Here is a 126092-nt window from a genome sequence, read left to right as displayed (position 1 = left end):
TATGTAATTTCAAATAAAGATTTTGGATGTGGTCCCTAATTATGAATATTTTTTAACTGAAATTTTGTTGGTTTTTAATTTTTTATCGAAGTTTTTGAAATTAATGCGATAATTTATTTCTGTGACATGACATCCCACATCACACCGGGGAGTGATCCTTATATGTATATTTTCATCCCTACCTAGCGCGAGGTCTTTTGGGAGCTCACTAGCTTTGGGTTCCATCGGAAGTCCGAAGTTAAGCGAGTAACGCGCGAGAGCACTCCCATGATGGGTGACCTATCGAGAAGTTCTCGTGTAAGTTCCCAGAAACAAAACCATGAGGGTGTGGTCGGGGCCCAAAGCGGATAATATCGTGCTACGGTGGTGAAACGAGTTTGGGAAGTGATCTGCCCCAGGTCGAGATGTGACAATTTGGTATCAGAGCCTAACCCTGGCCGCGTGTGTGCCGACGAGGATGTCGGGCCCCTAAGGAGGGTGGATTGTGACATCCCACATCACCCAGGGAATTGATCATTATATGTATATTCTCATCCCTACCTAGCGCAATGCCTTTTGGGAGTCACTGGCTTCGGGTTTCATCTGAACTCCGAAATTAAGCGAGTAACGCGCGAGAGCACTCCCATGATGGGTGACCTATCGGGAAGTTCTCGTGTAAGTTCCCAGAAACAAAACCGTGAGGGTGTGGTCGGGGCCCATAGCGAACAATATCGTGCTACGGTGGTGGAGCGAGCCTGGGAAGTGATCTGCCCCAGGCCGAGATGTGACAATTTCTATGTATGTTACTATATTTTTTTAATTAAAAATTAAAAATTATAGTTGTTTATATTAATGAGATTTTAAATAAAAAACCATAATTTGTGGGATTAAAAATATTAAAATATACATATACTATTGTGTGTGTGTGTGTGTGTGTGTGTGTGTGTGTAAACACGGGTACATTCATCAAAATTAATAAAAAATTATTGTACCAAAACATGGGTACATTCTTCAAAAAAAAAAAAAAAAAAAAAGATATTAGGCTTAATAATATTAGTAAATTTCTTCGATTAAACTTGATAGGGTACATTCTCAAATCAAAGAAAAAAGAATGTACCCATATAAGTTTAAAAATAGATTAGAAAAATATTGAATATATTTTATATATAAAAAATGGTACATTTTACATATAACAAATTGGTATATTTAAGAATGAGTACATTTTAAGATTAAAAATTAAAAAAAAAAAATTAAATGAATGGGTACATATAAGATTTAAAAATTGAAAATATATTTTTGAAGAAAAGCTAATGGGTACAAACTTATTCTAATTTTATTTATTTATTTTGGAAATGTTTTGAATTGAAAATTAGTTAGGAGTTTAATAAAGGTGTGAGTATTAAAATTCTAAATCAATTATTAATTTTTATTTTAAAAAATTATGTAACTGACATGTGAATTCATTATTACATTAATGATAGGGACTTTGATCAAAATCTAAAAACTAATAAAATTTCAGTCAATAAACATTAGTAATTAGAGATCGGATACTAATTTTTCCAATTTCAAATTTATTCTTCTACACAAAAATTGATGAATATTTGACATTATGTATACTCAAAACTTGCCGCCTGCATGTACCAATGAGAATACAACCCAAATATATAATAGTCAAATAAAGGTATGTATAGTAATTGGGAATATTTTTGCTCACCCTTAAAGTGGGTTGATGGGTTGATGATGATCGCCATCAATTCATTGTTGTTAGAATAATTTAAATTTTGAGATTTTATGTTTTAGATCAATTAAATTAAATTAATTTAGCAATAACCAATGAGGTGGTGAACATCACTTTTTTTTAACAAACGATATTATTTACACTAAGGGTGGAAGTGGGTTTAGCCTCACAATGGGCTAGCAATGATATGGTTCAAATTCGTCTTTGGCGAGAATCGAACCTAAGACCTCTCACTTACAAGTGAAGAGGAATACCACTAGATCGTAGTACTAACTGGTGCATCACCTTATTTAAGAGTGAACCAAAATGATCTCATTGTAATTTACCATTTAATATGAATTCGTAACCCTAGCTAGTGGCACACTTCTATGGAGGGAGCTTCAATTAAGGGACACTTTTGTAGGGTATTGTATTTCAATAAAGAAATAGTTGCAAAAATTGTGGGAGCCTCATTGGAACCTTAAAGAAAATTCATTGTGAAAACTCTGAACGAAGGAGAAAGAATGCTACACCCTCCTTACACATCCAGAACTGGTCTATCGGCAACAATACACAATCTAATAGCCACGCTTGGTCAACTCCAAATCAGAAAATTAAAATTCAAGGTCTGTGATCGTTTATAAGGTATCCCTCAAATAACTTAAATGTGTTGTTCAACAAGTTTACGAACAGAAACACACCGTACTACATGGTTGTAAAATGCGATCAAAGATCAAAGTTGTGAAGATGACACTACATATACATATATATATAGGGACAAAATAATTGATGATCCTATCGATCTTGTTTCCTCCCAAAGAAAGTATAACCTAAATTATCACTCTAATAATGTTTGATTTAACTTGAACTCATGTGTGACATTCCAAGGCTTTTGTTAAAAAATAAAAAGAGAACATATATCTGTAATGATACACACACACACACATATCTGCGTGTATATAATTTGTCTCAATGTTAACTTAGGACATACTAAAATAAAGTGAATAAATTTTGAAATTCTATACGAAATATTCAGGCATAAGGAAAAGAATATACGGCGATTTCCCCTTTTATACATACTTCTAGAAACAAAATCGTCGTTGGCTGTATAAATATGGCACATATGTATAAAATTACAATTGAAGTACGAAATTGATAGATGTGGTTTTCCTAATAGATGTGGTTTTCCTAGCATCATCCTTGAAATAAATAGTGCACAAAACATCGATAAAAGATTCAAATTGCATGTGAGTTGTAAAATGGACTCCAATTTGATACCACAATATGTTCGGGCAATGCTATGGGGCCAAATTATTTTTATTTATGCAAAAGCCACCGACTACAGCCTACCAACTTTGAAGCTTAATTTGAGATTTTATCTCAGAAAAAAGTTAAGATGACCATGTCGTTCCACCCCAACCAGTATGAGGGCTCGGAAAGAGTTTTCTCACCAAGCTGCGTCTAGTACACGGACGATCAGACCGGAAAAATATCTCACTTTCTTAAATGCCTATGTCATTATTGCCATAAGACACATCTAAAGGCCATTTTCTAGGAATTACAGTAACTGTTTGCACCAAATGACCGATCTACTTGTGCCCCAACTCAGCAATATGATCGAGGTTGCTCTTTCTCCACTTTCTATAAATAGAGCCAGAGGCCTTCAAGCTAAGGATTTTCATCAAATTCAATCTATATGATCAATCAACTCAACTGCTTTTCAGCCCAACCTGAATTGATCTTCAGCAAAAACTCTCTTAACTCTTCAGCTACAGTCTCAATGTCTTCTTTTGAAGCAAACACTCTTACAATCTAAAACTTTTACATCTTAACCACCCCATGGTATGATTTGGTTGATGTGCCATTACAACCCTCTTAGATGCGTATGTTTTGTACTGCTCCAATCTGATACCAGTGATCTCGGTGGACTTCTCTAGCCTTATCTTGACCTTCATGGCCTGAATCTTACTATATTTTTTACTACTTTCTTTACATTTCTGGTCAATTTACATTTCAATTCATGTAGTTAGGCCCACCTGCCTAGATTTTACTTTTGTAAACATTTTGTCATCTTAACTCCACCATGAAATGATTACATTTTGTTTCTCACTTTAGTTTTTGTTTCGCTTTCATTTACTTTTTAGAAAAGTGCACACAAAGTTACATTAAATTTTAAGTGCTCGTTCCCTCGAGGCAAGAAAAAATACTTAACTGAATCACCTTCGCATTTAGTGCACAATCATTTGATTAAAAAGTTAGATTTACGTGCAACTTTCACACACATTCGAGTTCAAACACTGTCTGTCGGTAGCCTCAAACAATGGCTCGTCTATTCTCTCTTTCTCTCGAGCCATTCCATAGCGTTGAGACCAAAAAACACTCGAGCCAAATACGTGTGCAGGCTTCGTCTGAATTTCGGCATCAACAATTTATGGTCGATTATCATTTACAAAGAAAATTTAACAGGTTAGACATGCCGTCGATTTATTCTTGTCGATTATATATCAGTCAAATTACACATAACATATACGATATCTGACAATTACATTTTACCGCATAAAATATTATGTTGAAAGCTGAAACGTAATCATCATATCTTTATATAGCATATATACGGTATCTCTATCGTGTGAGTTCTTGTTGTATGCAAGCCAAGATATATATTAATTTATTTATTTTCCTTACCAAAATGACATAGTAATTAACTTGGAGGTATCGCCCTAGATTTTTTTTTATAAATAAAAAAAAACATTGCTTTCCTTATTGCATGACGACATAACATCAATTTATCATACAAACATTATAATCTAAATATATTTTTTTAATCATAATTCACAGATAATTTTTGAAAAGTTCAATCGATATATGGAGACCTTTAAGTTATCCACATGCATAAAAATGATAATTTATTATGAGGATGTTATTTGTTATTATAATCGTTGATTTGTTAACACATATAGATGGCTAAACACTAAAATGTTGCCATGTCACATTATCCAAGGAGTATCGACCTTTACATGTAAAAATCCAAATAGTGTCCTTAATTTAATAGAGGTCACTAAATAGCATCACCCTTCTCACAAATATTATGACATGAAAAACTGTAAGCTATTTGTTAGCTGAATGAGCTCTTCTAGCTCAGTTGTTTAAAGCACTTGTTTAGAGCATTTTTACTAGTTAGTGGAGGCAATGGCAATTTTGGAGGGCAAGGCAATAAAATTGTCCTTACTATTCACTGTAAACAGTAATTGTCTTTGTGCAAGTTCACTCCTTTGGAAAGAGGACGGAAAAGGACGATTACCATACACAATTATATTTTTTGATGTTTTTTCTTCGTCTTATGCCACCATAGGACCTGGCTTCTCTGCCCTCCCAGTTCTCATACACTCCCATCTCTGCCTATTTGTACGGTCACGGTTAAGCTACGTCGACATTTTATATCACTATTACTTTTTGTCTTATTATCTCTATAAAAAAATCAACATAAAATGTTGACGTGGCTTAACCATGACCGCACAAAAATAGGAGATGATAGAAGTGTATGGGAACTGGAAGGGAAGAGAAGCCGGGTTCGCCATCATATAGTTATCATTGAAGATTTTTGTTTAATTTGCAAGTGTGTTGAATTTTGTAAGAATTTTAATTTGTGAATTTCAAAAGTTTTTTTAACGTTTTTAATAATTAAAAAAAAAATATGGTAATTTTTTAGATTTTATTTTTATTTTTGAGAGTTGAATTAATCCTAGCCGTCGAAACTTTCAAATTTTTTTATTGTTTACAGTTGGAAATCCACTGGTTCTGATCGACAGACCGTTTAGAAATCCAACGGCTATTTTTGCGCCTGATTTAAGTAAGTTGGCTCTATGTCCTTCGCTTGGGGTGGGCCCACCAGGGCGCAAGCCCCTGCAATAATCAGCAGGGCAGTTGGCAGGGCACCTCCCTTTGCCAAAATTACCCTCTTATATTTTCACCGCTGGAGCAAGTTTTGTGGGCAAGAAGGCAGTTTCACCTAATTGCAAGGACAATTGGAAACTGCTGCAGATGCTCTTAATAAGAGGGATGGAAAATGATTCTTGTTGGATTTTTTTGTCTGAGGATTTTATGTGATCGGTCATTATACAACGTACTGTCATAAATCATTTCAAATTTTAAAATTTAAATTTAAATATAAATAATATCTAACAAAAATTGATCGTACAATATACAATAGAGGATCATGACCACAAAATCCTTAAAATCCCCAAAAAAAAAAATTGAGAAATTCATTTTCCAAGAGGGAGATCTTTAGTTAAACTATCAACTCACAGCATGGTTTTCTCTTTAAAAAAAAAAAAAAAAAAAGACAAAAAATTAGCTATGTCAGCTAGTGAACTGGAATTCCACCAATTAAGATTCCAAATTGGAGATGCTTCGCACAGGACATTTTAGCACTGTTTCTAATTAGTTAATTTACCCTATTTGCAATCTTTCCCTGCAGGCCCTCCTATATAAAGACCAGTACACCTCACACTCTTAACACCCAGCTGCTTAGTTCTTAGCTAGTATTCATGGCTTCCATAACATTTTCAGGCACTACTGGAAACTTCTCTTTGCAGCCAACAGCTGCCTTTTCTGAGAACTCCAATCATATAAAAGATGGGTTTAATCCCTTAAAGAAGAACTTGAGTAATACTAGAAAAAAACACAATGGTCGGAGCTTGGTGTCCACAAATGTAGCAAGTCCACCATTGCCGGCAATAGCTCATCCACCCCCAAAAAGAGAGAGCGGCAATGGTTACGACGGGAGTCACGTGGCATGGACGAGTGTGCGGCAGGAGAGATGGGAAGGAGAGCTGCTTGTCCAAGGAGAAATACCATTGTGGCTGGTATGTGATCGTTCACTAATTCATTTCATGTATATAATTATTGGTTTATTCTATCAAAGAATTATTGCTAAAGATTTCATGTACATGTATATAAGCTTGAATGTAAATTTATGTGGACGAGTGATATTTCCTTGTCAATCCTGTTCAAGTTTATTAAAATTCAACGTAATAAATTGTTTGAGATTCATAATAACATCATATCTTTTATTGCCCAGACAATAGAATTTATTTGGATTAAGTACCAAAAATTCCCCAACTTTCTAGTGTCATTCCAAATTGGTCTCAATTTTTTTAAACATTCCAAACAAGTATTTAACATATTGAAACTGTCACGTCTATTAAGCCCTAGTTAAATTTCTATTAAATTAACTAGGGCTTACTTTTGCTAAAAAAAAAATAAAAAAAATGGGGTTTCCTTTGTCTCCAAAATCAATAAAAGGTAATGGAAGCCAACCACCAACTCCACCCTACAACTCAAGCCACCAACATCGAAAAGAAGGTCAAGGAAGATGCTCAAATGGTATAAACTACCATGATGCACCCACCACCATCTTCACCGCCTACAAAGAACTGGAAGCTTTACGAGCCAAGAATCGGTGAATGAGGAAATCACAAAAGCAGAAACAAGCTCCATGACCTTCTTCTCAATGTTGGATGCTTGAGTTATAGGGTGTAGTTGGTGGTTGTGTGTTGGGTTTGGAGTTGATGGCTTGATGGGGGTGGTGGTGATTGTTAGTTGTCGAAGCCATGCTTCCATGACCTTCTATTGATTTTGGAGACAAAGTAAACCCTAATTATTTAACAGAAATTTAACTGGGCTTAACGGATGTGATGTTTTAATAGGTTGGGTACTTGTTTGAAATATTTTAAAAAAATTGAGACCAATTTGAAATATCGCTAAAAAATTAGGAGATTTTAGGTACTTAATAAAGAATAACGGATAGGGTTAGGCCAAAAATAAACAATAACAGAGCCAAATAACTAGGTACGATGTTGTCAAGGGCAAATCCACATAGGGACCTGGGAGGTCCCAGGACCTGTCGGCGATTCTAAATCGCTGCTATAAATTTTCCGGGGACCCCTCGTACTCGAGCATGAGGTCTGTGCAGGTTGCAGGTTGCAGTGGCTGTCTTCTTCTCGGGGAAGATGACCGCACAAAGAAGAAAGAAAATAGGGACCCTTCCTGCCTCTCTCCTCCTTGCTTCTGCCATGGTCTTATCCGTTGGTGCCACCCACTTCTCCTCCAACCTTTCTCTGACGTCTGGTGGGGGCAGTACATAAACCCAAATTTTCCTAAATTATTTCAACCATCTTAGTAATTTTTCTTATGGGTGAAATTTCCTTCATAAGGTTAGTAAGATGGATATGATCTATCATGGGTTGGTGAAATTTGGGGGTGGAGCTCCCATGGGGAGGGAGAATGGGGAGGGATGTTGTTGGTGGAGGTATGGTAGCTTTGTTCTTAGTGAGAGAGAAGGTGGATGTTATTTTTGTCTATAAATTTTTTGACCTTTATAATTGGGACCCCCCGAATTTAAAATCCTGAATCCGTCACCGGATGTTGTGAGCCAAAGTAAGGTATGTTTACAACTTTTTTATTCAGTAAATTGCCGGAAATAGGAATAGAAGAAAGCTCAACCCTTTTCTTATTCCCATTACTTTGTTCGTGCTTTTTCTTTCTAATCTTTATTGCTTCGTAAGTGAGAGGCCTACCACGCACACAGAAAGAAGATTTGTCCTTGATGTGTGTGTCTTCTTGCTAAATGCTAGTGCTAAATCTGATTAATGAATTAATCAACTTGCTGTCGATCGCCACGTACAAACGTGGTGCTGGCCAAAGTATACATATATTCCTCACTTTAATTACTTTTAAAATGCTACAACAACTCCTCGACAAGAATGTCATTGACGTTTGCCTTGTCATTTCTTTTTATTTTTTTACCAATTATTTTTATGCTTCAGAACGTATCAGTATCTCATTCCAAATGTATTTCTAATATTTCGATCTACAGGTATTTATAGACAAAATGATTCAAATTTATTGAGCACCATATTATTACAAAAGGTGAACATTTATCGAATATACAGCTGGCTCATAATTAACTTAATGTCACATGCAGAAAGGGACGTACCTAAGAAATGGTCCAGGGCTGTGGCACGTCGGGGACTACAACTTCCGCCACCTATTTGACGGCTATGCCATGCTCGTCAAACTTCACTTCCACAACGGTCGCCTCACTGCTGGCCACCGCCAGATCGAATCCGAGGCCTACAAAGCCGCCATGAAGAACAAAAAATTATGTTTCCGTGAATTCTCTGAGGTCCCTAAGCCTAACAATTTCCTATCTTATATTGGTGAGCTAGCCAACCTATTCTCCGGTGCATCACTGACTGACAACGCCAACACCGGAGTGGTTAAGCTCGCCGATGGTCGGGTTGTGTGCCTCACAGAGACCCAGAAAGGGTCAATAGTGATTGATCCTGCTACCTTGGAAACTGTAGGGAAATTTAAGTACAGTGACACATTGGGTGGCTTGATACACTCGGCACATCCTATCGTGACCGATACGGAGTTTTTGACTTTGTTGCCGGATTTAATCAACCCAGGATATTTGGCAGTCAGGATGGAGCCGGGGACTAATGAGAGGAAGGTGATCGGGCGGGTTGATTGTAGCCGTGGGCCGGCTCCGGGTTGGGTGCACTCTTTCCCTGTGACCGAGCACTACATCATTGTGCCCGAGATGCCACTGAGGTATTGTGCTGGGAATTTGCTCAAGGCCGAACCCACTCCCTTGTACAAGTTTGAGTGGCACCCTGACTCCAAGGCGTTTATGCATGTTATGTGTAAAGCTAGTGGCAACATTGTAAGTTCCTTCCAATCTGATGTTTTGGGTACTAACTATTTTGCTTTTTGTTCTTCTTTTGATTTATTAATTGTATACAATTTCTTTGTTTTGAAGGTGGCGAGTGTGGAAGTTCCATTATACATTACGTTCCATTTCATTAATGCTTATGAGGAGACAGATGACGATGGTAGGGTGACTACAATCATTGCAGATTGTTGCGAACACAACGCTGACACAACGATTCTGGACAAGCTTAAGATACAAAATCTTCGGTCGTATATTGGCAAAGATGTACTACCAGATGCTCAGTACGTACATGACATGAATATCTATCTAATATGAAAGCAAGAAAAAAGTTATCTTGCTGAATTTTTATCATGTTTATTATTTTGAAATTATTATTGGCAATCGAAAAATGTAGTTGTGCACTCTAAACTCTCTATATTTAGAAAGAAAAATACTATTTATGAGAAGTGTACAATTAAATTTTTGGAGTGCCAATAATAATTCTCTATCATTTTCTAGAATAAAAAGCACAAAATTAACTCAATATGTGACCTAAATTCACCGACAAAAAAAAAAAATTATGTATTCAATTTAACATGGAGCTAGCGATTAATTTGTTGGGTTGTAAATTATATAAATTTTATAAAATAAGTAACATGAAAGTTGATAATTAGATTATTATTTAGTAAACTAATTTGTTGTTGTTCTTTTGATGGAAAACACAGGGTTGGTAGATTCAGAATACCACTGGATGGGAGTCCATATGGAAATTTGGAGGCAGCACTAGACCCAAATGAGCATGGTAGAGGGATGGACATGTGCAGCATAAACCCTGCTTTTCTGGGCCAAAAATACAGATACGCTTATGCTTGCGGAGCTCAGCGCCCATGCAACTTTCCTAACACCCTCACCAAGGTATAGTTAATTATTAAAGTTACAAAATTACATGCCTTGCTTCCATTTTCCACTTTGTATTATATCATACCGATTTCGAGCTAATTTCTTATTCAAATTCTTTGAATATATATTTGCAGATTGATTTGGTAGAGAAGAAAGCTAAGAATTGGTACGATGAAGGGGCAGTGCCATCCGAACCGTTCTTTGTGGCCCGTCCTGGGGCAACTGAAGAAGATGATGGTGAGATTACTTTACTAAAAACTAAAAGTTAAACTAATTAAAATTTTGAAAACTCACAAAATTAATTTTTTTTTTTAGTTTCATTTTTGTCAAAAGTAAAAACCAATATGATTATTAAACGATTCCTTAATATTATAAAATTACCTTCAATCAGAAAAACAAAAAAGAGTTCGTTTGGAACAATTTTTATGACATTTATATGTACATGATGTAGGTGTTGTAATATCGATGATTAGTGCGAAAAATGGAGATGGATATGCGTTGTTATTAGATGGATCAACGTTCGAAGAGATTGCTAGGGCAAAGTTCCCCTATGGTCTTCCATATGGACTGCACGGATGCTGGGTTCCCTCCAAATAATCAAAGAAATGATGAACTAGCCAGTGGCAGTTCTAGTTTCGTTATTTACAGCTAGCCAAAAAATTTACCCACTTCGAATGCGTTGATGTGTAGGTCATGTTTAGCTAGGAACACAAAAATATGCTATTCATTAAGTTATATGATATGAATAACATTTAAGCAGACAGATATAGGCTAAAGTTAAGTATAGTATAGCAGTGTGACATATCTTTGTTCGTATTTCTTAGCTTTTAAGTGAGCGTTGCGTGTAATGTACTATATTTGTAGGGTTGTCGAAAAATAGTTCACCATCTTAAGAGCCGTTTGATATTCATTTTATTTTCAGTTTTTGTTTAAATTTTTTAAAAATTGAAACTTATTTGCCCACGGAGCCAGCTTGGTATCAGAAAATAGAAATGCATTTAACTACTGCCTATTTGATAATTAAAACTCATTCAAAAGTTAACCAAACAATTTCGGCATGCAGATAAGAATATGGGTAACTAATTACATGCAGAGAGCACGTTCGTAAGAAATGGTCAGAATTTTCTATCCGTTGATCTGTTTTTATTCATTTTTTAACAGAGTTGAAGTTTCGAATTTTTTGACTTCTTTTAACATTAATTTCATTTTGTATGAAACTCTATAGTTCATGACAATTTGCATTGTGCTTATGTAATTAAACCATAAACTATCCGATCATCCTTTACTTTTCTTGCAAACAAAATGAGCAGAGACTTTTGGCATGTTTACTAATCTGGATCGAGAATTGGAACTACTTTGATTGCTGATTTTCCCGCCGTTTACTAACCCACGACTGTTGCAATTTCTCCAATTTACGACTTTTAACTTGGTAGAAATTGGAATCCAATCATCTGCTGAAAAACTGAAATTCTTTAGACCAAATTATAGCCAAATTAAATTGTTAAGGGCTAATAAACTCTAGAGAGACTAAACTACGAAAAAGTTTCTGAAACCATGAAGCAGCAGAGCACAATAGTTGTTATCTGCATCCATTTTTCAACGCCAAAGCGATTCTGCTAGAAGTGCTTCCATTGGAAGTATGTTGTCACTTTCATAAAAAATACAAGTGTACCTGACAGGTGCTTCTCCAAAAAACACTTCTACCATGACGAAGAAGCTCTCTTAACCTTTTACACCAAACAGTCAATAAGCAAAGTTTCCAAACCCATGGAGCACAAGAGCAGAAGAGATGCTAGCTGCATCCATTTCTCAACGCCAAACTAAACCAACCAATTCGCCAATCCTTTCTTGCATCCACGTTCTCAGTCCTTTATCCAGCACAATGCACTTCAATGACGAGCATCGAAGAACTAAGTTTTCGATGTCACACACACTGACATTGAAGCAAGAACAGAAAACAATTGTCTCTAAGCACGCATGACTAGAAAATGCAAGAATGCCCTCACCGCTTACCAATTCACAGCCGGTTAAATCCAGCATCTCCAACTTCCGGCAATTCTCAGCAAGAGCAACAACTGTTTGATTTGTCACATTGATCAACCAAGACAGGTTCAATCTTTTAAGAGATCGAATTGCAGCAATTGAAACAACTCCGGAGTCGGTGATTTTCGGACCACATTCCGCCAAATTCAGCTCCACCAAGCCACACATAGTCTGCAAAATGGAGACCCCAAAATCAGTGATTCTATCACACTCTGCAAGATTCAGCCTTTTCATGGTTTTTGAGCAAGACCCATTTGCCAAAAACTTTAACCCGCGATCCGTAATCAACGAACATCCTTGCAAACCCAAAACCATAATCGAATTTGAAGACCCAATTGCATCTAGGGTTGGGTCCGAAACCAAGCTGCAAAACCCTAAATCCAAATACGTCAAATTACGCGATAAATCCACAAGCGAAACGATCCCAAAATTCCCAACATTCTTCCTCCTTCTGATCGAAACCTTACGCAATTTCGGACACCCATGTGCCAGAGCGCACAGACCGTCGTTCCCAAAATCATCAAACAACAATGCTTCGTCAAATTCGTCAGAAATCTTACGTGAGGTTTTCGAATTGAGGTCGATGACTTCGATTTTGGGACAGAATCGCGCTATGAGTTCGAGGTCGGAGTCGGCAATGGACTTTGATGCTTCGAATTGGAGTAAATTTGGGAATCTGGGAAGGACTCGAAGGAGATGTTCGGGTTCGAGAAGACGAATTGAGGATCGGTTCAGGCCCTCCACTCTCAGCCATTGCTTGCAGACCTCGGAGAACAATTGTCTTTCTTTTGGGTCGGTGACCCAATTGAGGATTAGGGTTAGTTCGTCATCGCCTAGCTGAGACATGTCTCTGTTAAGCCTGCGTGCACGAGGGTGCCTTTGATTTAACCTAATTTCAGTTCCAACCTCGGGTGACAAAATCATAAAAGCAAGTTGCATCCGTTTTTCAGAATGATGACACGGACATGTAGGAGAGATTTTCGAGAGAATGTGATATCCACACCTCATTTTACTTCTCATATATATTTTTTAAATTTTTTGGCTGTCAGATCGGATGAATTGAAGAAGATCAACAGACAAAAATTATCAAGGCGTATGTGAGAAGTAAGATGGAGTGTGTGGATAGCACATCCCATTTTTGAGCGTGTCTGGAACACAGGATGTACATCACGTGTCATTATACAAGTAATACATTATAAATAAAACTTCTCGCCACTTATATAATAACACGTAGTGTACCGTCCTGATTACAGGCTTGATGAAAATTTATTTTAATGAGAATTTTAAGGCATTTTAATTCTTTTAATAAATTTAGAGGTACTCTGTTAAGATTTTAAATGATTTTCTGAAATTTGGAATGTCTTTAATCAGGATTTTACGAGTATCTCCAATGGAGATGTCAAATGTTAATTTGATGGCTGATGTAGGTAATCTCAAATTTTTTTCTTTTTCCAACCGATATATATTTTTGTTATAAGTGATATTTATAGGACCAAATTTAAAAAGAAATCAATTAAAATAAATTTTCAAGATCTATAATTGACATATTAATAGGACTCACATAATAAAATAATTAAAATTATTTAACATCATTTTTTCTTATATGTTAAATTTGACATTTAAAAACTCATATGTCGGTTAGACCTTACTCTTATCTTCAAATTTGATTACATGACATTTTACTTAAAATTTAACATCTCATTTGGAGATGATCTAAAATAATTTATTAAAATCCTTAGAAATTCGACTGTATTTAATGAGAACCTTAAAAAAACTTATGACATACCAAGTATATTATTAAGAATTGCTTTTTAAAAATTTTAAATAATTGAAGAATTCGAGAGAATTTAAGAAATTTCGTAAATAATGGCATGCCACTCTACGCAACCATGCATACCTAAGCGTAAACTTACAAAACTCAAACATGACCCGACGATCACATGCTACGAACATGCACACAAAAACATCAATAATTGAGTCGGATAATAACATGGTGGACTCGTTCCCAAAAAAAAAAAAAAAAAAATTTAGCAAGTCCATAATTTAGTTTAATTTGTTGTGGAGTCGTTTTCTCAATCAGTAGTATTCTTTTATTTTTTAAGTAATAGATGAAATAAAAATTCAAATTTGCAATCCGATTATCTTGTTCCTCTTTCGCTTGTGTAAACACAATTTTTTATAAATTATATCAATAATGGTTGGACTCGTTAGCCAATAAAATTAAGTATTTGTAAATTCCTTACCTAAATCTATTTAGACGGGGGAGTCTTAACTCTTAAGACGACGGTTTTCGAACTTGAAACTGGAACTGTTCACGTAAGAAGGAATCAAACATAAGAAGCTTCAGGTGATCATGACTAATTAAGGCAATAATTTTTTAATTAATTATTTGTAATCACTGATTAAATGGTATGTAAGCATTCTCAAAACCATGCTGTCGTGTACTAATCTTGTTCTATAAAATTATATTAGATTATATAAATTATTCGACCGTCATTGTAAATCTTTTCGTTGACTCTACAAACAAATGATGAAGGATTATTATTATTTAATAAATAATAATAATACATGCAATCGCATTCCAGCATAGGATAAATAATAATTTGCGAAAAATGAGTAATTGAAATAGTTAAATATATTGAAAAATCAACTGCCGACACCGGTATGTATTTAGTATTTGTCTATTTTCTGTATTATGCTCTTAAACCTTTTGATAACTCACTCTCTCAGCCTTAATCAATCCAACTTTCTTAATATTTACGATAAATTATATGATTCTTGTCTTTGTAGTTCAGACAAAGTTTTGGTACATGTAGTGTAAATTGTCGCAATTTAACTTCTAAAGTTTATTAACTGTTGCAATTCAAAGCTAACCGCATCACTTTTTAATGAAATTAACAAGTGAGAAGTTTTATCACATCCAATACGCTAATTTTGTTTCATAAAATAATATAATTAAGTTTATTATTCTTGAATTTGTAACAACTTATAAACTACGTTGTAGAGACCATACTATAGTACAGTGTGACTTGATATTTGTATTAGTGCAGTATTTCGGTCAATTGTATAGGAGTACACGACAATTAAAAACTTATTTGAAAGTGATTTTTGAATGATTGACTGAAGTTTTGGTAAAAGCGTTTTTGATTAAAGGCTTGCACCAAACATGTGCTTCTTAATTCAAGTAATTTTTTAAGATTCATTTACATTTTATTTTCAAAAATACTTTCATAAAAACGATTTAAACCATTCTAATAACAATTTTAAACACATATTATTTTTAGCCGACGAGCGTCGTAGAGCGACAGAACCTAGCAAAATCCTTGTATAATAAAATATATACAAGTGAAAAAACAAAAGGGAAGTTGTGGACCCGGTGACCACCGATCTTTTGCCTGCGTGTTCCAGCTTTCATTTGTACCTTTTTCCAGTTCCAGAAGCATGAGAGGTTGTTGCTTTCCCACGCTCCTTCTTCCTCTCTTATCTTTTGTGAATTATATATTCAATATTTAATTAATCACAATTCTAAATTGTGAATGTTTTTGGTTTTCGATGAAAAATAATAATAATAATTAAGGGAACAAAAACATGAGAAAACATCCCATGAACTTTTCTTTTGGGCCAACACCTCCGTCTCTTTTTGTCTGTATTTTACTCGTTTCACAACAAGCATGGCCGCAGTGAAATAGTAAATGGGAGAAGAAGATAGAATTTATGTTTAGCACCGTTTAAGTCTCGAGTTTCAATATATCATGAATTTGATAAGTAAAGTTTCACTCAAACAACAATATAGGTAATTTTCATATGTAGCGATTTCTTTCCTCATATTTTGAGAATTTGTTGAGACATCAATTTAATACATGATTTTTTACCACAATAGCAACAGTTGAAAAATACTTCATAAAAATAAACACAATATAATAATTATTTTTTTGTCAAACAATATATTTATTTTATTTATTTATTTTTTGGCTAAAAAACTTATTTTTGAATCACCCAAAAAGTCACACAAAAAAAATTTAAATAAATAAATAAACTGTCTGTTGGGGGACGTGTATGAGAAAGAGAGAGGAGAGAGAGAGTAAAATGCACAAGTAAAAAGTCCAATACTTTGGACTTGTTCATCTCTCCCTCTCTTCCCCTGTATCTTCCTCAATGGCTCACCTCTTCAGAGACCTCTCTTCACTGGCCCAATCCAAGAGAGGCATCACCGCCCCCACAACCACCACAGCCACCGCCTCACCCGCCAAACCACTCAGCATACCCACCAGATCCATTTCCGCAATGGGCACCGATCTCCCATCCCCGCTCGGCCAGCTCTCGGCCCAACTCAGCGACTCGGACCTCCGACTCACCGCCTACGAGATCTTCGTCGCCGCCTGCCGTACATCCACCGGAAAGGCCTTGACTTTCACACCCTCCTCCGCTGACTCGCCGACCCAACACGCCAACTCCCCCAACGGCTCCCCCGCACTGCAGAGATCGCTCACTTCCACAGCTGCCAGCAAGATGAAGAAGGCATTGGGTCTCAAATCGCCGGGCTCCGGCTCCAAGAAGAGTCCCGGGTCAGCAGGGTCCGGGGCCGGGTCGGGTCCCGGAAAGCCCAGGCGGGCAATGACGGTGGGTGAGCTGATGAGGATCCAAATGGGTATTTCTGAGGCCACTGACTCCAGAGTCCGGAGAGCTCTGCTCAGGATTTCTGCTTCTCAGGTCAGCTCAATTTCTTCACCTTTTTTTTCTTTCTCATTTGTGATTTTTTTTTTATCTGACTTTGATAGGTATAATTTTGCTTTGAATTATTTTTAGTGGGTAATTTTTGGTTTTTGATAATTCTGATGATGTGATGAGATTGTTTAGCTCAAATTTGAGAGTGGTTTGGTCAATTTGGATTGCAAAAATTGTTTCTTTACTAAATGTAGTTTGATCTGATGAAACTGACAGTGTTAAATGAATCAAAATCTCGTTTCGAGCTCTGTAAGCTACACCGAATGTTTAGTTTATAGTCAGCATTTTCGAGCTTTTGTTTAAGGGTCGTTTGTATTGGAGTTGTTTGATCGAGTGTTCTGTTTGTTGTACTAATTGATCGAGTGTTCTGTTTGTTGTACTCATTGCAGGTCGGAAGGCGAATTGAGTCAGTGGTGGTGCCACTGGAGCTGTTACAGCAGCTCAAGTCCTCTGATTTCACTGACCAGCAAGAATACGATGCATGGCAGAAAAGAACCCTCAAAATTCTTGAGGCCGGTCTCCTATTGCATCCCCACGTGCCACTTGACAAGTCGAATAATGCTGCACAGAGATTGCGTCAAATTATTAATGGGGCATTGGACAGGCCCTTTGAAACTGGCAGAAATAACGAGACTCTGCAGGTTCTTCGTAATGCTGTTACGGCTCTTGCTTCTAGGTCATCTGATGGTCTCTATGATACATCACATTGGGCAGATGGGTTTCCATTGAATCTCCGGCTTTATGAGAGACTTCTAGAAGCCTGCTTTGATCTTCACGACGAAACATCTATAATAGAGGAAGTTGACGAGCTAATGGAGCATATTAAGAAGACCTGGTCAATCCTTGGAATGAACCAGATACTCCATAACCTTTGCTTTACTTGGGTTTTATTTCATCGTTTTGTTGCAACTGGTCAAGTAGAACTGGACCTCTTGTATGCTGCTGATAGTCAGCTAGCTGAGGTTGCTAAAGACGCAAAGGCAACAAAGGATTCCGAGTACTGCAAGATCTTGAGTTCGACATTGACTTCAATGTTGGGATGGGCAGAGAAGAGACTCCTTGCGTATCATGACACTTTTGATAGCAGTAACATTGATGCTATGCAGGCCATTGTTTCTCTGGGGGTAGTAGCAGCTAAGATTTTAGTTGAAGATATATCAAATGAGTACCGCAGGAGGAGGAAAAATGAAGTTGATGTTGCCCGTAGCAGGATTGACACCTACATCAGATCATCCTTGCGCACTGCTTTTGCTCAGGCAAGTCCTCAGTATCTGCCGCTGATTCCCCCCTTTCCTTCCTTCAATAAGAGGGAAAATGCAAAGAATATCATAGCCGTTTTGGTTTTATTGGATCCTTTGATGTTGTATGAAGCCAGTAACATCTATGCAGCATGGATACTAAAGTCAGATTTGGTATCCAACAACTTGCATGGTGTTGATGCTTTGTCAATGTATCCCAAAATAAAAGCCTAATTATACGGAGTATGCATTACTTGCTTAAGGCATATCATGCATACGACATAACAGTAGACTGTTATTGTGAAAGGGCCTGAAAGGAACAAAAACAATATTTAGAAAATATACATGATAATTGATGTCCGTATATTTTTCTACCTGACATGCAATTATTTGTTTACTTATTTTGCAGAGAATGGAAAAGGCCGATTCAAGCAGGAGAGCATCAAGACACCAGCCAAATCCCCTTCCTGTTCTGGCCATCCTTGCAAAGGACGTTGGTGAGCTGGCAGTTAAGGAGAAAGAGGTGTTCAGTCCAATATTGAAGAGATGGCATCCTTTTGCTGCTGGGGTGGCTGTGGCAACCCTTCACGCTTGCTATGCGAATGAGATTAAACAATTCATATCGGGTATAGCGGAGTTGAACCCAGATGCTGTACAGGTTTTGAGAGCTGCTGATAAGCTGGAGAAAGATCTTGTGCTGATAGCAGTTTTAGACTCCGTAGATAGTGATGATGGTGGCAAGGCAATAATTCGTGAGATGCCTCCTTACGAGGCTGAAACTGCAATTGCGAATCTGGTAAAAGTGTGGATTAAGACAAGAGTGGACAGATTGAAAGAATGGATTGATAGGAATCTACAGCAAGAGGTGTGCACTAACTATATTCATTTGTTAGTCTGAATCAAATGTTTATACAATTTTTTGGTCTTATATCTGGAACACTCCTTTGCATTTTCTTTTATTGTTAGGCTTTTTCATTCGTTATTTTTGCTCATTACTTGTGACTGGTGAAGCTTTCCGAAAGATAACCTTTTAACCTTTTACATTGAAATGTTTCAGGTATGGAACCCACAAGTAAACGAAGATGGATATGCCCCATCTGCTGTTGAAGTTTTGCGAATCCTTGATGAAACTCTGGAAGCATTCTTTCAGCTGCCAATACCAATGCATCCTGCATTGCTTCCTGACTTGATGACTGGCCTTGATAGATGTCTTCAGTATTACGTAACCAAGGCAAAATCTGGATGTGGTAAATAATCTCAAAAGTTATTTGTATGTGGACTAAGGTATGATCTTTTTGTGATAACCAATATTGTTCATTCTGTTGTGCAGGATCTCGCAATACGTTTGTTCCCACTATGCCGGCATTGACCAGATGTACCATGGGATCAAAGTTCCAAGGCTTTGGCAAAAAGAAAGAAAAATCACCAGTTCCTCAAAAGAGGAACTCTCAGGTTGCAACACTCAATGGGGATAACTCCTTTGGGATACCTCAGATGTGTGCTCGTATAAATACATTGCAAAGAATCCGGAGTGAGTTGGAGGTTTTGGAGAAACGGATTATTACTCATCTCAGAAATTCAGAATCTGCTAATGTAGAAGACTTTTCGAATGGACTGGGGAAAAAGTTTGAACTCACGCCAGCAGCTTGTGTGGAAGCAATCCAACAGCTTTGTGAGGCAGTGGCTTATAAAATGATCTTCCATGACCTAAGTCATGTTCTGTGGGATGGTTTGTATGTTGGGGAACCATCCTCTTGTAGAATAGACGCTTTTCTTGACGGGCTGGAGAAGAACTTACTCATAATATCCAATACTGTGCATGAAAGAGTTCGTACACGGATTATAACTGACATAATGAGAGCGTCATTTGATGGATTCTTGCTGGTTTTGCTTTCTGGAGGCCCCTCTCGTGCATTCTCCCAGCAGGATTCCCAAATAATAGAGGACGATTTCAAAGCCCTCAAGGATCTATTCTGGGCCAATGGGGATGGCTTGCCTTCTGAATTGATAGACAAGTTTTCAACAACAGTGAGAAGTGTGCTTCCCCTTTTCAGAACAGACACTGATAGCCTCGTCGAACGGTTTAGACGAGTGACCTTGGAGTCATATGGCTCGTCCGCCAGGTCCAGACTCCCGTTGCCCCCAACGTCTGGGCAGTGGAACCCAACTGAACCAAACACGCTCCTTCGGGTGTTGTGCTACAGGAATGATGAATCAGCTACCAAGTTTTTGAAGAAGACTTACAATCTGCCCAAGAAACTGTAAAGTTAAAGCGAGGATGGTAACCGTGGGATGGCCTTTTGGCGGGCATTGTCTTGCAGAAAATTCTAGGAAGCGCAGACAATGATTGTAAGTGTATTAAGTGATGATCACCGTGCTGAGATGCTCGCATTTGCCCTTGGCAGTGTTCTTGTATAGTAAGTTCATGAGAGTTTGGTATAAATCCAGCAGTTTGCAAAGACACGAAGATCGGAGACCAGAAGAGTTGAGAAGGACGCAGACTTCTAGAGGTCGATTATTCTTTTTTTTTTTTTTCCATTCATTTTCATCGTTTGGAGGCTTATATAATGCGATTGATGTTATTCTTTATAAATGCTCTACCGCACAGCATTTTTCTTACCCCCGAATGTTCGATGTTATATATTTGTCAGTTGTTTGTTGGTTTGCTTGTTGGTACAGAGAACAGCGTCGTTTTGTTGGTCGTATAATTTATCAGAATGTAATATAAGTGAGTTTGTTGACAATTTAGAGATCCCTGAAGGTTGATTAGAAACTTGATTCCATTTCAGGTGGATACAAGAGCAAAGGGAAGTGATTTTCGTACTACGGACTCCATTTTTAAATTTCAGAGACAAAAACAGAAGACGGGAGTGTGAAAATCACTGCCCCGAGATAATTCTTTCTGCAATCCCAACTTTTACTCTCAAATTATATCGCAAATTTACAAAGACGCCTGTTTCGGGGAATGTCTGCAAGAAACTACCAGACCTCGAGTTTTGCTGAAACTTTGTCTTAGCGAAGATGTGAGGGTAAATACCAAAAGTACACAACATCTATTACAGCAGTTTAACATGTTGACTTCTACATCTCAGAGCCGCCGGAGAAACAGACATTTTCTTTACTCCTCTAAGGTGGCACGGCCGAGATTTGCAGCAAGAGCTAACCGTACAGAAATGAGGGCTTGCGGTGGTAAGTCTGCCTCGATAAAGTCAGGACGGAGCTTAGCCATGGACAACTCTTGCAGTTTATTCAACAAGAGGCTTGTCTGAGACACATCTAGCAGAGGCCGGTCCGGCCAGTTAAGCAGCTTTAACTGCACAAAAGTAAATGAAAATGCAGTGAGAAATCATGTTTTTACGAAAGTGTATCAACGCGACCAAGCATTTAATTAATCTAAAAAATCATTTTCGTTACATACAAACTGATGCAAAAGTAAATAAAATGTCGCCCTCCACCCGCTAACTCATACTATGTGAAGTTTATGTCCAAATCCAGATTAGCAACAATATCGTGTAAGTCTTACCGAGTCATGCAGAAGAGGCAGCCAAAAGCGCTGAGGCGTAGATGGGTTTTTCATAAGCTGCAATTCATAAGCAAAAAAAAGAAAGTTACAAGACACTTCAAGCCTTGAAAACTATAGATCCTACGCAACGAATGCACCAGCCACATAAAAGTTACACACTAACCGATATCAAAGATTCTACAGCTTGCCGAGCAGCATCAGTGGTTTTTCCATCATAAACTTGCTTAAGGGACTTTTTGAAATCCCTATACCTAGAGCACACCAAAAGTTGTACGTGTGAAAAATCTAGGAGAACAATGACGAGGATAATTATGAAAATTCAGACAAATTTCATACTTGTGCAAAAATTCAAGACCCCCTGTAGCCTTGGATTCAGAACCCAACAATTCAATCAAGCCTTCCCATTGCTGTATGTAAACGATAAACCATGAGTCGCTTCTAAAATGAAACTGATTTTTGTTCTAATATCAATATTTCACGTTGTGTGCAAACAAATAATATTTCACCTTGAAACTTTCATCAGATATCGACTTTCCAACAGAATCAAACAATTGCTGAGCAATCCTGCTAAGACGAACTTCATCTCGGGCTTGTTGAAGCCAAAAAACTCCAGCACCTTTCCTACCATGCTTCCAATGGTACACCCCAGCAATCTAAAAACTGAGAACCTTTTAAACACAAAGTACCAGTCTATACACTAGATCATGCATGTGGTTACTATTTCCTATATCCGATTTCTCGTACAAAGTACATAATCTGACGATAATTTTTCATGAACAGAAAAGGCAATCCTTACAAATTTAAACATACCTTCATAATGTTTGAACTAACAGTGTCGAGTTCATAAAGACGGCATATCTCTATATTCTGCACAAGAAGTTCAAACCAATGTTATTTTGTCTATCAGCCACAAGTATACACAAAGAAAAGATCCAAAATCCAGGAAAAAGAACCACGTGTAATGGTTAGTAACAATAAACTTTGGCTCTAAAACTTTGCCTATCACCTTAAGTAGCGTTTCATTATGTTGAATTGGCAGCTTATACAATAGAATCTCTAACAAAGCCATTCCCTGCTTCGTGCAAGATGTCAAGTAAATTGGAGCAATCTACAAACATGAGAACATCAAACCGTCAACATATTTAGTGCGTGCACTGTGAGTTTTACCAACTCAATGTCATAAGAAACAAAGAGAAACTGTAACAGAAAATTGATATGCACTTCAACTGATAGTGATCAAGAAATCATCAATCGCAATGTGCAAGACTAGAAATTTTATATGCCTACAAGTTTGATTCCACTGAGAGGACTGAATACAATCACAACAGTGAGCCTAATGGTACCCCTAGAATCAAACATTGTAGAAACAGTTTGAATGACCAACATGGTTTGAAATATCATGTGCTTGTAGAGCATTAGAAAAAGTTCATACACATTGCGTTGAGCAAAACATAAGAGTGGATCTCTCAAAAAAGTAACAAACATTTTATATATTAATTATTATCATGGATTCCTAATCAAATACTGTAATAGCAAAAAAACTTTGCCTTCGGCGCACAATTGTATATGCTAATTTGTCTAGGAAAATTGGAAAAGCACAGGATCATGAATCAAGTACTGCAATACTCATAACAAAAACAATCTAGAATTATCTCATCTGCACTCACTTGCCAAGTCAATGGATGTGACGACAGGACTTGAGCATAGACAAGTCGATGTGATTCTGCTATACTAATTCCCCCCAAGCTATCGCGTTCTTCCTGCAGAAGAAGTTCTGCTTCATCGCTCCCAGTGGTCAACAACTCAATGGCATGGGCAACCATCCTATTTCAAATAATGAAGAGTTACATCTATATGAATTTCAATAACAAAGTAGTAGCACATTCAATCTTTTTTAATCTCACAAGCCATTTAAACTTTTAAAATTGGTGGGTTGGGGGGAATTGGGGAATGATTGAACATTATACAGCCTCTCTAGACCAAATGCTGAAATACACGCAGTTACAAGAGAACATAGAAGCTCACCAAGGCCCAAATGCTCTTGAGCATTCTGCTAGGACAACCTGTACCATTTCCAAACACCCAAAGGTTTCAGTAGAAGAAAAACATGGACAAAATAAATAGATTAGTACACTATTAGTGTCTAGTCCAAACTACTTACCTCAGTATTTTCCCCTAGGATTCCAAGAAGAATTGCTATCAACCCATGGGAACTAGACATTGGTTTTAACTGCATGCACTTCTGGGCTAGGTCATGCATGCTTTCAAGACCCTGATTTTCAGAAAAGGAATTAGTTTTCAACTATAGTCCAGCTGCTAGACGTAAGAATGTATTAAAAAGAGATGATAGGTACATACCTCACAATCTATCCAGAGTCTTAAATTACATCATATTAGGAAATTTTAATTATGATCCTGTAATTAGAACTATTAAAACAAGGATATTGTAATTGGGCATTTACCACTGTGAATGGTCTGACATATAGAAAGTGAGAAACAAACAGCTCTATCCAATGGCAAGTTACGTTGCAGAGATTGTCAGTGTTTCCGAGCATAATTTGTATCATATTTTTCAACCCCTCCCGGGTTTGACGGTGATCACAATGACGCCAGAATGCACTGCAGTCGAGTTTAGTAATTTGTGCTCTCCATTTCTCCCATGCCTAGCCAACAAGGAAATTTAAAGTTACAAATTACAGTAGGGTGAAAAAAAAAAAGCAAGAAAATAAAAAAACACTAATTTGTTACAGGCTCAAACACACCTTGATAAAATCTGGCTTTGCTTTGAAGCATTCACCTAACTTTCCATCTTCTACTTCAGGACGCATGCGTGGCATCTTTGAAATAAGGACGGAAACTGTCTCTACAAGTCCATTCTCTGTCTATTTAGTTACACACAGGACAGGCATCAGTTGTTTCAGCGCTAAATCCATAAAGTACACAATAGAAATTTACATGGAGCATTAGAACACAAATATGGTGATCTGTAGCCAGACATGGACAAGATTCACGGAACAATTAGCACAGAACTTGAACATATGGAAAGTTAAAAGGAGGTAGCAGGAACATCATAATATATTATAAACCACCTATTCCGTGTTCAATATATTTACCTCACGGTTTCCAAGCTGATGAAGTTGATAAGATCCATGTAACCGCAACATTTTCACCTGCACAAAAACAAACAGCATCTATCAGTCTTTCATAACTTGGAAATGGAACTACTTAACAATTCAGAAGACAGAAAACTCGAGCAATAAAACAAAAGGTAATATAGAAAGAAAAGGGAGAGGGTCCTTAAGACTACAAACCACAATCTCAATCCAGCCAACTGCCAGTGCCGAAGATAATACTTCCCAATATTTAGGATTGTCCTCAATAACCTGCAGAAACAAATCTAATCAAATTCTCCAATATCTTTATGAACCAGTGTGTGACGAACTGACCATCAGAGACATAACCCACAGAGGTGGAACTTCATCAACAATATTTTTACACCAACTACATTAAAATCAAAAGAAAGCAAATTTAACGATTACTAGGCTTTATTATATGAAAAAGAAATCACATTCACAAGCTAGTGTAACAAGAGAAAGAATCCATAAAGTAACTATCAGCGGCATATGGTCCTATGGATGAAGTGAACAAGCAGGGTAACATAAATAGATTCCAAAAACATAGCTAGAAATTAAAAAAAGCCATAGTTGAGTTCTGTTGTGTTCCCATTATAGACCTCAGTAAGACTCCAAGAAGTGTTTCAGAGCCAGCTAAGGAACTATGAACGCAAATGAAATTCCAAAAGAAAGATGAAAAGATTTGATTGAAACTGGAACAGGACAGGTCAAACCTGTAACTCAACAAGTTCATTTTGAAAATCCACAAGCTTCGAATGGACCGTTGGCTGTGTGCTGGAAAGTAGACTATCGAGATCCTGCCATGAAACACATGCATAGCATCAAGTTGTGACTTGTGACCATCAAAAAGCAACAGCTGAAATTATGGTGTAAGCACTAATAAACAAATAAAGGGAAGAGAACAAGATCATTACTGCCAGCCAATCAACAAGCCGTTCAGGTAGCCATGGTTGAGATTGTTTGTCTGCATAAAATATCTCCATCAACTCCCACGCAGCTTTTAAAGCGGTAGGCTCCTCAACTTTCTACATTAATTTTTTTGAAATTAGACCTAACAATTATATTTGTAGTTGTAATTCGGAAAAGGAAGATCGTATGAAAAACCACATGAAATTACTCGAATTTACCCTCAAAACCATTTTCGGGTCTTCGATCACTGCAATAGGAAGCGACTTAGAGCTACCAAGAAGTGAATTTATGTCCTTGCTGTACTCCATCACATACTCCCACCTAATATATTTTTCTCAACGGAGTCACATTTCATAATTTAGGGAGAATTGAAGAATCCAAAGAAACTAAACTGGATATTCTGCAGATTTTTGTATACTTTTTTCTCAGCAACCAAACAGACTAATCAAAATTTCTATTACCAATCAATGTTGTACAGCGACGGACCCATTGACACCTTCGATAAGCTCGCAACCGAGCTCCTCCGGCTCTGTAGTAGGGCGAACGGCGGCACAGAACCGTAAGCGATCCTCCGCCACTTCGCATCGCCATTTTCGCCGTCTCCATTACTAAGCCTCACCTCCACCACTTTCCCGCCAACTTCATCCTTTTCGGAGTCTTCGCCGGAAGGCGGACGGAGAACTGACACGCGCAGAGTGTTGCCCCGGGACCACGAGATGGAGAGGCGAGCGATCGGAGGGTTGAGGCCGTGGTGAAGTGAGTACACGACGGGTTGCCGGATCTCCGGCGAGTGTGGGACCATAGCGGTGTCATTGGAGCCTAATGTGCCAGCCATGTCGCCGGAGTCATAGGCGACGCCGGGCATTTTGTGCCAGAGATGGGACTGGGGAGTGAGTGGGATTTAGGGTTTTGGGAGAGGTTTTGTGAGGGGGAGAAAAGAGAGGGAGAGTCAAAACGCGCGTAGCGGTGAAAGTTGATGACGGAATGAGCAATTTGGGAACGGACCTAAAGCAACTCAGCCTACTCTTCAAATGATTCAGAGTATTAAAATTTGATTCAACGATTACAAACAGATGGTTTTTTAAAAGTTATAATAATTGTAGCTGTTAGATCAAATTTCAATAGACCGGATCATTTGATGAGTAGGTTCAATTCCTTTGGATCCGCACGAGATCTAGTTCACAATTTGGGTATGTTTGGCAACGGATAAATGCTATCCTGGCGTCATTGTTCTCTTTTTCTAGCTTATAGTTACGGCTTTAATCCATCCAATTGTGATTAATTATTATATGGTTATAAATGTCATAATCAAGTTCGACTCTCGCTTAATAATCATACTAATTTGGTACGAATTCGCATTTAGCGAAAATCAAACCTAATTGTAATAGAGTGGAATCATTAGTTCCAGCCAATTCAATTTTCATTTAGTTTGAATTTTTTTAGACTGTTGATGCTCAGGGGACCACATTTTATAAACCGCAATATATTTATTCACAAATTACATGATCCCCAATATATTTATTGTATACTGAATCTGCTGACAAATGCATGATCCCCAATATCTTTATTCAAATTTAAAAATAATTTGGATTGTTCCCCACAATTACATATAATCTCTTTATTTTCTAATCAAACTCTCACTTTACATCACATATCAAGCACTTGGGAAAACCAACTGGGCAAAGTTTCTGAACAAACTACAAAGGGATTTGTATTACAAATTCAAACATGTTTGTATTGCCTTTGTATTTCACATATTGGAATTACACACTTGGATTTATCGAAGAAGAACCGTGACATTCCTTTATCATCTCTTGAATCTTTCTCTTCATTAGCTTGTCTTTAACACCAGCAAGCATGTTCCGGTAGAACTTTTCCAGCCTGACGAGATTGGCCCGATCTGCTGACTCTAACATGTTCTCCCATTCCTTTGCAATGTCATAAGCACCCGAGTTCTGCAACGAGACTGGAATATCCTGCTCTTTAAAAGGTTTTCCGAATATTGAACCATGAAGTATGCCAGTATACTTTTCCATGACTGAAAGTTTTGACTGCAGAAGCTTCATCTCTTCCATTGCCAAAGACAACCTTTTCTCTTCTTTGGCGTCTCCTGTCAAATTTCTTTCACCAGTGTTATCTCCGTCATCAAGAGGCTTTTTCTTATCGACAGTATTTAATTCTTCTTGCTTGAAATCCTCTGTAAGCGGAGGCCACAAGACAACAGCAGGAGAATAACAGTCAATTGTCTTACCATTTCCAAGAACCCCACTCCTTCCTCTCCCCCATGACCAAAGCTTAAATCCATCATTTGCAACAACAACCGTATGGGCAGCCCCACAGACAACTTGGATTGGATCCTGAAATTTTGCACCATTCAATTCATTAATCTGTAGGGGAGAAACGGCATCCCCCGAATCATTCCCACTAAAACTAGCATCTGGGCATAGGCCAAGACCCTTCTCCATGCCCCACGACCACACATCTCCCACAGACGAAACAACACTAGTGTGAAATAAGCCACAGTCAACAGACACCAGATATACGTACTGCGGCAATTCTTTCACAGGTTCAGGAGACAATCCACTTTGGGTGGTTCCATGCCCGAGCTGCCCATTTTCTCCGAGGCCAAAAGTCCAGCACATGCTTTCCAATGTGTCACTTGGCCTTTTTTTGTGGGTGAGCAAAGCCGTGTGAAAAGCCCCACATGCTACCTCATAAACTGCGAAGGGGGAGTCGTGATCAAAAGGTTCTACTATTTGGGGACGACTCCTGCTCTCTTTATCCCCCAGGCCTAACTGGCCATGGCTGTTACCGCCCCAAGAGAAGCAAACAAGATCTTCACCTTTATATGTTTCTTCGGCAGAAACCAGGGCCACAACGTGCTCATTTCCACATGCCACCTTCACAACAACGTGGCCATGGAAATCCCAAACAGGAGTTGGGGTGAAACCGCTCACCAGAGAGAACCCACCTTCATTGCTGCTGCTTTCGTGTGGGAAATTTCCCCACACCCAAAGGGTACCTAGATTATCAATTCCTAGGGACATCATTCCTCCAGCTTTAACAGAACAAACCTGATGCAAAAAAAGCATGTAAGGTTCCTATCTTCATCAGGTATTTATTTCGGCGAATACAATTTTCTCCAATACCTTAAGTGGCACTTCACTCTCTGTTGCAGATCCCACATCAAGAAACTGCTCCAGCAAGCAGGGCACCAAAGAATTTTCTCCGTTTACACCAAGTTGGCCATCCATTTAACAGTCAAGAACTTAAACAATATAAACGAGGAGCAAACACAAAGGCAAATACTAGGGATTCAACTAAGTTATTTCGTTGCATTGAATTAATAATTAATATGTAACCCTAATTAATATGTAACCCTATAATGAAGGATACAGACGTTGTAACCCCAGCACCAAACCGATCCATCATCTGCCACCACAAAACTAAAGTTAGAACACAGCAGAATCATGTCCAGCGTTCGATTATTTCATTGTTGTATTACTTCAATATTCGAACTAGATTCCGGCTAAACCTATTCCCAGATGCATGTTCTTGCCCCTGATACCTAACTTATTGACTAAACGCTAACCTGTATAGTTGGTTTATTTATATTATTATCATGAAGTTTGCCAAGCAACAAAACCCTATCACTGTAACAAACAACAACAAAAGCAAAAGCATTTTAAATTCCAATAGCACCCAGTTAAAACTTCAAATTTGCCTTCTATGTATGCAAATGGAGGAAAGTAATGAGCTTTTAATAAGAAAATATTTAAACTACTCTAATCTACGAGAAGCGGGATTCAAACTTTGGTGCAAGAGGACGGGCACACCGCCCTATACAACTGGGCTAACCCACTACCGAGGAAAGATGTTAACTTTAACCATCAGACTTAATCACACATAAAACAAACTATCTGAAAACACCAAAATCTGAAAGCTGACCGGCAAGAGCAAGACTGTGGTAGGCACCGGCGGCAACTCCCACAAATTTGAGCCCCGTCCCTTTTGCGCTGCGAGGATCATTGAACTTGATTCGGACAGGGAAGAGCTCGTCGGATTCCGAACCGGTCCCGAGCCGCCCAAACATGCCTCTTCCCCACGAATACACAAACCCATCGGCGGTGAGAGCCAGAGTGTGTGCTTCGCCGGCGGCCACCGCCACCACCTTGCGAGACAAGTTGCGGCCGTGCGGAGGACTGGCGCTTTCCTCTTCCATTTTTGGAGCTGGAGAGACCCAGAAGATAAGGTGTTTGAGAAAATGCCGATGAAAAAAGCAGAGGTCTTTTTCTTCAGCTGGAATTTCTCTGTGCAATGACCCTGCTGACCAGATGTCTGACAAAATGCCAATGAGAGTTACCCCTTATATGCTAAAATTTTGAGAGATATGTACTACCTATGTGACAGTTGACCACATTTTAACCGTAATATTTTCTTATTTGGAAACTGATTTTCCCACGCTTTTTACGCACTCGTGTTTATTTATTTATCTCATTTCTTTTTTATTTATCCAATCTAAATATTATTAATGGATAAAATTAAATGTAAAAATTGACTATGTTTTGTTGATGGTCGACAAATCTTCCTTTTGCACATTCGGTATAATATGAGACGGTATTCTATTTTGACTGCGCAATGATCATAGCGAACTTCTCTTTTGTTATTGTCATTATTATTTATTATTATGACTAAGGGCTTAAAAGAAGGTGACGAAAACACCTGAAATTTCCATCCAATCACGAGCAACCAATTAAAAAACAACGTAAATCAAATGTGAAACAAAAATAAAACTTGGGTCTTGTTCAAAGTGACTTTAGTCGACATTGATAATGCTGATCTATTTCTTGATTTGTAGTGTGAAGTTGTGATTGGCAGATGCTTAACTGGAATTAAGAAGCTTATCCACTTAATTCTGTTTCTTGTCAAACAATTGATCATTATATTTGACTAAACCTGCCACAGCTGAATGTATAGTTAATTTCTTGCTTAATCAACAATTCAAGACATGTCAATCCATTCCACAATACAATGAGAGATTATGCCATGCCATCGAATATACATTTCTTTTTCTATAAGGCGTAATGAGTCTGTATACTAAGTGACACGACATATTTTCTTTCACATTAGAATGTGCATGAATTGGTCAGCATCCATCTCTTTCATTAAGCAATACCATAGTTTCATCAATTTTATGCAAAAAGCACTTATTTTGTCATTTCCTTTCAAAAGACTTGTAATTTTTGTTATTTTAACACTTATCTTTTTGTGATAAAATCCGATACTTATTATGCCAGATATGTAGACAATAATATACAAATTGAAGACAATATTTGTTTGATTAATTAATAGTAAACCCTTGGGCCATCTCTTTGAGATTTTTGTTAATTTTCAAGTTTCCACTGACCAATTTGTCAATCTATTTACAATTATAAATCATCCCTTCTAACAATTTAGTTTAAATTACATTAGAGAGACTATTTGGATCGATCAACGATTACCATATAGACCCTCATCAACATTATCAATGTCATCTTGATGATGATTAGTAGCATAATAAGCAGCCAAATTCAAGTACTTATCCTGTTGCATAATCCTATTAATATCCTTCCACCTTGCCCTACAAATCACACAATTCGCCGACCTTCTCCCGCTGCTCCGCTTCCACTTCATCAAACACTCTTCGTGAATAGGGTTTCTGCACGTCCCGCAAGCCACCACTCTCTCATCCCTTCCCACCATCTCCTCCAAACAAATAGGGCAGCTCCTCCCCTCTTCAATCTCCAGGTCATGGCGTGGCCTTGTTGTTGTCGACGAAGATCCCTGAAAAAACAGCTGATGAAACCTCTCTCGAAGGCTGAAAGCAGCCAGTGATTCCGGCAGCGTAGGCAGCCCTAAGAGGCGGCTGACCTGGCACGGCCGCAGCGTCTTCCTCCTCAGACATGCGTCATCGAGGGGGAGACCCAACACTCGAAGGAACACGAAGAGGATGTGCTTGCATGGGGTTGTACGGTCGGGGCACGTGCATGAAGGGGTGGCGGATAAGGAGACAGTGTACACATTCCCCGTGGCACCTAACACAAAGAAGTTGGATTCGCGGTGTTGAAGGAGTCGGAGGTTGTGGTGTAGGGCTCGGAGAATGCGGTCGGCGAAGGGTTGCGTGGGTATGATACGTGTTCGTGGCCGCTGGGCCGGGCGGTGGTTTTCTGGGGAGGAGTTGGAGGCGACGGACTCCATTAGGGCAGTTACGGCATGCAGTTAGGGTGGCAGTCGGAAATGTGATTGTATTGTTGGGAGAACAAAAAATGTGAGAAATAGGAAAGAACTGTTTGTTATGTGGGAATGGTGGGATTCTTTGTGTGAGATGGAGGAGTACGTGAGGGATAGCGGGAGGGTAGGGAATTGGATTGTGATGGTAGACTCTCGAGCCACGTTATAGGGCAACCATTTGTTTTCTGCACTTGCAAATTGGTCTCCAAGACTATTTATTTTCTGTAATGCATTAGCTAGTACCAAAAAAAGTGAGCCTATATAACTCTAAATTCTTACCAACCCTTTGTATATCCTTTCTCTATGGACGATTCTTGCGTTCCCCGCATGGAAACGCACATATTTCACCACTTCTGTCCATTTTTTTTTGTTTGAACAAGCCTCGGGTGTCCCCTAGGGTACACACAACATATTATAATAATAATAGATTATTAACATTATATGTTACAAACGCATATGAGTTAGGTCACTCAGTTAAAACTGTGTGACAATGTATGTGTGGTGACCAAGGCTCACATGTTGGTTATTGTGCCTACCCCCATAAGGTTTTGTGAGTTTGAACAATTGAGGCCCTAAAGAAACAAAAAAGATCTGTTTTTTTTTTTTTTTGTCAAATAATAGATTTTGTTATATTAGATATTAGATTAGTCATCGACAGAGTTTAAACTTACACTATCATACAAGGGTTCAACACCTTTCAACCACTAAGACTTTAATTACATCTAATACTCTTGAAACTCAAATTCGTTCTCATTAACCTTTTAAGTTCGAATGAGGATCCTCTCCGAATCCTCTTTGTGAGGATCCTAGGGATTTTCAAATCGTGTTCATTCATCGTACATCGTGCGGCTAGTTTTCGTCAGGTATTTTTCATATTTAATTTTAAATAAAAGTATTTTAAAATGATTTATGATCACATGATATACGATAAATGGACACAATTTGAGGATCCCTAAGATCCTTACAAAGAGGATTCTGAGAGGATCCTCATTCTTTAAATTCAATTTATTTCTCTAGAGTCTCTACCGTCTACTCTTACTATTCTGTTAACAAAAATGACATTTGTCGATTTGCCTCCTGAACTTGTATGGAGCTACCAATTTCTCCCTGAACTTTAATTTTAGTTGATTACCCTCTTGAACTTTTATAATTAGACAATTTCCCCATTGAACTTTAATTTTAGCCGATTATCCTCCTAAACTTTTATAAGTAACCAATTTCCCCCTGACATTAAATTATAAAAAAATTCATCCAATTTTCCAGCCATCTTGATCACGGAAGCAACTATATGAGGGCAAAAAGAATGAAAAAAATGGATGGATGAAAAATTGAATGAAAGTTTTTAAAATCTAACGCTAAGGGGGAATTGACTGTTCAGGGGTAATTGATTAAAATTAAAGCTCAAGATAGAAATTGGCTAATTAAAAAAGTTCAAGAAGGTAATCGGATAAAATTAAAGTTCAAATGAGAAATTGATAGCTGTATACAAGTTCACAGAGCAAATCAACAAATATCTCTAAAAAAACTGCTTTGTTGGCACGAAAGGGACCCACTTTTGCTGAATTCGTCAAGATCAAAAGAAAACGGTAAAAGGAGTTAACCCTATGACATCCCTCGCCTTACCTTTACCTTACCCTCATCCTCCGGCTTACAAGCCCACCAAAAATCTCTCTGCTTCTCTCAGAGCACTGAGCAGTTTACTCTTCGTCTTCGTTGCTCTCAACTCAACAAAACCCATGTTTCGAAACGCTTCTCAGCATCCAAACAAGGTACTACTTGTTACTTCTCCTTCTCTCGTTTTCGGTTCCAAATTTTCTGATTTTCCGGGAAAATGGAAAACACACGGATTTCCCAGCTGCCAAATAGAAAATATTGCATCTTTTTTCATATGGGTCAATCAGAAAGTTTGAAAGAGACCATGTTGTTGTATTATAAATTTATAAGCTTGGTTGAGTGAGAATTTGTTCTAGTTATTATGACCCAAGTAACAAAATTAGGAGAATTTCAATTATATAGTTCGTCTTCTTATCCTAATTTGCTAACTTCCGGAATTGGTATCGATTTTACTGTCATGGGTGTTACTGAATGCAGCCACAGAAGCAAGAAAGAGAATGGTTGGCAGTGAGCTTTAAGCCAGAGAACTTCATTCCAGGAGTTGTCATTGGCTTCATTCTTGGATTGTTGCTGGATTTATCACAGCCCGGTAAGGGTCGATCGAAGAAGAACAATGCTTCGGTAGGCCAGCTCCAACAGCGGAGTTTGGTCACAAGTAATGTCAGTGGTGGTGAAGAACTTAAAATGGTTTGTCTTTGGAGCCTCATGTTCTTAATCCTATTGAGTTGTTATGCTATTGGCTTCTTCGCTTTTGAATAATCGTTGCGTGGAATAGTGTTATTGTTGGTTTATTGCGTAATTGCATTCTTAATATTTGTTAACATGTCCGACTATGCATAGGCCTAATTATAGAGGGTAAAGTTCATTTGTATGATCGTATCTGGTTTTTTTATCATTGAGAAAACTTGAAGAATGAATTTGTTTAATTATATTGGAATCTCGTTGGCCAGGGCGATATAGACAACAGACAAATAAGTATGCTCTTTAAATCTCATCATGTCATTGTGTGTCGATGAGTAAGGTTATTTAGTGGCATCGATAATGAGATGCAACAATAACAAAGTGGAACTCATGAATTTGGGAGCAACTTTCCCTAATGATATTTTGTAAAAAAAATTTAAGACTGATACCTCTATCGAGACCGTTTGAGTTTTACGTGGCGTGGCTCCAGTGGTAGAGAGCATTTGGCCCTTCAACTAAGGCCAGAGTCTGAACCTCTGCCTCCTCCTTTGGCCTCTTTTGTACACACAAAGAAAAATGTCCGATTTTTTTGTTTTTAAAATATGAAAAGTTAAAAATAATAAAGAAAGCTACTATCCCATGTTTTGGGGAACTGTTGAATGTCGCATTTGTTTTTTTTCAGGTTTTCTTTCTACCAATGTCAATGAATAGCCATACCGGTATCTCATAGAGGTTGTTAACTTCATAGTACTATTATCAGATTAGTAATGAATAAAGATCTGATTTTAGTTCCTTTGCTTAATAGGTTTCTTATTTTGGTTGTTGATGTATTCTCTGATTTCAAGTGCTGAACTGCTCATGACAGGTACTGGTAGTTAGACGAGACCTAAAGATGACAACGGGTAAAATTGCATCTCAGTGTGCTCGTAAGTACCTTAGATTCTCTACTCTACATATGTTTAATTCATTGCATCTAATATTGATTTCTGTGAGAGATTCCCTCTCCCAACCTCAACACCTTATTCTTCGAAACCTTTTGCTGAACCATTTAATGAATATTTCTTTCACAAACTTGCAGATGCTGCCACTGGCGCGTATGCAGAACTGATGCAAAGGTGATTATGAGTGGTTTCTGCTGATTCAGTGGATCCTCTCACGAGTCATATACTTATTTACAAGTTTCATTATATCAACGCTAAAACAGTATATATTCACTGCAGCCACAGATCCCTTTTGAGACAGTGGGAGCAACACGGGCAACCCAAAATAGTGGTTGCATGCAAGAATCAACAAGAAATGTAAGTCGGTGATGTTGTTCTGAACTTCTGACTCCTAAATAACATAAATAAATACGATTCTATTGGGATGAATTGTGGGGCTAAGATTTTACTCTTTATTGTTATAATTTTGAATTTTCTAAATCAGGAATAAGCTGAAGGAAGCAGCTGAGAACATTGGCATTCCAACTTTTGTCGTTGCTGATGCAGGGCGAACACAGGTAAGATATTGTAATCATGCAAGTACAAAATTACTCTGAAGTCTGCAACTAGTACGAGAACTGCTTATTTGTGAGGAGTGTTGGATTTTCGACATATGTGGTTAGCTGCCAATGAATATGAATTTACTTGCGGAAGTTCAAGTACTATTAAGTTGCTAGGTCGTTTCAGATTTAATCTTGAACAGAAAAGATACGATTATAGCTTTTCTTTTGGCACGGGAATAAGAGTGTAGTTGAGATCTTGACTTTCACTTTATTTTTCCCAGGTTGTGAGTGGATCGAAGACAGTTCTTGCCATTGGACCTGGTATGCATCTCACACTTGGAAATATGTTTCAGATTTTAGAGTACAGAAAAATCTGACATTACCACATGGCTGTCTAGTGATTATTTAGGCTTTCTACATTACCCATAACTAAATGTATAACCGAAGAACAGCGAGTCTTCTCATTACTCAGTTTTTGCGCAGGACCAAAAGAATCAGTAGATTCAGTGACAGGGAAACAGGCTCTTCTATGATAGTGCCGTAGAAAGCAAAGGCTTCCTCCATCTTCATGTCTCTCTCGTATTCGTGGGTAGCTTTTTCTTCTTCTTTATTGCTTCTCTAATTGGGGCCCTTAAATGTAAATCAAGGTGACGGTGGTTGACATCACGTTGCAAGCAGTGGCCAGACGTGATTCAATTCTCCCTAGTGTTTATCCAAAGGAAGGTCGTTAGTTTTCTAGTCGGATTCCATTAAGTTCCCGGTAGACCTAACCCCTCTCCATCCCCGACGGAGGTAAGATAGGAAGGAAAGGTGGACGTGTAACTTGTATTCTGATTGGCATGTATTGCTAACAAATTGTAAAATTTTTAGGTCTATTAATATCATTCATTCTCTTGACTGCCGAAATGTGGCATGAATTGTGTACACGGAAACTCGTCGATTTGGGTAATGAATCTACTGTTCGTAATTGCTTGTGAAGAATTCAGCTTGAAGTTTTCAATGGTGTACAACAATCTAATATTTGCAGCTTCCAATTTCACCATTCAAAAGCGTCATGTGATGAAAGTAATTACAACGATCTTCTTTTTGTTTGGGGAAAGAAGGTGAGCCCAGTACACTTTATTGTTAAAAGGAAACATTAATCCAATATTTTCCCTTCCATAACACCCCAAGAAAACTAATGAAAAATGTTTGAAAATTTTGAGTTTTAACGATAAGGACAAAATAAAGGGTAAAGTGAATAGTATCATGATTGACTTTTTAGGGTAAAAATGTGGTTTTTCGATAAAGTGAACAGTACTTGAAGTTTTTCGTTGAAGTTTGTTTGATACAAGCGATACGAGAAGAGAAAACTAACGCAAGAATATACATTTCCAGGGACTAGAAGTGAATGTTTTCAATCTATTAAGCTACTGTTTTTGTAATACCAACAATACAAATCTCTTGTTAATTATTATGTGACCGATTGGCTTTAACTACGACAAATTTTTTTCTTCCCGTACTTTTGACAAAACAGAATTCTAAACCTAACCTTCGGAAACAAAAATAAAAACTTGGGTTCAGAAAAATTTAGTACATTGTCTTACCCAACTGACGTAACTCACAATTTTATTATTATTTTAGTTAATCGCTTATGGCCTATGGGAAAAGAAAATATAATTTCTCACCCAACACTGGCTAAGTGAAATAATAATATTCTCCATGACCTTTTGGTAATTTTTCCAAAAATGCAAAAACCCCACTAGAGTCCCTGTCTCTCCAAGTTCCAACTTCCAACTGCTGTGAGTGTTAACCCCAAAACCCTAACTCCGCTATTTCTCCGCCCAGCGCTCCAATGGCCTCTCGCTGCAGATCTTTCTCGAAGCCGGCTTTCTCTCTTCTCAAATCTGCCGTCAACAAACCGGCGTTCAAGGCCACTCCCATGTCTTCTCTCCCCTCAACCCGCCCTTCAATCAATCTCTCAAGGTACGCAAAGCCCTTCAAACCTGTAAAATTCTCAGTCTTTTGGGAAATTTTCAATTGGTTATTGTCGAATTTTTGGATTTCAGGTCGTTTTCTCAATTGGGTTTTTCCTCAAATCAGCAAAGCTCTTGACTCTTTTTTTCGATATTTTTGAATTTCAGGCCGATTCCGCAGTTGGGTTGTCTACAATCTCTGCTTCCATTTCACACGGCGGTGTCTTCAGCTCGGCTGACGTCGTGCCTTGGCATTGACTCTAGGAGCTCGAGGTCGTTGTCTCAGGGTATGCTCGGTGCAAACCCAGGAGTTTGATTTCTCCAATGTATTGTATTTATTATCTCTGTAAGCAACTTTTTTACTCTATAGTTAGCTAAAATTTGAATCCTGAATTTGTATTGATCTTCATTTCTGTGTTTATAATGCTCAATTTGTTTACTCGTCGTTGCAAAATCTGTGAAACGAATAGGTAGAAAATTGGTATTCATGTAGATCAGTCTGAACCTTTATGTCTTTATTAGCTTCTTACTCAGATTGTGCAAACTTGAGTTCTTTTTTTATTGTGATTTATCTAGCCATATTTTTGGTCTGATAATTAAGTTTACAGAAGCATGTTTGGACCACCTAGTTTGAAAATTGTGTGTAAATAACATCCAAAACTGGTAGAGTATTCGTACTGCTCAAGAAAAACCAGCTCTCACTGACTTTTGGAGGCGCTGTTTGACATACAACATGTCACAATTCTGAATTTGTCTATTGTTATGTGCTACCTGTGATAATACTTTAGCTTTAGGTAAGATTCAAATTTTAGCAATGGCACCTAGATTGGGGATGGTAGGTGTTGCATGCTGCCAATGGTGTTGAAACTTGATTGCTTTTTTGTTTTCCTTTATTAGATAAAGCCAGTGACTTTTAAACTTCTATGGATGGGAAGAAAGATTTCATCAAAAGTTTCATGCATGGAAGCCTGGAGCCAAATTGCACACCCCATACCAAATAATAGGATAAACTTTCAAGAAGAATTTTGTCCATCTGATGTATTTTGAGAAACTAATGCCATAATCTTTATAGTTTAAAAAAAAAAAGGGGTATGTGAAGTCATGGTTGGAGTTTGAGCTTCAATTTGTTTTCCAGTCATTTAAGTCCTTACAAACGTAGACACGGTCGTCACTTTAACCATTTTGTTCAGTGCTAACATCTAAGCTGTTTTATATTGTCTATTTAGGTTTGATGAATGCTTGAACATTATCAGTCTAAATGAGTCATATTCGTTTCGTGGATTGTATATGATAGTGATAGTAAAAATTACGATTCCATGCTGGAATACCTGGTGATATGTAAGGGTTTATTTAATCATGCACTATAAATAACTTCTAGATGTCTACTGTCGCTGGCTTTTTCTCTAATCACAATCCTGAAAACCTAATTCTGTTCTGGGTATAAGCCATCAGATGAAGATTGTGTTTTTCCAATTCTGACGTCAATAGTCAGGATGTGGGAGGCGCCATCCTCTTTGTTAAGGCTGAAGATAGATGTGAAAACAATAATATTGTTTTCTGAGTGAATTACCCTTCATTCTTTGGGTCTCCAACACTTGATTCTTAACCTTTACACAGTTTTTCTATATATGCAGACAGTGGTAAACAGAAGCATGGGTGTTTGTTTTTATTATTATTACTGACTGCCCTTCCTAATAAGATATTTCACTTATCAAAATAGGTTGATTTACCAACTTCTAATCGTAGTTTGCAACTACTGAACGTTTCGCACTTCATGTAGTAATACTGTTTAAATGTCTGATTTACTTTGTTCTGCAGAATATTGTTGTTTGATAGGGAGGCAGTTTACTCGTTTAAGTCGTTTTTAGTAAGACGTCCTATTGTCAGTTGATTCTAACACGTTGTACTTATTTTTCTACTTCTTTAATACATTCAGAACTAGGTCTCAGCGTGCCTCGATAAGAGATTGAAGAAGTTGGAAGATAGAGGCCAATGGATCAGTCTCATCACCTCTGCTACCGGCAAGTCCTTTTCATCATCCATTGGAGTTAAATTCTGAACAGTTTTGTATCCTGAAGATGTAGCACAGTAGCTGCGAGAAATGAATTCTCTGACTCGTTGCTATAATTTTTTAAATTCTCCCGCAAATATTTTGTTTACCTTCCCCATGGCTACCACAGAAATTTCCATTATGCACCGATGCATACTCGCTCATGCATGTCATACATTGCAGCATAGTAGAATTTTCGGGATTTTTCGTATACTCTATAATGGCACAGCAGCAATGTAGAGGAGAAAATAATAGTGATGATTTTGTTAAATTTCAAAGGGTGATATTCTGACGTGTGTTATAAGTTACAGTTTTCCAACTTTATCTTTTTTACCCGGAAGTTAAGTGAAGGTGCCGTTGCCAAGGTGGGCAATTGGGTTTCTGCCATGTAGCATAAAATTTGATAAAAGGTTTAGGAATAGGAAACGTGAAGCGCAGGTGAGGGTGCGGGGCGGTCGATGTGATAAATTGATAACGTCCAAATTGTTTCCCATTGGTTTGAAAAAAGAGCTGGCCCTGAATCCCAATTTCAATGTCTCCCAACTCCTCCATCACACAATACACTTACATGTGCCCTCTCTCTCTTTCTCTCTCTCTCTACAAAGTCCTCTGCATCTACACACTGCTTTCAGACCCAAGCTATGTGCATGTACGCAACTCATTGTCAATGTGTCACTTTCCAAACATGATTGAACTCTAACCAAGATCTAATCAGTTGTTTCGTATTCAAGCAATTCGCAGTGGTTAACAACACTTTATTTTTCGCCTTAGATCATGTGTTCAATTTTTGCTGTCTTGTTATTTGGTTGCACGGGCGATTTTGATTCTTATAGTTGGGTGAATTTTCACTTTAGTCTGTGTAGTTTCAATAGTTGCAAGTCATTGTGTTTGAATTGCGATGATGGATAGGGTTTGTTCTTCTACTCATTACGTCTTGAATTCAAATGCTTCTTATTTCCTTAGTCTATCTTAAAATAGTGATATCGTGCAACCCAGAATAATACTAAAAATCCATTACTCACTGAACGAGCCATGACTGCCAGACGTTACAAATCTTATCTTATGAACATCAAAACCCCACTCCATAGCTAAATAAACAGTTGTCTTTAGCAGCTCCTTCTGCTGGTGTCTATAAATAACCTGTCCTGTGTATTTGTACAGTTACTACTTGTTGAATGGAAGTTTAATTAATTAATAAAATATATCAAAGTTGGTTGGGAAGCTTATAAAAATGGTGGCCAAGACCTTGTCAGAATAAGGAGGTGGTGGGAAAGGGGACAAAACCCTTTGTAATGAACATGTACATAGGAATTGGATCCTCTCCCCGAGGGAATGCCTCGGGATTCTACTGATCGAACAACATAGGCTATTGGATTTTGATCCAACGGCTACAATTATTATAACTTTAGAAGGACCTCCTATTTGTAGCCGTTGGATCAAAATCCAACGGTCCATGTCGGTCAGCAGGATCCCGAGGCATTGCCTCGGAGAGGATCCAATTCCATGTACATATGCCCCATGCATGGAAGCCATTTACTACTTTTGGTTTCAAAGATTTCAATTAGTGACTAATGACCATGTTAAGTAGTATTAAGCTTTAAACTAATCCTCCCAACTAAATGAGCAGTCTTCTCACCTTTGCTTGATTTGGTCATTTTATTGAGTGGAGTTGCTTTTTCTTCCATGAAGTGTGGTTGAAGGGATTCTCATTTCCTTACTAGGTCAAATGTTATAGAATTAATTCACTTTTGAATTTTGATCTCGATTTCGTATTATCCTAATTCTTAATCCTAACTAGAATGTAACGTAATTTTCCAATTGTTCCGAATCTTATGAGTGGAATTAATCAAATCCAAATTTTCTCATTCTGTTTCAAAACATCGGCTCATGTTTGAGTATGATGAATCACTTTGTGCTGACCAATTGCTAATAAACCTTTCAACCTCATATAAGAATGGAAAATTAGAGCATTTTCTTCTCCAGTGGATGAAGAGTCACGATATTCTACATTAAATTACATTGAAAAAAAAAAGGAGTGTTCAAATTCAAAACTTATTAAACTAAAAAGGAAAACTGTAACCAAAGCAACAATCAACCACCTGCAATTTACTTGTCATTTCCATTTCCCCCTTGTCATTTAATCCCAAAGTAATATGTTCAGTTTTATTATAAGATTAATATTATTTTTATTGTTTGTTACAAATTAATATTAATGCAGAAACTGGTGTGTTTGCGTTTGTCAGTGATGGCATCATAAACCAGTGAGACTGGGGTGCATGAGGGCATGAAAAAGAGGCACGTGACCACCGCAAACTTTGCGACACCCTCACGCTAATGTACAAATATTCAACAGAATTAACTATTTAATAATTAAAGAAGCAATTTTTTATTTAAATTAATTATTATTCCCACCAGTACTACTAAGGTTAAAGGTTCCCTGCTTAATTTCTTATTATTTTTCCTGTTTACTTTGTTGGCCAACGATAAGAAGCAAATCAAATTTCAGAGACAGAAAATCGTACAAATTAGAAGGCCAGCTTAAGAAAATATCACTAATTTATAGGACAATGTACAAATTAAACTTAATTAACAGATCTCTGGATCAGCACCGCCTCGGATCCTCCATGCACATATATGCAATATCATAGCATTTGTCGACTTCAATTAACAATTTATTTTTCATTTACTAGAAAATAACTTTTTTGTACGATCGAGGTGTGAAGAATCAAATTTAAACTTGAGGCTTCAAATACAAAGGTTAACGTTCTAATCAACTGGGCTACAAAACCTTTGCACACTAAATTAGTTTACACTGCTAACAATGCATAATTTCATCATAGGCATACGCTTAAAGAATCAGTTTACTACAAAACACTTCATTTTTACAATGTAATAACAATCAAGTGAGATAACGGTTAACTTTATAATTTTCTATTCGTGAATGATAACAGAATTTTAAGCCGTTTTTCTCATGTAAAGGAGTTTTGAAGTATTTGTGAGGAACCCTAAATACCAAACCTCGCTTTGAAATGGTATTTGGTTTGACCCAAGTTCAACACGAATAATTTATTTATAAATAAATGGTTGGGGACAAATTTTAGGACTGTATTACACATAGCAAGTTCTAGGTTTAAATCCTGGTGCTGATGAATCATACGATGATGGTTAGGAAAAAATTAAAACGCCTCTGTGAGTCTCTCCAACTCTCGAAAGAGTGAATTGCCGGAACGAAACTATCCGCTAATCCTCTTTTAAATAAATAAATAAATTAGGAAACCAAAAAAATTGAAGACAAACTAGGGACTAACTTGTATTACTGTGGCCTTGGTCCAAGTACTTGTAGACTTAACGCTGAATTATTGTGGAAGTGAAACCACGTGCAATAAAATGATAGAAAAAGTGTGGATTTTGCGAAATACATGCATCCTCAATCATTTTCCTTTTCATCGGGAATTTCGTATTTGATTTTCCCCATGTCTTCAAAAGTGAGAAAATAACAAAATCTGCCAACCGAATTTCTTGCAGCAGAAAACGATGTGAAAATAATCTGCCTCTTCTTTCTAACATTCTCTGAAATGGTTAAAATCCCCCCACTGGCTTCAATCAGTTTTTCACTGAAATTCATGCAAAAATATATAATATTAGACTAGTAGTAATCTTCCTTTCTATTCTTCAAATAAAAATCTGTAAATTAAAAATAACATTGTAATTTACTGTTGTGCAATAAGTTTGTAGCTCAAGCAGTTAAGATGAATTACTCTTTATTTGAGTTTTCGTATTATTTTTATCAGTATCATTTGTGTGAAACAGGAAAAAAAGAAGAAGAAGGAAAACTTAGCCACGAACCTCGGTTAATATGCTTTCAAGGCTTGTAGCTCAGGCAGTTAACATGATATACTCTGCAATCGAATTTCTGTATTTGACGCCTTTATTGTCATTCGTGTCAAACTGAATAAAGACGAGGTTCTACCGTAAAACTAATAAGTAATATGAGGAACAACCCAATTACTTATAAGCATATGCAAAGTCCCTCATTTTGCCGATGTTGGATTCACTCTCAACACAACCCCTCACGTGTGGCAAATTTTCAAACCTAACACGTGGACTCACAAATCAGGTGACATGGAGCATTTGTGGTTGTTGAGCTTCACACATGGTACAACTTGCTCTGATACCATGAAGAAAGTTGATGTTGCACCATAATTCCAATTGGCAATATAAGGAGTAGCCCAACTTCTTAAAAGTACATATAAGGCCTCTCATTTCTCCAAAACGAGATTCACTCCTAACACAAACCGATAAAGAAAACAAAACAAAATAAGATTAGTTTTAGCTGTGTGAATGATGGGTACTTAATTACTAAACAGGACGAGATAGATTAAACAGGGTGGAGTCCAGCAATTGTTGTGATGAAAATTATGATTAGGTTTGGAGACCTTTCACTTGGTGATGGTGGGTTGTCAACAAGATAACATGATTATCTCTTACCAGACCAACATAGTGGGTGCACATTTGGACAACTATAACATGTATACATCAAAATTCCATTTCAATCATCTGGAGTCTGTCCCCATGAACAATTTTTGCCAATAATTACCTTAATTACATATAAATATCATGCATACAAACCCTAGATATGGGGAAAAAGTAGTGTTAATTCATGTAGAAAACGAATCATTAACTTGGAAATTAGGGTTATTTCTTAATAACAATGATGACGAAGATGATGATTCATGATGAAGATGATACTACTCCAACTCTTTTAAACGCACTGGACGCAATTTCAAATCCTAAACAACGTGGTAAGGGCAAACGAATTATGATGGTTTCCCAATGAAAAGATATGAATTATGTTCAATGGAAATTATTTTCACAATAGAGATGAGTGCATGATGAATTCTTGTAAGTCAAAATAGATATTTGTTTTTCTTTTTTAAGGACGTTAGTGGAGTTCAGTCGACTTCGAACTATTTTGTGGTAATTTTTTTCTTTGTTTGTTTTAAGAAAGGAACTTTTTCGCTATGAACAAAACCAGTGTGCATTTTGCTCAATTGAATTTTAGAAAAAGAAAATAACATTACGAAGACGAAATTGTCTAATTAACAAAAAGAAAAAAAGAAGAAGATCAGCTGGGCCCCACTAAATTAACCTCGAAAAGTTGCCTAGTTTTAGCTAACTCTCGCTTCTCCACTAGATCAGCTGCCGGAAATCGGGCCCCACGTGCTGATGAATCAAGTAATCTTCGCCGTTGCTTACGTCAAAGACCATATTCTGATGGTGGTGGTGGTGCGGAGGCGGCACCTGGTGAATATACGTCTGCTGCGCCCTTCCCATCTCCTTCTGCCGCCGCAGCTCCAGTACCTTACGGTGTGAGTTGGAGTGCTTCGTCAGAACGAACGTCGGGCTCGCCGCGGGTCGGTACTCTGGCACGAGCCGACCCGACTTGTACCGAACCCCGCACGCATTACACAGTGTCTTCGGACCCATCGGCCCCGTCCGCCACTGCGGCGTTTTGTCCGTCGCGCAATGCAGGCACTTCCTCCCGTCACCGTGCCCGCCGCCCGAACCTTCCTGGCTCTCCTTCTTTTTCGGTGCCGACTTCACCGTCTTCTTCCCGGTGCTTGACGGCTGCGGTAGCGGTGTCGCCGCCTCCGCCGCCGACACCAGAACGTTGGATTGTTCCTTAGTCGAGGCGAGGAGGAGGATGCGGGAGGTCCAGTTGCAGGGGGCGGCCCGGGACCGCTTGCTTCGGGCCTTGGCTGGTACCGAAACTTCCGGGTTGAATATCGGGTTGGAATTGCTGTAAGGATTGTTGTTGGTTCGGGTGGGGTCCGGTTGGAGTTGTCGGGTTTCGGAGGCGGCCTCGTCGGTTCGGGCTTTCATTCCGGATATCAGCTGCAGCCTCTGAAGGTCCTCACTGGAAAACGACTCCTCCACGAAATTAGACAGCCATTCGAGCTCAGCCAAATCGTCGTACTGTAAAAACAAATAATTCAAAATTCACATAAACAATTAATTAATCAAAACCCCACTTAAATTTAAATTTTAAATTTTCCATTTTTTGCATTTCGAATTCCGAAGAACTGTAGGCAGGCCAAGTGACAAACTGCGTAACGCCGACAACTCGATTCATTAAAATTCAATCATTATTTTGTCGTTTTTTATTTTTGGGATTGAAAAACAAATTCAAAAATCAAATTGACCCAAAAAAATAACCAAATTATATACCGGGACGCAGAGTTCACTGGATAAGGGGCCGTCGGCGAGATTCCGGGACCCGAAAAGGGGTTCGGAGCCCGACAAGGAGGAAGAATTGCAGCTGTCCATGACGGTGAGTGTCGAAGAGTCGGTGGAGTTTCCGGCAGCGTTCTCGAAAACAGCAGCAGCAGGACAGCCGCCGTCGGTAATGACAGCGTCGTCGTCATTGGAAAAGTCGAGGAGGTCCTCCACCTTGAAGTGGTCCCCGCCACCACTACCAACGGCGGTCTTGTTGTTGTCGAAGGGGTGGCGCTTTTCGGGTGCGAATTGCGGGCAGAAAGAGTTCTGGTAATACTCCGGAGCTTCCATGGCTGCAAGGGAGCTCTAGAATTTTAGTCAGTAATTATTTTCTTGGGTTATTTTCTGGTTTTTTTTTGGGCCTTGGAGTTAAGGCAATGAGGAAAGGGAGGGAATGAGAGGAGAGGGAAAGTAGTGAGGGAGGAGTGAGAGAGAAAGTGTAGGAAGAGGGAGAGAGCTGAGAGGGTTTATTTTGCGCTTCAAGAGGGACAGACGGACACCTAAAATGGTGGATTTTGACGAGAGCAAAAATAAAAGTCACCCCCTCTCTAAAAAATTTAAAAATTAAAAATTAAAGCAAATTTTTTAATTTTAAAAGAAAAGATAAGAAAATCACTTATTACAACAAAAATTTAAAGAGCCTTTAATTTTGATTTAAAGAGAAATCTCGCCATGTTTACTTTTGTGCCCTTTTGGCTCTTGTCGCTTCTTTTGTGTTCAAGTTTTGCCCATTTGCCATTTATCATTTGCTTTAACAGGAAAGAAAATCTTAGACTGAGATAGTTACATTGCTGCATAGTGTTACTAATTAATGAATTTAGTGTGTTGTATTATTAACAGTTGAATAAATGATACGTTAGACTTAAGAGATATACTTATTTATGATTGGCACGCCTTTAGAGAGGCATTCCGACCAAGTACAATACTACGATGCGAAAAAGTCACAGTAAAATACATGTGTATATTATAGTCAGTGACAAAGCTAGAATTTCATGTCTGTGAGGGCATCTCACATATATGGGTAATTTGAACTCATAACATGAGAGGTTAGAGTAATTTGCATAAAAATTGAAAGACTTTAGATTCAACAAAGAAAACTAAAAGCATTGCACAAATCAAGAAACCCGAATATAAGCTAAAGAGTAACCAATTTCTTTTTTTAAAAAAGATAAGTTAAGGCCAAAGAAAAGCTAATAGAATAAGGAGATAAAGTGAAGACTACATCAAAAGAAGAACGATTAAGAGAAAAAATGATGCCTGCTTTAAAACGGGAAAAAGTTTGAATTGATAACACACTTAAATTTTAAAGGTATTAGACTGATGTACAACAACATCTGTTATAGTAATAAGAATAAAATAAGATAAAATGTGCCAAAGACCATTTTGGTCCCTTAATGGCTCCGTCACTTATTATAGTTTAACATCCAAACTAAGAAATTAATCTAACAACTACACTAAGAGGACCCACTCTTTATCAAGGGTGTCAAATCAGATGCACGTGCATGGATGATGATGTGGATGATCACCCGGTTGTACAACAATAATCACGGCACGTACCGCACAGAATCATTCAAGTGCATCACATGTTCGTGTTGCTTTTGCACTGGACTACTTAGGCATGGGCAAAATTGGCAACACAAGGTTAACAGTCGTGATGCATGGAGGGTAAAATCGTAAAGTTCACGTGATTTTTTAATTGGATTATTTAACATAAAACGTGATTAAGAGTTAAAATTCAACCCCTTAGGAACCGATCTAGCAGGTTTGTCGCTAAGACTTGTGCATTAGCGTCCAAGTTTATACAGACCGATTCCTCTGCTTTTATTTTATTTTTTTTATTTTTTAATAATTTTATCTTTTTTCTTCTTCTGATTTTTACACAATTTTTAATTACTTATAATATTCGTTTTTTTTTTTTTTTTTTCCCTAGCTAATCTCTGTGCAAAATGGTTTATTTAATGGGAAGGCCTCACTTGTGAGCACGACGGTTGCAGCTCGACTTCAGCTAATCAACGGCTGGGATCTTCCCAACGTGTTTACCTCTTACTACTACCCTGCCATATAGGGTTTCACTTGTCACCTCGCCTTGCCGCGTAGGATTGTGAACGAGTAAGACACTTTTCTTTTACTAGCTACTAGATTAGATAATCTGCCTTACAATTATTGAAAAACTAACTTACACGATGCAAGTATAATGGTATGTAAAGTTTGCTGTTAGAAATAGTCACTCTCTAATTCTCTATGATTGAATGCACACGTGTGATGTATCATATTTTCTTAAATTAGATATACAATTAATGTTATTTCGGTCAATAACTTTTAAATCCAAAAATCTAATCACACTACTATATATTTTGCTGCTCCAAATACTATTCAGTTAGAAGAAATTCATGGTTATTAGCAAGTTGTCTGTAACATAGTTTGTTAAAACATTTATCCTTGCACTGAAATTATATGTTCGGCTATCCATCGTCTAATATTGCTCATCAAAGAAATTAAAGTCATATTAATTACCTCGTATTTGTTTTTTGTATGCGTGAATGAATAATTATTCGACACGCTTATGTTTTTCAAAGAATAATTGAAAGAAGAAAAATAAATATTTTTTTCCAAACATATATGATAATTATGTTAAATTTATCTAAACAACGGAAAACAAATTCAAATTCAAGTTCAATAATTAAATACGATCAAATTATATAGGTTAAAAAGAGAAAAAAGCTATCATACCTTTCATGTTTCAAAATTTTATTTGTGTTAAGTAGGGTTAGGAACAATTTGATTCCAATGCCATTGAATTTTGATTAGATTGCCCCCAACAAACAGTAACTCTCTCTACCTCCTCCAACAATCTAATCTTTCTACCAAAAAAAAAAAGAACGAGAAACGACGTCGTCCAATTAACATGCATAATTTAAGCTCATGGGCGGTGAACACTTTCCGGAGCGACAAATAGATGATGGTAATCACACTGTTGAATGTCGGGTAGTCACCACGTGGCAGACATCGAGAAGTGCTGGCTTGAGTGAGGTGGGTCCCGAATCTGATGGCACCAATCTCAAGTTAAGTCTGGGCTAGAATTGGATAGGTGTTACTGTTCTTATTTATTGCTCTTAAATTTTTTTATTTTATTTTTTAATAATTGATATTGGCATTTCAAAAATCTCATTTTGCACTCCAAACTTACTATAATTAGAAAGAAAAATACATTTGTGAGAAGTGTAAAATGAGATTTTTGAAGTGCTAATAACAATTTCCTTATTTTTTTGATAATTTTCTTTTCTTTCTCACTTTTTGCGTGAATTAAAAGAATATATTTTTGTTGACCATCATTTAGTGTGGTGTATACTCATCACCCAATTTATCACCATTAGATGAGTTTGAATTTTAAGATTTGTGTTTATCCACTACACAAATCTCGAAATTCAAACTCATCTAACGATGATAAATAGGATGGTAAACATACATCACACAAAATAGTGGTCAGCAAAAATGCTTCCGAATTAAAAGGAAAGCCTGATAAAGAGAGCTGTAGGTTGGCTTGGAGGGTTTTCGTTTTTCACATATTATTTCGTCTTTTAATCAATTTTTTTGGTAATATTATTAATTATTTTCTACCCGGAAAAATATTATCGACATTATAAAAACTTAATTGTGCACTTAAATTCTCTGTATATTTATATAAAAAATTTATAATTAAAATTTTGAAGCGTTTTTTGAAAAATATTTGACATATATTTTATTTGGCGTGGGGTCCAGTTTGCACGAGATAGAGTAATATCAGCTGCCCATGTGCGTGCTTTCGCTCGTGTCGTAAGGCTAAACCGACGGTGGTCAATGACACGTGTCGTGAATCAATAACGCATTGCCCTTTGTGAGATGTTCCAACCCGATATGTTGTTGTTTTTTTTTTTTTTGGAAATTGTTATTAGCGCTTCAAAAATTTTATTTTATACTCTTTATAAGTGTAATTTTCTTTCTAATTATAGAAAGTTTGGAGTGTCAAATTAAATTTTTGAGGTGTTAATAACAATTCCCTTTATTTTTAGCAAATGATATTGTTTATATTAAAAGGAGTGGATGAGTTTAGCCTTAAAATGAGTTAGAAATGATATGGTTCAAATTCGCCTTTGGCAAGAATCGAACCTAATACCTCTCACTTACAAGTAAAGATGAATACCACTAAACCGTAGTACCAAGTAACTTAACTTTAGAATTTAGATATAAATCATGCAAGGGTTTTGGGATGACAATTTAACCCGTCAAATCTGATCCCCACAGTAACCGATCCAAATGATTCGGTTTCAAGCATAAAATTTTGGATATTTTAAGGTTATGGGTAACCGTCAGGTAAAATTTTCAGTTTCAGGTTTAGTTATGGTTATTGGGGTATCCGCCCCAAACCCATACCCGAAACCGAACCATTTCATCAATGAATAAAAAAATATAAATATTTATTGTATGAAAAGGAGTTGTTAATAATCATGCATTGAAGCCTCACGGATATGGAGGTGGACGAGTGTGAGGAGACGACTCTGCATGATGTGAACATGGAGGAGGAGATGAGGAGGAAGCAGCAGCAGCCTCAGCAAGAGGCCTGTGATGAGGATGATGACATGCATGATGGTGCTCAGAGGGTGCAGTGTGCCCAGCAGTGAAGACTCATGCTAGACTTTGAAAACTTGTACAAGTTATTAATATAAATATATAAATATCATAATGGGGAAAACCGTTTCTTGATCACAAATTCGTCATCCAACAGGTTCGGTTATGGGGAAAAACTATTCGAGAATTCTACAGGTTTAGGTTCGGGGAAAATAAACGGGTTCGGGTATGGGGATGGCACATCCGAACCTAATATGCCCCATTGCCATCTTTGCCTGGGTTGATGATTCATCACCATGTAGTTTACGATAACGTGCATGCAAGAAAGGCTAAAGGAAATACAAAGAAATATGTTTTTGATAGAAAAAGAAGTATAAGGGAAGAGGTTTGTAAATAATGAAGAACCTGGGTTGCTTTAGAAAATAAATAAATAAATAATAGGATGCATATTATTAAAGGAAAACTAATGAAAAGAGTTTGAAAACTTTTAGTTTTAACGATAAGGACAAAATAAAAGGTAAAGTGAATAGTATCATGATAGAATTTTTTAGTGTAAAAATATGATTTTTCATTAAAGTAAACATTAATTAAGGTATCCACTGATAAAGCTAAAAGGAAAGCAAAAAGTAATTAGAATTTGATCGTCAAAATGAAGCAAGAATTATATTCATTATTTTAATACAAACGATATAACTACTTTAAAACAACAAAGAAAACAAAAATTTTAACACGAGATGCACTGTGTTAGAAAAAAAATGCCTAACCATCATGACTTTCCTTAGCGTCAGGAGAGGTAAAATGTTACAATGTAACGAGAAAGGGTATCAAAGCTGTATGCAATGCCGCATGGCCAAGTTACTTGGCAACTTTTGTACGTGTAACTGAGAGTTTGCGTTGACCAGAGGTTGCTTAGTCAAATGAATTAAGGAAAGGCCTGATTTCTCATGGAAAAGCCCGACAGCCTTGCATTGCAAGCCCAAGTCCTTTTCTTTTTCAATTTTTGGTGCTGTGGTGGGGGCGTATTTACCACTTTGCCATCCCAGCTAGCTCCGTTGTCTTGGTTTCTTCCTTCGGTTGCTTAAGTCAAGTGCTTAATTAAGCTTTTTGATACTAGCAAATGGAATTCCCCAAAAAAGAAGAATTCATGTAGTAGGCAAAGTGCTTATGTGGAATCAAGCAAATGCTTAAGAACTCGTTTGGATATACTTTTGAAATGACTGAAAATACTTTTGGTGAAAATGTTTTTAGAACCAATCATTAGTAAATATGCAAATAAATCATGAAAAAGCACTTAAAGTGCTTTCTTTTTGCAGAAAACACTTTAAACGCTTTTGAAACCCAAAAATATTTTCTATAAAAGTGCTTTCAGTTATTTTAAAAGCACATCCAAACGAGCCCTAAGTCAATTTTTAACGAGAAAAACTTCCTTATTACTGGATGTATACAACTGGTTACACTCAAAATTAATTCAATCTTTACTGGTTATTTAACGTATCATTCTTCTAATAGAGAAGAGACCAAACTCCACCGATACCAGGGGAATGATACATTGGCATAAGCTTTTCACTCTCTCTTTGTCCGACAAGGTGACAACCATGGTCGGAGAGGGAGTTGAGTGGTAGATGTGTTTTTATTTTTATTTAACGGGGCGAAATAAATCATAAATAAATATATATTTTTTTCTTTGTAGAGGTTAAAAGTTCTTTTTACAATCGAAAGCACTTCTATCAGAAAACACTACAAAGATCATTTTGGATTTCAACCATTCTTCTGATATAAGTTTGTACGAACAAAAGTGTTTTCTACATAAGCAGTCAAGGCTACAGAAGATACCAATCAGGTTTTTTGTTTCTTGCTTGGGGCAAATCTCAGTTTTTTTGTTGGGTTTGAAAACAAGAAAATGGGCCTGGGTTTAATGAGGCCTTTACCTGGTCCAATCTCCTCCAATCCAATAGAGGCCCATGTACCAATAAACAATAGAGGGACACAAGGCGTTGTGAATTGCGACGGAGCACTGAAACCTCAGACCTTGACCGGAGTCAGATCGAGCTCGAAATCGCAGAGAGAGAGAGAGGGGCAAAGCAATGGAGAAGAAGCAGAGCAAACCAATGGAGCTGTTAAACACGATGGTATCAGAGCCATACTATCTGCTCCATTTCTTGGCTTTTTTCTCCTACCTCGTCATCCGTACCTCCGCGTCCCACGTCCTCTCCGCCCACATCACCGATCACCTCCTCCACCGAGTAATTTTCCATCCCTTACTCTGTCTCTCTCTCTCCCTTTCCATTTTGATTCATAAATTTACCTTTTTTTTTATGATTGTAATTTTTTTTCCAGGAAATTCAAGCAGCTTTGACATTTGGGCTCTTGACTGCAATCAAGGTTTGGATTTTTTCAACTTCAGCATTGCAATTGGGGCAAAACCCACGTTTAATTTTCAATTTATGTTTCTGGGCATTTTGTTTTTTAAATGTTTTATTTGGAATTATAGATGGTGAGGGAAGAAACTTGGGAAGGATTTATTGCTGATTCACTCTTTTTTGCGAAGGTGAGACAAATAATTATCTCCATTTCCACCACTGATTAGTCTTAATCACCATTTTAACAATGTATCCGTTGTATTATTGGGCGTAGCTATTTTGGCACTACCAGTTTAGCTTCTGGCACAATGTGGTCGTTGTATTATTAATTCTCGATTTTACACTCAGGCAATGCCAGAAGCTAAACTGGGACCGTGAAAATCGCTAGCCTATGGCATATGGAGCTCATAAATTCATAATCAACCTAAGCTGAAACTGTTATTAACAAACAAAATGACAATGCCGGTGTTTACGATCAAATTCCACTTTTTGTATACACCTATTTCTACGCGGGGTAATTTGTTTGTTCTGTTTTCAGATTTTTCTTATCGGTCTCACTTTAATTCTGGACCGCCACTTGACTCTCTGGTATGTTGTGGTGTTTACAGGTGGGTATATCTTCAAATTCCCTTTCTTTTTTCTGCAATGATATATATATTTTGATCTAAATGCACATTTGGTCTTGTTTTATTTTGTGCAGTGATATATATTTTCACACAACAACCTGCCTTTCAAAAATTAGGTACCTGATAAACTGTTTTATTTCCCCGTCTTTCTTTCTTTTCCTTTCCTTTTCCTCTGTTTGCATCATGTAGATTAATGCAAATTGTGAACGAGTTTTGTTTTTTATATAATGACTTAAATTAAAAACTTATTCTCTGTTTTCATTTTTCAAATTCTCTCAGGTACTTCTGGTAAATTGACACCGTTGCAGTTAGAAAGTTTGCTGACTGAAGGGAGCACATCGAAACATTGGCTGGTTTGTTGTGCAGACTTTTTCTCGAGATTTTTATTTTCATAAGATATAGGGTATTGTGCTATATACATCATTTCAATAAATGCACTGATAGTATACGAAAGAGAGTTAAATGTTCTCTTTTGGTATATTTAATATGGAATATTTGGCAGATTGAATTTCGTGCTTCTTACTCTCCTGCTTGCATCCGCACAAGTCGGTGCTTTCCTGAGCTTTCAATTACGTATGTGATCATTTTACTTTTTTCTCCTTTAAATTGTTTTCGTGGTTGTTCCTATAATCATATTACTTGTCACTGAATTTTGTGTTGGCCATGAATCATTATCTACAGATATTCCAACAAAAATTTCTCTTTTGGAATGGTTGATCTCGGACTCTTCCCAAACACTGCAGAGTATTTTGGAATATCCCTTTCTGGTAAATGATATTGGATGACAAATCCTGAACTTGATTATTAATCTTTAATCGAAATTCTTCAATTACCTCTAAAGCCAAAGTACATAATATGTCTTCCATATTGCTATATTTAGTTACTGGCTTACTGCCCAGCAATCCATACTGAGGTCATGTACTTGCAGGGAGCATGGGACAACTTCCTACCTATGTCTTATTCACGAATGGAGCTGAAGTTGCACGCTATCCACAACTAGAATCTCAAGCAAAAGCATTTCGTGATCCCATAACTAAGGTACCGGGACAAATTATATTGCCTAGACCGCAGTCAATTTTCCTGTTTTCCGTTATTTCTAATTGCAACCACCTTATTCTTCCCTTCCATATCCAACATAGCTAGGTATGAACCAATTTTGTAGTCGTTGGTCTCAAGTTGTTTTCGATTTCCCAGAACCTCAATCGACTGATGATTTCAGTTGGGTTCACCAGCTCTTTGAGTAACATAATCAAATATTTCCAATTCAATCTATCATGCTTTGATAATACTTAGTTCAACAGGTGATTTCATGTTAATGTGGTCCGACTTCTTGTGACTTATTTCTACGGGCTTCTTGTTTGTGTTGCAGAGATTTCTTTCGGGGTACTTTAAGCTCGACAGGCAACTTCTTGAGTATATAAACGGTAAATAGGTATTTGATATTGATCCATACTATATACTTCTCATTCTTCAGTGCTTCCAATTTTGATTCCACTTGTATGTTCACAAGAACTTGTACTAATTACATTTAAACTTTTTCCTCCATTTCACATGGAAGATGAGATTTTGAGCAAACATGATTAAAAACAAAAGAGAAAAATTTACATTTCTGCTTGATTCGGTGTTAAATGTACATTTATTACATAACCAAGCATTAATTCAACTCTGTTCCGAAATATTAAGCCTTAATTCCACATTTTTTCTCATTCCATGGATGTTAGTAAACGTTGGAATGCTTCGGGAAAAGTGCAATTCCATTTCTTCCCACTCCAATCTAGTTTGGTAATTACGTCATGAATGTTTCGGAATCCTCATAACTTTTTGCATCTTGAACTAATTAAGCAGATTATAGAAGCGAAAATTTTTGGCGGAGAATTTCAATACTTGTCATAACTCCTGTATTTTGTAAAAAGTTGGGAGAAATGGTTGATTTGTGACACATACATCATAGATATTTAACCTTATGGAGTCATGTGAATGCTTGTAGCTGAAGCGGTTAAGACTAGCGTCCGGTCGTACCTAACTTTTGTGTCCGGTTATCCCTCCACCCAAAACTTTTACGGAGATGAGGGTGGCTTGGGCCTAAACCATTACGTTCAAGCACTTTGGGCCTAATTTTTTAGCGATTATCCTTAAGGAGAATAGTTATCAAAGTACCGATCGTATCATTTTCTTTTTTTTTTCTTTTTCAATTTAGGTCTTAAATCATTGATTACAAATTTTTATAAATGAATTATAATTTATTTTGCAAAAAAAAAATATATTTTGAAAAACACGAATATGATAGTTGTTGTTATGGTAAGAGAAATAAAAGAAACATTAACAAAATAAAATAAAATAAAAAATTGAAAAGGGAGGGATCGGTACGTAGATAGCGACTTTTATCGATATCAGTCGCTATGTTTTTAGCGATTATCTTTGAGAAGAATAGTTATCAAAATACCGATCGTATCATTTTCTTTTTTTTTTCTTTTTCAATTTAGGTCTTAAATCATTGATTACAAATTTTTATAAATGAATTATAATTTATTTTGCACAAAAAAAATATATTTTGAAAAACACGAATATGATAGTTGTTGTTATGGTAAGAGAAATAAAAGAAACATTAACAAAATAAAATAAAATAAAAAATTGAAAAGGGATGGATCGGTACGTAGATAGCGACTTTTATGGATATCAGTCGCTATGTTTCTAGAGATTATCCTTGAGGAGAATAGTTATCAAAATACCGATCGTATCATTTTCTTTTTTTTTTCTTTTTCAATTTAGGTCTTAAATCATTGATTACAAATTTTTAAAAATGAATTATAATATATTTTGCACAAAAAAAATATATTTTGAAAAACACGAATATGATAGTTTGTTATTATGGTAAGAGAAATAAAAGAAACATTAACAAAATAAAATAAAATAAAAAATTGAAAAGGGAGGGATCGGTATGAAGATAGCGACCTTTTGCGATATCAGTCGCTATTTTTTAGCGATTATCTTTAAGGAGAATAGTTATCAAAGTACCGCGATTATCTTTAAGGAGAATAGTTATCAAAGTACTGATCGTATCATTTTCTTTTTTTTTTCTTTTTTTTTCTTTTTCAATTTAGGTCTTAAATCATTGATTACAAATTTTTATAAATGAATTATAATTTATTTTGCACAAAAACAATATATTTTGAAAAACACGAATATGATAGTTGTTGTTATGGTAAGAGAAATAAAAGAAACATTAACAAAATAAAATAAAATAAAAAATTGAAAAGGGAGGGATCGGTACGTAGATAGCGACTATTATCCATATAAGTCGCTATGTTTCTAGCGATTATTCTTGAGGAGAATAGTTATCAAAATACCGATCGTATCATTTTCTTTTTTTTTTTCTTTTTCAATTTAGGTCTTAAATCATTGATTACAAATTTTTAAAAATGAATTATAATATATTTTGCACAAAAAAAATATATTTTGAAAAACACGAATATGATAATAGTTATCAAAGTACCGATCGTATCATTTTCTTTTTTTTTTCTTTTTTGTTCTTTTTCAATTTAGGTCTTAAATCATTGATTAAAAATTTTTATAAATGAATTATAATTTATTTTGCACAAAAAAATATATTTTGAAAAACACGAATATGATAGTTTGTTGTTATGGTAAGAGAAATAAAAGAAACATTAACAAAATAAAATAAAATAAAAATTTGAAAAGGGAGGGATCGGTATGGAGATAGCGACTTTTTCCCATATCAGTCGCTATTTTTTTAGCGATTATCCTTATGGAGAATAGTTATCAAAATACCGATCGTATCATTTTCTTTTTTTTTTCTTTTTCAATTTAGGTCTTAAATCATTGATTACAAATTTTTAAAAATGAATTATAATATATTTTGCACAAAAAAAATATATTTTGAAAAACACGAATATGATAATAGTTATCAAAGTACCGATCGTATCATTTTCTTTTTTTTTCTTTTTCAATTTAGGTCTTAAATCATTGATTAAAAATTTTTATAAATGAATTATAATTTATTTTGCACAAAAAAAATATATTTTGAAAAACACGAATATGATAGTTTGTTGTTATGGTAAGAGAAATAAAAGAAACATTAACAAAATAAAATAAAATAAAAATTTGAAAAGGGAGGGATTGGTATGGAGATAGCGACTTGTTTCGATATCAGTCGCTATGTTTTTAGCGATTATATTTATGGAGAATAGTTATCAAAGTACCGATTGTATCATTTTCTTTTTTTTTTCTTTTTCAATTTAGGTCATAAATCATTGATTACAAATTTTAAAAAATGAATTATAATATATTTTGCACAAAAAAAATATATTTTGAAAAACACGAATATGATAGTTTGTTGTTATGGTAAGAGAAATAAAAGAAACATTAACAAAATAAAATAAAATAAAAAATTGAAAAGGGAGGGATCGGTATGAAGATAGCGACCTTGTGCGATATCAGTCGCTATTGTTTTTGCGATTATCCTTACGGAGAATAGTTATCAAAGTACCGATCGTATCATTTTCTTTTTTTTTTCTTTTTTTTTCTTTTTCAATTTAGGTCTTAAATCATTGATTACAAATTTTTATAAATGAATTATAATTTATTTTGCACAAAAAAAATTTATTTTGAAAAACACGAATATGATAGTTTGTTGTTATGGTAAGAGAAATAAAAGAAACATTAACAAAATAAAATAAAATAAAAATTTGAAAAGGGAGGGATCGGTATGGAGATAGCGACTTTTTCCACATCAGTCGCTATGGTTTTAGCGATTATTCTTATGGAGAATAGTTATCAAAGTACCGGTCGTATCATTTTCTTTTTTTTTTCTTTTTCAATTTAGGTCATAAATCATTGATTACAAATTTTAAAAAATGAATTATAATATATTTTGCACAAAAAAAATATATTTTGAAAAACACGAATATGATAGTTTGTTGTTATGGTAAGAGAAATAAAAGAAACATTAACAAAATAAAATAAAATAAAAAATTGAAAAGGGAGGGATCGGTATGAAGATAGCGACCTTGTGCGATATCAGTCGCTATTGTTTTTGCGATTATCCTTACGGAGAATAGTTATCAAAGTACCGATCGTATCATTTTCTTTTTTTTTTCTTTTTCAATTTAGGTCTTAAATCATTGATTACAAATTTTTATAAATGAATTATAATTTATTTTGCACAAAAAAAATATATTTTGAAAAACACGAATATGATAGTTTGTTGTTATGGTAAGAGAAATAAAAGAAACATTAACAAAATAAAATTAAAAAAATTGAAAAGGGAGGGATCGGTATGTAGTTAGCGATTTTTTTTCGATATCAGTCGCTATCTTTGTAGCGATTATGCCTAAGGAGAATAGTTATCAAATTACCGATCGTATCATTTTCTTTTTTTTTTTCTTTTTCAATTTAGGTCTTAAATCATTGATTACAAATTTTTAAAAATGAATTATAATATATTTTGCACAAAAAAAATATATTTTGAAAAACATAAATATGATAGTTTGTTATGGTAAGAGAAATAAAAGAAACATTAACAAAATACCAGTTAGAGTTATAGTGGGGCCGTCCAGGCGCCTACTAGTTTAAATGCGGTGGGAAAACGGTAAACCGAGAATGGGCGTAGCGGCCAATCCATTTAAAGTGGCGCCGCCGAATATTCTACCATTTGTTTGTGATTTATGATGTGAGAGAGGATTTTCAATGTGACCAAAACACGAAGTGATACATTACGTGTCACAATACAAATTGTGCGATATGTGTATTAAAAAATTAATAATTTAAAAAATAAAAAATTTCACTACTTATATAAAAATATATGGTGTACCACTCGTATTCCGATCACAATGAATAATTTCTCTTGAGAAAGCGCAGATGAGTATATCAAATTCTCATCACGATCCGGGTGGGTCCCAATCTATCCGCCTTGTGGTTCCCACCAATCCATCTCCTCTCCTCTCAATCTCATCTCCCATTTGGTTGTCGGCTCCTCGCAGGCACGCCTAGCCCGGCACTATTCAAGCTTTCTCACTTCCATTAACTTGTGTTTCGCGATGTACCCTTCCTACTTGCTTCCCTCATTTAATACTAATATAATTTCTTCGTAAATATTCAACCATCTGCTTCGCGTGCCTTTCTTCAATGGTGGTGCTACTGAGTACTGACATTTTCTTTCTACTTCTTCGGATTTCATTCTTATTATATACAATATCAAAAAATAATTTAAACCGTTTATTTTTTAAATTACTAATGAATTATCTCTTTCTCATTTTCATCCTATTAATGTATGTGACACTCAAATTATAGAGGCGACAAAGCAAAAAGAAATCAAGACCAATGTATCACGAGTCCCTTTATTTAACAATAATGTATATCATACATTGATTAGGCTGTTTTTCAACTTAGTTCTATCATGTGCATGCGCAATGCATACCCCCATGCATGATGCATGCTTGTTGGAGCTGAAAGATCTGACATTATCGTCTTAGCGCTTGCACACATTATATACGATCCTCGATTCATCTCTTATTGTTACTTCTAACAAGTGAATAAGAGATTTTATCCATCACGTTCATTTATCTTTAAACATGAAGTGGGTAGGTAACATTTCTTTCTATTAACAATTAAAATAAAAAAAAGGCTAGTATAAAATTTGGTTGGCAGATTGAGCTGTAAAAGCGGGAGGCACGATTAACAAAGAAGTGAGTGATGACATTTGTGATGGGAATTAATTAGTACCAGAAATGGGCGAGCAAAACAGTAAATGATTTGAGCAACTAAAAGATGCTTTGCACTTGCAATACTAGATTATTATCCCTAAGAGTAAAATGGGCGCTAATAAATTGGGGTCCACCGTCCACGGCGGCGACAGCCGGCCAACAATTACTCCAACCACAATAAATCTGGCCAAATGCAAAATTAATGAGGAGGACAAGGAGATAGGGATCCGTCATGTCACTAATGATGGATGTACATATAGATCAAATGATTCATTCGGAGTTCAAAAAATATAGATGTGAAGGACTTCAAAAGGCCTTTCGAATGTTTGGTATGGGTCTCTCATTTACTCACTAAGTGTATAGTGTAATGTCTACTAGACACGATATAAATCATTAGATTGCTTTGATATGCATCGATATCTCTTGATATGTCCGTAACATGGTTCGGTTGAAGATAACAAATCCACCAAGTTTTTAACAAAATATTTCTATGAATAAACTGAATTTTTTTTTTTTTCACACTTCCCGCTTTATTTTTATTAAAAAACTTTAAACTTTAACACTATGACCCCCAATGTTCCAAATCATGAATCAACCAGTACGTGTCACAGTAAAAGGAGACGAAGATTGAGATAAAAGAGTGCAGTGAGTGAGTGTAAAGCAAGTCCGTTACGTTGACGAAACGAAAGTAAAAGCATAAAATAACGCATCCCGAAGAGAATACAAAAGAGCAGAAGAGAATGTCATTCTGCCTCTCTCTCTGTGACAGCACCACCACCGAAAGATGGCGACACTAGTTCTATTCACGGTGGTCCCGTGACTCTATTTTTATATATCCACTTCCCTATGTCCGCCCTAGCGCCGCTGCTTCTAAGCAACTCCAAATTGCATGTGTTTGTTTGTGGTCCAACCAAAGCACCCATGGATTTCATGTATATTAATTCATTTTACGAGGGATACTACGTACGTATTGTTATTCAATTTCAAATCTCAAAAAGATTGGAACTAGTTGCTAATGTAGTATAAATTCAAAACTTAAATCGAACCGAATCAACCAAATCTTCGTAGTTTTTTTAGTAATTTTATAGTAAAGAAAGTTGAAGTTCCATCATAAAACCAATTGAGAATATGGAAAGTAGTCCAACATCTTATAAGCCCATGTAAGGTCTCTCATTCAATTTATGTGAGACTCGTTCTCAACAAGCCCCCTCATGTGTGGCGAATTTTCAAGTCTAACACGTGGACAACACAACGGGGTGACGTGGAGCGCGTGTGGCCGTTTGGCTTCACACGTGGGACAACCTGCTCTGATACCATGAAAAAAGTTAAGGTTCCACCATAAAACCAATTGACAATATTGAGAGTAGCCCAACCTCTTATAAGCTCATGTAAGGTCCCTCCTCCCATCAATTGGTGACTCATTCTCAACATATGGTACATGTTTTTTTTCCCTATTTGTCAACTTCATAAGTTACTAGATATGCCAACACTATATTAAGTTTGTGGACCTAATCTTATAAGGTCGTTTTGATTCTTTACTTCCATGCGTTTATTAAAACATGGATTCTAACATGTAAAATCGAAACATGCATGAAAATCGTAGTTGAAATCTTGAAAATCATGAATCATATAAACTTCTTGTTGATCTCAGCCCCATTCTTTACTCCATTCTTCGATTCATAACCTTTTTCGTTCAAAGTAAATAGACATGTCATAATTTCTTTTCCTTTCTCCAAAACTCTCACGCAACCTCCCTGTTACCCATTTTTTGTCGTTAAGGATATCCCCCTCCTTACCGAAAGATGTCATCTTATATTTCCTCCATATCTCAACCCTACATGGAGCCTATCCTCCCTTGATTTTGTGGAGTTCCCTTTCTTTCTTAACCGAAATTTAGCCCTAGCAATCTCTAGCCGCGTTCTTTTCTAATTATTCGCTCGTTTTATCAGTATCTTACATGTTAGAAATATTTAAGATTTTGCAATGTTATCGTCAATTACATGTGTTATTAGTAATTATTGGCGTTTGTATATTACATACTTTTTTTTAAAGGAAATGATAGAATTTTATTAATAAAAGAGAAAAGATACAGAAGCCAAATTACATATTAAACAATAACGATAACAACATTGTGTGCCCTGGCATTATAGTAACTCGTTTTGTAAGAGAATGCTACTGAAATTCTTTCAAAAGTGGGATTCTCTGTGAATTTTCTGTCACTTCGTATTTTTGGCACAATGTTTAATATTATTATTATAAAAATTAACGTTAAAATGTGAAGCGACGAAAAATTCATAAATAATCTCACTTTAAAAGAATTCCCTTAAAATTCTCTCTGTTTTGTAATGTAAATTTGATGATAGCACATCACTTTTACAACCTATACAAACTAAATAAATTGACACGGTATGGAAAACGGTAAACATGAGGGGGTCGGCAAGGAGGAGCACGTTGTAAAGCTGAGCGGAGGAGTCATCACGCGTGCGGGGGCCACATCTTTTTGGGCCCACACGTGTGGACCACACCCAGACATGGACTGCCGGCGTGGATCACACTCTACCCACTAAACGACACTTGTCGACCTGCATCATGCTCAAAATTTTTACCAACAAAAAAGTTTTAATAAGTAATAAAAAAAGAAAATTGTTATTAACATTTCAAAATTTTTATTCTACGTTCCTCATAAACATATTTTTCGTTTTAATTATGTAAAGTTTGGAGTGTGTCAAATAAAATTTTTGAATTCCTAATAACAATTTCTTTAAAAAAAAAAAAAATTTCACATTTTGGGGCACGCTTGTCTATCCAACCACCGGGAATGGCGGGGGTAATGCCATCACTTTTACCAGCCCACATGCTTCAGTCACACACCGTTGACATATAGTAAACAATTAATTTTTAGGGCCCTCTGTTTTAATTTTCTTTTGTGTTAGGCTACTGATGTTGCATGCCTCCTTCCCTTTTACGATAGATTAAATCTTGGGATTAAAGCTAAAATCTTTGAGTGCGTTTGTTGCATCGAAATATTTCAAATTAGACTAGCTTCAGCATTAAACTGGACTGACTTTATGAAGCATTTGGATACAATGTCAGACTAAGAAGTAAGATAATGAACAACAACTTACAGAGACAACCTCCCTACTCAATATAGAGGACAAACGAACTCAATTTTGATTTAGCTCATCATTCGACCGAGTATAGGTCAACAAGGATTAAGAATCGACCAATTCCAAAACAAAGATAAAAACTAATTGCAAACCAATCAGTGAGCAGTACCGTCCAATGCTAAGCACGCATCGTGAATGTCACTAATTGCAGAGAAGCTTCCTGAATGTAAGACCCATTCCTAAATGGTAGTTCGTATTATCTCATCCAATTGACACTAAAATTACGCAATTGAAACATTCAAACTAGTAATTATGCTCCATGCAGCAACAAATCGGGCATAAGGGGAAATCATAATTAACTCACAATCAATATCCAACGTCATATATTAGTTAACTCACAATTAAATCCTAAATCGCAAAATACCTAGAAGGGGAAATCATTGAAGAACAAGCAACTCACAACATAAGCAAAAAATCACATCCAAATAAAAGATACCCAGATCACAAATAACACAAAAAGCTATGGAAAAAAAAACGTAATGGTCAGAAATAAATGCAACCCAAATTTCAAAAGCGAAGAAAAACACAGAATCAAGCAACAAATGGCAATTTGTGAATGATGAGTGAGAGAGAGAGAGAGAGAATGACGATTTCTTGGCCAGCTCGAGCGAGCGAGCGTGGTTGAAATGGAACAAATCGTAGATCCCATTGGCGTAGACACGAATAAGGCAGTCGTTCGGATCGACAGAGTAGGACAAGCAGGACAAGGGGAACGAGGCGAGCAATCATGACGAGGACAACGATCTTAGCTAGTCCTCTAATTTTTTTTTTTTGGGGGGGGGGGGGTGGAGCGTGAGACTACACTAACAAATAGTCCATTCTAGAGGAAGTGAAGCCAAACAAACCCACCTTAGTGTAGTCTCCTTAACAACTGTTAGTGCTTAGTTCTATAACCGATTTAAAGAAAATATTTATCACTTATCAACTATTAATGTTCAGTTCAATCACAGTTGAAATTAAGAATTTTGACCTTATTCAAAAGGACACTTTTATTCAGACTCATAAAATGTATAATTTCCCGACACAATTTCTAATACAAGTGAATTTTACATAAATAGAAGGTCACACCTCTAATTGAGCATGTTGAAAAAATGCATAAGTTTTGTGAGTCGAAATAAAATTATTGTACTCAAAATAGTGTTTAACGTGTTAATTATTATTAAATGGAGGACTTATTTGTAAAGACCCTATAAAGTTTTAAACAAAGGGGCAAAAAAGTGAATATCATTAAGGGGAAAAGAAATTAGATTATAATTGAATTTTTAAGTGTATCTTAAGATTTGGAGCAATATATAATCAAACACCACCTAGGTTGGTCTGCCATTAATTTCTGATTTCGACCAATCAAATTTATTTATTTCTTTCCTTCTTTTTAGTGACGGCCAACTTTGAGGAGCGGAGAATGTGGGAGGTTTGAAAAATCGATGGTGGGCAGATGAGAGAGGACCGTCCCACATTGACTTGTCAAAATTTGGCAAATGGTATTGACTTGCGTTCGGTAAAGTTGAATTATGGTGGAAGAAAGTACTGTATTCTTTTGTGAAGACTCTGAAGCGGTCCTAAGAACGTGGTATGGTTAGTCTTTTACCTAGGACAACTATGGATCTTCAAAATTCAACCCAACTGTGACTTGTCATAGCATAGGACTCGTTAAGATATAGATTCTGTAGCTAGATTGGTTAGCGTGCTGATCACCTTGCACTTTAGTTCAATCTTTTTCTCTGCAAATTACACTGTTGCGTTATCAGAAAACATACGCATAAGGTGATTAGCAAGTGTGCTAATCACCTTGCACTTTAGTTCGATATTCTTTTCTGCAAATTAGACAATTGGTTTATAAGAAAACATTTAGTATAGAACATGTTATGGGTAGCAAGGTGTATTGTACGTTCATTACATGTACGTTTTTTTATAGCTAACTGACTTAGTTCGCAACCGCATTTTTGTATATTGAAAAACAATCTGGTTGACAAGTAGGAAAATAAAAACACGTTCAGTACCCCTTTCTAGAGTTTGATTAATTGAATTTTTAGTATCAAAATTTCTTCAGGTTAGTTAACTATAATGACTAATTGATGGGTAAGCATGGAAGAATTAATCTTATTTTGACCGATAATGGAGTGATTACAATATCTTCAAATAAAGTTGCTGTATATGATTTGGAAAAACAATAGAGTAACATTTGGGTTATTGCTTGATTAGTGGATTAGTAATATTAAGTGGGATGAAAACGTGTTTCCTTGCTTATTTAATCAACTAAACAGACTTGTCTATAAAGAAAGGGCACATGTAATACGATTGTGGAACTACATTATCACCATGTAAGGATGAATATTCTGTATTTAGTCCAGACTAGTTTGTAGAGAAAATGCTTCAAACTAATCTTCAGGTACTAGGCACCACGACACTAAATTAAGTAACTCATTATATAATTTTAGAGTAAAATATAGATTCGGTTCCTGAACTTTCACTTTATTTTAGAATTTGTCTATGAACTAAAAATCCGTTAGTTAAGGTCCTTGAATTTAACAATCGTGCACTTTTAGTTCTTTTCTGTTAACTTCTGTCTAAAGCTCAGTTTGATGATGTGGCTAATCTGATATAGTTCTTCCCTACTTTCCCCTATTATTATGCATTTATTTTTAATATAACAGTCCTTAACATATAGTTAGCCTTAAATTGTTCACATAGAATCATAAAATTAGATATATGGGGCCCACACATGTGACACATCATCAAATAAACAGAGTTTTTTTTATGGATGTTAACAACAAAGACCAATGATGCACGTTTTTCTAAATTCAAGGACCTTAACTAACGGTTTTTTAGTTCATGAATGAAATCTAAACTAAAGTGAAAATTCAGAGATCAATTCTATATTTTAATCTATAGTTTTATGTACAGACTTTTTTTTTTAATTTTTTTAATTTTTTTAATTTTTTTAATTTTTTTTTACATTTTAGTCTCTTAAAGGAGGTTGATTAATCAAACATGTATAATTTGTTTTCTAAATATAAAGCAACCAGTTGGACACTTGTGCATGAGATCAGACAGACCCAAAATAATTAAACCACCATATGACAACATCCAATATTGCTTGACAGCCAAACAATCCTTATAAAAGTTGCATGTATATATGTTTGTATATGCGTGTGTGTCTATATATATATATATATATATATATATATTTGTATAAGGTGTGATGGCATGAGATAATGAGGCCGCATGCTAAAGCCCTCATGATTTTGTCTTTGTTTTCACATGCAACCATTGTTTTTTTTATACCCTACTAACTTTTCGGATAATGTTAGGTAAATCAAATTTTATAAATTAAATGATACGATTGTTGATAATGAGAATATTATTTAAGGTATTAATTAACATGCTTATTTTCTATTAATAACACATAATTTAATTTACAAATTTAGTTTAAAAAATTGATTCCCAAGCATACCTCATTTTCGCATGAAGATTGTTGGAGTGTAAATTCGAATCAACCGACCGTGTGGCATATGGCATGTACTTCGAAGTGTGTATTGATGCAGAAAACTCTGAGAGGGAGAGGACAGTCGGTAAGAGAGAGTTTAAGTGTCGGAAAGTGCCCAAACAAACCAGTTCCGCAATAAAAAGCAGAAGCAACAGTAGCAGCAAAAGCAACAGAAAACGAGAGAGAGAGAGAGAGAGAGAGAGAGAGAGAAATGGTCGCTTTTATTCCTCTTCTGTCTGGAATTATGGGGTTTTTCTCGTCTTAAAAACCTATTCCTACAAATTTTTGGTTTCTTATTTACACATACAGCACAGTTTGGGATTGAAAAAACAAAAACAAAAGCACATCCACTTCTCAACAACTCTGAGCATGAATGAAACAACAAAAACACAATAATCGTCTCTCCAGCTTCCGGCCATCAACAAAACCTTCCTAGCAAATCCAAAACTGTAAGTTGGTTTTTCTCAAAAATCTTCAATTATCTGTTCTTCCTTTATGATTCCGCTAGTGATTTTAACACTCATCTTTTAGTCTCATGCATTCCGCCGCGAATTACAGAAAAAATTATATTCAAAGTGCAGCGTAAACGTACAGGAGTACCAAAATCGCGACGTATGGTTGCTGTGCTTATAGATCCATATAAACATATGTAAATTTTGTGACTTTGGTGTTATATAGTGAGGAGGCCTTGTCATGATGGCTGTGACGTCTTCCTGCAAAGATGGTGGGATGAAGATGCAGATGGACAATGGCAAGTACGTAAGGTACACGCCGGAGCAAGTGGAAGCTTTAGAGCGGTTGTACCATGAGTGCCCGAAGCCGAGCTCCATGCGCCGCCAGCAGCTCATCCGCGAGTGCCCTATCCTCTCCAACATCGAGCCGAAGCAGATCAAAGTTTGGTTCCAAAACCGCAGGTAAAAAAAAAATATATATCTCTTCTGTTCATCAAGCAGTCAAATTTCTCAATTGGTTGGATCCCTCTTTTTGAAATTTTTTTTGGGTGGTTGTGTTTGATGAGCAGATGCAGAGAGAAGCAGCGGAAGGAGGCGTCGAGATTGCAGACTGTGAACAGAAAGCTGACGGCGATGAATAAGCTTCTGATGGAGGAGAATGATCGGTTGCAGAAGCAGGTGTCTCAGCTGGTCTATGAGAACAGCTATTTCCGCCAGCACACACAAAATGTAAAACCATTCACCTCCATCCTTTACAACATTCAATGAAAAAAATTTCATCTTTTCTTACACAAATGGAGAAAGCGAGAAGAAAGTGGCGATTTTGACACTCCTCTTCTAGTCACTGAACTTCAAATAGATAATTTTTAGCCCTTCTTAATCTACGGGCAAAAGATTAACAATTGAGTCTTAAAATCACATGTAGTAATTTTTTCATGCATAATATTTCTTTAATTTTTGTCCATTGATTCTCGTTAAATCACTCGATGTTAAAGTTATAACTAAATGAAAACACCAACCAAGAAAATAAGAACGCGAAAATCATTGAACTTTTAGTTGTTTTGAATTGAGAAGGGAAACCCGCTTTTATGGGCTCAATTTGGTGGATCAAAATTGTTCTTCTCATAATTCCAATAAATGGGAATTCAAACTTATATTATTCTCATTACTCATGCATTGGGGTTTTGAGTTTCTTTTTTATTTTTTAATTTTTTTTTATGTGGTTGGATTTGCAGGCAACTCTGGCAACGACAGACACGAGTTGTGAGTCGGTCGTGACGAGCGGTCAACACCATTTGACTGCACAGCAGCATCCACCACCAAGGGATGCCAGCCCTGCAGGGTCAGTGTTCAACACCATTTCATGATTTTATTCTTCTTGTTTGTTACGTCCTTTTCATTTATTTTTTATTTTTATTTTTATGCTTTTGCTTTGGACCGCTGAGAGAAGAGAATATATCAGATTTTGATTGTTCGTTCTTTCTTTCTTTTGTGTGTTTTTTAGACTTCTGTCCATTGCAGAGGAAACTTTAGCAGAGTTTTTATCAAAGGCCACTGGAACTGCTGTGGAGTGGGTCCAATTGCCTGGGATGAAGGTCTCTCTCTCAACATCTTTTTTGATTCTCAATAAAATTTCATCAAACTTTGCTAAGCTTCTATGAAAAATCTTTAATACTACGTAACATCTGGTATTTCTCTCATCTGCAATCTCTCTCTCTCTCTCTCTCTCTCATCTCTAATTTTATCAATTGGAACAAAACCCACGTGGGATTATTTGCAAATTTTCAATCTTTATACCTCAAAATACCATCCAAAGTATCGAATATTTCAAAGCATCAAAAAAGTCCTCCAAACCGTGTCGTTATCTCAAAATTTTTGGACACACTAATCTTTGCTTTTCCACTTTTGGGTCCCCCATTCTTCTTATTTTTGCTTCACCCAAGGCAATAGAAGGATATTGTTTGCATTCTTTTATGCCACATAATTTTTTGATAAAGGTGTAGGTAGGCTTTTAAAGTTCTCTGTTTATCAAATTTACAGGAGAAGTGATATTTGCACATTTATGTACTTTTTATGCACGTTGTTGAATAATCAATATGCATGAAAATGCAGGATGAAAGAAAAATAAGTGTGTAAAAATTATTTTTCAAAGCGAAAAAATTTGAATAAAGAAGATATACATCAGCACAAATTAAACCAGCTATACATTTTCAATAAAAATAATAATGAGAACCCAAAACAAACTATAAACCATTTATAAATAGACCTTTATTCTGTTTAGTATTCTTCTATTTTTATTTATTTATTTATTAAAAGTTTATAACCATTTCTAGTCATGCACATTTTCCTAAAGAATTTAGGAAGTAATTTCAATTATTCTTTTTGTTTGTTGGGTCCTAAATGCCATTGCTGATTATGTACTTTGCGTGTGTTTTGAACCGCACAGCCTGGTCCGGATTCCATTGGAATCGTTGCAATTTCTCACGGTTGCACTGGTGTGGCAGCACGTGCATGCGGCCTTGTAGGTCTAGACCCTACAAGAGTAAGTTCGTCGTCTTCTCTAATTGGTCTGCTAAATTAAAAGTACTAATCTTTGGTAATTAAGTGTTAATCAATGATATTATTCATGTAAACAGGTCGCTGAAATACTCAAAGATCGGCCTTCGTGGTTCCGAAACTGCCGATCTGTGGATGTGCTCAATGTAATGTCCACTGGCAATGGTGGAACCATTGAACTTCTTTACATGCAGGTATTCAATGAGCTCCTCTCTAATCTCCATTTCTATCAATATTAACAGAAATGCTTAACAAAAATCTGGAATGCTTTTGCCTCTTTAGCTCTACGCACCCACTACTTTGGCACCAGCTCGAGACTTCTGGTTGCTTCGCTACACATCGGTTCTAGAAGACGGTAGTCTCGTGGTATGTCTTAATTTTTCGTCAAGAAATTGCACAAGTGGAACTAAGTTACGAAGTTTTAATAAAAAATAGAACTTGGGCGACACTAAACATACAATAAGCCTTGTGCGTTAGTGTCCCCCGATCCAATTTTGATTAGAAGTTTGTAACAGATGTCCTTGTTTCTTTTACATGAGCACTCAATAATTTGGTGGTGTTACTTGTTTGTAACTTTGTCCAGTTCACGCACTTTTAGTTTGGTTCTTATGCTGTAATTGTTGTTGGTAGGTATGTGAAAGATCACTTAACAACACACAGAATGGTCCTAGCATGCCACCAGTGCAGAATTTTGTGAGAGCGGAAATGCTGCCGAGCGGGTACCTAATTAGACCTTGTGAAGGTGGTGGCTCGATCCTTCACATTGTTGATCATATGGATTTAGAGGTATGCAGAGCAGTCTGGCTTTTGTATATTGAAGCAATGCCATTTCCTTGGCTTGATTGATCACAATTTTGACTCGTTAATTTGATTGCTTAAACCAGCCTTGGAGTGTACCTGAAGTGTTGCGCCCGCTTTATGAGTCACCAACACTTCTTGCTCAGAAGACAACTATGGCAGTAAGATTGTTTTCTCCAGATCGATGTCATCTTGTTTGGATATTAAAATTTGTTAGTTGAGAATGTTTAAAACAAGTTAGAATCATAGAAACGACGAAGCTTCATGCATCTTGTGTTGTAATGTGGACATATTTCTTCTTTCAGGCATTACGCAACCTGAGGCAGATATCTCAAGAAGTTTCTCAGCCTAATTCCGCCGGTTGGGGGAGAAGGCCTGCAGCTCTCCGTGCTCTTAGTCAGAGATTGAGCAAGTGCGTTACAATTTCACCCCCTTATGATTTGTTAGAATGGTCAATCAACTTTCGCCTCGTCGGAGTCTAACAAATTTTGTATTGCAGGGGTTTCAACGAAGCAGTTAACGGGTTTACAGATGAGGGATGGTCTGTTCTAGAAAGTGATGGTGTCGATGATGTTACCCTTCTTGTGAACTCGTCTCCGGGCAAGATGATGAGTGCAAATCTTTATACCGATGGAGTTCCATCTATGAGCACTGCAGTCTTATGTGCCAAAGCATCCATGTTACTCCAAGTAAGGATTTAGATGCGTTTCGGACAATTACCAACAAAATTAAGTTGCAATAATACCTAATAAGAAGCAGCAACTTGGAAAAGTATCAAGAAGGCACCTAACAAATGATTTTGTTTTACATTTCGGGTTTTTTCGCTCTCTCTCTTTCAACAAACGTTTTCAAAATTTCGATATTGACTTGTGTATATCCTTTCCTTTTCCTTCAGAATGTGCCTCCAGCCATACTTCTCAGATTCTTGCGAGAACACCGATCAGAGTGGGCTGACAGAAGCATTGATGCTTATTCAGCTGCTGCTGTTAAAGCTGGTCCCTGCAACATGCTAGGGCCTCGAGTTGGAAGTTTCGGGGATCAGGTTATTCTTCCCCTAGCTCACACAATTGAGCACGAAGAGGTAGGCACCTGGTATTGAATTTTTCAGTCAACCGTAAAAGGCCATTCTATCGTTAATTTAGTACCTTTTTTTTTTTTAAAAAATTTTAGCATAGCATTATTGCCGTCTGAATTCTGATATATTTTGGTTTTCTGTAAACAGTTCATGGAGGTCATTAAGATTGAGAACATGGGGCACTATCGAGAGGATATGATTATGCCTGCTGCTGACATTTTCCTCTTGCAGGTAAGTACATATATTTTCTTTTCAATTTGATCTGTAACATAATGTGCTTGCTGTAATGCTCCACACATTTCTTGGTGAAGTATTTGCAGTATATATTTACTCTTCATATTTGATAGTTCTTAACATCCTTACTGGCTATAGTCACTAATTTTTTCTGTTTCTGGCTGCATCAAATCCCCAGCTGTGTAGTGGAGTGGATGAGAATGCCGTTGGGACCTGCTCTGAACTAGTATTTGCTCCCATCGATGCATCGTTTTCGGATGATGCTCCCATTCTACCTTCTGGTTTCCGCATCATCCCTCTTGATTCTCGGATGGTAACCATTCATCTTATACGATATATCATAAAACTTTTATTATTATAGAATTCATTTTCCATCCCTTTTGTTTGGTATGTTTTGTGCGATTGTATCTTATATGCTTAAATTGTTGTGCAGGATACTCCCAGTCCAAACCGTACGCTTGATCTTGCCTCGGCTCTTGAAGTTGGACCCGCAGGAAGCAGAGCTTCTGGTGATAATGCTGGCCACTCTGGCAATACAAAGTCTGTAATGACAATAGCATTCCAGTTTGCATTTGAAATTCACCTCCAAGAAAATGTAGCCTCCATGGCTCGGCAGTATGTGCGCAGTATCATAGCATCAGTGCAGAGGGTGGCACTGGCGCTCTCCCCTTCTCGTTTTGGTTCTCATGCTGGTTTCCGACATCCACCTGGCACTCCCGAAGCACAAACACTTGCCGGTTGGATTTGTCAGAGCTATAGGTGCGTATAGTGCAAGTTCTTATCTTACAAAGGAGATTGGTTATTTGTTTTGAAAATGGTAATGATAGTACCACTTGTTGCCGGATCCTGCCATCAATCGTTCGTCATAGAATTGGACAAAAGTGAATGCCATATGCTTAATTAATCTTGATCTTTTCAGGTGCTATCTAGGTGGAGAACTACTAAAAACCGAAGGAAGCGAGTCCATTCTCAAATCCCTTTGGCATCACCAGGATGCAATCTTATGCTGCTCTTTGAAGGTAAATTGCTTACCATTCATCTTTGCTTTTATAATATTATGAAGCATTTAAGTTCATGCCTTTTTTAACAATTTGGTTCCTCCCTTTTCCATAATCTACTTGCATGATTTATGCAGGCAATGCCAATTTTTACATTCGGAAACCAGGCAGGCCTGGACATGCTTGAGACGACGTTAATTGCACTTCAAGACATTATGCTGGAAAAGATTTTCGATGACAATGGAAGGAAGACACTCTGCTCCGAGTTCCCGCAGATAATGCAGCAGGTATACTACTTTGAAGTCCAGCAACGATTCGGATGAACTACTTTTTCGGTACTTTAGAAATAGGTGATTAATTAACCTTTTCGTTATTCAAATACTGGGGGCTGCAGGGTTTTATGTGTCTTCAAGGAGGAATATGTATGTCAAGCATGGGAAGGCCGATCTCGTACGAGAGAGCAGTAGCATGGAAGGTGCTGAATGAAGAAGAAACCGCTCACTGCATCTGCTTCATGTTCATCAACTGGTCATTTGTTTAAAACTTTGGAGGACACAAGAACGACATCATAGGATTTAGAAATTAAGACAAAAAAAGATAGACTACTTAGAAATTAAAGCTTCTTCTTATTCTTTGTACTTTTCTTTATGCTTTATTTATGAATCATAATGCTCCTGCCCTTTGTTTTTTTTTTTTTTCCTTCCTTAAAAAGGTTACATATTATAGCTTTGTAATCTTCGAGTTGAGATGAGAACTGTACCTTGAATGTTTTTTATGTTTTTTAGGATCTCGCTGGGAAGAGAAACTCACTTACAACCGACGGGGTGTATATTATTTTTTCGTGACTTCTAACTTTAATAATTTGGTTCAAGATATTCACATTTATTTAATACATTTGATATTATCCAACTAAAACTGCTTTGCCATAGTTTTTGGAAAGTCACAATTCTATTCAATTTAATCGAAAACGCTTTGAAATATTTAAAAAACGCTTTTAAACAAACCTCTTTTATCTCGAAAAGTGCATATAAACAAAATGTTTTATAAGAAGAAATCTTAAGCAAGCCGTTGTATACCCTTTTTACATGGCTTCTAGCTTTCATAATTTGATACAAGATATTCATGTTTTTTTTTTAAATACATTTGATATTATCCAAACTAAAGGGTTAGGAAGTGGGCTCTAGCCTCACAATCGCCTAGCTACAAAATTTGGTTCAAATTTACCTTGGCGAGAATGATACCTAAGACCATCTCCATAAAAAAATGTCAAATCCTAAGTGGAGATATCACCGTGCGTATTTGACAATTAAAAAAATAAATAAAAACCTTCCAATGTTGCCTGAATTTGAAGCCTTTGTGATTAGGAGTTAAATTTGACATTTGCCAATGTCACAAATTTTTTTAATTAATTTTAATGGTGAGTTCCTAAGTCTACTAACATTTCAACCAACAAAAATTTTGTTTCAACAGTTTTTTTTTTTTTTTTAATAAATACAACCATTTAAAGCCATGTATAAATATGAAAATAACATTTATCAGTTTAGTAAAAAAAAAAATACAAAATTTGATATAAAACTTCAAATTACCACATCAGCCCTCAACACTTCACATTGTCTTTCAAAATGATCCAAGTATGTGAAGTAAAAATGAGATTTTTCGATGTGTTTTGAACATAAGATAATGCACTACATGTTTCAAACCCATTTTTCAAGGTACACTAGAAAATATAATCACGTTATTATACAATTTTATTAAAAAGAAAAAGCCCAAGTGTAAGAGAGTATAGACGGGGCCCATTTGTCTAAGAGGGTCCAATAGAGAGGAACAAGAGCAAGTACACCCAGGGGATTTCAGACAAGAAGGGGCAGCGACTATTCAGTGAGTTTACCACACTACAGGACGAATGAAGCACCAAACCAAGAATCCATACAGCGCCAGGACCGCCTCCAATGTTAGAAATCCAGTCGCCGCACCTACCCCCGCCACGTCCACCACCATTACTCCATCAGCCCCCGCATCGTTGTCCCCCTACAACTCCACTTTCTTCCACCTTTGGTAAAACACTAATTCAACAAACCCTATGTCATTTTCTTACCCATTTTGTTTGCTTGAAAATCTTTTGTTGATCATGGATTTGTACTTTTCTGTGAAATTCTTTTCTATTAATTATTAGCGTTCAACAGCTTCATAGTTTTTTATTCCACCAAAATTCAAATGGGTCTATTTGTCCTGTAAAATTCAAATAGGCCTAGTTCATTTTCAATTCATGACTTACCTGTAAAATTCAACGAGATAGTTCTCCGGTAGAAGTCAAATGGGACTAGTTCTCTTTTAATATTTCCATTTGCAGCGGCTGGTTTTTTAATTCACAAACTTTTCAGTGAAATTTGTATGTCATCAATATGTACACTACTGTTGCAAAATTTGCAGTATCGTAATTATTAGTGTCCAAACCTTACTGGAGGCAGCTTCAAGGGGGATAACCTGCTGTCGATATTGAGGACAGTAGGAGCTTTGTTTCTCTTTGTTGTTGGTACTGTGTGAGGGTGTTCCTCAAGTCAACGAGCCTAAGGTCAGAAATACACAGTGATTGAATACAATGACAAAAAATTCCACAAGGCCTACCGCACAATTTCCACCACTACCAGGATAGACCACCAAATCTTACTTAAACCAAGACTTATCAAGCACGACAAGTTGACAAACAAATGGATGTTGTTCTATGATGAGTTCATACCCATTTCAAGTTGGAAGGAACTTTGAAAGTCCTAGGATGGGTACTAACTTAATCTATAAATGACGACTTAACGCTAAAGCAAATTATGGTTTCAATTAATTAGTTATGCAAAATTAATCCTACACAAATATTCAACATGAATATAAAAAGCACACACATGATGTAGGATTTAACGAGGCAAAACCCACCACTGGGAAAATCCTCGGGCTACCAAGCCAGGAAGCACTAAGAAAGAAAGAATACATAAAGACTTACAAAACTCATCAACTAGACACTCATACCAGTTGGCAGCTTTGTCTTCGCGCTTTGCTACTCGATCTTTCTTCAGTCCTCGAGTTGAAGTGGCACGGTACTAACGCAACCGTCAATCACCTTTCCCTCGAACTTTGCACGATGCTAACTCGATCATGCAGAATGTTTATATGATGAAGTGTTTGTTTGGAAAACAATCAATTACGAAAATCACAAGGCTCATTTTCATAATTGACATTCAATAAAAAACCAAATAAAAATCAGCATGAAAATAATATTTTCCCTTTAAAAACACATGCTAATGAAACCACAAGATGGCAGCCACTGAAAAATTAATTTGAGATTCATTCACTGAAAGTAATATTTTTTTCTTTAAAAGCACAAAGTTGCTGCCAATCTATCTTTCAAGGAAAACATGCATATGCGGCTTACTTGAAACAATTTCAAAGCTTCATTATAAATCCTCAATGCACGGGAACTAATTTTAACTGATAAGATTCCATAACTAATCATAGGTTTTAGCTAAATTGACAATCCTTTTAAAACCATAAAACCTAGATATGCACGGCAACAACTTTTTCTTTTTAACACAATGACAGCCATGCAATCCATTTAGTTGGATGCAATCAGATAAGTCTTTTGAAAATCCAATCACTTTATCTTGAAAGTAGTTTTTAATAAAAGACCTATCTTAAATACAATATCATGAGATATAGATGAATGTAATTGGATGCATGCATGCAAACATACCTGAATGTGTATCTTGTTCACGTAACATCTTCTTATCAAAAGAGTAAGAGACCTCCCTAGACTTAAACAATTACAATTGAAAATATATAACAAGTCTAAGCTAGTACAGACTCATGCATTTTGTCAAGAATTGCCAATAATGGTCTAACAATCTCCCCCTTTGGCATTTCCTTGACAAAACCCTCAATTACAATATTTTAAAAATTTAAAACTTATGCATTGAAGTCTGTAATCTGCACACATTAAACAAAACACCCGTGACGTACAAAAAATAGATGTTGCATGTTTATTAAGAAATAAGGATAATCATTCAACTATCTTTCATCGTCCAAAAGAGAAAAAATAAAAAGAAGCTTTATTATGAAATAATAAAGATAATCATTCAAACATGATGTATCATCCAAATAATGAACTAAAAGAAACCCTCACTAACTAAAACATTATTCTAGCAAAACAAAATCACTCCCCTTAACTACTAACTAAAATCTCTCCCCCTAACTATAGTCTCTCCCCCTTTTTGTCATAGGAGAAGCCAAATTAATCATGCTTAGGCAACGATTCGTCATCGGTAACCCAGTAGAGATCTTCCTCAGGATCTTCCTCTATATCATCGTCTGAAGCAAGAGTAGGCAGCGGTGTGCGTTCCAGAATTGGTGAACATGGAGTATGAGAAGGTGGTGGAACACTAGCAGGACGGAAGTCAGAATCATCATCAGAGGATGAAATATGAATGAGAGGAGTAAGCATGTGATTGGGGATACGATGGATACATTGCTCCAATTGAGAAAGTCGATGACTAAGATCCATGATAGAAATCTTAATGAACTGCTCCAACTGAGAGAACTGTTTGCTGAGATCAATAAGACGCTTGAAAACCTCAGTGGGACAATCAGCAGAAAAAGTTGAAGAAGCAGGTGGGGACGAAAACAATCTGCGAGTCACAGACCGTGTGCGGGGAGAAGAGAATGAAGGAATAATGCTTGGAGTTGTGCCTTTCAAAGCAGGAGAACGTGCAGACTTGCGTGATGAAACCATGATGAAAAAATTGTATGGAAAACAAGATATGGACGACAGCAAAGGAGGATGGAGGCCACGGAATAAGTAACAAACGAGTATAAGATGTTTGACTGATAATGAACAAAGGAAAGGCACGGGTATAAAAAGACCAAACAAAAGAGAAGTCCAAGTTCAACCCCACTTAAAAGACCAAAGAGATAAGCAGAAAATAAAAAAATTAAAAAACACGACAGACTCATGCTAAATTCTAAAGAACATTATCTAGAAGTCAAAAGGAATAAAGCAAACAAAAAAAAAACGTTTTTTTTTTTTTTTTTTTTTTTTTTTTTGTTTTTTTTAAATTTAATGTCCACTGAAACATAATACAAACAAGAGAAAGCCAAAATAGTCAGGACTATATAGATGCAATATGATTAAACAAGCCAACTCAAGAGCAACCCCTAAACTCACAAGGAATATTCTCAAATTTCACTCAAGGTGTTTGGGGTGAAGTGTTTACACTCAAAAAGATCATTATGTGAATACTCTACCATAGGCTTGCAGATCAATCTTATCTCCACACATCAACAACCTACCCTCAAGAGATGAAAGAAAGTCTTACGAAAAGTAGGAACTAGGCTTTAGGGACTGGATAAAGGTAAAAGATAATAATGAGAATAGAAGTCCGGAAAGTTTTAGAGTCCTTGAGATATAAAACTGGAGAGAGTTTGAGACTGAAAGAACCACTGGAGTAATAGAAGACGCTGTGCACAGTTGATTTATTAGTGGTCTTCATGTATAACTGTAGCGGTGATATTCCTTCCTTTGATTCCTTTGATAGACCTTCTTTTGATTCCTTTGATATATGTGTGGAAAACATACGACTTTGGATTCCCTTTTTTTTTTTTTTTTTTTTTTTTTTTTCTTCAATATCTTTTCTTGACTTGGAAAGTTGCTATCAGCACAATATTTTTGTCTGCAGTAGTGAAACACTCTTGGACTCTAAAAGAACGATGGAGGCAACTGGCTTGGATTTTGCAATGGAGGTGAGAAGCAGTGTATAAAAATGGAAGTGGATAATCTGTGCTTAAAAAGAAGCTCCATAAGACAGATAGAAAAAAAATAAAATAAAATAATAAGGCAGGGGGCTTATAGGATAATGATGAAGAACGTAAGTCCGACTTTCATCTCACAGGTAGAGTAAGTAGTGATACAAAGCCTTGAGAGATCTCAAAGCAAGTTCTAGAGAGTCAAATCACATAAGATATATCACACAGAAACAATTAAGAGTGTATGAAAAATGCATACACTAATGGAGGCTCAAAAGCTCACAGGGTGCAGAGGTGCAGGTAAGAAGTCAAGTTTAATCAGAAAACAGTCATATAGTATCAACCACCAAAGCAAAAACATATTATGTATAGCACAAAGCAGAGAATGCAGTGGACAAAAGTTTGGTAGACTAACAAGACTTGGACTTCTGTTACTTTGATGTTTAAAAAAAATTAATAACTAAGGGAGAAAAAGAAAAAAAGAGGAAAAAGAAAAATGAAAACCAATGAAGTTTAGAGAATACGACATATTCCCAATGCCTTTCGAAGAGTTTCAAAACGATGAGTGTCGAGAGGCTTAGTAAACAAGTCTGCAAGTTGATGTTCAGTGGCAATGTATTCCAGCACTAAAACCTTCTCTTCAACCAAAACACGAATAAAGTGATGACGAATGTCAATATGTTTGGTACGAGAATGTTGAACAGGATTTTTGGAAATGTTTATGGCACTAGTGTTGTCACAGAAAACAGAAAAGGAACTTTGATGAATGCCATAATCACGAAGCATTTGCTTCATCCAAAGCAATTGCGTACAACAACTACCAGCAGCAATGTATTCAGCTTCGGCAGTGGATAAAGAAACACAGTTTTGTTTCTTACTATGCCAAGCAACGAGATTATTTCCAACATAGAAACAACCTCCAGAAGTACTTTTTCGGTCATCAACATTTCCTGCCCAATCGGCATCGGAAAATCCAGCAATTTCAGAATTGGTTTCAAAGGAATAATGAAGACCATAATCAATTGTACCACTCACATACCTGATGATTCTTTTGACAGTTTCCAGATGCGATTCTTTTGGATCAGCTTGATAACGTGCACAAGCACCAACGCTGAAAGAGATATCAGGCCTACTAGCAGTAAGGTACAACAAGCTTCCAATCATGCTTCTGTAAAGTGTTTGATCAACACTTTTTCCATTTGGATCCTTGTGAAGTTTTGTGGTTGTTGCCATGGGATTTGAGACGGGTTTTGCTGAATGCAAGCCAAATTTTTTAACTAGGTCACTAGCATATTTTGTCTGAAAGACAAAAATACCATCTTCACTTTGTTTGACTTGTAATCCCAAGAAAAAATTTAGTTCTCCACACATGCTCATTTCGAATTCACTCTGCATGACCTCAGTAAATTCTTTTACAAGTGTGGCAGATGTGGAACCAAACACTATATCATCCACATATACTTGTGCTATCACCACGTCCTTCTTGATTCTTTTGACAAACAAAGTCTTGTCAACAGCTCCACGTGTATAACCTTTCCTTAACAAGTACGATGAAAGTTTGTCGTACCATGCTCTCGGAGCTTGTTTTAAACCGTACAAGGCTTTCTTCAAACGGTACACATAATCAGGATGCTTTGGATCAACAAATCCCTTTGGCTGCTCCACATAGACTTCTTCTTGAAGTATTCCGTTTAAGAAAGCACTCTTGACATCCATTTGATATAATTTGAAACGCAGATGACAAGCAAAAGCCAGTAACAACCGAATGGACTCCAATCTCGCAACGGGTGCAAACGTCTCATCAAAATCCAAACCTTCTACCTGAGTGTATCCTTGAGCCACAAGACGAGCTTTATTTCTCGTGATGATGCCATGTTCATCAGTTTTGTTCCGAAACACCCACTTTGTTCCTATAACATTTGTTTCTTGGGGTCGGGGAACAAGGTACCATACATCATTGCGAACAAATTGATTGAGTTCCTCTTGCATGGCCATAATCTAGTCATCATCTAAAAGAGCTTCCTTGGCATTTTTTGGCTCAATCTTTGATATATAGCACGTAAAGTTTACTACAGCAGTAGTTTTACTTCTTGTCAACATTTGATCTTCTACGTCACCAATGATGTCTGACTTGGAATGATCTTTTTGCACTTGTTTGTGTCCTTTCCTCAAAACTTTTGTTGAGTCAATATTTTGGTGCACTTCTCCCTGAGTAGTGGATAACCCATCAATTGATTTGCTTTGAAAGAATTCTTCATCTGAGGCAGGTTGTTCAACATTTAAAAGAGAGTCATTCACAATGACATTAATGGACTCCATAACATTTTGTGTTCTTTTGTTGAACACCCTGTATGCTCTACTTGTGATTGAGTATCCTATAAAAATTCCAATATCACTTCTTGAATCAAATTTTGCTAACATTTCTCTATCTCTGTAAATGTAGCATATACTACCGAATACTCGCAAATGCTTAACATTTGGCTTCTTCCCTTTCCAGATCTCATAAGGTGTGCATTTTGTACCGGGTCTAAGATAGACTCTATTTGCCGTATAGCACGCAGTGCTAACTGCTTCAGCCCAGAAATGCTTTGCCAAACGAGCGCTTGTCAGCATGACACGACTCATGTCAAGTAAAACACGATTCTTTCGTTCCACAACTCCGTTTTGTTGAGGAGTAATAGGAGCAGAAAAATTGTGATCAATACCTTTTTCATCACAGAACTTAGAAAATGATATGTTTTCAAATTCAGTTCCATGATCAGTTCTGAGTTTTACCACACGATCATTTGAATTAACTCTATCATTTTGAATTTTATTCAATAAACCGAAGAATGCAGTGAATGCATCAGATTTCTCTCGCAAGAAGGCAACCCAAGTAAAGCGTGAGAAATCATCCACCAAGACAAGTATGTATTTTTTTCCCCCAATGCTTTCGGTTTGTACTGGTCCAACCAAGTCCATGTGCATTAGTTCTAAAGGCCGTGAAGTTGAGATGTAATTTGTGGATTTGTGTGCACTCTTTGTTTGCTTTCCCACTTGACATTCTCCACAAATTCCAAGTTCTCCAGTCAACATCGGTAAGCCCCTCACATACTCTTTCTTGGAAAGCTTGATCAAATCCTTACAGTTCATGTGACCTAATCGTTTATGCCATAAATCCAAAATATCATCAGTTGCCTTATTGCATATGTCAGACACATGTAACTCATTTGCATTCACACAATAACAATTGTCCTTAGACCTTTTTCCTTCAAAACTGTCAACCTCTTTAGCAACCTTTACACTACATTTCAATTTATTGAAAAGTACTTCAGCATCATCATCGTCACAAATTTGACTAATGCTAATTAGGTTAGCTTTAAGTCCATCCACTAACATGACATTTTTTAAACATGGAATTCCTAGTGTTTTGATTTCTCCTTTTCCAACGATCCTTGCTCTTTTTCCATCTCCAAAAGTGACTGCTCCATTTTTACAATCCTCGGTGAAAGATGTGAACCATCTTTTGTCTCCAGTCATGTGCCTTGAGCAACCACTGTCTAGATACCAAGTATCAGACTGACAAGATGAGAGAGCAGTGAATGCCACCAAGCATGTAAAATTGTCTTCCTCAGATGAAGGTGACACCTTATCCAATAGACAAATTTGAGTCTTTTTTCTTCTCCATACTTGCTTTAAGTTTGGAGTAAGGAAGTTAGGCATTATTTTTGAAATTCTATTCATTCCTTTTGGGTGAGCCACAAATCTCCCTTTGAGATTTGATTTTTCAGAAATCCAAGAAGTTTTAGTCTTATTTTCCTTTTGAAGCTTGTAACACCTAGGTCTAATATGTCCTATTTTTTCACAGAAGTGACAAATAGGAATAAAATTTTTTGACCTAATGAACTTCTTTGGTCCAACAAAATTTCTTACGAAATTTGACTCTTTTGTAGTGATGCACGAATTTCCAAAAGGTTCATCACTACTCACTTTCATGCTAGGTTCTTGTAACGCTTTAACAAACTTGGTAACAGAAGTGGACGAACTTCCAGTTATATCAAAACCTAGACCGCTTTTATCACCTGAAATCTTTCCATAGCTCAACATTTTGTCAATTTTGCTTGAGCCAATGCTAAACTCTTCAACTTTCTTCTTTATGTTACTTAATTCATTTTCAAGACCTTTGTTGTCTGATGCTAGCATATGTAACTTCTCCAACATTGACTCTCGTAGCTTTTCTGCATGTTCCATTTGAGATTGATGCTCGATTTCTGCTTCATTCTTCTCGCTTTCAAGCTGCACGAGTTTATTTTTCAGTTCTTCATTTTCCTTCTTCACTTTCATGGTGATATCATACAGTGCAGTGTACTTTTGTAAGACTTCTACGGAATCAGGCTCTTCAACTTCCGAATCATCCGTCTCATATCCATCAAAAGTTCCAAAAAATGCAACCACTTCCTTATCATCTTCAGATTCCGTGTCTTTCTCTGAATCACTGTCGCTCCACGTGGAAGTTAAAGCCTTGTTCTTTTCGTCCTTCAGCTTTTTAAGAGTATTGGCACATTCATGAGCATGATGTCCATACCCTTGACATTCAAAACACTTGTCTCTGTCATTTGAACTTTTCTTTTCACCAAGTTTGACAAACTTAGAAGAATTTCCATGAGAAAAATCTCGAGAACGAGGAACTTTGGAATTTGAATCAAAATTATTTCGATTTTCACGTCCTCTGGAACTTCTAAGTTTCAAAAATTTTCTAGCTTGTTTGGTGAGAAGAGCAAATTCATCTTGAGTCAGGTTTTCAAATGAATCCTCATTCACTTTTTCATTATTGACTTTGAAGGCTACATTTTTTCCTTTCTTGACTTCGGTAAAGTCAGACTCATATGTTTGTAATGACCCAATCAATTGTTCCAACTTGTAGATGTTTAAATCTTTCGATTCTTCTATAGCTGTCCTTTTCGCATGAAACCTAGAAGGAAGAGACCTTAGAATTTTCTTAACAACTCTATGTTCTGGAATGCTGTCACCAAGATTGTGACAACCATTGACAATTACACTAAGTTTAGCATAAAAGTCAGAAAAACTCTCATCATCTAGCATTTTGATATTTTCAAATTGTGTGATGAGATTTTGAAGCTTGGATTCTTTGACCGTGGAGTTACCTTCATGAGTAACTTCAAGAATATCCCAAGCTTCTTTCGCCGTTGAGCATTTACTGATGTAGTTAAATTGCTCAGGCGAAACGGCAGTGAACAACGCATTCAATGCTCTTTGATTGAATGTGCTAGAGTTGCGTTCATCTTCACTCCATACCTTTCTAGGCTTAAGCATAGAAATAGTAACAGAAGACTGTCCTTCGCCTTTGGTTTCTTCAACTGTTGGAGGTTCCCAGCCTTCTTCAACCGCAAGCCACACTCTATCGTCAAGCGCCCAGAGAAATGATTTCATCTTTGCCTTCCATGCAGCGTAGTTGTCGCCATCAAAATGTGGCGGATGAGAAACTGAACCCATAGACCGATTCATCCTAGACTACCCACGGATCTCACTAGATATTTTTAGTGACCTGCTCTGGTGCCAATTGAAAGTCCTAGGATGGGTACTAACTTAATCTATAAATGACGACTTAACGCTAAAGCAAATTATGGTTTCAATTAATTAGTTATGCAAAATTAATCCTACACAAATATTCAACATGAATATAAAAAGCACACACATGATGTAGGATTTAACGAGGCAAAACCCACCACTGGGAAAATCCTCGGGCTACCAAGCCAGGAAGCACTAAGAAAGAAAGAATACATAAAGACTTACAAAACTCATCAACTAGACACTCATACCAGTTGGCAGCTTTGTCTTCGCGCTTTGCTACTCGATCTTTCTTCAGTCCTCGAGTTGAAGTGGCACGGTACTAACGCAACCGTCAATCACCTTTCCCTCGAACTTTGCACGATGCTAACTCGATCATGCAGAATGTTTATATGATGAAGTGTTTGTTTGGAAAACAATCAATTACGAAAATCACAAGGCTCATTTTCATAATTGACATTCAATAAAAAACCAAATAAAAATCAGCATGAAAATAATATTTTCCCTTTAAAAACACATGCTAATGAAACCACAAGATGGCAGCCACTGAAAAATTAATTTGAGATTCATTCACTGAAAGTAATATTTTTTTCTTTAAAAGCACAAAGTTGCTGCCAATCTATCTTTCAAGGAAAACATGCATATGCGGCTTACTTGAAACAATTTCAAAGCTTCATTATAAATCCTCAATGCACGGGAACTAATTTTAACTGATAAGATTCCATAACTAATCATAGGTTTTAGCTAAATTGACAATCCTTTTAAAACCATAAAACCTAGATATGCACGGCAACAACTTTTTCTTTTTAACACAATGACAGCCATGCAATCCATTTAGTTGGATGCAATCAGATAAGTCTTTTGAAAATCCAATCACTTTATCTTGAAAGTAGTTTTTAATAAAAGACCTATCTTAAATACAATATCATGAGATATAGATGAATGTAATTGGATGCATGCATGCAAACATACCTGAATGTGTATCTTGTTAACGTAACATCTTCTTATCAAAAGAGTAAGAGACCTCCCTAGACTTAAACAATTACAATTGAAAATATATAACAAGTCTAAGCTAGTACAGACTCATGCATTTTGTCAAGAATTGCCAATAATGGTCTAACAAACTTCAAGTGATCATGAATGGAGAAAAAGAAAATATAAGGAGTACTATCAAAACTCATCTGAAAGCTATAGCCTTTGCACATCAAGAATGATTAGTAGTAGGTGACCTAAACACAATCGAAGGGTATGCAATTCAAGATGGTAGGATAAAGCTTAAAGGCATGAAGAAGCCCTTATACCTCACTGATGAAAAGTTGTTCACGTATAGAAAATGGTGTAATCACTAAAATCTGTGAACAACCTTTCATCAGTGAGGTATAAGGGCTTTTTCATGCCTTTGAGCTTTATCCTACCATCTTAAATTGCATACCTTTCGATTGTGTTTAGGTCACCTACTACTATAATCATTCTTGATGTGCAAAGGCTATAGCTTTCAAATGAGTTTTGACAGTACTCCTTATATTTTCTTTTTCTCCATTCATGATCACTTGAAGTTCCTTCAAACTTGAAATGGGTGTGAACTCATCATAGAACAACATCCATTTGTTTGTCAACTTGTCGTGCTTGATAAGTCTTGGTTTAAGTAGGATTTGGTGGTCTATCCTGGTAGTGGTGGAAAATGTGCGGTAGGCCTTGTGAAATTTTTTTGTCGTTGTATTCAATTGTATTTCATTGTTTTTGCGTTGTTGCTGTTGGTTTCTGGTATCCATTCAATTTGGGCAGTTCTTAGTTGATTGAGTTGATGTTCCTCTTCCAGTATTGTGTATGGTATGAACAAACCTAGAAGTTACAATTGAACATGATACTAACCACTAAGATATATATATATATACACACAATACAGATAAAAAATACTTGGTTCTAATTTATAGAATTTGGATTTTAGGGAAATTATATGAAATATAGTACTTGATTGTTGGCCTCTGTGATGAATTTTTGTTGTTGGTCATTCTCCCCTTCTAGGGCCTCCTTTTTCGCTTCTAAAGTCGCCTTTTCCTCTTCTAGGGCCGCTTTTTTAGCTTTAAGGACCTTCTTCTCCGACTCCTAGGGCCGATGTTTCCTCTTTTAGGACCGCCTTTTCCCGTTCGATGGCCGCCGTTTCCCCTTGTATTGTTTCCATCATCATGGCCTCCATTGATTGCTTTCTTAGGTGCATTTCTGACCTTAGGCTTGTTGACTTGAGGAACACCTTCACAGTACCAACAACGAAGAGAAACAAACCGAGTAGTGGTACGTATATACTTTTTTTAGTAGCCGTTGCTACATCTATGAAGGAACTTGATGTTAGGTCCCAACAAATGAATAGTCGTTTTTCATTGTGTGCTTTGTGTATTAATTCTTCATTTGGTGTGTCACTTGTAGCAGGTGGGATATCTGAAAACAGCAGGAGCAGCGAAAGCCATGTCGTAAAGTCTGGCTCACAGCCGTCTCTTTGGTTTGTTTGGGTTAGAATCATGGAAGCCCTCTCTTTGTTTCTTCTGCTGCTGGAAGAAGTAGAATACTTTTGCTGCCCCTGGACTAAGCCTTCTTATTGGGACAAGTCATTGGAGAAGCGACGACCTGTGATATTTGAAAACAGCAGTGGCGGCAGCGGCAGAAGTCTTAGCCAAGTCGTCAAGTCTACCTCACAGGCGGCCCTTTGGTCTGCTTGGTTTGGTTTCGAGGATGCCATCTTTTTGTTGTACTAGGATTCTCTCTCTTCTTTTTTCCATCCCCTCTTCTCATATTCTTTATTTTGTCTTTCTTTCTATAAAAAATTAATATAAAATAATCCTACCCCTCTTTGTTTGGTCTGGTGCTGGACGAAATGGTATTCTTTATCATCCCATCGACTAAACCTCTTGATTGCGGGCGTTGTGATATGTGCAGAGAGATGCGGCAGGGGCGACTTGGGGGAGACGGTTACACTGTCAATTATATCCCTTTATTCTCTTGCCAATGCCTGTGCATCTCATTTCACTTTTAAGCTTTTAGCTCTCTTGTTTTTTTCTCTCTTTAAAAGATTTGAAGGACCCGACTGGCCTAAGAAGTAGGTGGATTTACAATGGGCTCTCCCAAAGTAACATATATATATTTTGGAATGTTTAATAAAACATTTCTGGTACTGTTCACTTTTAACGAAAAATCACATTTATATATTTTTCTGGTATTATTTATTATACCTTTTAAAAATGGTTTTTCATTAAAAGAGAAGCTTTTTTTTTTTTTAATTTTTCGTTAATTTTCTTATATATTTTTAGGTAATAGATTGATTGAAAATGCTATTATCCCAAGGCCTGGGAGGGACACTTTTTTTTGAAAGTGGTAATGTTAGTATGACACTTGTTGCCGGATCCTGACATCAATCGTTCGTCATAGAATTGGACAAAGGTGATTGCTATGTGCCAATTAATCTTGATCTTGTTAGGTGCTATCTGTTGGAAATTTAGAGTAGAATTTTATTGTCTCACATTGGTTACTACCAAAAAATTCATTTACTTTATAAAGTTTTGTCCCTTATAGAAAGTGATTGGAGTGATGAACAATTGAGAATAAAATTGGGTTCAACCTTGGGTTTGAACTTTGGGGTGTACTAATTAATTGATAATTAATATATCAAGTTCTTCTTCTGCGGACGTCCGTAGTTGTTTACATTTATTATTTATTAGCATCTATAAATTTATTATTGATTGTTGATATTTATCCAACACTATCCAGGTGTAGAACTACTAAAAACCGAAGGAAGCGAGTCCATTCTCAAATCCCTGTGGCATCACCTGGATGCAATCTTATGTTGGTCTATGAAAGTAAATTGCTTACCGTTCATCTTTGCTTTTATAATACGATGAAGCATTTAACTTCATGCCTTCTGTAACAATCTGGCTCCTCCCCTTGCACCCCTACCATAATCTAATTGCATGATTTATGCAGGCAATGCCAGTTTTTACATTCGTCATTCGCAAACCAGGCAAGCCTGGACATGCTTGAGACGACGTTAGTTGCACTTCAAGACATTACGCTGGAAAATATTTTCGATGACAATGGAAGGAAGACACTATGCTCCGAGTTCCCGCAGATAATGCAGCAGGTATACTACTTTGAAGTCCAGCTAACATTCGTATGAACTAAGATTTTCGGTACTTTTGAAATTGGCGATTAATTAACCTTTTCGTTACTCAAATACTGGGGGCTGCCGGGTTTTATGTGTCTTCAAGGAGGAATATGCATGTCAAGCATGGGAAGGCCGATCTCGTACGAGAGAGCAGTACCATGGAAGGTGCTGAATGAAGAAGAAACTGCTCACTTCATCTGCTTCATGTTCATCAACTGATCATTTGTTTAAAGCTTTGGAGTACACAAGAACAACATCATAGGATTTAGAAATTAAGACAAAAAATACTACTTAGAAATTAAAGTCTCTTCTTATTGGGCCCAATTTTTTTGGTTGCCATCTTGCTCTTTGTACTTTTCTGTATGCTCTATTTATGAATCATAATGCTCTTGCCCTTTGTTTTCATTAAAAAAGTAAGATATTAGCTTTGTAATCTTGAAATTGAGATGAGAACGGACTTTGAATGTTTTTCAGGATCTCGTTGGGGAGAGAAACTCACTTATAACGGAGTGTATATCCTTTTTACGTGGGTTTTAGCTTTAATAATTTGATTCAATATTTTCATGTTTTTTAATATATTCGATATTACTAAACTAAGAGCAAGTCCATCTCTAAAAATCCCAAAGCAATAGTCAATTCAATCTACCCAAATGAATAGTAATTGATTGCAATAAATAATAACTTTCTAAGTGCATCTTCATCCATAAATTGAATAGCATAGTGAATTCATATTAAACTATTATTAATTTTTTATTATAAAATAATAAAGAAATAATTTTATTTTTAATTTCGGATATGATTTTTAACCCATTCTGTCAGTCATTATCCGAAAGTATAATTTTAGTGGATAGATTTTTAAGTATAATTTTAACCAATTATGTAGCGCCACATGTCATTATTTTGTAGGACTTTTATGAATAGATTTTCGATAAGATTTTTGAACTAATCTTGTCGCGCTATGTGTCACTATCTATTTAGAATCCTTTAGAATAGATTTTGATAAATTTTTTAACTAATCATGTCATGACACGTGACATTATCTACAACCCCATCCTTCTTTTTTGTCCATATAAGCCCTACATCCCTCCTAAGTCATACACCAAACTCAAATTAACTTAGAATCCTTGTTCATAGTTTATAAATCTTGAGTTCTTACAATGTTTTATTCAAGGAGATTGTTAGAAATCGATGAGCAAGATAAAAAATTGTTTGAGGAAGATGAAGAATTGTTCAATCTCGAGGATGGTGCAAATGAGGTGTTTGTAATGGAAGAGGAAGATGATGATGAACTGAGAAGGGAGAGAGTTTCACATTCTCATCGTGTCATGCAAGTTGTGGGTGAGATCTCCAAACCCAAGCATTCTGCAAACTTAGATAGAAAAAGGGAAAAACAAGATAAGGATCTCTAATCTATGGGAAGACTACATCTACAATTTCTTCCAAGTTTGGTAAAACCCTATTTCATTTTTACCAAACCTTATTTAATTTTCTTACTCATATTATTTTCTTCAAAATCTTTTGTTGGTTATGGATTTGTACTTTTCTGTTAATTATTAGTGTTCAATCCATTGGTAGCATCATAGTTTTTTAATTCACGGACTTTTCTATAAAATTCAAATGGATCTATTTGTCCCGTAAAATTTAAATAGGACTAGTTTTTTTCAATTCATGAACTTATTTGTAAAATTTAACGAGACTAGTTTCTCCAAGAAGTCAAATGCGACTAGTTCTCTTTTATTAATTATTTCCATTTGCATCATATTAGTTTTTTTTTTTAATTCACAAACTTTTCAGTAAAATTCATATGGCAATGTTTTTTTTATTATTATCAATATTTACACTACTGTTGCATTTGCAGCATCGTAAATTTTAGTGTCCAAACCTTACTAGAGGCAGCTTCAAGGGGATAACCTGCTCCCAGAAATCTCGACATTACATTTAAAATACTAATTACATTCCAAAATATTGAATTTCAACTCGACACATTGACGAACAAATAGATTAGTTCTTCGTCTTTGTATTCAGCTATTCGACTTGCCATAAACCTTCCTAGTTAACTTGTCTAATAGCCCTGAGAATTGTTTCTTGATTAGCTTTTCCACTGCTACAATGTTGTGTTCAAAGGTGTTCATCACCAACTTTACAAGTTGTCAAATTTAGTTGACATTGTACTTTTCATATTTCTCATGTTTGAAGGTAGATCGAAGTTCATCTGTCAATGGATTCCCACTTGGTTCCGCACTATGGGCTGTGGAACCAAGTGGAAATCTATTGACAGATAAACTTCGATCTACCTTCAAACATGAGAAATCTGAAAAGTACAATGTCAATGAAATTTGACAACTTGTAAGGTTGGTGATGAACACCTTCGAACACAACATTACTACACGCAACATTGTAGCAGTGGAAAAGCTAATCAGGAAATAGTTCTCATAGCTATTAGGCAAGTTAACTAGGAAGGTTTATGGCAAGTCGAATGGCTGAATACATAGACGAAGAACAAATCTGTTTGATTGTCAATGTGGTGAGTTGAAATTCAATATTTTGGAGTGTAATTAGTATTTTAAATGTAATGTCGAGACTTCTGGGAGCATGTTATCCCATTGAAGTTGCAAATGCAACACTAGTGTAAATATTGATAATAATAAAAAAACATTGTCATATGAATTTTACTGAAAAGTCTGTGAATTAAAAAAAAAACTAAGATGCTGCAAATGGAAATAATTAATAAAAGAGAACTAGTCGCAATTGACTTCTACTGGAGAAGCTAGTGTCATTAAATTTTACATAAGTTCGTGAATTGAAAAAGAACTAGTCCTATTTGAATTTTACAGGACAAATAGACCCATTTGAATCTTAGAGCAGTTCCAGCCCAAGCCATTTGGATCGGCACCAAGTGAAAAAAATAGCCCGGCACCCTGTCCATCACCTCCAGCCCGCAAAACGGGCTGGCACCCAGCCCAAGCCAGGTAGCAGCCCAGCCCATTTCAGACAGACCCAGAAGCCGGTCCAAAAGGCTGGCGCGTGCACAACTCGCGCGAGTAGTCGACAGCCATTGCAGGCGGTGGGGCCCGCTGCTCAGTCCACTTGCATATACTCGGCTGAGGGCTACGTGGCCCTCCTCAGAGTCGTTGGATTTCCAACGGCTAGTTTTTGTAGGCCGTTGGATTTCCAACGGTAAAAAAAAATTAAATTTGACTTTTAAATTGGATCGTCCGATCACAGATCAACGGTCCACGTTTTTTCACCAAAAATTAAAAAAAAAAAAAAAAGGCCCAACGGTCAGAAATTTGACCGTTGGCCACGTGGCAGCTGGTTGGCTGTTGGATTTGATTATTTTTCAAATCCAACGGTCCAGATTAATTACAACATTAAAATTTATTAAAAATTAATTAAAAATTGTGAAATTTTTTTAAAAAATACAGAAAAATTTAAAAAACCTAACCCTCATCTTCCACATTTCAACTATTTCTTTTATTTATTATTTTATAAAAAAATTATTTAATATTTTAAATGGACTGGGTGCCAGCACATTTTTTTTGGGATAGAGATGCTTTGGTCTATTACTGTTCATTGGGTCTATTACTGTTCACTGAAGTGGATAAATGGGCTGGGTACTGGCGCAAAGTCTTTAGGGGTGGAGTTGCTCTTAGAGAAACAGAAAAGTACAAATCCACGACCAACAAAAGATTTTGTTGGAAACAATATGGGTAAGAAAATGAAATAGGGTTTGGTAAAAATGAAATAGGATTTTACCAAACGCGGAAGAAATTGTAGATATAGTTTATGGGAGTGGGATGACTGAATACCGAACTAATCTTAATGTAATGTTTGTGGAAGTCGTTCTAGTCATACTCTACTACAGTATATTCCATGATTTTTGCAGAGTTGCTCTCCGTTTCAGGCACCCATCCAATTTTTGCAGTTCTTGGTTGATCTAATTCATTATTCTCTGAGAATGTATATGCTATAACCAGATCCTAGAACAAATGATCATGATTAATTACTACGAGATTTATGGACTGCATGTATATCAACCAAGTACTTTTGAATTCATACAATTCCACTAACCAAGAGATTTTTCCATGTTTATTGTGTAATCAACTACTTTGAATTTATACAAATAATCTGATACTACTCACAATACAATAATTACAATTCAAATGATCAAATTAAGATATAATTATTTGTATGAAGTACCTGTTTGTTGGATTCATTTCTTATGACTTCTTCTAGCTTATCCATCTCCGCACGCAGTCCTCTGTGTTCCTTCATCTCTTCAGTCAGCTCTTTCCTCAAATTTCTAACTTGCTCCTTAGTGGCCTCTAGCTCTATTGATTGATTCAACATATCTTGTTTCATGATCCCTTTTCCTCTCTTAGGTTTTTAAGCTGGGCATCCTTTTCCTCTCCTAGATTATGCTCCATGTCCTCCAATGTTTGCTATTTTAGGTGACCTTTCGATAATCGGCTTTTCAAATCGTGGTGCACCAGCAGAAGACCAATAATGAAGAACAAAAATCCTGTTGACCTCAGAATTGGGCCAAATTTATCGTCTCTTGAGGCTACCTCTAGTAAGCTTTGTACCATTTGGACACCAAATGATATCATGCTGCAAATGCAATGGAAACAACAGTACGAATTCACGACTCCCATTTGAATATCAGAAAAGTACCAAAGCGAAGTTGGCAAAATTAGAGGAATATGACGATTAAAAAATAAATAAAAAATCAGCCAACGACTATGAAAGAATGAACAAGGTCATCTGCAGTTTCTGGCGGCGTAATGGTGTGGCGAACAGCGCAGGGGAGGAGATGGTAGACCTGATGAGATTATGATTTTGGTTAATTAAATTGAATATTATTAAAAAAAAAAAATTAGTTACTCTTAAATACAAGTTGGAAATTTCGTTCATTTAAGAATGATATAGCCCGTGCCACATCATTTGATACTCAATTTTGATGTACAAATTAGTGTCTCTAGCATTATTCAATGATTAATTAACCCTTTCGTTAATCAAATTTTGGGGGTTGTGTGTCTTTGAGGAGGACTATCAAATATGCATGTCAAGCATGAGAAGGTTGATCTCGTACGAGAGAGCAGTAGCATGGAAGGAATTGAATGAAGAAGAAACTGCTCGATGCATCTGCTTCATATTCATCCGCTTGTCATTTATTTAAAACTTTGGGGGCACAAGAACAACATCATAGGATTTAGAAGACAAAAACTAGAGAACTTAGAAATTAAAAAATCGTATGTCATCACGAAATTTTTTAGTGTGTCGGGAATACGACTAGATATGCCAAGTGGAATAATAAAATTGGTTAGAAACTAAAAAATATATTTCAATTACTTATATTATGACCTTTAGTTTACTGGCCTATATGCTGAAAAATTTCTCTTTGTCATGAGCATGTGCACCTAAAGACATACTAAGCGGAAAAGGATCCTTTTCCTAAGGATCCCTTGATCGTGACCGTTCATCGTATATCGTGCGGTCAGAAATCATTTTAAATTTTAAAATTTTAAATTTAATATAAATAGTACTGAACAAAAACTGACCGTACGATGAATGGTCACGATCACGGGATCACAAGAAAAAGGATCCAGCGAGAATCCCTTTCCATAATAAGCCAATATATATATATATATATATATATATATATATATATATGTATGTATGTATGTATGTATGTATGTATGTATGTATGTATGTATTTTGGTTATCATCTACTCTTTGTACTTTTCTTTATGCTTTATTTATGATCTCACTGTTGAGTGAGACTGCCTTCAAAGCCTTCAAGGCTTCAGCGAGTGTATATCCTCTTCTTTCTATAATTATATTGAAATGAATCACTTTTTAAATTTAAGGTCTAGTAAAAGTAAAGAATAATGATTTTTCCTATTGAGAAGATTTGGAGATTAGACATGAAGGAATGTTTTCTTCTTTCTAATTGTACTAATTTAGGGGAATTGGAATTAATGGACTATTTTTCTTCATATTTGTGGAGACATGAATTGACCGCATTTCATAAGTGAAGGACATGCAGATAATATGCTCAATGTGACGGTTTTGCCGTTGATGTCGTGAATAGACCACATAATTACTCTAGGGGAAAAGACGTAGTCTTTCCAAAGGTAATTGGACTTTTATGCCACTAATGGACAATGAGCTCTTTGAGCTACCCAAAATACGTACTGCCATCGGGCCATACTTAGTACAATGGTGTAGAGCCTAGTCTGCCCTTGTATGTTTTGCGCACCTGTGCATGTACCAATAGGGACCTTTAGAAGTGCTAGCTAGCAGGATTGAGGAGTTTGGCCTGCATCATCAAGAAATGCCTAGTATGCTCTGCAACCTCACCTCCTAGCTGCCTAGTAGGGTTTCTTTCCTATGAATAGCCAAGTCAATTAGAGGAAATGATAATCACCACTTACTACTAAAAATTCTCTCAAATTTTATTTCTCTTTACTACTTTTCTAGATGTGGCATCAGAGGCCCTTTGCACCCCCCCCCCCCCTCTCTCAAGGTGTTTGCCAATTAGGTTAACGGTGTTTGTCCTCTTATAGGAGAAATTTCATCAAATCAAGTGTGTATGAAGTTTGCACCAACAATAACTAATTTATCTTCTACCTGCAAGCTAGACACAAATTTTTCCTTCAACATACTTTAAAAACAATAATTTATTTATCCCAATATAAGTCTCTAAATCAAACGATTCCAGACAGAAGGGGTGGTTTTGTAGGCAAAGTTACTGAGGGGCAATGAACATTATACTTGTTCAAGGTCTGCTCCAGAGTAGTTGCCAAACCAACTAAATATGCTAATCATCCACTCTACTTTTATAATTTTACTCCCACCTTCCTACTTTATTCCTTTCAGTAGTGCACCATTTGGGACCGTTGTCACTGGCATTGGTGCCAGTAATAGATAGACGACATGGATGCAATTGGCTCAAAACAACAGTATTTCAAAAATCTTGAGTTTTGTTTCGTTTATGGTCTCTTATTCTTCAATCTCCTTCAATTTGCCTCTAAATGCACCTTCGCAGTACTCTTTTCCATGATGGAGGAGGAATTAATTAATGGAGATTTAAAGAATGGTCAATGAGTACTAACAAACTTGATATGGTTATTACTTGTCAGACCGTAATTGCAAGAATTTCATATTCTAAAAAAGGAGGCAAGTAATGTCTTTTATTTCTCACAAAATGATGAAATTTAAATATTGAACTAAAAAATTTCTATCATCTCCTAAAAACCGTACATGCCAACACCAAAATGCCAAATTCCAAACCAAAGTTTGCTAAATAGTCCCTAGAGCATCCGCTTTATATAAGGCTGGAAAAGTGATGGAAAATTATTTGAAAATTTCACTCATCAATGGCCCATGAACATTAAATCAATTTGAAATTTTAATTCTTATGGAATTTAAAACAATCATTAATTACCCAAATTGCAAGAAAAATAAGTAAGAAACAAGAATTTAAAAAGTAATAAAAGGAGAGTATAAGTGTATTTGTATGTGGAGGAAGAGTGATAGAATTTTGCTCACAGGGTGTCACATCCCGGCCCAGGATCGACCACTTCCTGGGCCCGTTCCACCACCGTAGTACGATATTGTCCGCTTTGGGTCCTGACCATGCCCTCATGATTTTGTTTCTGGGAACTCACACGAGAACTTCCCAATGGGTCACCCATCATGGGAGTGCTCTCGTGCGCTACTCGCTTAACTTCGGAGTTCCCATGGAACCCGAAGCCAGTGAGCTCCCAAAAGGCCTCGTGCTAGGTAGGGATGAGAATATACATATAAGGATTACTCCCCTGGGCGATGTGGGATATCACACATGGGTTGCTACTTTTTGTGGGACCCATTGTTTTTTGGGGCTAGATGTAGCCCGATTTTATGCTACCCAAGAAAGGAAGTTGCTAGCCCTAGTGATCTAACCCTATTTTCCGGCTCATTAGGGATGAAACTTCTTACTAAGGGTGGAAATGTTGTAGCCTCATGCAAGATAAAGCCCCCATTGAGGATGCTCTTAGAACCCTGCACTTCACGACATCCTAGTTATTATCTGTAGGCCCTTCTCAAATGTGGCATTTAATCTACAAGAAGGGAGATTCAAATTTCAGTGTGGTGGGCAAACCAGCACGGTCAATAAAAAATACGTCATTCACGAACTTGAAACATCTCACGACTTACAAGTGAAGAATAATCGTAATACTAATTGGTAAGCAATTGGTTTTATCGAACCGTTTAAGGATCTCATGAGGAAGGCCCATCCTCCATCAATCAACACTCTTGGCACTCTCCAATCTCTATCAAATTTAAAAAGTGTACTTAATTGTCATCAAGCACAAATCTGCCTTTGGAGTACATGTCCCCATCATGCACGTAGCTTTCTTCAAATTTTCTTTACTTAAGATCAGAATAACGAATATATATGGTTTAATTGGTAATCATTTCTGCTAAGTACTCTTTATCGTCACATCGATTAAACTTGTTACATTAATCAGATAAGCAATCTTGCCTACACACACACACACACACACACACACACACACAACACAAGGTTTAAATGATACAAAACACAAGATTTAAATGATTCAACTTATAATTATAGCCAATCTTTATGTTTCTTTTTTCTTTGAATAACTAGTACGTACTAAAGCATCTTAATTTTTGTTAAGGATAATGAATTTGATAAAGTTTTATACCCCGAGTTAATAATACTTACGTCTTGATTGCATTCGATCATTGGTAGTGAATAACCGAAATTTTGTAGAAAGTGTAGATTTCAACTCTCTAATAGCTGTCGTAATCGTAGCCTACCGTGTATAGTACAAGACTTGGTTTCCGTAGAAGTACGTGAGTGTATGTTAGCCGATCCACATTCGTTTTGCAAAAGATGTTTGATTTTTACACCAGGATTTGATGTTTCCTATATATCATCCGTTTTCCAGACGTTCTTTTGCATGAAGTCTTTTGCTTTTATTAGCAGCACAAAGAAAAATTTATAACACGTGCAAGTGATTATCACATGTTCATTTGAAATTGCATTTTAAAGCACATGAATGTGCAGGCATGTTATGTGTTTCTTTGTAAAGCGTTTTCAATTGTTTCTATATCGAAGAAGTATTTTGTCTATCTGTATAAAAAAACAGGGTTGTAAACGAGGGCGCCATATAATTTCATTGTGCTCATGTTTCACTTTTAAATTTGTTTCGAGCTAGTTCGAGTTAGCTAGGATTAATTTTTATGGCTGAAATTCAATGGGGAGGTGAAATATAAAATAACAGTTTTAGTTGGAAATACTTTCGACCATGTTGTCAAAAGCACTTCTAATTAAGCATACTATGATCAGCGTTGGCGGCAATATTCATCAACTTTAAGGGGCATTTATATTTGGGTCGAAAAATTTATCATTTTTGGGTTGTGCTTAATGAGTGGGTTCTTGCTGTGATATACCATAATCACCTTTGAGATGGGATGCACGTGTATCCAATTATTATCATACAATCAAAAATCGTAAACAAAACCCACCTGTCTTTAGTCAAAGAATCCCAATCCAAAATTGTTTGATTTTTGATCTACAAAGTAAACAAAAAAATGGAGAAGAAAAATGCATGACCCAGCTCCCCTAAGAAATTGAGTAATATATTATAAAAGGAAAAAGACTATATATAATGATCGGAAAGGAGCTTTTTGAATGGAAAGAAAGAAGCCAAATAACCTTTTGCATGGTCTCCAAGAAACCATCATTGAAATCTTGAGGCTTTTAAGATGAATGTCCTTCAAAAAATAGATGATCACATCCGTGCATGCCAGCAAAACTGAGCTGGGTTTTTTGATCTCCTAAAAAATGTCAGCTACTTTAAACTTTTATGTTTAGATTGATCTTTTAGTGGAATCTTCGAACTATTTTAGCCCTTATGATCATGAGTAGTTCTGCTGCTGATAGATTATCAGCTGTACAAATCAAAGAAAAGGATTCTTGTATCATGCATTTTCATCATTGCAATAAGAGCAAATAGAGCTAATAGAAGAATAAGAAATTAATGGATATCATTAACAGTAGTCTTTATTAAGAATGAGGATCCTCTATGTGACTCACATCGTGCAGTTAGTTTTCGTCAAGTACTGTTTGTGTTTAATTTTAAATAAAAATATTTAAAGTAATTTCTAACTGCATGATATATGATAAACGAACACGATGTAAGGATCTTCAAGATCCTCACAAAGAAGATCCGGAGAGGATCTTCATTCCTTTATTAATTAAGCATCATAATTGCTACCTCGAAGGGATGTAGGTCACAAGAAAGATTGCTGCATAGTGGCCTGGTCGGAAACAGCTCTATCAATGTTAACACTCTTCGATCACACAGAGATATCAAACGATAACCTTAAAGAACAAATAAACTGGAATCCACAAGAAAATATATAAAGAAAATCTCAATGTTTATTAATTGATAATATGAAAGATAACAAACCCTAGCACCCTAAAAGTTGTTTATATAATGTATGTTATCCTTAGACTTTCTTGGAGTACTAATAGGAAACAAATTAAACATATAGCAAGGTATACCGAAAATACTCTAAAATCTTAAAATCTCGTTTTGAGCTAGTAAACCACCAAAATGCCTATACGGCAAGGCTAGCTCTAGGTCTTGTTTGTGTCATTGTTCTCTTCAAGACGGAATATCAGGGAGCTAAATCAGACACTAAAGTCTAAATCTGCAATGTTTGGATCTTGTTGTCAGATTTAAGCCTTTCAATTTGATCCATTTCGCCATCTGATCTATATCGTTTACATATAAGATATTAAGTTGAACAAAGCTTCAAGTAGGAGCCAATAAGCATGTTGAAGAAATAACATATTGAAAGATTTAAGAGCTATCTATCCTCTTTTTTTTTTTTAAAGGGTACTAGTTGGTGACTTCACCACGACAATCTACCTTATGTGGACCGGAAAAATTCACAGGAGCATTTCAGCCTCTCCTTTAACATCATGTCAAACATACCATTAAACATTTGAGTTATAATACTAAAAATTAATTAACACCTTATGTTACAAAATACAATAAAAGGTGTTAATTAATTCATTAACACGTACATTACGTTATAAGAAACCCAAGAAAAAAATTAAGTGAAAAAAGAATTAAGTTAAAAGAAGCTGAAAACAGGAACAAAAATCCTTAGAGGGAGAAATCAAAAAGGTGAAGAAACTTTTAGGCCAGGAACACAAGAACTACTTGTCCTCAGAATGGAGTCTAAGGTTTTATATAGTTCATTCGCGCATGGTCTAGCCGTGGGGTCACCAGCAGTGCAGTGAAGAGCTAGGTTCATGGTTTCCACAATCTCGTTCTGATTGCTCGACACGTGTTCTCTGATCATCGAGTCGGTCCAGACATCAAGATGGCAGTCTGAGTAGCAGTACCGTGCCCATTCGACGACGCTCTGGTGCGCGCCAAATTCAGTGTCGGTGGGGCCTTTTCCGGTCAGCAATTCCATCAAGACGAGCCCAAACCCATATATGTCACTCTTCTCTGTAAAGACTTTGCTTTCTTTAGCATCTACAAAATGAAGCTTTAAAATTTAGTATACAGCATTTCTAGACTCATAAATTGTTTGCATGCACAAAGAAGATGCGACCGTGTTTTATTTGTTTAAAGTTCAGATATTCTAAACTCTAATTATTCATTCATAGCAAATCAGATAATGGCATATATATATATATATTCAGATATTCTAAACGTTAATTATTCATTCATAACAAATCAGATACTGGCATGTGTGTGTGTGTATATATCAGTCAAGTACGTACGTACCCGGAGCAATGTATGCAGAAGCAATGAATCCCTTGGAGTCCGTCCGAACTTGTGCGGAGAGACTCAATCGAATATGAGGCTCACCTTTTGCGTCTACAATCACTTTCTCTGGTGACATACAACCAGCTACAAGGCTCGGCGAGCAACAACAATGCAAGAAACGCAGAGCTTTCGCAATCCCAACGGCAATTTTCCGGCGCTGATCCCAACTCAAATCCCTCATAACTTGAGTCAACACTTTCCCTTCACAATACTCAAAAAGCACATACGCATCGTCTTCGGAATGACATATTCCGATCAGTTTGATCACATTGGGGTGCCTAAGCTTCCCAAGTTCAACCATCTGTGACCAAAAGCTTGGTGGAAGTGATTTCACAGAATCCTCTTTTACCACGAATTGCATTCCGTTGGAAACCGATTCTCCCTTGTATGAAATTCCAGTCTTACCCTTGGCAATGATATTACCTTCTTTGGCTGCCGATAAAATGTCATGAATCGTAACTGATCTTGAAACCTTTGATTCGAAAAACTGCAGCTCCCAAATCCTTTCTTTGATCTCCACCGATTTAACCTCCAATTCCTTTCTCCTCCTCAATAGCACAAACAAATAACTGGCAACTCCAAAAGCCAATAATGCAACAAGAAAACACGTGACAATAAACCACCAAGTAGGGTTTCTCTTAACGCTCTTACACGGCGGTAGAGCACTCATAGTGTCACTGCCACCACAGAGGTTGTTGCCGTCCACTGCGCTGGCATCTATGGCAAGAAACACTGCTGTGGGCGGCAATATGCCGTGGAGTTTGTTGTGGGAAATGTTGACTTGAACAAGCGATACTTTAGCGCCCAAATTCCGCGGAACCTCGCCCGATATTTGGTTTTCTGACAAATCTAGGTCCCCAAGAACCGGCATATCAGAGAGGCTAGTGGGAATCGTGCCGGTGAGGCGGTTGTGACTGAGGTCGAGGCTAACGAGTTTTTTGCATGAAGACAATTGTTGAGGGATTGGACCAGAGAGCTCATTGTGAGAAAGCTTCAATTGCATTAGCTCCGGAAAGGTCCCGAGACTCGGCAAGATACTTCCTGAGAACCAATTTTCGGACAAGTCCAAGTTCTCCAGCTTTTGGCTCCCGAAAGTTTCCGGTAACTTCCCAAAAAATCGATTTCTCGCCATATTCAGCATTTGAAGAGATGGCATGTCCCACTTTCTGTTGTCGATTCTTCCAGAGAGATTGTTGCCCGAGATATCCAGGAAATAGACAAGTGGGAGTTTGGTGAACTCTGCCGATAATTCACCTGAAAGTCGGTTGTTCTGGAGTCTGACTCTGCTCAAGCTCTTGCAAGAAGACAAGCTTAGCGGGATTGCGCCTTCGAGTGAATTCGAGAAGAGGATGAGCTTAAAAAGCCGGCCCGAGTCGCATAGCGTATCGGGTATTTTCCCAGTAAGGTTGTTTGAGGAAAGGTCTAAGACAGTGAGGCTGTTTTGATTTCCGAGACGTTTTGGGATTTGGCCCGAGAACTTGTTTGACCATAACTGAAGGACTTGAAGCCTTGGCAGAGAAGCCAGAGCTTTGGGAATTTTTCCCGTGAAGTTGTTTGAAAAAAGATGGAGGATTTCCACGTTTTGGAGGTTGAAAACACATTCGGGAATCTCTCCTGAAAGAAAATTGTCACTAAGGTCGAGAGAAACGAGTTTCTCGAGACTGAATAAGGATTGTGGAACTGGACCTGTGAGTTTGTTTCCGTAGAGGAAAAGGTACCGAAGATTTGTAAGGTTGCTGATTGTGATTGGGATTTCTCCGGTGAGGTTGTTGTAAACTAGATTGAGATGATTTAACAGAAAAAGGTTACCAATTTGTTCCGGTATATTGCCGGAGAGATTGTTGTAGCCCAAGTAGATCCACTTCAAGTTCTTCATTTGGCCTAATTGTGTTGGAATTTTTCCAACAAGTTGGTTTGATGCCAAAGTCAAGTACTCCAAGCTAGACATGTTTGATATGGAGCTAGGGATGGTTCCCACCAACATATTTCCTCCAAGGTCAAGAAACTTCAAGGTAGAAAGCAATCCGACGTCGTTTGGGATTATGCCTGAAATCATGTTGTTGGACAAGTCTAGTACCTCAAGGGTCGTGAGTGAGCCTTGTGGAAGTGTGCTGGTTAAGATATTGTTGCTGAAATTGAGACGGCGAAGCGAATTGGACCCGCTGATGAACATGTCTTTGGGGAGTTGACCGGATAGCTGATTGTTGGAGAGGTCGATGGTTTCGATGTGGGACAAGTGGAAGATGGAGGATGATAACTTGCCGGAGATGTTTCTTCCGGTGAGCTCGATGGCTTTGATGTTGTTATTGTCGTTGCATGTGATGCCATGCCAATTGCATAAAGTGTTGGCTGAAGTGTTCCAGTTTGAGAGGTAGTGTGAAGGGTCGTTGACAGAAGCTTTGAAGGATAAGAGAAGCTGACGTTCCTCACTACCATCCAAAGCACAAGTATGAATTGAGAAGAAGAATAAGAACACGAGCATGCACCATATGAGACGTGTTTGATGATGTTGTCTCTTTTCCATCTTGATCATCATCAGCTCAAATTTATTAATATCCACCTAAAACAGCACTGAAATTAGAGAGAATAGTATTATTTAAGGTCAAATCATAACTGCTAATGTAAGTGTTTTCATTCGAAATTAAACAACACATAAATAGATTATCATTATTATCTGAGGGAAACAAAATTGAAGGAATATAAAAATAAATAAATAAATCTCTGGTAAAATGTCTACGACGTACCTATTAGTAATTAGGGTTTCTGTATGAAGATGATGAAGAAATGTGTGGATTGGAAGAGAAAGCAGAAAGGATTGGAGAAAGGGTTTGGAATTGAAACTATTTGATGAAGAGAGTTTAGTGAGGGAGAGTGGGAGATTGGACTGTTTAAATAGATAGAGGGATTAAAAGGTGAGCAAAGTGGGCAAGGAAGTTGGAGATAATTACGATTGGGAACCTTGACTTTCTTCAGAAATGATGGTCTGAACACCGAGGGTCGAAGGGGAAACAGGGACAGATGATGGAAAAAAGACACTGATTTTGTCGGGTTACTAAAAAGCTCTTTTGACTGAGTGGCATGGATTTGTAACCGTTGAAGACCTTCCAAACTTTTTTATGCATGAAGATATGCCTTTACCTCTGTTACTTATTTTTTTCTTTGAACTTTTAAAGAGGTTCTACAAATTCATTGTTGCTTACAAATTAAGAAGAGAGCTTCCACAACAAGATTAATGATGAATAAAATTAAAGGAACTTTAACGAAAAGTTTCAGGTATTGTTCACTTTAACGAAAAACTAGACTAAAAAGTCAATCATGATACTATTTACTTTACCCTTTATTTTGTTCTTATCGTTAAAACTCAAAGTTTTTAAACCATTTCATTAGTTTTCCTTAAGAGGAACACTCACTTACAAACTCAGGCTTTAGAGGAGAGATAGGTGCTAGTAATAATCGCAAAGGCAACATGGTGTGTTGTAGAATAATTTTTCATAGTCTAAATCAAAATTGAAGATCAAGAATCGTAATTAAGAGTAAATTTGGGAGTATAATTCCAAGATTTGTTTGGAAGAAATGATTTTCACACAACTTTTCTCCCTATGCATACCATCATTTATTTTTGGCATTCAAAATGAAAGTAAAAAGAATTAAATGACAAAAGTAAACATAAATGTAAAAATATCATTTCAAAATTTTAAAATTTGACAACGGTACATCCATTCAGATCTCATCATCACTACAGCAAGTATCTTGTTTGCAACCTAAGAACAATAATTGTTCAAACCCATGCAACAGCTTGGTTGGAGTTTCACTAATGATTGTTGCAATATCTACACCTACATGTGTGGTCATTGATTGGTTTGTATCTAAATGACTACTTTGTCAGACAAAATTATGACAAATTAATAAGTCAAAATTATTCTTCAATCTCACTTTAGTGTGTGTGTGTGTGTACAATTTATAGAACAAATGAAACTCGGTATTTTTAAGGTAATTATAGCGCATAAGCAAGGGTAACTTGGTAGGTATAGTTAGTTATGAAGAAAGTTGAGGTTTTACCATAAAATCAATTGACAATATAGGGAGTAGCTCAACCTCTTATAAGAGGTTCATGATTTGGTCCCTCACCAATGTGGGACTTTACCCTCACATTCTCACGCCCTCTAGTGAGGTGGTGCACATGTAGCTGTTGTGCTTCACACATGAGACACGTGAGCCAAGCTGCTTCGGTACCATGAAGAAAGTTGAGGTTCAATTATAAAACCAAATAGCAATATGGGGAAGAGTCCAACCTCTTATAAGCTCTTGCAAAGTTTTTCCTTTTACCAATGTATGACTTTTTTACCTTTACATTCTCACAAGTTAAAGTTGATCATGACGAAACCGCTTCAACCCCCCCCCCCCCCCCACGGGGCATGTAAAAAGCAAGAATCCCCCCCCCCTCCACGGGGCATGTAAAAAGCAATATTCTTGTACCCTTTTTGCTTGGACTCTATAGCTTTTTTATTATTACGTAGGATTCTCTCGTTCTAATGAGCAGAGAGAGAAAAAAAGGAGAGAAAGGAAACTTTTAGAGAGAATAGCGTCTGAGATGAAAGGAGTATGGTACAAACATATACAAGGAGTTACAAGTGAAGTGTTTTGTGTTTGGGGGGGGAGGTGGGGGGAGAGGCGGATAGTATACAATGTCTGGTCTTTGTCATAACCGGCATGCTTTGCTCACCTCCATTTTGTAGGGTTCTACACTTGCCAGCTTCGCTTCCTTCTCTTTCTTTCTTTCTCTAGTTTTATCCCCATGCTCACCATTATCAGAAATATTAGCAACATTCTTTTCCTTTTTTTCACTTTTCATTCTCATTCTGCAATGTAACAATGTCGCATGATAACTCGACTTGTCTATTTTCTAACATTACATGGCAGGATGAAAAGGAGAAGGTAAAAATAAAAAGGTCCGAGTATAAAAAAAGTTGATAGCAACCAAAGAGAAATGGATTAGGTACATGTACATTACGAGTTGACAAATTGTATTCATCCACGTGTCTTATTTTCCAACTATCTTCTTATCCTAATTTTGTAACCCTAGGTGATCGAGCTTTTCTTTTTATATTGGTTGGATCGAACCCTTATAACCTCAGTCTTCTGAAAACACTATGCAGTCGTGTTTCTTTCACTACGTCTCTCATATGAAAAGGCCATTAGGAATAGGGAATACAAAAATATACTACTTCTAGTTTGTATGACAGTTTAACACAAACACCAGTTCAGTAGGCAAAAATGGTAAGTGCGCTCGGTAGCTAGGGAGTGACAAGCAGAGAAAGAACATTTACTTCTAACACTTCTTTATTTGCACCAATTCGAAGTGGAAATTGAAAAGAAGCTGTATAGCAATAAGATATACGCAATCAACAGGCACTAGATTAATTAACTATTTACTTAATTAATTTCCTCTCATATATATATCCATTACTTGGACTCTTGGGGCCCGTTTGTTAGACCTCCTTAGGAAGGACAAGATTAGCTAGGACTATAGTCCCGTGTTTGGAGCGACAAAGTATTAACTTAAATGAGACTCGCCTCGACTGGCAGTCCCTCCGCACCTCACTAAAGGGTGTTATCTAATCCCGAGTAGAACCTTGGTATTAAGCGGTACTAACAAGTGTGGTGGCATCTTCTTTCCTCTCTTCCTCACATATCATATGCGAAGCTTTTTAATTTCTAGGTCAGTTCAATTGCACAGCTTTTCAATTTGAGAGTTGTTGATTCAACTTGAATTCTTGAGCCCGCATGTAGAAATATCGGCATGTTAGTGGAGGTCCTGGCAAAGCTACCATTGTTGGAGTCACCTCCGTGAAGCGAATCGAAAGGTTGGCTTTTTGAAAATCAAAGAAGTTCTCAGGAGGCTTAGGTCTTCGGAATTGAGAGGGCTGAGATTTTTTTTATTTGATTTGGGGATTTTGTAAATCGGAGGGCTTAGACCTCCAAACCACGAACTGACCCCATCTCCCAGTGCTTAATCGAAGAAGAAAATTAAGAAATTGATGCAAGATTTGAGGCTAGAAATTTCAATTCAACAAAGAGAAAATCATGGACAAGAGAAACGAGGTAGAGTAAAAAAGAAAAGGGAAAGAAAATGTGGTTCAAATCTAGTCAACTCTAGACTTGGATGGTATTGCCCCCTTTATTATTAATTTTTATTTAATTTTTAAGGCAAAAGTGAACTAAAAATGGCAAAAAAAAAAAGTCCATAATTTAGTTTGACACTGTACTAAACATTTCACTAAATCAGTCCACCTTAGTCTAATCTAAGCCAATCCAGCTTAGTCCCTGAAGCTAATCCAGTCTGAAATAGTCCGGTACAACAAACACATCCTTAGAGTTTGATGTAACCATGTGGATATCTTTATATATAAAGCGAATGGCCCAATGAATAGTGTTTTTGGTGTCACAAGTTTGACAAAAAATAATTAAAAAAATGCTGTGATTCAATCAATTTTTCATTAAATATTATTTTCTCTATTTTTAAACACGTTCAAAACATCTTAAGAGACGTATAATGCCGGTCATAAAAAATGTCTTTCGCACGCGGATAATAATGTGATTAAATTAGTGGTCAAATGATTTTTTTTTTAACAAACGATATTATCTACACTAAGGGGGTTGGGGTGGGGGTAGGCTTAGCCTCACAATGAGCTAGCAATAATGTGATTCAATCATTTGTTTATTAAATATTATTTTCTCTATTCTTAATATAAATTCAAAAGAGACCGATTTTATTATGTGGATTCAGCTGCTTTAATTGGTTTATGAGGGGTCCCTTCTAGCATGATCTAAGATTATTCATTTACTTCAAATATTTAACTTTCCTTTTATTAATTTACGCATATAAATACATTTAAAACGTGTAAATTGCGTGGAGCACGCCGTGATTCGTAAAATGTCTTCACGCACCTGCATGAAGGCTAGCTTTGATTATGGATTCAGCTCAAAATCCTCTTTGAGGATACTAATATTGAAAAGTTCAATCGTGCCACTATGCTGTAAAGAGCATTAAGTCCAAAACTAGGTTTTAGTGCTTCATTTTGTACTTATAGTAAATGTGTTGCACTTTTCATTAAATATACCTTTTATAATCACTATATATATATATATATATATTTAGAAATGCTGAGGGGACTCTCTCAAAAGTGAGAATCTCTTTGGACTCTTTATCACCTCACAGTTTAATGTTAATTCCCGTGTTAACATTAGAAAATATTGTACCAAAAACATGGGATGGTAGAGAGTCCATAATGAGTCCCACTTTTGAGAGAGTCCTTTTAGCATTTGTCTTTCCTTTTTCTTTTTTAAGATAATGCTTCTCTCCTTCCTACTTAGGAAAGTCCTTATTTCTCCTAATGCAACATTACTACAACATACAAACATCATAATTGAAACTTATCATCATCTAAAAAGATTTCAATATGGAGTACTTTCTTCTTTATTAGGAATGGTAGAAGTATTAAATTGATCAGTGAGATGTATGCATGACGTGGAGCCGACCCATTTCCCTTGAATAAGGGTTTCAATAATCTGTTTGAAATTTGTAGGGCTTCATGTTCCGAATTAGTGACTTAGTTCATTCACTTAGACGGAACTTTAATTATATTTACTTTGCTTCGTTTAATTTAATGACTATTATTAACAGCTTTAGTTTGCACTTTGCTGTGTGTTCTTTCTTTGTGAAACAACAGATTTCCAATGTATTATGGACTGCAAATGTCGGGCGGAAGGGTCCACTACCATTTTGACTCACATCACAGGGGTTATAGAGCCATTAATTTAGCCAAATTGAGCCACACGAAAAGAAAAAAAAAAACTAACAACTGTCTAATATGCACCAAATAGGTTAGATAATAACATATTATAATTGCGTTGTGTTTGACATTCAATTAATGATTTATTCATTGTATGTTAAAAAATTGATTGAATTTGTTTCGTGTCTTTGATAATCATTTGTACTTTTTTTTTCACCTAAAAGTTAATTTTGTAAGCTTTCAAATTTTAACTTGATTCCAATTCGGCAGTTTTTGTTTTTTTTTTTTTTTTTTAACATAATATGTTGCACTGCAAAGGAATTGAACAAAAATCTGACGAGTGCTTTAGCATAATGTCGTCTTGTCACATTATGGACCCGCCAAGTTTCAATTGGGAGATAGTGAGGCAAAGCTATAAGACTAAAAAGTCTAGATTTCACATGCAACATGCAATTATGTTTTTTGTTTTCTTTTCTGTTTTAAATAATTGTGTTCCATGATGTATTCAAGCTTTGAAAACCTAAAGTTGGATGGGATTGCACGTGTGAAACTCACGAGCTATATGAGATTTTGCACCAACTATGAACTATGAACCATGAACTATGACTGGGTAGAGATCGTATATATTTAGGTCAAAATGTACAGGGTTTTTTATATATAGTTTGATTTACATGGGACCATTTTTGTAATTATTGCACTCAACGGGCGAACGTGTACCCCCATATGTTTTAGCTTGAATAATTGATCTTTGTTTTTCCTTCTTTCCCTTCACTTTTCTTTTTTGTCCTGAACGGCGCATCCCAATTTATGGCTGCTAAGTTAAAGACGACGATGATACTTGGAGTTTGCACAGCTCAGCTTCAGCCCATTACTACTTTGGGCTAAGATTGTTGCTTGGATTTGCATTTTGATTCCTGTTGCCGGAGAATACTTTGTACTCTTATACGCTATTTTATGTGTGGCAATATTCAAACTAAACACATGATCATTAATGTGATTGTTGGGTGTTCATACATGGACTAATTTGTTATAATATCATAGATGTGTAAGATGTGAGTGTCAAGAAGAATGAGTTCTTGTTCTCGACAAACTGATAGCTCAATGTATGAGTTATCATGTTGAGGAAATTCCGATCCTACTTGGCTAAGATTAAGAGTCCTAAGTGGCTAATAACATGCAATTATATTCAAGTAACCTCATCAAGACTTGACAAGAGTTCAGTACCTATGAGGACTATACCGGAACCCTAATCAGTTTGGAATATCCAAGGTATCAGTTAATAGGCCTGATATCAAGGGAGTATGAATATATCTATAGGGAGGTCCCTGCACTCACAGTATTATCCTATCTCGTGCTAAAACCCTATTTGATAGTAAGGACTCTCGTTTGCTTGAGTGTAGAGGACTCCTTATGAAACCGTAGCAGTCATGGCTTCTTCTTCTTCCTCCACTTTGGAAGATAAGTTTATTTCCCTTTAACTGTTTGATTGGTTTATTGTAATTTTGGTTTTATCTGTGATCCTAGTAACTTGTTGATTTTCGAATTACTTTTTACATGTGGTATCAGAGCCTCTCAACTCATCTAGGATTCAGAATTTCGATCATGGTTGGTTTTGAATATATTGGTAACGTTCCAATATCATGCCATGACTTTTATCCTTACAATATGTAAAGCTTCAGCGAATAACATGATTCGTTGATTTATATTGCTGATAATTCAATATGTGGATTGATTATTGTATTGGCTTTGCAAATAATTATTTAGTTATTATTATTATTTTTAATCTGACCCATCTTCTGCGTGTAGTTGTATTATCCTTGTCTGCAGATACAAATCTGCTAGGGAATTTGCAAAGCTTGGGGGTTCGGATTATTGGTAATCTGTTTGAACAAATTCTTAACAAATTAAAGACACAATTATTTGTTGTTTTGGTTAAATGTCTTTTACTTGTGGATCCTGAGGCTTCCGCTTAATCTTAGAATATTTTTGTAATTGCTTTTCTAACTACAGTTTTGCAGCATGAATCACAAAGATTCATGGCAAAATTTATATTGTGAATGACTGTTGCCAACATGTTCAATTAACTTTATGATTTAGATGTCAAGTTACATCATACGACATATATACATAAGATGTATGGTGGGTGAAATATACATTATTCCAAGGATTTTGTAGCTTTTAGTATTCCTTATCTATGACATGATATCTCTGATGGAGTAAATTTGTTTGGTCGAAGGATCAGAAAGCTCCAGCATGCTGAAGATTTCTCCGTCATGATTGAAGCAGCCATGGTTCATTACCCATGCACTAAGGTTTATGCATCGAGCTTGAACCCCATTATGAAAAGCTTGATGCCAAGTCTTGCATAATGAATTATTTGCCATGCTTTATGGGTTGAGCTTTACGAGATTTGCATATCTTGCTTTAATTTGATTGGTAGTGTTAGTGCTGGGTTTCCTAGGGCTCACCCAAAACCCTGGTGAGCATATCCCGTTCAAAGGTGAGAATAAATTTTGACCCAACGGAAGTAAAATTAGTAAGTTTGCTCATATTTTTTGTTGTTGTCTAAAGCAACCTTTTGAAATTATTTTGAGTTGATGGATTGAATTAACCTTATGGCCATTGTATAGGATTTTCATGATTTAAAATTTTGAATTTGGATACTATGACACTAACACGTTTTATGCAGGCACACATGTTCATTCATAGCTTAGATGAATGTGTGAACTCATTCTGTAGAAATTAGAAATGTTTGATATCCCCTTCAATTCTCAAATCTTGCGATCGTAAGGAGCTTGATCTATATACACATATTAATGCCGTGGCCATTTTGGTGTCACTTTTAAATTGTTTTCTTATCTTAAAAGGAGATTTTGATATATCACAATGGACATGCTAAACGTTGTTTTAAAAGAAAATTGAGATTTTAGTAAAGTTACGAAAACAAGACTAGCTATGTTCATGCAGTTTAGCGTACCTTGCAATTTGTTCTATTTTAGTTTCTGATTTTGATAGATTTTTCATCGCTCCAAATTTTATGAAATTTGGTCATGTCGTAATATCAAATGGATTGTAGACGCTGGTATTTTTCACGTTTCTAGACAAGAAATGGATTTATGTTAAATATTTAAGTGTGATATCATGTTGCTGGAATAGTCTGTTTGTGATATTATTTTGATATATCTATGTAACTTCTAAATTCATGAAATTTTAGTATGATATACATTGCGATGTTTATTTCAAATCTGGAAATTTTCGCGAGCATTGGTTTGCAAATGAATTATTGGTGAATTTTTAATATCGGGATTGTCCTGCAGAATTTATGCAGCTTCTGCAGCACATTCCATTTCAATTTTATTTTTAGCCCACTTTTAAGATTGCAAAAATTATTGAACTTTTGGTGACAGTAAATGTATTTCTACTTGATTTTGGAAATTCTCATGCATATTGGAGTCAAATTGAATTTTTGGTGAATTATTTAGTATCTGGTATGTACTGCAGAATTTTTGCCATTTCTGCAGCACATCCCATTTCTAATTTTCTTTTAGTAGACTTGTAAAAATTATGAAATTTTGGGAATTAACAGCTTTGTATGTTTACTTTTATTTCTGAAAAATTTCATGCATATCGGATGAACAATGAATATTTGGTGATTTTGTAATCTCAGGTCTGTACTGAACCTTTTTTCTGCAGTTTCTGCAGCACCTCCCTTTTCGAATTCATTTTTGGCTCGCTCATAAAATTTTAAAAATCATGAAATTCTGCGAAATAGTATCCATCTATGTCTAGTTCATACTTGAAAATATTCATGACAACCTAACAAGAATTGAGTTTTCAGTGAAATTACAAATAATTTAGTACTACTGAATTTTGGGACTTCAAACAATTTGAGTTATGGGATATTGTTTTACTGATTTGTGCACATCTATTGGTACTGATTTGTAGACAAGTTTATTATTCCAATATGCCCTTATTTTATGCAAATTCTCAATATTAATGACTTTTATTAGGCAATACTGATTAAGTTTTGATTTAAAGATGTATTGGTTTATTTTCGTCAAACCAATGTTCTATTTGGTCATCAATTTTGATTATGATGATCATTGTCTTTTGATACAAAAAAATTGGAAAGTGACATTATTTACTAATTGATCATTTTGTTCCCTATTGAATAAATGATAACTATGTTTCCTCTTTTGAGAACTTTATTGTTCAATGTCAATACCGACATACTCTTGTGTCTGATTTAATCATTTGAGAATCATTGAATATCCAACAAAACGGATTATTTAATTTTGTTCTAAATGATTATTTTGAAAAAAATCAAAATTCTAATTATATGATGAATACTTTTGTCCCAAAGGGAATTTCAAGAACTCATTTACCAACTATAAATTAGTATTATAGCAAATCATAAAGTACTTCTAGCATATTTTCATCTGGCCAAAGCTGTTGAAGCTATATGTATTTTGTGTATTTTATGTTTTGGCTAGCTGTGCAGGTATTTCCTTTGCATGATTTGTTTTTTTCCCAAAGGTGTAACAATCATGCAATTTGCAATTGGTTCGATCCTCCACAACTCGGCTACTTCCATGATGAATCTTCTAGAATTGAGAATGAGTAGGTAAATTTGCCAATCTTTTGCCTTAATTTTCTCTAAGTTCTAAATTGGATTAAAATTATTATTGGAAAATTGATGTTATTGAGATATCTAAGTGTTTATCGACTTTGTTTTAGAATTAAAACATAAATTTTGAGTTTGGATTCTCTTATTAGGTTTCATTTTAATTTATGACCTAATCTTTAACACATATGTGAGTCTTCTCTCATACACTAAAATAAAATAAAATTTGTAGCCATTGCATAAGTTTTTATTTATGGAACTTTTAATTCTAACGTACTTTAAAAAAAAATTATGTATTTGATTTATTGATTCAACATATTTTGTTATATGAAAACCACTTTCTCTAGTGTTTAAACTTGCAATTTTGAGTGTTTGCCCAAGTGGGAGAAATAATGTATTATGGGCTTCACACTCATCAATTTTGCATGCTTTTAATGGTCATGGTTTTGGTAGATAAAACGTACATTATCATACTTGTCTATATTTTATTTGTTATATATGCAACTAATCTTGCAGGAAATTCAAGAAGGGTTAATGAGTATATTCTGCTCAAAAGTGTTTTGCTTATTAATTATTGTTTGTTGTTCAAGACATTGGACTTGTGATTTATATGTTATTGATGGATAATTAATCTGCTCAAAAGTGTTTTCTTATTTAGTCCAACTATAAATCAATGAATGGTTAAACATGGAATTGACAAGATTGTATATATTTCATCTGCTCAAAATTGTTGAAACTATATACGTTTGCCCTTGTATTTTATGTTTTAGATGTGAAAACCTAATATAATCAGATTCTATCCAAGGATGATTATGGAATTATATGTTTTTGTTGCAATCAGAAAACGTTTTGTTAAAGTTTTCTGTTTCTGTCAAATTTTAGATGAATAAAACTGACCATATGATTTTGTATATCTTTTTAGCCACTCACTTCCTCGGAATATATGGCATAGATATATAGTCAGAAAAATTAGTAGTTAATGTTGAATTCTCAATACTTTTAAATCCTTGATTAATGCTTGATCAGTGGGAGCTTTTAAGAGGTATGTGCGTTTATGAGATTTTTTACTCTTTTAATCAGTGGGAGTTTAAAATTGCTTTTGTATTATTGAATTGAAGTGTTAGTGGAAAGTGGTTTAATAGTAAAATTTTATTCATAAATGTCACATCCTGACCCGGGGCGGATCACTTCCCGGGCCCGCTCCACCATCGTAGCACGATATTGTCCGCTTTGGGCCCCGACCACGCCCTCACGGTTTTGTTTCTAGGAACTCACACGAGAACTTCCCGATGGGTCACCCATCCTGGGTCCCATGGAACCTGAAGCCAGTGAGCTCCCAAAAAGCCTCGTGCTAGGTAGAGATGGGAATATACATATAAGGTTCACTCCCCTGGGTGATGTGGGATGTCACAATCCACCCCCTTTAGGGGCCCGACGTCCTCGTCGGTACACCACGGCCAGGGTTAGGCTCTGATACCAAATTGTCACATCCCGACCCGGGGCGAATCACTTCCCAGGCCCGCTCCACCACCGTAGCACGATATTGTCCACTTTGAGCCCTGACCATGCCCTCACGGTTTTGTTTATGGGAACTCACACAAGAACTTCCCGATGGGTCACCCATCCTGGGTATGCTCTCATGCGCTACTCGCTTAACTTCGGAGTTCCCATGGAACCTGAAGCCAATGAGCTCCCAAAAGGCCTCGTGCTAGGTAGGGATGAGAATATACATATAAGGATCACTCCCCTGGGCAATGTGGGATGTCACATAAATCTTGATAAGAGAGTGATTTTGTAACAGTATATTGTATTTGCATCTTCTCTTATCAATATGTTTTAATTGACAAAAAATATGAGCCATGCTTGCATAAGGCTTAGTTGAGGAGTTGAATTTTGTTTATCAACCTGAAACTTTTGAATTCTGTCAAACAACACAGTGCTTATGGTGTAGGTACTTGTAATCATAAAGTGCAAATGTAGAAGAGATTACATATTGCATTTATGATTCAGTATTCGAAGCTATAAGTGACAGGTTGTTAAAGGTTTAATTGCAGCTTTCGGGGACTTGTGATCACCTTAGTCTTAGCCTATGTAACATCATTCTTCTTGGACACTCAAGTGGGAGAATGTAAGATGTGAGTGTCAAGAAGAATGAGTTCTTGTTCTCGACAAACTGATAGCTCAATGTATGAGTTATCATGTTGAGGAAATTCCGATCCTACTTAGCTAAGATTAAGAGTCCTAAGTGGCTAATAACATGCAATTATATTCAAGTAACCTTATCAAGACTTGACAAGAGTTCAGTACTTATGAGGACTATACTGAAACCCTAATCAGTTTGGAATATCCAAGGTATCAATTAATAGGCCTGATATCAAGGGAGTATGGATATATATATATATAGGGAGGTCCCTGCACTCACAGTATTATCCTATCTCGTGCTAAAACCCTATTTGATAATAAGGACTCTCGGCTGCTTGAGTGTAGAAGACTCCTTACGAAACCGTAGCAGTCATGGCTTTTTCTTCTTCCTCCACTTCGGAAGATAAGTTTATTTCCCTTTAACTGTTTGATTGGTTTATTGTAATTTTGGTTTTATTTGTGATCCTAGTAACTTGTTGATTTTCGAATTACTTTTTTACAAGATGAAGTTGAGTTCTATATATACACCATGAAATCAATTGACAATAAAAGGAGTCCATCATTTACGTAATTGAGTTAGGTTTAGCTATTAGTTCAATTTGTGTTTTGTTGATTCGGTTAGTAGTTGATGCGGCTGGTTTGTCATAGATAAGCCTGTTGTGTTAAACAGCTCAAATACTCCACATTCTGCTCCCTTTGTCAATGAATGAAAACTTGAAGCAGTTCAGTTACATTTTACAGCCTCTTGATCGATTTCTCATCTCTCTGAATTTGCTCTTTGTCAGACCAAATAAATTGAAATAGATGGATTGAATACTAACGATTGTACAACAAATATATGTATGTGTGTGTGCGCGCGTGCGTGTATATATATATATATATATATATATATATTGAAGTCCGACCAAGTAGTGTACTCATCATACCAATAGTTACATATGTTGCTTGAAATCAATTCTTGGACCGCAGCTGTTTCTTCGACCAAGCATTGGCATGTTACTGTTCGGATTTCTACTCTCAGAGCTTCTTTTTGCTATGTCCCTCAGGGCAGAGGTCAATGAGAGCTTAGGGTTGAGCCTAGTGCTCTTGTACTTCTGGCAAAAGTCCCAGTGAGAGCTCACGACTTCTTGCATGGGAGTGCCATTTGGAGCCCTCGTCATATTATCTTTGACAGCTACTGAACAGAGCCCACAAACCCATTTACCTGAAAAGGAGCCCTCAACTTCGTTGATATAGCCTTGTGTGCACTCCTCCTTCAGCCCACAGCATTCACACTCTGCCTGCTTCACTTCATCAATTGTAGCAAGTATAAAATCGTTGCTACTAAATTCCAGTTCCTTCTTATACTTGTTTATTTCAACTGAAACATCTGAGAATGCCTTTCGAAGCCTTTGCTCGGTCTGCGGCTGTATGTATGCATGCATGTTTACGCGAACGCATGCATGGACATGAAAGAGAGAGATTAGCTCAATGATATAAAAAACCATTTGGACAGATAAAATTAACACATTTATAACACAATTTGATAGAGACGGGCCTATTACTGTACTTGTGTTAGATATTGTGTTCAACAAACGTATCAATTTTGTGTGTCTGAATAACATCACCCTTGATGTAAAAAGTTAAAAGCAAGCAATATATTGTATGAGTATAGTTAAAGACAACATTACCATGTCAACTGCTCAGAGACTTGATGATATGATCATATATTTGTTGAGAGAAGTAATAGTTGGCTATGTTGAACTGAAGTACAAGATCTGAACATATCACTTGGGTATTTATACGAAATGAGGGTGTGTGGGTTGGGGTTTCTTGTGGATTGACAGTCGTTTCAAAGGTTGAATGCGATAATGTAATATATTTTAAAGTTAATGTGGATATACATAAGCTTCGAGAAGTTTTCGTCAGTTGCATGCTGAAAGGCCACTTTACAGACCAAAATATCAATGCATTTTACATATAAGTGTTGCTTTTTCATGCCAATGTTGTGCAAATTGCACGCATTGTTATCAAAGTATTAATTTATAAGTGCAACATGCACCACTTGTTAATTGGCTACCTAGGGCTCGTGTTGCACGTTGTTCAGTCAGCGGCCGGGGTTCTTGCATGCATACATGTAAAGTACAAACATAAGCTTAGCTGATATTATATGTGTACTCTAATTAATTGCTTGTAGTCAAGTTTCCACTCGCGAGGAATTGAAGAGCGATGCACATCTTTGAGAATTTCATAAGTTTGTACGTGGTCTTTATGGAGCTAGTTAATTTGGGTTTTAAATGGTTTATTTTCATCCTGTGCATCGACCAAAACTGGTTATATGAATATGTATTTGTGTGATCGCGTGTCACACTGGTACGTGATAAGCAATTAAGTTATATGATAATTTTGTATTTATTTGTTAATATATGCTATAAGTAGGACTATAAATTTTAATATTATCGTCTATTCATATTATAATACTTAAATTAATAACATCACGCAATAATGTCACACTCATGCTGAAATTTATAGACGTCTCTTATAAACCCACAAAAGAAGTCATTAGGTCTTTTAAAATGACCAAGTGCACGGGTAGATAAACCAAAAACAAGAGGAAAATGCATGCAAAAACCATGGATGATAAACCATAGGACGGTCCCCCTCCATCTTACACTGCCAACAAAACTATCTAGCTAGCTAACAAAGACGTGAAGAATGGCCCATCGGTGGAAAAAGATTAATGCTTGATAAAATCTTTAGTTGTGGGGGGTTATTGGAATGGACCATTTAAAAAGTAAACAAAACACCATGCCACCATCATAATTTCCTACTAATAATGCTAGGGAGACTAAATTTCTAAACTAAATAATGTGGATGTTAATGGTTAGATTATTACTTAAGTGTTGATTAACGTGTTTATTTCATATTGGTGACACATCATTTAGTTTATAAACTTAGTTTAAAAGCTTAGGCTCCCTAGCATTACCCTTTCTTACCAACATGTTTGTGGTTGTGAGCTTTAGTTTGTTATGGTACACAATGGTTGCACTTTTAGGGTATGTTTACTAATCCGTAATCAAAATAGAGGGAATTGAATTGAGGAGGAATCAGAATCAGATTCATATAGAAGTTGTTTACTAAACTGTCTAGAATCAGAATAGAAATAATGTTGATTCCATACAGGTTGTTTACCAAACACTCCTGAATCGGTATTAAAACTAGTTTAATTACCAAGCTGCCCATGCCCTAAAGAAATTCATTTATGGGCTAGTTAATAAATTTTAATTTCCAAAACAACATAAACGTAGACCTAATTTTATATATATATATATATATATATATATATTTAAATAAATAAATAAACAAATAAGATAAAGTGTAGAAAGAATGAAGTTTTAACAAAACATTACTTTTCACTTTAACGAAAAACCACATTTTTATATTTCCCTGATACTATTCACTACACCTTTATTTATCATTTTTCATTAAAACTAAAAAAAAATATTTAAACTTTTCGTTAATTTTTCTTAGAAAGAAAAAAAAAATCCAGGCCATCGCCTTGAATGAGAACAAACAATTACATATTTTACATCATGAATTGGTGGCTGCGGCGCTGGGCATGTGTAGGAATGATAAGGGTGGCCGCGGTGGTAAGGGAGAGGTAGGAGTGGCGCTGCGCAGGCGTGGTGTGGGTTTGTTCGGGTAATGGAGGGTAAACTTGGAGTTTAAAAATTCAAGTGAGGGTATAATTGACAAAAGGTTCCATTCCGGATTCTACAGATCCTCGGGAATTAGATTTCCATCTATGTCTAGGGAGTTGAATTCCTCCAAATGAGGAATTCAATTCCAAAATTTACATGGGTTCCATTATTTTTTTATTCTTTATTATTTGGTAAACGCAAGAATACTTTAAAATTGAAATTTAATTTCTCTTTTTTATTCTGATTACGGTTACATAAGCATACCTTTAATGAGTAATGATATATATGATGCGGCGAGATAATATCAACATTCCCATGATTAATCATCAACAAACGTAGAGTTTACATCACATATTTGACATTGAATCGTGGTACGATTTACTCCTTTTTTTTCTTTTTTGTTTTTAATTTATTCACTCCAAATTACATCAAGGTTATGACATGTAAATTTGCTTTCAAACGTTTCCCTGACGGGACTTGATCACAACTGGGTCTCATCACCACTAACCTGGGGCAGTTTTAGGACGAATCACAGTTCACAAATAGATTTTTTTTTTCTCTAAAAATCCGAGTAATGTTATTCTTACCATGTTTTTGTATCATATTTTCATACCACATTAGGTGGTATTTGATGTGAACAGCCACATCATTTGAATTAATTAGATTTTTAATTTTAGTTTATTATTTAATAAACTAATAATTAAGAAAAATTAGTTAATTAAATAATAATCGTGGTATACGAAAAGTCTTTCTCCTTCTTTTCTTTGGGCTTTGCAAATTTATCAAATAATATGTCTGTTCACATCAGATGCTACCTAAGATGTTATAGAAATGTGGTATAAAAACATAGTATGAATAACCCCTTAAATCTCATCCTCCAATACTATAACAAATTATTGTTTAACCAAAATGGAAATATTGTTTGCATATTTAAAAAGGTGAAAGTTGCCATGACTTGATATATGCTCAAAATAAACGAGACAGTATTTTCCACCAAAAGAAAAACGAGATTGTGGCTGGATTTGGTACCGTACCAAACCTCCAAACCAAGTTTTTGATATTTTAAAATCTATTATCATTGTCGTGTCAAATTTTCAGTAATACTAAATAGTTCGGTTGGTATAGTAACGTAGTAACGATACCACTTTCATAATAGGCCATTTTATTTTGGCCAAAATCTGAAAACATATTTAGTTCAATATACACCATTAAAAAGAAAATCACCCTTCAATTATATGGCAGCAACCTCTTTATTTATTCTTTGTCAAACATTTATTAGTTATTAATCCAAATTTACTAGATTAAAATGATTATAAGAAGAAAATACCTCGAGGCAACGTATAAGAAGGTAAAATGAGTTTTTCCCTTAGTGTGCCAGTTGGTTTTTTTATGTTAAATTAAAAATAAAATGTTTAATTATCTTTTTTTCGTTGGATTTTTTTTAATTAAAAATAATAATAACAAAATGCACTAAGTGAGTTTGTGTTGAAATTACTGTTTAACTCTAGCAAAACATTTTTGGATACCATTCACATTTATGATTGATTCTATACAATTATCATACTATTGCTGATTGATACGGATCAGGATCTTTTCCTGAGCAAAGGATGAGGATCTTCCTGACCAAACTCATCGGGCCGTTGAAATTTTATCCAACGGATACAAACAGAGGGTCTATCTAAAAGTTATAATAATTGTAGCCTTTGGATAAAATTTCAACAGCCCGATGGGCTTGGTCAGGAGGATCCTCACCCTTTGCTCAGAAGAGGATCCTAATCCGATTGATACAAAATCAGCATAGTACAATAATATGCTAAAAATTTCACCCCTAAGCTCAATTTTATACAAGGCGTTTATATATTCCTTCATAGCTAGGCTCATCCTATACGACCAAGTACATGTATAAAGAAAGGAATAGAAATTTGGCAAAAACTTTATTTATGTGCCAGGGTTAACTAATCAACAACATTAGCAAGTGTTGAATTGTTTAACCGATTGAGTCCCTTGTTCAAACCATCTTCCTTCCCTTAATGCAGATTAAAATTGTAATATCTGTGTAATAAAAAACTAATCGATCAAAGTAAGATTAGCATTAGATTGTTACATTTATTGCAAATGGAAAGTGCCCCCTTTGACGCTAACTATGATGGATACTTGTTGTGTTACATAGAGAAAAAATACTTAAAAAGTCCTTTCAAATAACAAAGGTTTACAATTTAGAGTTTAATTAGAGTTTAAGATTTACGGCTGAGTTCTTCTCGGTTGATTGCGGGAATACAACTGGAGCTCCTCGCAATACCGCCGTTACCCTTTCGAACACTCTTATCTCTAGGACTTATGGATTTTGCCCTAACTGTTGAACTCTTTTTGAAGATCTCTTTGATGGCCTCAGCTTGGTACAAAACGGGGTATGCCCTACCAAGCCTATTGAACTTTTCACAAGCACTCATATGCTCATTTACAGCCTCTTCTCGTTTGCCTCCATTCTTGTCCATCTCTTCCTTCACAGCCTCAGCACACAACCCGCAAATTAACTTCCCCGAAAACTGGCTGCGCACGCGATCTATGTACTCATTCGTGCACTCCTCAGACATGCCACAGCACTCACACTTGGCATCCTCAACCTCGGATATAGTTGGAAGATGAATGTCATCATCAAGGGATTCTTTGCTGCTGCTGCTTAGTTGAGCTGAGATGTCAGATATGGTTCTTTGGAGACTTCCCATTGAGAGTATTGGTGGCTTGTGGACAGTGTTGGCCTTAGAATATGAACCCATCTGGTTTTCTCTGTTTGGTGGCATGATGGTGAACTTGTTGAAGTTCTTAGAACTTTAAAATTTTGAGTTTGAAGATTTATGGACTTGTAGGTTCTACTTGTAATTTATATTGTTTTCTGTTTTCCTGCAGAGGATGAGAGAAAGTGTATGTGGACTATGAGTACATGTGAGAGAGAGAGAGAGAGAGAGAGAGAGAGAGAGAGAGAGAGAGAGAGAGAGAGAGAGAGAGAAGGCTCCTGAATAAGCAAGATTTTTCATGAAGTGTTGAAAGCTAATAGGTCTTTTCTGCTTTTTCTGATATGAAGGATTCTGCTTTGGTTGTTTTGGCTTAAATGCAGTATTATGCAGTTCAGTTAGAAACCTTTATGTGGTGAGTTCTTATTGTTATTTACTTTTAAATTATATACTGGAACTGGAAGCCTGGAAATCAGCATATGGTGAGAAAAATGGTGCAAAAAAAAAAAGTATTCATAGACTCATAGTAGGGTTTCGTTGTGAAATTAACAAATTGTTTCTGCAAATTAAGGCATTATTAGTTTTCTTTATTTCTTACTGTAAAAAATATAGAAATTCAAAAACTAGGGTTTGATCTAAAGAGCTATATCTTCACGAGAAACAAAACCAACCATGCATGTGAAAAGTTGAGAGATCATAACAAAATTGTGGTCACATCAGATTCTCACATGTATTCGAAGGTGTGAAGAAGAAAAGCACTTGTTGATCGAGCTGTCAGTATTTCCTTTGTTGGGAAGAAAGAAAACAACGGCATTATTGGGATATTTAGTTAAAAGGAAGGACTTGGATTGTCAGCCCTCCACCATACCATTTCCATCCCTTCCTATATTATGTGGTTACGGTTAAGCCGCGTCAACATTTTATATTCCCATTGTGTTTTGTTTTATTATTTCTATAAAAAATTAATACAAAATGTTGACATGGTTTAACCGTGATCACAGAAATAGAAAATGATGGAAAATGTATGGAATGGGCAGGGCAGATGATCGAAGTCCTAAAAGGAAAACCAGGAAGTTGGACCACTTTTTAACCCTTTTTTTTTTTTTTTTTTTTTTTTTTGTGTGTGAAGCGACCTCTTGATCAACTTTGTGAAGGCAACACGGGAACTTCATTAATATGAAAATTACACCACAAAAAAGGGGGAATGACACTTTTTAGTCGGCATGTTACCAAATCTTTATTATTTGGTGGATTCTTTAACCAACAACGTGTTATTTGTTTATTTATTGTTACGTAGAACGTAGTAGGACATAAACGAATATTCGATCCTATTTGTTATTTTTAGGGTTTGAATTCCTCGATCATACGCGTTTTCAAATATTAATAATTTTGGAATTGTAAAGGCAAAAAACCTTCTTCATCATTTTTAATTTACGGGAGAGAGATATTCCAACAGAGATTCGATCCAATTTCTTATTTTTAGGGTTTGAATTCCTCGACCATACTTGTTTTCAAATATTAATAGTTTTGGAATTATAAAGGCAAGACCTTCTTCATCATTTTTAATTTACAGGAGGGAGATATTCCAACATTGGAAAGAGAAGTACTAATTTTGGATCAGGAAAAAACACAAAGAGACGGGCTTGGGCTTTTTGGCCAATTAAGAAAGTTAGTTTACAATTGGAAAAGCTGAACTTCACTAGGCCTATGGGCTACCTCAACTTTGAGAAGGCCTACATAGCCTGATTATGACAATGTGGATACTCATTTGTGGCTGAGGCCCTTATCACCCAGCCCAGCTTCAAAAACAATCTTTAGAAACAATAATGCTCACTTTTATTAATTTCACCATTATAAAAATGCATAATTAATTTGTAATCTTTTGTTTAAGGAATTTTGGCCGTGCTTTTAGGGGCTAAAAGTGTTTTTAGATAATAAAGAGTGTTTTTTTGTTCGCGGTGCTTTTAAAAACTCTTGAATTTTTTAAATAAAAAATTATAATATAGATAAAATAAAATATAAAAGCACATTCAACCTAAAGTTATCGCATACCTTACTAATCATATAATTTTGATCAAGCTTAATATGAAATCATTAAGAGGTAATAAGGAATCTCTCATTTTTCTCACTTATCATTCATACAATGAATCTCTCACCATGTTTTGATACCACTAATAATAGTAAAATTTAAAAATAAATAAATAAATTGGGCACGTCGGATTCAATCAAAATCAAGAGTCGTATAGGGTTTGCAATTTTTCCCGGGTTACATCCATAGCTATTCCAAATGAACATACAAAGAACTGACTTTCTGAGCTTTGGTTTTTAGCTTTTTTGGACCCCAATTGACTGATAAGTGCTTTTTTTTCAAAAGCAAAATTGAATATCCAACTTCCCAAAGAAGTATAGCGCCAAATCCCCCATATTTATTTCGGACAAAAATGTTATCCCCCAACCCAAACCACCAATCAATCAACATGCTTTTTTTTCTTGCACTTATTTCTTTCCTCTCTGTAAAATTGTCGCAATTGAAAACTACATGCACCAAAAACATCATCTTCAAAGACTTTTGAGGGTAAAGAAGCCAAAAAATTCATGTTGCCACCACATAACAGGTTTTGCGTCCTTTCATGGCCTTGAAAATTTGCTTTCATAAAGCAGAAGCATCGGAGCCAACGGCTAGTTTTAGTTTGGTGACCTAACCCTAATCCTAACTCAACATCCACCACGCACCAATTAAACTGTCCCCAAAAGCTAACTAAACATATCTAAACTACATATTAATAGAATTTTCTTTTGATTTCCTAAACTACATATTAATAGAATCATCTTCGTTAACCAAAAGAGAGTGAAAAGACTATTTAATTTTCTATCACCATGAAAAAGTTAAGGGTAATAACGTAATTTCACAAAACAAAATTTTGCTTTTTTTAGTTTAAACATCACCTACATATTAATATAATTTTCTTTTGGTTTCCTAAACTACATATTAATAAAACCTTCTTCGTTAACCAAAAGAGGGTGACAATACTATTTAGTTTTCTATTACCGCAAAAAAATTAAGGGTAATAATGTAATTTCACAAAACAAAATTTTGCTTTTTTTGTTTAAGCATCACCTACATGTGATTTTAACATCTCTAATTTTTTTAAAATTTAGAAAACATTATAACTCTCTCCCTATCTCCCCACTTCCACCTTCACTCTCACTCTTTTCCTCTCTCCAAATTTTAAAACAAAAATAAAAAATTTCACACACACCTTATGTGTGGGCATATACTAATTTATTATTATAAGTGAGAACCCGTGATTCGATTTAGACATGCAGACATGATTATACTAGTTATCAATTTAGAAACCATTTATTTATTGGAATAATTGAGTTTTATATTTAAAAAAAATATATATATATATATATATATATATATATATATATGATTGATTAAATTATGAAGTGAATCTACTAATCAAATAATCATCTAAAAGCAAGTGATTTGTAGCTTAATTAGTTAAGAACATTCGTCAGGTATCCCATATTATAATTTTCTCTTGTAATTTAATGTGTATTATTTAATCGTTTGCATAAAACTATCCAAAATATATAACGACGGGGTGAGATCAATATGTTGGTGTATCTAGTACTCGCCCTTCGTAATTTTAGCATATCTATGTCACAATGTTAGAAATTAAAACAATGAAAGTAAAATAATAAAGATTGGACCGACTTGGTCCTTTTTCAGGCTTTGAAAAATCGTTCTGAATCTTCCGATGGTATGGGGGATGGTGTTGACAAATAAGCAAAGATGTAAAGTCAAAGGGATCCGATATAAATATCCCGATTTGATTATTATTTAGCTGTGTAGCTGTGAAATGAAGCAGATAAGGCTTCAGACTCAAATTCGTTCAGATTCGTAAGTAAAATACGTGGTTTCTGAAATGCACTAGTTTAATTTTTTTGATAATTTCATCATTTAACAAACGTTAGATTCTAATGCGGAATATATTATATTCATATTTTAAGATATATTGACTGTCAATTTTATAAAAAGATTAAAAGAGTGCTTAAAATGTGGACTAAGTCTATGCATATTAGCATGTAATGTCTAATTAGACGACAAAGTTTATAGAAAAATTAAATTGTGCAATTCATAAACCACGCAGTGTAAAATATAAATGTCACATCCCAGACTCCAACCTCTCGGATATTGTTCGCTTTGGCATTCTGGGCCTGGACTATGTCGTAGCCACCCAGCTACCCCACGGTTTTGTTCTTGTGGACCGTAGTCTACAAAAGGCCTCTCTGAAGTTAAAGCTCTGGGCATGGATATATAAGGCCCAAAGACCATGCCTTCACGGGCGATGTGGGATACTACAATCCACCCCCCTTAGGGAGCCCGACGTCCTCGTCGGCATACCACGACCGTGAGTCTGGCTCTGATACCAAATTGTCACA

General features: G+C 36.2%; 16 protein-coding genes across 18 annotated transcripts; 7 read left to right on the top strand and 9 right to left on the bottom strand.

The window, feature by feature from the left end:
- Positions 1 to 6243: 6243 nt before the first annotated feature.
- Positions 6244 to 11078, top strand: LOC137712575 (carotenoid cleavage dioxygenase 8 homolog B, chloroplastic). The gene is made up of 6 exons (XM_068451671.1): positions 6244 to 6561; positions 8682 to 9425; positions 9522 to 9715; positions 10139 to 10328; positions 10448 to 10550; positions 10765 to 11078. The coding sequence occupies exons 1-6, from the start codon at positions 6244 to 6246 to the stop codon at positions 10908 to 10910; spliced, it is 1695 nt and encodes a 564-aa protein (XP_068307772.1). The 3' UTR covers positions 10911 to 11078.
- A 1044-nt stretch (positions 11079 to 12122) lies between these two features.
- On the bottom strand, positions 12123 to 13295 carry LOC137728210 (uncharacterized). Its single transcript, XM_068467082.1, has one exon. The coding sequence runs from the start codon at positions 13293 to 13295 to the stop codon at positions 12123 to 12125; it is 1173 nt and encodes a 390-aa protein (XP_068323183.1).
- Positions 13296 to 16434: 3139 nt separating this feature from the next.
- On the top strand, positions 16435 to 21063 carry LOC137730378 (protein unc-13 homolog). Its single transcript, XM_068469420.1, has 5 exons — positions 16435 to 17066; positions 17471 to 18337; positions 18729 to 19184; positions 19377 to 19566; positions 19650 to 21063. Exons 1-5 carry the CDS (start codon positions 16512 to 16514, stop codon positions 20582 to 20584), a joined length of 3003 nt encoding a protein of 1000 aa, XP_068325521.1. The 5' UTR covers positions 16435 to 16511; the 3' UTR covers positions 20585 to 21063.
- Positions 20835 to 26852, bottom strand: LOC137730394 (nuclear pore complex protein NUP85). The gene is made up of 18 exons (XM_068469421.1): positions 26347 to 26852; positions 26104 to 26206; positions 25891 to 26001; positions 25690 to 25773; positions 25154 to 25225; positions 24956 to 25012; positions 24605 to 24724; positions 24305 to 24505; positions 24004 to 24114; positions 23868 to 23905; positions 23510 to 23666; positions 22849 to 22950; positions 22653 to 22709; positions 22349 to 22495; positions 22179 to 22249; positions 22006 to 22093; positions 21843 to 21899; positions 20835 to 21632 (listed from the first exon to the last, which is right to left on the bottom strand). Exons 1-18 carry the CDS (start codon positions 26748 to 26750, stop codon positions 21438 to 21440), a joined length of 2175 nt encoding a protein of 724 aa, XP_068325522.1. The 5' UTR covers positions 26751 to 26852; the 3' UTR covers positions 20835 to 21437.
- Positions 26853 to 27409: 557 nt separating this feature from the next.
- LOC137740313 (ultraviolet-B receptor UVR8) lies at positions 27410 to 30279 on the bottom strand. Its single transcript, XM_068480177.1, has 4 exons — positions 29834 to 30279; positions 29282 to 29317; positions 29035 to 29135; positions 27410 to 28959 (listed from the first exon to the last, which is right to left on the bottom strand). The coding sequence occupies exons 1-4, from the start codon at positions 30105 to 30107 to the stop codon at positions 27649 to 27651; spliced, it is 1722 nt and encodes a 573-aa protein (XP_068336278.1). The 5' UTR covers positions 30108 to 30279; the 3' UTR covers positions 27410 to 27648.
- Positions 30280 to 31331: 1052 nt separating this feature from the next.
- On the bottom strand, positions 31332 to 32138 carry LOC137708358 (uncharacterized). The gene has a single exon (XM_068447414.1). The coding sequence runs from the start codon at positions 32120 to 32122 to the stop codon at positions 31376 to 31378; it is 747 nt and encodes a 248-aa protein (XP_068303515.1). The 5' UTR covers positions 32123 to 32138; the 3' UTR covers positions 31332 to 31375.
- Positions 32139 to 33774: 1636 nt separating this feature from the next.
- LOC137708366 (uncharacterized) lies at positions 33775 to 36906 on the top strand. Its single transcript, XM_068447426.1, has 8 exons — positions 33775 to 33924; positions 34247 to 34456; positions 35316 to 35376; positions 35529 to 35565; positions 35671 to 35748; positions 35876 to 35948; positions 36215 to 36254; positions 36417 to 36906. The coding sequence occupies exons 1-8, from the start codon at positions 33892 to 33894 to the stop codon at positions 36464 to 36466; spliced, it is 582 nt and encodes a 193-aa protein (XP_068303527.1). The 5' UTR covers positions 33775 to 33891; the 3' UTR covers positions 36467 to 36906.
- A 763-nt stretch (positions 36907 to 37669) lies between these two features.
- LOC137708723 (protein NONRESPONDING TO OXYLIPINS 2, mitochondrial) lies at positions 37670 to 40048 on the top strand. 3 transcript variants are annotated; one of them, XM_068447885.1, is made up of 3 exons: positions 37670 to 37898; positions 38057 to 38175; positions 39825 to 40048. In XM_068447885.1, the coding sequence occupies exons 1-3, from the start codon at positions 37768 to 37770 to the stop codon at positions 39848 to 39850; spliced, it is 276 nt and encodes a 91-aa protein (XP_068303986.1). In that variant the 5' UTR covers positions 37670 to 37767; the 3' UTR covers positions 39851 to 40048. The 3 variants fall into 3 exon arrangements, with proteins under 3 accessions (XP_068303986.1, XP_068303978.1, XP_068303971.1); XM_068447877.1 differs by having other exon boundaries at positions 38057 to 38214; XM_068447870.1 differs by having other exon boundaries at positions 38057 to 38234.
- A 4927-nt stretch (positions 40049 to 44975) lies between these two features.
- LOC137718353 (GATA transcription factor 12) lies at positions 44976 to 46684 on the bottom strand. The gene is made up of 2 exons (XM_068457886.1): positions 46167 to 46684; positions 44976 to 45914 (listed from the first exon to the last, which is right to left on the bottom strand). The coding sequence occupies exons 1-2, from the start codon at positions 46503 to 46505 to the stop codon at positions 45129 to 45131; spliced, it is 1125 nt and encodes a 374-aa protein (XP_068313987.1). The 5' UTR covers positions 46506 to 46684; the 3' UTR covers positions 44976 to 45128.
- A 6137-nt stretch (positions 46685 to 52821) lies between these two features.
- On the top strand, positions 52822 to 55411 carry LOC137715754 (uncharacterized). Its single transcript, XM_068455100.1, has 10 exons — positions 52822 to 53062; positions 53157 to 53201; positions 53311 to 53367; positions 53718 to 53787; positions 53880 to 53921; positions 54085 to 54158; positions 54308 to 54378; positions 54487 to 54572; positions 54734 to 54843; positions 55175 to 55411. Exons 1-10 carry the CDS (start codon positions 52904 to 52906, stop codon positions 55235 to 55237), a joined length of 777 nt encoding a protein of 258 aa, XP_068311201.1. The 5' UTR covers positions 52822 to 52903; the 3' UTR covers positions 55238 to 55411.
- A 12027-nt stretch (positions 55412 to 67438) lies between these two features.
- Positions 67439 to 74043, top strand: LOC137742406 (homeobox-leucine zipper protein ATHB-15-like). Its single transcript, XM_068482268.1, has 19 exons — positions 67439 to 67630; positions 67860 to 68095; positions 68203 to 68362; positions 68869 to 68975; positions 69138 to 69228; positions 70080 to 70175; positions 70270 to 70383; positions 70472 to 70555; positions 70820 to 70975; positions 71074 to 71148; positions 71293 to 71399; positions 71487 to 71676; positions 71883 to 72068; positions 72210 to 72293; positions 72475 to 72609; positions 72730 to 73055; positions 73216 to 73315; positions 73432 to 73581; positions 73689 to 74043. Exons 2-19 carry the CDS (start codon positions 67875 to 67877, stop codon positions 73833 to 73835), a joined length of 2529 nt encoding a protein of 842 aa, XP_068338369.1. The 5' UTR covers positions 67439 to 67630; positions 67860 to 67874; the 3' UTR covers positions 73836 to 74043.
- A 1125-nt stretch (positions 74044 to 75168) lies between these two features.
- Positions 75169 to 90208, top strand: LOC137727987 (uncharacterized). Its single transcript, XM_068466887.1, has 7 exons — positions 75169 to 75349; positions 86714 to 86938; positions 87071 to 87389; positions 88406 to 88508; positions 88656 to 88775; positions 88903 to 88964; positions 89971 to 90208. The coding sequence occupies exons 2-7, from the start codon at positions 86797 to 86799 to the stop codon at positions 90206 to 90208; spliced, it is 984 nt and encodes a 327-aa protein (XP_068322988.1). The 5' UTR covers positions 75169 to 75349; positions 86714 to 86796.
- LOC137728066 (uncharacterized) lies at positions 81077 to 84571 on the bottom strand. The gene has a single exon (XM_068466978.1). It carries the CDS (start codon positions 84569 to 84571, stop codon positions 81077 to 81079), a length of 3495 nt encoding a protein of 1164 aa, XP_068323079.1.
- Positions 90209 to 99903: 9695 nt separating the features above from the next.
- LOC137732948 (leucine-rich repeat receptor-like serine/threonine-protein kinase SKM1) lies at positions 99904 to 103232 on the bottom strand. Its single transcript, XM_068472452.1, has 2 exons — positions 100628 to 103232; positions 99904 to 100372 (listed from the first exon to the last, which is right to left on the bottom strand). Exons 1-2 carry the CDS (start codon positions 103203 to 103205, stop codon positions 100008 to 100010), a joined length of 2943 nt encoding a protein of 980 aa, XP_068328553.1. The 5' UTR covers positions 103206 to 103232; the 3' UTR covers positions 99904 to 100007.
- Positions 103233 to 116160: 12928 nt separating this feature from the next.
- Positions 116161 to 116652, bottom strand: LOC137727891 (uncharacterized). The gene has a single exon (XM_068466787.1). It carries the CDS (start codon positions 116650 to 116652, stop codon positions 116161 to 116163), a length of 492 nt encoding a protein of 163 aa, XP_068322888.1.
- Positions 116653 to 121142: 4490 nt separating this feature from the next.
- Positions 121143 to 121709, bottom strand: LOC137727815 (uncharacterized). Its single transcript, XM_068466674.1, has one exon. The coding sequence runs from the start codon at positions 121707 to 121709 to the stop codon at positions 121143 to 121145; it is 567 nt and encodes a 188-aa protein (XP_068322775.1).
- Between the last annotated feature and the right edge of the window lie 4383 nt (positions 121710 to 126092).

Source organism: Pyrus communis, chromosome 1 (genome assembly GCF_963583255.1).
Source record: "Pyrus communis chromosome 1, drPyrComm1.1, whole genome shotgun sequence".
Lineage (NCBI taxonomy): Eukaryota > Viridiplantae > Streptophyta > Magnoliopsida > Rosales > Rosaceae > Pyrus > Pyrus communis.
This window is presented reverse-complemented; position numbering and strand designations above follow the sequence as displayed.

Excerpts from the sequence above, each read along its gene's own strand:
- LOC137712575 (XM_068451671.1), top strand. The coding sequence starts at position 6,244 with ATGGCTTCCATAACATTTTCAGGCACTACTGGAAACTTCTCTTTGCAG. Across the intron at positions 6,562-8,681 it reads GAGAAATACCATTGTGGCTG|AAAGGGACGTACCTAAGAAA; the intron begins GTATGTGATCGT and ends TGTCACATGCAG. Across the intron at positions 9,426-9,521 it reads GTAAAGCTAGTGGCAACATT|GTGGCGAGTGTGGAAGTTCC; the intron begins GTAAGTTCCTTC and ends TTTGTTTTGAAG.
- LOC137728210 (XM_068467082.1), bottom strand. The coding sequence starts at position 13,295 with ATGCAACTTGCTTTTATGATTTTGTCACCCGAGGTTGGAACTGAAATT.
- LOC137730378 (XM_068469420.1), top strand. The coding sequence starts at position 16,512 with ATGGCTCACCTCTTCAGAGACCTCTCTTCACTGGCCCAATCCAAGAGA. Across the intron at positions 18,338-18,728 it reads TGCGCACTGCTTTTGCTCAG|AGAATGGAAAAGGCCGATTC; the intron begins GCAAGTCCTCAG and ends CTTATTTTGCAG. Across the intron at positions 19,185-19,376 it reads ATAGGAATCTACAGCAAGAG|GTATGGAACCCACAAGTAAA; the intron begins GTGTGCACTAAC and ends GAAATGTTTCAG.
- LOC137730394 (XM_068469421.1), bottom strand. The coding sequence starts at position 26,750 with ATGCCCGGCGTCGCCTATGACTCCGGCGACATGGCTGGCACATTAGGC. Across the intron at positions 24,725-24,955 it reads ATCAGCTTGGAAACCGTGAG|ACAGAGAATGGACTTGTAGA; the intron begins GTAAATATATTG and ends GTAACTAAATAG. Across the intron at positions 21,633-21,842 it reads TGCCTCTTCTGCATGACTCG|TTAAAGCTGCTTAACTGGCC; the intron begins GTAAGACTTACA and ends ACTTTTGTGCAG.
- LOC137740313 (XM_068480177.1), bottom strand. The coding sequence starts at position 30,107 with ATGGAAGAGGAAAGCGCCAGTCCTCCGCACGGCCGCAACTTGTCTCGC. Across the intron at positions 29,136-29,281 it reads GTGCTGGGGTTACAACGTCT|ATGGCCAACTTGGTGTAAAC; the intron begins GTATCCTTCATT and ends ACTGTTAAATGG. Across the intron at positions 28,960-29,034 it reads AGAGTGAAGTGCCACTTAAG|GTTTGTTCTGTTAAAGCTGG; the intron begins GTATTGGAGAAA and ends TTTTTGCATCAG.
- LOC137708358 (XM_068447414.1), bottom strand. The coding sequence starts at position 32,122 with ATGGAGTCCGTCGCCTCCAACTCCTCCCCAGAAAACCACCGCCCGGCC.
- LOC137708366 (XM_068447426.1), top strand. The coding sequence starts at position 33,892 with ATGTTTCGAAACGCTTCTCAGCATCCAAACAAG. Across the intron at positions 33,925-34,246 it reads CTTCTCAGCATCCAAACAAG|CCACAGAAGCAAGAAAGAGA; the intron begins GTACTACTTGTT and ends TACTGAATGCAG. Across the intron at positions 35,377-35,528 it reads AATTGCATCTCAGTGTGCTC|ATGCTGCCACTGGCGCGTAT; the intron begins GTAAGTACCTTA and ends ACAAACTTGCAG.
- LOC137708723 (XM_068447877.1), top strand. The coding sequence starts at position 37,768 with ATGGCCTCTCGCTGCAGATCTTTCTCGAAGCCGGCTTTCTCTCTTCTC. Across the intron at positions 37,899-38,056 it reads CCTTCAATCAATCTCTCAAG|GCCGATTCCGCAGTTGGGTT; the intron begins GTACGCAAAGCC and ends TTTGAATTTCAG.
- LOC137718353 (XM_068457886.1), bottom strand. The coding sequence starts at position 46,505 with ATGGAAGCTCCGGAGTATTACCAGAACTCTTTCTGCCCGCAATTCGCA. Across the intron at positions 45,915-46,166 it reads CCAGTGAACTCTGCGTCCCG|TACGACGATTTGGCTGAGCT; the intron begins GTATATAATTTG and ends TTGTTTTTACAG.
- LOC137715754 (XM_068455100.1), top strand. The coding sequence starts at position 52,904 with ATGGAGAAGAAGCAGAGCAAACCAATGGAGCTGTTAAACACGATGGTA. Across the intron at positions 53,063-53,156 it reads CCGATCACCTCCTCCACCGA|GAAATTCAAGCAGCTTTGAC; the intron begins GTAATTTTCCAT and ends TTTTTTTTCCAG. Across the intron at positions 54,379-54,486 it reads TTTCCTGAGCTTTCAATTAC|ATATTCCAACAAAAATTTCT; the intron begins GTATGTGATCAT and ends CATTATCTACAG.
- LOC137742406 (XM_068482268.1), top strand. The coding sequence starts at position 67,875 with ATGATGGCTGTGACGTCTTCCTGCAAAGATGGTGGGATGAAGATGCAG. Across the intron at positions 70,556-70,819 it reads TAGAAGACGGTAGTCTCGTG|GTATGTGAAAGATCACTTAA; the intron begins GTATGTCTTAAT and ends TGTTGTTGGTAG. Across the intron at positions 73,582-73,688 it reads TCCCGCAGATAATGCAGCAG|GGTTTTATGTGTCTTCAAGG; the intron begins GTATACTACTTT and ends TGGGGGCTGCAG.
- LOC137728066 (XM_068466978.1), bottom strand. The coding sequence starts at position 84,571 with ATGGGTTCAGTTTCTCATCCGCCACATTTTGATGGCGACAACTACGCT.
- LOC137727987 (XM_068466887.1), top strand. The coding sequence starts at position 86,797 with ATGGCCGCCGTTTCCCCTTGTATTGTTTCCATCATCATGGCCTCCATT. Across the intron at positions 87,390-88,405 it reads GAGGATGCCATCTTTTTGTT|GTGTAGAACTACTAAAAACC; the intron begins GTACTAGGATTC and ends AACACTATCCAG. Across the intron at positions 88,509-88,655 it reads ATGAAAGTAAATTGCTTACC|GCAAGCCTGGACATGCTTGA; the intron begins GTTCATCTTTGC and ends TTCGCAAACCAG.
- LOC137732948 (XM_068472452.1), bottom strand. The coding sequence starts at position 103,205 with ATGATGATCAAGATGGAAAAGAGACAACATCATCAAACACGTCTCATA. Across the intron at positions 100,373-100,627 it reads TTCTGCATACATTGCTCCGG|ATGCTAAAGAAAGCAAAGTC; the intron begins GTACGTACGTAC and ends TTCATTTTGTAG.
- LOC137727891 (XM_068466787.1), bottom strand. The coding sequence starts at position 116,652 with ATGCATGCATACATACAGCCGCAGACCGAGCAAAGGCTTCGAAAGGCA.
- LOC137727815 (XM_068466674.1), bottom strand. The coding sequence starts at position 121,709 with ATGCCACCAAACAGAGAAAACCAGATGGGTTCATATTCTAAGGCCAAC.